This window comes from Vipera berus (genome assembly GCF_964194415.1).
Source record: "Vipera berus genome assembly, chromosome: 2".
NCBI classification, from domain to species: Eukaryota; Metazoa; Chordata; class Lepidosauria; order Squamata; family Viperidae; genus Vipera; species Vipera berus.
In genome coordinates this window covers 164,698,843-164,843,021 of record NC_138203.1, presented here as the reverse complement: position 1 = coordinate 164,843,021, position 144,179 = coordinate 164,698,843, and the positions used below count along the sequence as shown (strand labels likewise).

General features: G+C 41.4%; 2 protein-coding genes across 8 annotated transcripts; both read right to left on the bottom strand.

Moving 5' to 3' along the window:
- Positions 1-43,800: 43,800 nt before the first annotated feature.
- Positions 43,801-111,159, bottom strand: CYTH1 (cytohesin 1). Of its 2 annotated transcripts, none has more exons than XM_081319706.1 (13): positions 110,782-111,159; positions 67,284-67,366; positions 65,926-65,990; positions 65,009-65,075; positions 64,256-64,374; positions 63,442-63,522; positions 62,339-62,451; positions 60,528-60,676; positions 60,110-60,221; positions 51,229-51,305; positions 48,431-48,502; positions 46,482-46,636; positions 43,801-45,478 (listed from the first exon to the last, which is right to left on the bottom strand). In XM_081319706.1, exons 1-13 carry the CDS (start codon positions 110,810-110,812, stop codon positions 45,400-45,402), a joined length of 1,203 nt encoding a protein of 400 aa, XP_081175832.1. In that variant the 5' UTR covers positions 110,813-111,159; the 3' UTR covers positions 43,801-45,399. The 2 variants fall into 2 exon arrangements, with proteins under 2 accessions (XP_081175832.1, XP_081175833.1); XM_081319707.1 differs by lacking the exon at positions 110,782-111,159 and adding an exon at positions 83,538-83,689 and having other exon boundaries at positions 51,229-51,307; positions 60,109-60,221.
- A 6,337-nt stretch (positions 111,160-117,496) lies between these two features.
- On the bottom strand, positions 117,497-141,730 carry USP36 (ubiquitin specific peptidase 36). 6 transcript variants are annotated; one of them, XR_014024887.1, is made up of 21 exons: positions 141,576-141,729; positions 138,888-139,196; positions 138,587-138,802; positions 136,207-136,317; positions 135,380-135,482; positions 134,473-134,540; positions 134,027-134,097; positions 133,353-133,435; positions 131,993-132,104; positions 131,637-131,777; positions 130,991-131,091; positions 129,730-129,868; positions 127,603-128,271; positions 126,492-126,607; positions 124,619-125,158; positions 124,077-124,282; positions 122,093-122,245; positions 120,916-121,031; positions 119,964-120,098; positions 118,892-119,081; positions 117,497-118,501 (listed from the first exon to the last, which is right to left on the bottom strand). XR_014024887.1 is itself a non-coding variant. In XM_081315832.1 (20 exons), the coding sequence occupies exons 2-19, from the start codon at positions 139,138-139,140 to the stop codon at positions 119,967-119,969; spliced, it is 3,330 nt and encodes a 1,109-aa protein (XP_081171958.1). In that variant the 5' UTR covers positions 139,141-139,196; positions 141,576-141,729; the 3' UTR covers positions 117,497-119,081; positions 119,964-119,966. The 6 variants fall into 6 exon arrangements, 4 of the variants coding, with proteins under 4 accessions (XP_081171958.1, XP_081171960.1, XP_081171959.1 ...); XM_081315832.1 differs by having other exon boundaries at positions 117,497-119,081; XM_081315834.1 differs by having other exon boundaries at positions 117,497-119,081; positions 127,603-128,272; positions 129,740-129,868.
- Between the last annotated feature and the right edge of the window lie 2,449 nt (positions 141,731-144,179).

Genomic DNA, 144,179 nt, shown 5'->3' with positions numbered 1-144,179 from the left:
GACTAGAATGCAGTATTGCAGGCTCTTTCTGCTGACTGCTGATTGCCAGCAGTTTGGCAGTTCGAATCTCACCGGCTCAAGGTTGACTCAACCTTCCATCCTTCCGAGGCCGATAAAATGAGGACTCAGATTGTTGGGGGCAATAGGCTGACTCTGTAAACTGCTTAGAGAGGGCTGTAAAGTGCTGTGAAGCAGTATATAAGTCTAAGTGTAATATTGCTATAGATATTTTAGTTACTGAAACAGAAAATGCTCATGTTATTATTTAAAATGCTTGCTTAAAATAAACACTATTTTGTCATAGGGCAGACATGTCAAACACAAGGCCCGGGGGCCGGATCCGGCCCGCGAAGTGGTTTCATGTGGCCCACAAAGCCATCCTGGAAACAGTGAGGGAACGGCCCCCACTGCCTTGGCCCTGGCCCAGAGACCCTCCTTCTGCCAGAGACCCTCAGATCTGTCCCACTCCTGCCCAGCCCCCCATAGGCACCCTCGATGTGAACGATGTAGAGCTGGCCACGCCCACCCAGCAGGCCACATGCACTCTAGCCACGCCCACCCAGTAGGCCACACCCACCCAGTAGGCCACGTCCACCTGGCCCCTTGAGGGCAACCGCAATGCTGATGCGGCCCTCAATGAAATTGAGTTTGACACCCCTGTCATAGGGGCTGAAGCTCTTTCATATGGGGCTAAGAATCTGCTGGCTCCATCTTGGCTGCGATAACTGAGTGGGAGTACCTTTTGTGACCAGATGCCAATGAGGGATGCTTGACATAGTGTGTGTGTAACACCCATGCAATGCTATTAGCTATTTGATTCATTCTTATTCCTGTAACCAGACATTTTCATTGATCATTATTACCATAATATCTGTATTCATCAACTACACATATTACTTCCCGCACAATTGTATTTAAGTTCTTTAAAGAATGAATAGAGCGAAAGATCATTGGAAAAGTGGCTGTGAGCTGCCAAGGCAATCAAAATAGGCATGCTAAGCTCCCCGAGGAGATGAGCTGTAAACCATTGCACAGAGATCTGTTTTCCGTCTGTGAATTTGTTGAAAGTTCCCAAAATCTAATGGTATATACCACAGCTAGAAAAGCCCCTAGGAAAGCTAAACTGATTGATACTAAAAGAAAATTTGAGTTTAAAATGTTCCACCAGAGCTTTGATCTCTGAAAAAATATTTGGCATACTTCAAGTAAACACCCTCTCTGTTGCATGTGATTGTGAGGTTTTCTGTGTATCCTTTTGGGGTTTCAAAATTCATTGCACTTTTTGTTGTGTTGTTGCTGCTGTTATTTATAAAAGGACACAAGTGGCTGCCTACTACAGAATTTTAGGGTCCTGTAGGTTGCAGAACCCAGGACCCATGCTTAATGGTGATGTCACCTTAGTTGGCACCATTGATGTAATCAACTTTGCAAATCTACACATGCAGCTTAGCTGCTTCCCACTGCTTGCATGACTTCCTAATTGTGGTAAGAAAGTGCTTTGTTAACTCTATTAGGAAGACTTGAAAGGGTGATTCAGGAAGGAAGGAAGGAGGGAGGGAGAAAGAGGGAGGAAGGAAGAGGGGGGAAGAAATGAGGAAAGAGGGAACATCTTTAAAATGCATCAATGCATTAAAAGGCAATATATTGCTTCTTTAATACAACAGGAAGAACGTTCTTATCTTCTTTTATTTCATAGTTATAGTGTAGTGGGTCCGACGCAAGGAAGAGACGCCAGCCGGTGTGTGAGTTCAGCTCTTTATTGGAAGGGGGGTAGTGAACTGGGGAATGAGGGTTACCTGGCCTCCTTAAATACCCGGCCAGGTAAGCGGACAGCCAATGGGGTTGGCCCTAGGTTTCCCGCCGAAACTGGGTTCCCGCCGAAAACCATTCAGGCCAACGCCCCCTGGTGGCTGTTGCTATGCAGGTGCCTGCTTACATAACAATAATAGCTCTCATTTCAACACAGCACCTTTAAAATTAACTTCTGAGCTTCCATAATAGAAAAGAAAGTGGTTTAAGTGCTTTTCAAATGTATTTAAAGGAATTGTCTCGTTGTCTTTATCTGCTAAATGTATAAATATTTCATGGATTTATTTTTCTTAACCCAGCCCCCCATGTTGTTTTGCTCCTATCTTGCCATTCTTTTTAATATAACTGAATAGTCACTAGAGAGTGGCTCAGTGGGATAGGACGCTGAGCCTGTCGATCAGAAGGTCGGCGGTTTGGCAGGTCAAATCCCGAGTGCCGCATAACAGAGTGAGCGCCTGTTACTCGTCCCAGCTTCTGCCAACCTAGCAGTTCGAAAGCATGTAAAAATGCAAGTAGAAAAATAGGGACCACTACGGTGGGAAGGTAACAGCGTTCCGTGCGCCTTTGGCGTCCAGTCATGCCAGCCACATGACCACGGAGACGTCCTCAGACAAGCGCTGGCTCTTCGGCTTTGAAACGGAGATGAGTACCCGCCCCTAGAGTCGGAAACGACTAGCACGCATGTGCGGGAGAACCTTTACCTTTATCTTTACTGAAATTTTTGGAGTTTTTTTTCTCTTACAAAGTACAATGCATGGTTCGGTTATCAACCAAATACATAAATATTGTGGTACTAGATGAACTCTTACTGCTTAATAGCTCATTTAACTATTTTTATCAGTGTAAAAACAGAGAAGTATTTCCATTGTTTTTACCTTCTGCAGAGTCAATGAACTCTTATCTTTTCTTGAACTAGAGCAAAATGTTTCCTGGAGTTAGGCCACCAATAAAGTGGCTGATGGTTCTATATATATTTTGGGCAGAGACTAGACATAATATAAAGAACATAAAAGCAGTTTTCCTCACCCATTGCGCAAGTCCTCCCTTCTTCCATTTTTAAAAATAAATATAATTTTGTTTGCACTAAACCAGCTCAAATAATACATTTGTTCTATTACAATTCATTATTTTCATTGGTCTTTATTTTTGCTTAATTGGCTGTATCTTTCCTAGTTCCTTTACCTACTCAGAAGATTTCATAATTAACAAATGAGGCGTTTTAAAGTAAGTCTTAATGTGGATCAGCAGTCATTTACAGAAGTAGCCTTTTAAGGAATCATTTCTGGGCAAGAAAGCAACTTTAAGGCTAAACTCAGTGACAATGCTTCAAGATTAAGCCTAACATTTCAGACTTTTGAGTGTATCATACTTGTAATGTATCGGGATTTTACTTGAACTGTGTTCACGTGTCTTTTGAATGCTGCTTAAGGTTACTCAATTGAGGTGTAACCAGAAGGACCGCCAATCAGACGTTCCGATCAGGAGAGGTACCGGAGCCCCAGGGCAGCATAGTGTAGGGTTTTGCTCCAGCCGTCAGAGTGTTTGCTGCACAGGACCTTGCCAGCCCCTTAAGCCCAAACTTTGGCTTCAAGTCGAGCTGTAAGGCATTCCTTGCAGGATGGAACTGGACATGGGTTCAGAGGTGTCCATCATTTCCCTGGAGACTTTCCGGTTCATCTGTAACCATAGCAAGAGGTGGGCCAAGCTTAGGCCATCCAACATCATTCTGACTGACTTCCAAAACTCCCGAGTTGCTGTCAAAGGCGAGGCCACCTTGGCTGTCAAGTTCAAGGGGTTTTCGGGACCCCTGGATGTGATTGTGGTGGAGGGCCAGAGAATGAGCTTAATAGGGCTTGATTGGTTTGATGCCCTGGGCATCCAAGTCACTGGAATCCACCGGACACAAGCGGCGAACTTGGCATCAGTATGTGAGGAATTCGCAGATGTTTTTGAAACAAGCCTGGGACAGTACAAGGGCCCTCCGATAGCCTTTAAACTTGATCCTGCCATAATGCCTGTTAGGATCAAACCCTGTAGAGTGCCATTTGCACCTAAACATAAAATTGATGCAGAGCTGGACAAGTTAGTCAGCCAGGGGGTACTACAGCCCGTAGATGGGGGTGAATGGGAAACCCCAATTTTTCACCACTTAAGGCCAATGGGGAGGTCAGAATTTGTGCTGATTACAAGTGCACCATAAATAGAGCACTTAAGCAGCATGCGTACCCAATGCCAGTTGTCAGCCACATCTTGGCATCGCTGCAAGGGGGCACTGTGTTTGCTAAATTAGATTTGGCATAGGCCTATCAGCAGTTACCTGTGGACAAGGCCACAGAAGCTGCACAAACTATTGTAACACACAATAGGCATTCCTGGGTCTCCTTAATTTTTACCATTCGTTCCTTGCTTACAAGGCCGCAGTGGCAGAGCCGTTACATTGGCTCTTAGACAAAAACACCCCATGGAAGTGGACCAAGGTTCACAAAAACAGCTTTAAGACTGTAAAATCACTGCTGTCTTCCAATTCAGCGCTTATGCATTTTAAAGAATCATTGCCTGTATGCATTGAATGTGATGCATCCCCTTATGGGGTGGGGGCTGTTTTTAAGCCATTTGGCAAATGATGGGATTCAAGTCCCAAATGCATATTATTCAAGGACCTCGTCCTCAGCTGAGTGCAATTACGCTCAAATTGACAAAGAGGCCTTGGCCATTGTGGCCGGGGTGAAGAAATTCCATGATTACTTGTATAGCAGGGAATTCACGGTCTACACTGACCATAAGCCACTGTTGGGGTTATTTACTACAAATAGTCAGATGCCTCAAATACTGTCCCTTAGGATGTTAATATGGTCCATCTTTATGTCCACCTACAGCTACAAGCTGATTCACAAACCTGGCAAAGACATGGGCCACGCAGACGGCCTCAGCAGGTTGCCATTGCCACAGGTACAGCCAGATCCAGAGCCAGCAGCTTGCATTTTGTCAATTCAGGATTTGCCTGAATTTCCCCTCCATGCTGGGGATGTGGCTGCAGAAACTGCTGCAGACAAGGTTTTAAGCAGAATCTTGTCATGGATTCACACAGGGTGGCTGGAAAACAGCCCTGGACCAGAGTTCCAGAGTTACTTCACACGTAGACACGAGCTTTCAGCTAACAAGGGTTGCATCTTATGGGGGAGCAGGGTTATTGTCCCCAATTCATTAAGGAATTGTGTACTTCAGTCTCTGCATGAGGGACATCCGGGCATAGTCTGGATAAAGGCATTGGCTCGAAGCTACCTATGGTGGCCAGGGTTAGATAAGGCTATCGAGGCCCAAGTACACGGGTGTTACACGTGTCAACAGTCCAGACCAGAAATGCTACATGCTCCTGTCCACAGATGGGAGGAAACTCATACACCGTGGTCAAGAATTCACATTGACTTCGCTGGGCCCTCCTACTGCTAGGACCATCCAGGTGCTTAGAAAGCTTTTTGCCACACACGGGCAACGGGGCCCAGTTCACAGCGACAGAGTTTCAAGCCTTCTTGAGGACTAACCTCATAAGGCATGCAACATCGGCTCCCTTTCACCCCTCGACTAATGGGCAGGCCGAATGAATAGTGCGCACAACAAAGGAGTCACTCAAGTGCATAGTGACCGGAGATTGGCACCATAGGCTGGTTGATTTCTTGCTTTGCCAGCACACTACGCCTTGTACAGCAACAGGCAAGAGCCCAGCAGAGCTTTGCTGGGGAAGAAGGCTCATCACAAAACTGGACAGGTTGCATCCTGACTGGCTGGCAGCAGACACCTCTCGCCCAAAGAGCCAAGGGGGTTGCAAGTGGGTGATAGGGTGTGGGCCCGAAACTATGGGCATGGGAACTTGTGGGTGGCGGGTAAAATTGTCAAAATTTCAGGACCTCTTTCTTACAAGGTGGCTCTGGATGGGGGGGGCGAGTCATTTGCCGCCATATTGATCAGCTGCAGAAGCGTTTTGCAGAACAGCCATTAAGCGAGGGCCTCATGGCAGGTCTGCAAATAGAGCCAGAAACCAGCAGCCAAGCATGGCAGTTCACATGCTCTGAGGACTCAACCAGTCAGTACAATGGGGAGGTGGTCATAGATGGGCAAAGCCCGGGAGTGCAACATGAGTCCCCTAATGGGGAAAGTCAACCCGAACAAGACAGCCGCTGTGCTAACTCTGCTTCTTCCTTGGACTTTGGTCTGGGCCGACCTGGAATGGCCAGCCAAAGGGACTCGAGTCAATCTGACTCTCGTGAACTCATGAGTCCTGGTCTACCCAGCCCGGCAGGGAAGCTGGTGGACCGGGAGTTGCCTGGATCCCCCAGGCAGTCTGCAAGTTCGTGCAGACCACCACCATATTTGCAAGACTTTATTCTCAAATAATATGAAGAATGTGTGTACATTCTAGGGGGGAGGGGTGTAATGTATTGGGATTTTACTTGAACTTTATTCATGTGTCTTTTATTTATTTTAATTCCATTTATATCCCGCCCTTCTCCGAAGACTCAGGGTGGCTTACAAGCTTAGCAGTAGCCTTCATTCTATGTATATGCCTGCTTATTAGGGCTTTCACACACACACACCCCAAGCGGCATTATTACAAAGTCAGCTTAGTTGCTCAATTGAGGTGTCTGTGTAACGGTCACTGACTAGCCTCCAAAGAACTCACTACAGAACAATACTAATTCCTAGAAGTAGTTTATTTATATTCCTAATCCCCACTGTAGGAAGTCAGCACCTCTCCCTAGAGGAGGGGTCTTCAAACTTGGCCCTTTTATGACTTGTGGACTTCAACTCCCAGAATTCCTCAGCCAGCGTGCTTGGCTGAGGAATTCTGGCAGTTGAAGTCCACAAGTCATAAAAGCGCCAGGTTTGAAGAGCCCTGCCCTAGAGAATGAAATATTTTGAAGAATATTAAAAAAGGCAGGATAAATTATTTCCCCTGAAGGAGAAATGGAGAAAAACAATCTTAACAAAGGCAAAAACAGCCCCAATCTCTCTGCCTCAAGCAAAAACCTGAAGAGGCCAATCTTTAGAAATGGAGATTTTGTAATTCATTCAGAAAGACTGGGCGACACAATTCATAAGCAAAATGCCTTCAGCCATAGCTCCCATAGAAGGCTACATTCTACATTCCCCACCTAGCTCTAAGGACAGGATATGACCTCCAAGACACAATGGGAGTCAGGCAACAATTATTAGAATACCAAAAGGGCACACTCAAGCACAGGTCCAGGTATATTACACAACAGACATCTCAGACACAAAGCCCCAAAGAATGTATAAAACCCCACCTACTCTCAACTCCATTTTGTCAGCTGTCCCATAACTGTATGCTGTTGCTGGTTCTGCTAACCAATAAACAGAAACCTTCCTTCCTAAGCAGTCAGCCTCCATTTTATTTACAGCATCCTTCTGGCTTGGAACAGGACCAGATTTTTCTTCCAGCACCACTCTTTCATCTACAGTTCCATATCTGGGAGATCTTTAGATAGACAAGTTATTATATTAAAAACTTGAACAAAGGGTATAAGGAAGGATTTTTTTTCTCCCAACCCAGACTTTCCCCCAACTTTTTAAAATTATATTTTTCTTCCCACTTATGTTAATGAAAGAAAACTGAGCATATCAGAAATAGGAGTTATATCTCTTTGTTATTTGCTGGAGGGTATATCTGAGGACTTGAAAACTGTGAATTCCAATGGTCTACAGTTTCTGATCTGCCTTCTTCCTTCTTTTCCAACATCAGAGTTCTAGTGTTGGAGAATACAGTATTCAGATGATTTGAGGCATCTGGGAAGAAGCTTCTAAGCTCAAGTTTTCTCTACCCTGTATTATGCAGTTAATGAAAGATTGGTTTTAAGGGTTGCCATCTGCTCCTTTGGATCAATGATCTTCTTGAGAAGATAACATTTTTAAAGAGGTTTCTCTTTATTCGTTATTCTGTTTTAACTGAGCAAAAGGAACCAATTTTTCACAACACTGAATGTCCTCCCAGTGACCACAAAACAAACTGCTTTTTAAAAAGAAATGAAAATTTGCTATTTACTAACTTTCATGCTAAAATTAATCCAGACATCAGTTACTGAAACATGGAGTGTTTTACAGCTATTGTTGAAACTAGCAACAAGAATTTGGGAGTAGAATTCTATATCATCCAACTAAAATCCCTATTTTATTGATAAATCATAAAAGTCAAGGTTGGTGATACATCAATAGCCCACTGAAATGATTTTCTTTTCTGCAAGAGTTTGAAGAAAAGAAAGAAATGGAGAAGTTGTGATCACAGAACTTTTGCATAATTTCATCATGTGCTAAACAGAAGAATGTTAGTAAGGAATATGAAGAAAGCTTGCATTGTCCACATTTTAAAAAGGCTTTGATCGAAAAAGTAAGGGAAGAATAATAGCTACAACTGGTCCACATTTTTTATAAATCTTGGGCCTCCTATAAAGTAATTGTTCGTTGTCTTGGTAAAATTTTGCATTTTGAATCAGTTTTATGAGATTTTGAATGATGCAAATCCAATGGATTCCAATCCATCTAAATGTAATTTATCTCCTCACGTTGGATTTAGTTTCAATTAATTGCCGATTTCTGTTACATAGTTATTCATTGCCCTGCAAAAAGAGAGTTTGGAAAATTACTATGGATAATTTTCAGTTTAGTTTGTACCTAGCACACTATCAGTCAATCCCTACATTCAGATCAAAGAAAGTACCAGGCCGCTCACTTCAGCTAATGTAAATAAAGCTTGATGCTCATTTAATGAACATCAGCAAACATCATAATATTAACTGGCAACAATGGGACAAAAGGAAGATAGACATTATCCAATAGGCAAAAAATACTCATTATTTATCTCTCAAAAGGGAGTTACCAGAGCCACTGAAACTATAAATAATTAACATGGAGAGTCCACAAAAGAGTGGCCACTCCTCTGGGTGCTTCACGTCAAATTCTCGAAGTCTCCCGATCTTCGGCATTCTGTCTTTGCTGGTTCCTGCGTTTCTTCTGAATCCTGCTTCCCAGGCTCAGGGAATGAGTCCACTGAGCACAAGGTCGCTAGCGTAGCTTGCTAGCCGACCTTGAGAGGGGGGGGGGCGGGAAATACCTTTTCCCTCCGGTGTGCGCTGACTTTCCCTTGTATACTTCAGCTCTTTTTAGGGAAGGAGGATCCCACGCTCGTCGCCAGTGTTGTGTAGCAGGTTCTTTGGCGCAGGAATGAAGATGAAACAACTGAGTACAGGAAAACTCATGGTTTATTTCATGCAGAGTCAGAACTGGGGAAATGGCTGCAACTAGCCGCAATATATAGTCTAGCCCCTAGGCGGCAGCCAATAGGTTTGAAGCAACCATTGCCACCTAGGGATAGCCAATAGCAGCACTGGAGACTTGTAGTCTGGGTATTACTAATGAAACCAGTACATAACAGTTTGATAATATCAAATAATAATCCCACCGGTCCTTTCGCCGCGACCTCAAAACTTTTTTCTTCCATCAGGCTGACCTGGATTGATGATGGGTTTTTAAATACCGTATGTTTTAATTTTTAACTGTGTAGCTAATTTATTTTGGGGCTGTTATTTAATTCTTTTTTAATTTTTGTATTGTTTTTTTTAATTGTTGTTAGCCGCCCTGAGTCCTTCGGGAGATAGGGCGGCATATAAGTCCCAAAAATAAATAAATAAATAAATAAATATGATTGGCTCTAAAAAGTAGGATTCTCTTGCCCAAAGAATAGTTTTTCAGTGTTCCTTCCCCCCCACCACTCTTTTTGAGTGAGACATCAGGCTGTTAGAGGAAGTGATATATTCAGTTTTGGACTGTGATATCTGTGTGGTGAATGCTCAGTGTTTGGTGATTAAAGGACATATCCATATAGGATTTTTTGTTTTTGGCAACAGACAAAAGTTATTTGCTGGTCTTCTTTTGGTTGTTTGATTGCTTTTGTCTTCCCAGGCACCCCACAACAGTGAAATTCCCTTTGGGTCTTCTGTCCAAGAGCCAGCCAGACTTCATAATGCTGAGCTTCTAAGCCTAGATGAGGACAGACCTATACTGCCACCTGCTGAGAATTCACATGAAAAGGAGCAAGAGAAAGAAAGAATAAACATTGCAAAGAACGGGGAAAAAAGAGAAAGTTAAAAAGAAAAGATATATTTAAAGAAGTGACTTCTGTTCTTCATTACAAGTATAAACAAACTTATAAGTCTTCAACTGCCCCCCCAACCCCCACCCCACCCAATGGGTTGGGGGTGAAATATCTCTTTCCCCCCCAACCATATGCAAATCCATAAATCATCAAGTTTTCAGGCCTGTTGTCAGCATGAAGTCCATAAGTACCAGAGCTTTATAGAAACATGTCTGACTTTAACCTTTAAGCAAACTATCATTTTTGGAATATTCATCATTCTTTTTGACAGGCAAAAGATTGAGCAGCCTCAAGGCACTTGTTTTGGCCTTTGAAGTCTCCACATCTGCTGCATTCACAGAAAGTCCATAATATGGTAATCCTGGATTTCATTAGTTTAGCAATAAAGGGCCCTGAGACCTTGAGAGGTTGGAAAAAGTGAGTATAGCATCTGGCCACAGGCAGACTACTATCTTCTGGTTTATGACTTAGAATAATGTATGGATCCAGCCAATTGTGACTTATTGAACCAAAAACCTATAATGAGTCGTTCAAAGTAGCATTTGAGCCCAGTCAGAATATTAAATACAGTTCATGCATGAAGGTGGTGACAATATTTCTTAAGTAGCAATGAGTGGAAAAGGACTTGAGCTGGCTCACCAGATGAATCCCATAAGCTTTTTTATCCTTTTCTCCCTCCAGTACAAGAAATTACTTTTCTTCTCTTTCATTCTTTGCCTGCTTTATCATTCTTCTCTCATTTCTTTTGGTGTTGTTTTGAACACACTGTACTCTTGCAACGTAGTAAAGGCTGCTATTGTTGTAAAAACATCACTCAACTGACTTCCCAGCTGAACAGATTCAGAGAAGTGCCCCAGGTTTAAGAGTGAAGAAAGGTAAGACCAGGGTGCCTGAAATAGGATGTATACGCAGAGATCATGCAGTCAGGTTGGGTGTAGTGCTGATAAAGCCAGGTAGACTTACAGTATCCTCAGTGGATGTATGCAATGAAGATTCTCAATCATCCAGGTAGAATTATCTGGAAGTTGGCTCAAGTTCCAGGATCCTCAGTGGAGTTTTTTTTTCTTTTATTCCATTTACCAATCAGATTCCTTTTCACTAGAATGGTGTACAGTAATCAGTAGTTATTTTTACTTTGAGAATGCTCAGGACATTTTTTTATTTGGCAATTAAAAATAATTTGATCTAAAATTATGTTTGTAAATTTCATTAAAAGACTTGGTTCTCCCACTGATCAGAAACCTGTCTGTCTTCTACGCCTTTTAGGCAAGATAAGTAATAAATACTGTCCCCAATCAAAGCAATGTTTCCATGTTGTTCTGTACTTTGACTTCAAAAATACTGAACAGAACGTATTGTCTAATGATGCAAAGAACATAATATTAGCATTTTAGGTTATTCTCTCCGCCTAAAAAAAAGGTAAAGGTTCCCCCGCACATGCGTGCTAGTCGTTTCCAACTCTAGGGGCCGGTGCTCATCTCCGTTTCAAAGCCGAAGAGCCAGCGCTTGTCCGAGGACGTCTCCGTGGTCATGTGGCCGGCATGACTAGATGCCAAAGGCGCACGGAACACTGTTACCTTCCCACCGGAGTGGTCCCTATTTTTCTACTTGCATTTTTACGTGCATATTGCAAACCATAACATCAATCTTTCAAAAGTCTCAGCCCTTCAAGATATCAGGACAAGAGGCATTATGCCATAAGTGCCAAGATTACCCTTATTGTAAAGTTACAGTAACAGCACCTTACAAGTCTAAAAGCACTTTTCTTCTCCTTCATTTTTATTTCCAGAAAACTAGGGAAGATTCCTTTTGAGACATTTCCCATGCTCATTTTCCTTCTGTTGGCTGAGTTATCTTTGGCATGATGGCTGCCTACTAGCTCTTCCTCCTGTTTCAAGGTCATCTTCACATATTATCACAAAAAGGATCCTTATGGCCAGGAGTGCCTCTGATTTCCAAATGGGTCCACATAAGCTTTCTTAGAAAGTGAACATGAACAGCTTCAGCCAGTGCTTTGGAAGTATGCTCAGTCAGCCCAGAAATGGACCAAAGAAAACATGGATTAAGGGGAGTCTTCTGTCAGAAAGAAGGGCTTCGGCAGTAGCATTCTAATAAGTACCGGTAGTTCCTTTCTTTCTCGAATGTCCCTCATGACAAAGAATCTGTGAATGAGCATGTCCCTTCTCAGCTATTTTTTTTCCAGCATGATCCCAACATATTCTCAAAATTCCATATATGCCTACTGGTCCCCAAACATTCAGGACCTAGGGCATAGACATATAAAAATGGACAGGATTATTTTTTTCTTCTTGCACCTAGAGAGATTTAAACCCTATGGATATCTACATGTTTTTCTGCCGTTTTTTTTAAACTCTCCATTTTGAGCCTTCTTTTCATTAATTCCACAATTTGTACCACATTCCAGACTGTGCATTAAATATTTATTTTAGGTCTGTCTTCACAGCTTTGAGAATAATATTCTTTGCTGCCTTTTTACAGCTGGCTGAATATCAGGAAAAGAGTTGTCATATATATATTTGTAACTTTTCTCTAAATGTTGGTCCTGTTTCTTACTCTCCAACAAGAGAAGGAAAGCGCCTAATTATGCTTGTAACGAGGCTTGTCCTTCAGGACGTTGGGTTCTCTTGTATAACATCCCTCAGGTTCAGCCCTCTGGAGTTGAACATTTAAGCAGATGTGGAATATTTGGTCTCACACTCCTTTTGAAAATTACTCCATGATAGTTTGGAGGCGAGGTATAAGGCAAGTAGATCTCTCCTGCCTATTTGCCTGAAAAGGAAATCCTGGATCCTTCTAAGAAAGGAGGAGGAGGAACCTCACACAGCTCCAACTGTCTACTGAGGCATGAACCTTCTCTTCCTCCTCTTCTTTTTCATCCATGTGGCCTCCATTTACCCAATGGATCAGAAAGCTTTGGAGGATTATGTCAACCTTCCTGACCTTCATTATAGCTATACCCTTGTGTCTAAAGAGGAGCATCGTGACTCCACTGTCTATACCATTAATATGACCTCAGTGAAGTGGTTGGATGGTAAGTAGCCCTCTGGAAGTGGTGAGTTGGGACTTATTTGGTTGTTGCTCTTGGTGAAGAGGAAACGTAACCCTTCTCTGGGAAGAGAAGAATTAAAAAGGCAGGAGATGTTTTCTGACAAGATAGTAAAAATGTCCTTCTTCATAAAACATGATGGGAAATAGTTGCCTCCCAAATCCTGTTTTCTATTATAGTCCACCTGTAGTTTGAATATAGATTTTTGCTTTACTTACCTAAATCTGTCTAGAAGTGAAAGACAGAATAGCCATGCATACTATTGTCATTGGAAGCCTCAGGAGACATTCAGCTGGAACCACCCACCCGCTTTCCAAAAGTTATAGTAACTTGATGCTCCTGTGCTAAGCATCAAAAGACTTGTATTCCTTTGATTTGTTTCCAGTTATTGGAACAAAGCATAACTGAGTTATAGCACTTTCTGAAGAAATGTGGTGAACTTTATTTATAGACTAGTCTCCAACCAGTCATCCCATATCTTGGGGAAGTGTTGTGTTAATGCAAACGAAATACTTCAACTCAAAAGAAACACTTCAAGCCTTTCTAGCAGAAGTGGGTTTTAGGGGCCATTTTGCTCCTGCCCCCTATTCAATAAGTCAAAAAGTCCTATTTTTAACCTTTTATTTCACTACTCAGGTGACGTATAACTGTACAAATTTACAACCAGATTTACATAACTATAAGGATAATTTAGGGACGCGGTGGCTCAGTGGGTTAGGACGCTGATCTTGTTGATCAGAAGGTCGGCAGTTTGGCGGGTCGAATCCCGAGTGCCGCGTAACAGAGTGAGCGCCTGTTACTCGTCCCAGCTTCTGCTAACCTAGCAGTTTGAAAGCACGTAAAAATGCAAGTAGAAAAATAGGGACCACTACGGTGGGAAAGTAACAGCGTTCCGTGCGCCTTTGGCATCTAGTCATGCCGGCCACATGACCACGGAGACGTCCTCGGACAAGCACTGGCTCTTCAGCTTTGAAACGGAGATGAGCACCGGCCCCTAGAGTCGGAAACGACTAGCACGCATGTGCGGGGGAACCTTTACCTTTAAGGATAATTTGTATGCAACTGTAACTATAGAACTCCATGAATCTTCTTATCTGGCATTTGCTCAGTGTCTCTCTCTCACCCATGCCAATGCTTCCTCAAAGGACAATGAATTTTCAGACAGAAAATATGTGTTCTTTCAAGCACTTCCAGCCTTTCCCTTAGTAAGGTTGTTCAGCCACAGCGGCTTTGCAAATCGGTCTCATTTCTGATGGCTTGTGCTTTCTTGAATCAGCTAGAATCATTGCTGATCCAAATGCAGGTTGGGCTGTTCATAGACTCTGCCAGTCTTGATTGTCTCCACCAGCCATCACAAACTGGACACCTCTCACTCTTCTGGCTCCAGTCCTCTTCCCACCAGACACATGGGATGCCTCTCTTCATAGGTAGGGCTGATCCACCTTTCTGAACTTAGCTGCGAGCAGGCATATCATCTGGGCACATGGCAGGGTGGAGAGAAAAACCTGGCATGTTCTATTACTTTTTTCCTCACAAGTAATCTTTTGGTTAGTTGCTCCCATAAATGGGACAATTTGTTCCTTATTTCCCTCTTATCTTCTTAAGCTGACTCACAAGTAACCATTCTCTCCCTTTAAATTTTTTACTCTTTCCTCTCTTTTTCTTGAGTAAACTTTCTCCCTTATTGTAAATCTGTGTTTTCTTTTGTATCTCCTTTGATTACCTAAGTCATCCAGTTACTTATCTTTTTCCTGGCCATTTCTTGCAGGCTTAGTCCCTTTGAATAAAGCCTGCTACTATTGAGTCCCCCACAATCTGACACTTATATTTTGTATAAATTCTCAGTTTCTTCCATTCATTACCTTATCCTGATTACCTTTCAGGCTTCCATTGGTTTTCCTAGAAGCCACCTATCTCACTCTGTGATCTAATTACCTTATCTATTCCTCTTTAGGTCCTGTTTCCTACATCCTGCAAATTTTGAGCCCTTGTCACCCAGTATCTTTACCCTCGGATTATTCTCTTCCTTCTTATAGCAGACCTCTGTCATATGGTTGAGTACAGGCAGTCCTTGATTTATGACCACAATTGAGCCCAAAATTTCCATTGCTAAGCAAGACAGTTGTTGAGTTTTGCCCCATTTTACGATCATTCTTGCCACTGTTGTTAAGAGAATCACAGCAACTGTTAAGTTAGTAATATGATTGTTAAATGAATCTGGCTCCCCCATTGACTTTACTTGTCAGAAGGTCGCAGAAGATGATCACATGAATCCGGGACACTGCAACTGTCATAAATATGAACCAGTTGCCAACCATGCAAATTTTGATCATATGACCTTGGCGATGCTGCAATGGTCGCAACTGTGAAAAATGGTCATAAACCACTTCTTTCAGTGCTGTTGTAACTTTGAGCAGTCACTAGCACCAGGGGCAGGGAATCTTAGCACTCTCATGACTTGTGGACTTCAATACCCAGAATTCCTGAACCAGCCATGCTGACTCAGGAATTCTGGGAGTTGAAGTCCACAACTCATAAAAGAGCCCAGGTTTCCTACCCCTGCACTAGACAAATGTTTGTAAATTGAGGACTACCTGTAACTGGCAGGGGCATGGGATAATGCCATGGGGCATATCTTTCTGCCTATCCAAGCATGGGAGGGATGTATATTAGTGTAGTTGTCTGGTGGAATCCTGAAAGAAGGATCTGGAGTAGCTCTTTCTTCACTTAGATTTATTTGCCTTCATTTCTAAAAAATCACTCTATAGCTTATGGGTTTCAGGGGGATAATCAACTAAAATAAATGAAATCCATATACAAATGCGATGTGATAGCATAAATAGTAAAATGAAACAACAATGGAGAGCAGCAGAAATAGTTCCTGGATTCAGTAGGCCCAATCTATTGCTAAGCACATTGATTGTGCTTAGATTGTAAGCTGCCCTGAGTCTTCGGAGAAGGGCGGGATATAAATGGGATTAAAAAAAAATCTACATATTTGCCTTATGTGGGAGCGCACAAGAATGTTGTAGGCCATTGTACACTCTGGGCACTGTACAAAATTATAAAAACAGATAAAGTATGAAACCACAGAGCTTGAACTAAAATAATCTTAAAAGAAACACAAATCAAAGAAAACAGCCCCCCTCCACCCATACAATAATACATTAACTCCAGGCCTGAGACCAAAGCAGGTGTCACTTCTGACATTTCATCTCCTGGAGCTCTTTGGAAATCCAAGGAGCATTCTGGGATTGGCACACAGAGGCCACATAAGTAGCAATCTGGTCCAAGGCCTTAGTCACATGTCTATTAGAGGCTGTAGCCAATGACTCAACCAAACTGCCTGATAGGTCTTGTGCCACACTGTCTCTGGAATTCAGCAAGATCCATCTGTTGCCTGGAGCAGACCAATTAACAGGCCCTTTCACCCCACAGAGGTGGATGATCCCAGCGAGTACTTTATGATGTGATAATGCAGGGGTCCCCAACCCCCGGTCCATGGACTGGTACCGGGCCATGGCATGCTAGTAGCTGGTTTGCACAAACAAGCTGTTGAAGGAAAAGTCTTCTTCAGGGTTCAGTCCAAGCCGGGAATAAACAACATGGAGACTGCTTAGGAAGAAGGTTGTAGTTTATTGAAGAGGAGAGCCAGACAGAAAGATGGCTCTGGAAGAAGAAAGACCACATGTAGGGAGTGGGTTTTATACCCTCTTGGGCTTTTGTTTGGAGTTGTTTCCTGTTCCTGTTTGAGGCTTTGTATTTCCTATGTCATGTACTTTGACCTGAGTCTGAGTGTGCCCCTTTGGCATCTGTGGGTTAATCCTATTACGTCCTGCCTAGAGTTTGGGTGGGGTATGTAGATTTTAGGTGTCTTTGTCTTCCTAAGCTTCTAGCTGGAGGGCTACAACCTCCCTGAATGGATTATTAATCTGCATTTCTACAGAGCTGGCTTCTGCTTGGGGAAGGGAAACTTGGGACTATTAAAAACTGGGCATGCTTTTCTGCCTCTTTAAGATCCTTTGAGGAATTATAATTTTCTGCCCTTTTAATATTTCCTTCTCAGTGGGGCTGACTTCCCACAAAGCAAAGCCCCATCCATGGGATGCAGGCAGCACACAAAACCACACACTCTTGGGTCCTTGGAAAAAACCTTTCTCCATGGAACAGGTCCCTGGTGCCCAAAAGGTTGGGGACCTCTGTGATAATGTATAGTTGTTGGACTTTGTGTCTAGTTGCATTGGTGTGGGGCTTGGGAGTCTTATCTTTACTACAGTATATTTGTCTTTTCATCCCCAGATTCTGAAGTGGATAAAACAATCTGGTGGCATATGGTCACCATTGCTGTGCCCAAAGTATATAAGAATGCACAGATGAAGAAGTCATGTTTCCTTTTGCTTGCTGGTGGAAGAAATGACAATTCAGAAGAACCTGCTGAATACTCTGCTGATCAGACTAGAACTCTAGCAGTCACAACTGGATCGTATGTAAACTTTTCCTTAAGGAGTGGTAATGACAGAAGTTCAACAACTTCTTAGGGAAAGTTCTCAATGGCTTCCATAGGTACCAGGAGCCATGGTGGCACAGTGGTTAGAATGCTGTATTGTAGGCTAATTTTGCCGACTGCCAGCAGTTCAATCCTGACCAGCTCAAGGTTGACTCAGACTTTCACCCTTCTGAGGTCGGTAAAATGAGGACCCAGACTGTTGGGGGAAATAGGCAGACTCTGTAAAGCACTTAGAGAGGGCTATAAAGCACTGTGAAGCAGTATATAAGTCTAAGTGCTATTGCTATCACCAATGCTGCAGAAATTAGGAACCTGAAGACAGGAAGATGTGTTGTAGAAAGCAAAAACTGAATGTGTATCAACTGTACATCTACTGTATCTCTAGTTATTTATACATTTTCTTTACCTCATATAAGATTAGGATTTAAAACCTAATAAACAATAGAGGGAGGAAAGTGGAATAGAAGTAGGATTAAACAGGGATGTACCTCTATCTTCCTAGATTAAGAATTACTATTGTTATTGGTACTTACTTGGACTTCTTTAATACACTCTTTCAAAAGTTTTGATCACAGCATTTTCTCCAAGACCCTATTCCTTTATTTCATCTGACCAACCTATTGGTCCATCATACGTCTTTTTCTTGATTCTCCTGCGACTCTCCAAAAGACCATATTATAAAGGAATTAAGATAGATGGCTCAGCACAAAGGCTCCAGAAGGTAGTTTGAGATATTAAGGGCAGCAAAGGAGAAAGACCATTAATCTTCTGAGGGAGGAAAAGGTCTTTGGAAAGCTGGTAGAGGTAGAAGTGGAACAGCAATAACTGCAAACTTTATCAGAACAATAAGCAAAGCAATTAGAGGGAGGAAGACTGAATGAGGATTTCAGCTATTTGCATAATCATGATTTATAGTACCATTATGTATTGCTCTGAAAATATAAAACATCTCTTCATTGCTCTTATATCAGTGTATGAAGATGCTATAAATCACTACAATGGAAATAATTTGGGGAGTGGGAAGCCAGGAAAAGAGAACAGAGTAGGTACCCCAAAGTGTCCACCGAAAGACTTATCCTATGTTACCCTTGTAACTATTCTGTGAGGCAAATTGGCTAGTGACCTTCATAACTGAGTTAGATTTGAACTTTGACATCTCAAGTCATTATTTAATTTCACATCACATGGACTCACAATGTCACAGAAGACACTTTCTCACTAGTTGCATTAAACCAAATGTCTTGTTGTTCCTTGGGGAGCCAGGTTGTGTTTGTGTGTGTGTGTGTGTGTCTCAATCTGTGTGGCTTAGTGTCTTGGTAATCTAGCAAATGGTAGAATTATTCAATAAATTATGGTGTAGGCTAAAGTGTGAAAGAACTCTCTCTCATGCCCACATCAAGATTCATGTCATTTGGGAAAAAGTACTGCTCTATAAAAGACGTTCTTCCTCATGCTAACTTTTGTACAATGCCATCTGTAAATGTAATTTGAGAACTAAACATAAACTGACAAGTATACTTTATATATTTCGCCAGGACTTGAAAACTTGGCTCTTTGAGCTGTTTGGCCCAGACTGAGGGGTTTTAATTTAATTTAATTTAATTTAATTGGGTTTTAGTTTTAATTTCAGGGACTGGAATTTAATTAATAGTTTTAACTGATTTTAATTTTTGTATGCTATGTTTTTTAATTTTCCCTGTAAACCGCCCTGAGTCCTACGGGAATAGGGTGGTATATAAATTTAAATAATTAAATAAATAAATAATATATCGTGATGCTGCAGCCACATTCAGCCACTTATTGAATCTATTGTGTACACACATATACACATAGATACACTTTTTTATTTTAACTTTTAAACAAGAAGATAAAAGCTAACACAAACTAAAAGAAAGTAAGGAAGGCAAAAAAGGAAAGAATTCAAACAAAAAGCAATACATGTAAGAAAAGAAAAGTATTAAAGAATATGTATATGTATATGTTTATAGAATAGAATAGAGCTGGAAGGGACCTTGGAGGTCTTCTAGTCCAGCCCCCTGCTCAAGCAGGAGAACCTATGCCATCTCAGACAAGGGACTGTCTAGCCTCTTTTTAAAAATCTCCAGTGATGGAGCGCCCACGATTTCTGGAGGGAAGCTGTTCCACTGGTTAATTGTCCTCACTGTCAGGAAGTTTCTCCTTAATTCCAGGTCTCTTTGATCAAGTTTCCAGCCATTGTTCCTTGTCCTGCCCCCTGATGCTTTGGAGGATAATTTGACCCCCTCTTTTTTGTGGCAGCCCCTCAGATACTGGAATACTGCTATCATGTCTCCCCTATTTCTTCTTTTCTTTAGACTAGCCAAATCCAAGTCCTGCAGCCGTTCTTCGTATGTTTTGATCATCTTAGCTTCTCTTCTCTGAATTTTTCCCAAACTCTCAACATTTTTTGTGTGATATGGTGACCAAAATTGGCTGCAGTATTCCAGGTGTGGTCTTACTAGGGTTTTATAAAGCGGTACTAATACTTCGCGTGATCTTGATTCTATGCCTCTGTTTATACAACCCAGGATTGTATTAGCTTTTTTGGCAGCTGCTGCACACTGCTGGTTCATGGTTAAGTGATCGTCCACTAGGACTCCAAGGTCCCTTTACCAGTTACTGTTTTTGAGCCAGGTCTTGCCCAATCTGTACTTGTACCTTTGATTTTTCCTGCCTAAATGTAAAACTTGGCTTTAGTCCACAATGAAACTCATGCTGGATAGGGCCCATTGTTCAAGTTTGTCAAGATCTTTTTGGATCCTGAGCATGTCTTCTGGGGTGCTGGCTACTCCTGCCAGTTGGATGTCATCTGCAAATTTGATGAGTTCCCCTTCAATTCCCTCAGCAAAGTCATTGATGAATATATTGAAGAGTACTGGGTCTAAGATGGAACCTTGCAGTGTCCCACTGCTTACTTCTATCCATGTGGATGTAGCGCCGTTGAGGACTACTCGTTGAGTATGGTTTGCCAGCCAGCTGCAGATCCATCTGGTGGTGATATTGTCTATTCCACCTTTTTCTAGCTTACCAAGGAATAGGTTGTGGTCTACTTTATCAAATGCCTTACTGAAGTCTAAGTCCACAGTATTTCACTGGTCTATTAGTTTAGTCACTTTGTCGAAGAATGAAATAATATTGGTTTGGCATGATCTGTTTTTTAACAAACCCGTGCTGGCTACTAGTTATAACTTGGTTTGCTTTTAGTTGTTCTCAGATCTGTTTTTTGATGTTAAACTGATTGGTCTGTAGTTTCCTGGGTCTGTTTTTCCCCCTTTCTTGAAGATGGGGACCACATCAACCCTTTCCCAATCTTCAGGTACTTCCCCAGTGCTCCAGGATTTTGGAAAGATATGGTGCAATGGTTCTGAGATAACATCTGCCAGCTCCTTCTGAACTCTGGGATGTAATCTGTCAAACCCGGTGATTTATATTCATCAAGGTCGGATAGGTGTTCTCTTACCATTTTCTTGCTTATTTTAATTTTTGTTTCTAATTTGTCTTTTTCAGTGGGTTGTTGTTTTTTTTGTTGGTATGTTGGGCTATAGTTTCTTTTTGTGTGAAGACTGGTGCAAAGTATGAATTAAGCAGTTCTGCTTTCTCCCTGTTGCCTGTTGTTTCCTTGCTGTCTTCTCTCTTTAGTGGACCTACAGTTTCCTTGACTTTTTCCTTGTTAATATGTATGTGTATGTGTAAATGCATATATAAATAAGATATAGAGAATATGAGAAACTGGAAAAGTACCAGGGCCTGAAGGAGGAACTGGGGACGATGTGGAATGTAAAAGCCAAAGTTATCCCTGTGATCATAGGACCACTTGGGGCTGTGATTCCTAAGCTGGGCGAGTAGCTCCAACAGATCCCATCAGAGCTCCCTATCGAGAAGAGTGCAGTGCAAGGAACAGCGGAGATACTGTACAGAATCTTCAGACTCTCAGGCCGCCCTAGAGGACTCGAAATTTAGGAAGACATAGACCACGCCTAAGCATGACAAGGGAATTTTTATATACAGAGAAAATACAGTACTGTACATACATACATACCTTTCTCTTTCTCTCAGGTTACATCATATTGCTCTTCTTTCTATAATCTATCCTGTCTAATCATGAAAACCATAAATTGCAACTTCATTCTTTTCATTTTTCTACAAAAAAATTAAAAAGACGCTTCCAGTCACAATTCCAGTCTTTTCTCTTATTAAACAAGTTATATTTAATCCTAATATTTTTCTCTTGCCATATAAATTCAGATATATATTGTTGCCATTGTTTAAATGGTATATCTGATGTCAAAACATGTACATTGCCTGAAACAAAAATATCACTTTGGGCAAAAAAAATATACATCATTTTATTACACAAATTCTCCCCAACAGTGACATTTTTAATTTCTCCAATCTTAATATGTCATTCTTAATTTCTGTCCTTGTCTTAACATTATTATTTTGAAATAGCATAAAATTCATATTTGTCACAGTAATACTCAGATATTTTAGTTTTTTTTCACTCTTAAGTCACATTTTCTCCATCAGTTCTAATTAATCTTATGGTTTCACGTCTTTGTTAATATTTTTGTCTTCTCTTTATTAATCTTAAATCTGCTAATATATGAAATTCCTTTGATTTTCTCTTTACTGCTTCTACTCCCTCTAGTGGATCTTCTAAAATTAACATCAGGACACCCACAAATGACCTTAATTTATAAGTTTAAATCTATATTAATATTCTTAGATGCAGAGAAAACCCTTTGATGATTTGGATTTTTGTTGTTGTTTAAATTTCAGAAACATATGAACTTTATTAAATAGGTAAAGTTGATTGATACTTCTCAGAAAGCACAAATAAGTAACAAAACCTTGTTAGGGGTCAAGACAAGACAAGATATTCACTATCTCCAATTTTGTTTATTTTGGTTCTTGAAGTATTGAATACAGGTAGTCCTCGATTTATGATCACAACTGAGCCCAAAATTTCTGTTGCTAAGCAAGATAATAGTTAAGTGAGTTTGCCGTATTTTACAACCTTTGCCAAAGTTGTTAAGTGAATCACTGCAATTGTTAAGTTAGTAACATGGTTGTAAAATGATTCTGGCTTCCCCATTGACTTTGCTTGTAAGAAGGTCACAACAATTGATCACATGGTCCCAGGAAACTGCAACCGTCATAAATATGAACCAGTTGCCAAACATCCAAATTTTGATCACACGACTATGGAGCTGCTGCAATGGTCATAAGTGTGAAAAACAGTCATACATCACTTTTTTCAGTGCCGCTGTAACTTCGGTCACTAAACAAATGATTGTAAGTTGAGGACTACCTGTATAAGACAGGGTCAGAAAATTATGGGGGTTGTGATTAAAAAAGAAACCTATGAGTGTATTTGCTAAAAATAGTTTAATAATTATTTGAATATCCTCTCCAAGGCTGCACTTATGTGTCATTAAGATTTTTTAAATGGGGACTGTTTTTTAACTCCAGCAAAATTCAAATCCACACTAATCCATTATTTTTTTTATATTGCAATACTATATTAGAGTTGGATCTCATGGAATAAGCCTAATGTTAATCATCTGAAAAGCAGAATTACTGTATTCTCAATCTCACATGGCCGAACATGGCCCTAGAGTACATGAGCAAGGGCCATGAATTTTAGAGCAAGCTGATTGCATTACAGGACACTTAACTACTAAACAGCAAACATACCCATCATTCTCTGCTTTTCAGCCACATCTAAAAAATCAGAGTTTTGCTACAGTTGATAAATATAAATCAGCTACTAAATGAGTTGCTCATTCAATGCAACATAATCAATTCCTATTTGTTACAATTGCAGGTCAGATCTTTGCCTGACATATATGGATTTGGGGGGCGGTGAGGGTGGAGAGACAAAAGTGGTGGCAAAATGCACCCACAATGGCAGAGCTCAGATTTATTGTTTTTCTGATGAGTGGGTGGGATGATGAATGGATGTTTATGTTCCTGTGGTTTGTTTTTCATTTTGCTGAAATGAAAAGCTTGGGCTCATTCAATTGTTACTTTCTCTTTAGAATGGTGGAATAGTCTTGACATAACAACTACCCATGGATAGTATTTATTATTATTATTATTATTATTATTATTATTATTATTATTATTATTATTATTATTATTATTATTATTATTATTATTATTATTATTATTATTATTCATCCCTGTGACAGCTGGGGGATTCATGGGGTCATAAAAAGAGGTTGAAAGCTGGGTCCAGCCCACAGGCTGACTAACTTTAAAACGGCATCTACCTGATGCTGTTGGTGTCAAACTATTTTGTTTGAGTTTGCCTATGACAGAGCAGGTTCTGCCAAAATGGGGCGATGTTTTTGTTCTTCAGAACAGATTTGGACTGACTGGTTTGTCTTGGCAGGGTTGCAGTTCTTCTGATGCAAATCCCCTTCCAGCCTCTCACTTTCTACGTAAGTACTTGTGGGTTTTGCCTGCTTCGAAGTTCCCTTCTGGTTTTCAAAGGAGAGATAGTGATGATGCAGGACAATAATTTTGGACCCCAAAGAAGCTCCTGATGGAAACTTTCTGTGCCATTGCAATAGACTTTATGGCCTGCAGCACTGCAGGGGAGTGCAGGTAGTGACATTCAAACCGAACCAGAAAATAGAATCAACAGCCAGTATTTCAAGAGGCATGAACTGAGTAGATTTAAAAGAAAATACAGTATAGCCCCTTAGAGGGTTTTTTTTTTTAACAAAATGAAATCGCTCATTTGTATATCATGTACCTGTACTCAAATACTTAATCGATGTAAATTTGGAAATAATGTGTATTACACACACACACACACACACACACACACACACACACAAACCCAATGGAAACTTAGATGGATAAACATATACATGCACATATGGCTCTTGAGTAAATGCTATATATTGGTCTGCAATTTTGGAGCCCTACCGATTTTCTTGTGCTACTTTATTGTATATGGACTAAGCAGCCTTTCAAAACTTGAAAATAATAGTTCTATCATATTCCTCATCTTACATGGAGTTTCCAGAGCAGCAGGAACAGATCCAGAAAAAGTTCTTGAAATTTTGATCCTGGCAGTGTCTTGGTGGTGACATGCTTGACATTTGAGTGCTTTGCAACTGATGGGCATTTACAATAATTGCAACATCCCGTAGATACATAATCACTATTTGTACATTTCACAACCAGCTTCCAATAAACAAAATCAATGGAAAAGCTGTAAAGCTGTAAAACTGCAAGTTGTAATGGTGTGAAGGCTTGCTGAATGGAAAATCCATTGCAGTCATGCAGTGTAATCATGTTGCTTAGCAATGGAGATGTCAGTCCCAATTGCAGTTGCTAAGTGAGAACTACTTGTACTTACATAACGTTTACAAGAACAATACACTGCAGTTACAAACATGAAATCATACATGTTTTCTAGACTGCAGTTGAAGAGAAAAATAAAAGTATGACTGTAAATTATTGGCTAAAAGTCTCTTGATAAGCAAAGAGGTTAGGCTGAGTGCTGAGCAATTTGCAACAGATGCTGGGCAGTGGACAAAATGCATTCTTCCTTAGAGCAAGTAGTATATCTGCCATTATTTTGTAAAACAAGAAATGACTATTTTTCTTATTATTTCTAGAAACATCCTTTGGGGATGAAGAATATAACAGAAAATAGTTTGTTTGCATATGTTTTGTGGAGATTTATTAATGATCCAACCAGTTCACTGGAATGGGTCATCCAATTCCCAATGGTCAAGGTAATCCTGAAATTCACATTCTTTACTATACGGTTGTAGAGCTCGGGATCCTGCAGAGATTTTTGGGCTCGAATCCCCATCAACCCCAACCTGCATGAACAGAAATGTCAGACTGGTAATCCATAACATATAGAGCAGGAATCCCCAACCTCCAGGCCGTGGACCAGTACTGCTTTGTGCCCTGTTAGGAACCCAGCCACGCAAGTGAGCGAAGCTTCATCTGCACATGTGGGGGCTTTGGGAAGTGCACGAAACCATCCCACCCACCTATCTGGTCCGTGGAAAAATTGTTTTCCACGAAAACTGTCTCTGATTTCAAAAAGGGTTGGGACTGCTGATATAGAGGGCTGGAGATTTCCCATATTTACTATACAGTGTGGCTGCTGAACCCAGTGGAAACTTTCTAGAGGACTGATGACTTGTGTAGCTATACGCCCTTCTAATGTCTGTGTCTGTAGACCAGAGTCCCTGATGCCCGGTCCACAACCCACTACCGGGCCACGGCCAATTAGGAACCAGGCCACCACGATGTAAAAAAAGATGTTGAGACTCTAGAAACAGGTGATGCGATGGCTAACTTTTCAAGTTAAGGGAAATGAATAAAACTTACAATAATTGTTCTGCTGTCTCACATGTTGAGCACTGCTTGTTCTGTTTCCCCCCCTTTCAGCAGAGAGATATTGGTTTTTCACAGGAGCTTATTAAACATATGTTTAAACTGTAATTTTGTTGATGCTTTGAATGTACCATGTCAAATCTGCATTGAAGTCTGTCTCTTTGCAGAAGCTATAACCCTGCTCTCTTCCTATGCAGGCCACTGTGCGAGCCATGGACACAGTTGCAGATTTCTTGCGGAAACAGACTTGTAAAGATGTACACATCACCAAATTTATGCTACTAGGCTCATCCAAGGTATCTGAGAGGGCCAAGGCCTAAGTAAGATGGCTGAACAGTTAGAATTTTTGTTTTAAAAAAAGTATTATTATTTTAAAAATTCCATTTCTACATTGATTTTTTTAAAGGTGTACTCTCCATTCACCCTCTGGTGGACCCCTCCCTTTTATTCCCCCACCCCCTTTGTCTTCTCTGCTTTTATTTTCTCCTTGGTAGAGCTAATATACCGGTAACTTGGCTACAAAAATTCTGATGAGCTCCAAATGGCAACAGGGTTTTCTATACCTGCTAGTTACATCTAGTGGTTGCCTGGACTTTTGCAGCCCACGTGTGATAATCCATGCAAATTTGTCTGGCATCCAAGAGTCTACACATAGTGCTGAGCCCTAGTGGCACAGTGGTTACAATGCAGCATTGCAAGCTGACTCTGCCCACAGCCTGGTGTTCGATCCTGATGGGCTCAATAGCAATAGCAATAACATTTAGACTTATATACCACTTCACAGTGCTTTACAGCCCTGTCTAAGCAGTTCACAGAGACAGCATATTGTCCCCAACAATCTGGGTCCATATTTTACCGACCTTGGAAGGTTGAGACAACCTTGAGCTGGTAAGATTCGAACTCCTGGAGCAGTGGTGGGATTCAGCCAGGTCACACCACTTCAGCAGAACCGGTAGCTAATTTTTTGTTGCCCAGGCCCAGAATGGACTTCCGGAAGCGGCATCCACACAGAGAACTGGTTGTTCACATATTTGAATCCCACCACTGCCCTGGAGTGAGCAGTGAGTTACCCTGCGATACTGCATTCTAACCACTGCACTGCTACAGCTCTCAAAGTTGACTCAGCCTTCCATCCTTCCAAGGTCAATAAAATGAGGAGCCAGATTGTTGGGGGTAATAGGCTGACATTTGTAAACCACCTAGAGAGTGCTGTATATAGCAGTATATAAATCTATAAGCTATTATGGGACAATATATAAATCTGTAAGCTATTGCTATTGCTATTGCTTGAAGATGGGGAAAAAGCAAAGGAGACACAACTGAGTCCTGAGTTAAGTCTTTCTTCATTCTCTGGTGGCTGCCAGCACAAATTTTTAAAGTTACTACCAAGACAGTCGTATAATAGTATAAAAGCAAAAAAAAACCAAACCCCAAAAACCTCTGCAAGTATGTTATGAGAGAAATGTGTAGAGATCGACAGTTAATCTTTAATGTGATAGAGTGGTGGTGTGGTTTGTTGTAGGTCAACAACAAAAAAGTACTCCTCATCACTGTCTTTCTTCATTAAAGCGTTTAAAAGGCTACCCATCTCAGAAAAATTCCTGAGTTTATTTCCAGCAGCTTTTCTCCATCTTTCTATCTTCCCCCTCTTAGCGTGGATGGATTGCTTGGCTGACTGCAGCCATTGACAAGCGTGTGGTGTCATTTGTCTCAGTCGTTATGGATGTCCTGAATTTTGTTGAGGTGAGAGTTTTCAGATGCAGTACCTATACACCTGTACTTTGTGTATACTGGATTGTCATGTGACAGAAGAAATCTCCTGCTTCTCCAGATTTTTCTAAAGGAGCTTCTTATCTTTTTGAAGGAGTTCCATAATTATAAAGTTAAACATCTTAGAATACGTAATCAAAGCCTGATGGTCTCAGACATTAATTGGGTGACTTCAGCTAATGGAAATGAAAATTGGGTCACGGTGGAAGAAGGGTGAGCAGCCTGTTTTAGATTTTCTGGACTTGACCTCACAATGATCCTCACCAGCACAGCAAGTGGGAAAGCACTGGAAAAGTTGTAGTCCAAAATAATGGATGCACCAAGGTGCCATTGCTGGCTCTCACTGTAATGGGAAAAAAATGTTCTGTCCTGTCAAACTACTCTCAGTTAAATACCAGCAGTTTCCTATTTGCATGTCACTTCTCCACTCAGTTCAGACTGAGTTGAGATATGAATGTAAACTTCTGCACTTGAACACGCAGGCTTACAAATTATTGCATAAACTGGAAGGGGTATTAAGGTTTGAGATGATTAAATACAAGTACACAAAGTTCTCAGGGGGGTCTTCCCCAAAAGAAGGCTACTTTACAGAATTTGACAATAGTTTCTGTGGTAACCACCACCAGCCTCCTCCCAACATCTTAGTGTAATGGTAAGGTGAAGGACTTATAGAAAATACAAAATGACCGCCAGAAAGAAAACAAAAACTTAAAGTTTTCCATTTGGATTTTTTTTTTAAAAGGAGGAGTACAGTTAGACTGTCCTAAAAATAATTGGAAATATCTCCTTTGTCCCTAGAAAAGTTCAATGAAATTTTCATCTTTGTTACTTCACTCAGAACAAAAAAAAATTGAAAATAGGCATTTGCTCCAAAGCAGACATGTTATGTGATGTGTCACAAAAAAATAGATGCAGTAGTACAAAAAGTACTAACTAAAATGTCCCTCAAAGAAGCTATCTCTTTCTAGGGCTCTATATTACAAGACCTCCTTTTGTGTATCCCATCTGGTTCATAGCAAATCCCCCGTCCCCTGAGAATTTCAGAGAGTTGAAGTTCTCAGAAATGGAGGGCACAAGGTTGGGAAAAGCTGACATTTATGCTTTGAACCCAGGATTACTGACAGGACCTTAGGAGCCAAACAATGTTCAGTACTTGCAGAATTGGTCTGCCCATGTGACTGGGGAGTCAGTTACTTAACAATCTAATGCCAACAATTTAGCTTCTTGTCAAGCTTCCCTTCATTGCATCAAAAGGTCACAGCTATAACCTTCTGCAGAATTTACACCACCACTACAGATCATATTGTGGCTGGAGTTTTGCACTGGCACCTTTCTACTCCATCAATATTACTCAACAGATCGATCATCCCCGTTTTGAACTTATTGCTTCAAATATCGACCCTTTGAGTAAGTAAGTACCACTGAAGGTGAAACGAATGGGTTGAATTAATGAAGGACTAGATTATAGGACTGTGATGTTTAGCAGGAGATAAATGGATTTAGGGAGATGCAGAGTATGTGAAAGAAACTGAGACATACAATGATGGGCTGTGAGAATAACCTTGAGGAACAGGTGGAAGAGCTATAGCCAATGGAGTGGTCAGATAAGAGAAATCTCAGCCCAAAGGAGAGACAGTTTGAAAAAATGTCTGGACCAGACCCTCCCTAATTCTCTTCAGGATAAAGGCAGGGAGGGGAAGATGCAATCAGAGTTTCAAGATTCTGTTACTTTGGTGTCCAAGTCTCCCTTGAATGGCTGACATATAGTTAAGGTGTGGGTGAGGGGACAAATTAAATATCAAAAGCAGTTCTATTCTCTTTCCTCCAAACAATTACCCCTATCCTATTTTGCTCTCTGCTCAACTTGAGGCAAGGTTGAGACCCACAACTTCCTTTTTTTTCTGTTCCCAGAATATAATGAGCATTATGTCAACAAAGCAAAGTACCTAATTGTGGCATCAGGAGATGAAATGGGCCAGCCTGACAATTCTTATTATTATTTTAATCAGCTAACAGGAAAGAAATATCTCTGGTGAGTTTATTTATTTATTTATTTTATTACATTTATATACCGCCCTTTCCCGAAGGACTCAGGGCGGTTTACAGGGTGATTAAAAACAAAAATACAAAAGTTAAAAACAAATTAAAAAAAAATTATATCTTTCCCTGAATAAATAAAACCCCAGTAAAATTAAATTAAAATTAAAATTCTCAGCCTGGGCCAGAGAGCTCGAAGAGCCAGGTCTTCAGGTCCCGGTGGAATGAACGGAGGTCGGGGGCAGTCCTAAGCTCCACTGGCAGCTGGTTCCAAAGGGCAGGCACACCCACTGAGAAGTCCCTATCCCTGGGTGTCGTCTGCCGGCAATCTCTTACTGGTGGCACCCTGAGAAGACCCTCCCTGTGGGAGCTCACTGGACGAAGGGAGCTTGATGCCGGCAGCAGGTGTTCCCTCAGATATCCCGGACCCAAGCCATTTAGGGCTTTATAGGTCATCACCAGCACCTTGAATCTCAGCCGGAGGGCAACCGGGAGCCAATGCAGCTCGCGGAGTAGAGGTGTTACATGGGAGTATCGGGAGACCCCCATCACAACTCGCGCGGCCGCATTCTGCACCAGCTGAAGCCTCCGAGTGGTCCTCAAGGGCAGCCCCATGTAGAGAGCGTTGCAGTAGTCTAAACAGGAGGTCACGAGTGCATGAGAGACTGTGCATAGGGCATCTCGGTCCAGATAGGGTCGCAACTGGCGCACCAGGCGAACCTGGGCAAAAGCCCCCCTGGTCACGGCTCCTATATGGTCTTCAAAATTGAGTCGTGAATCCAGGAGGATGCCCAAGTTGCGAGCCCTATCTCTTTCTCTTTCTCTATTCTGGATCCAAGCCATTGTACTTTAATTAATCTCTTGATAAGACTTCTATGGTCTATATAAGCAGATATCATTAACATTAATAGCTCTCTCCAGATAGTTGAACTCGTGGAAAACACCTTTTATCATATAGAAATACCTTTATTGCATGTAGAGTCGAATACAGTAGGTGGGGTGCGTTAAGATGATGTTTGTACAGCATTTCCAAGATATTTACAAGGTCAGAAAATGGTAATACTCCCAGCGTTTGCACATGTCTGCTGTTGTCACATGTTAGCTGGTTAAAGGAGAATGGAAATCTCCCGGGACAAAGGAGGAGGAAGTCCATCCCAGAAAGGGGAGGGAAGAGGAAATACATCATAGGGTAGGAGGGTCTGACTGCCCACATTGTAATTTCTCCTAAACAGCCACGTGGTGGCAGCACACTCCGTCTGGTATTACATAATACCACCATATAAAAACGTATAACGGTAGTTATACAAATGCAAATATATATATATGGTCACTTTCTATTTAAAATGGAAAAAAAATGTGCTGGGCAAAGTCCAATCTCAATGGATGAGTTTAATTAGTTAATCTAGAGCTTAATGAGATGCAGTGGAGGAGAAGAATCAGACTTACTGTTCCTAAATGCCTTGTTATAATGACAAGCTTGCCTTATTTGGAAATTGCCTCAGATTATATCTTGAATTCCAATTCTCTGATACAGTTTGTGGATTTATTGGACTTTGCCGATACATGAGTAGAATCAATCCTATATAATATCGAAGGATCGCTAAATAGCCTCCTTGGTCAGGGTAAAGGAGAAATGGCATTTTGTTTGGGCAGAAAAATAACCCAGTGCTGCAGCTTATTTTAACACCAGAGCAGACTTAAGGATTTGTTTACTTTGTGTGCCAAAGCAAAATTAAATAGGCAACTGTGCAAAGTTGTTTCAAAGCGAACTCTTACTATTCAAGCAATGCATACATTTCACACTGTTCTCACCCTGATCATTTATAGGATCATCCCAAATATGAACCATGCCTTAGCTTTCCATGGACACAGTATTGGAATTCCAGTTGCCACTTTTTACCTTATCACCATGCAGAATCTACAGCATCCCCAGGTCCATTGGAACAGGACTGTGGTGAGAAACATATTATTCACAACAGTCAAAAATAGTTGCTCTGCTATGCTAAAATAAGAGTTTAGCTTCCCACAAAAAGGCGTTTTCAACAATCAATTTAGAACACTCCTTATTACCTTAGTAGTATATCCAATATTATGGCCAATGAGAGCACCAGCCTGGAACCGTCCAGATGGAGTGGTTCGGAATTCTAAGGTTTTCAGTCATAATACGTCTGGTGGAAAACCTTTGTTACGTTACTCATTATTTTTAAGTGTTTAAATTAGCTATTTCTTTATTTTGAGCAAATGTTAGCCACCCCATATAGACCCTACTCCAGGGGTAGGCAACCTAGGCTCTTTTATGACTCCCAGAATTCCTGAGTCAGCTATGCTACCCCTGCTCTACTCCCTATCCAATTCTTAGTGGAAAAATGTACTTTCCATTCTTTGAGAACTGGGGTGATGAGGGTGGGTGGGAGAACTGGGGTTGGTGGGAGAAGGAGAGCTGGAGCAGGAGGATTGCAGCCCTGAGGACCACATGCAATACCAATTGTTGGGGTAAGGAATAAGGTCCATACATTCACTCGCAGTCCTGTCCACCCAGATACCAGTTTACCAATAATCTCACTGCAGCTGAGATAGCTAAGGCAAAAAGGATTCACTTGCCTGTCTCTTTCCTGGCGCCGCAGTGTTGCTTCCACTGCTGATTTTGCACAGAGCTCTCTGTGGTCCAGTAACCATAAGATTCTCTCAGAACAGAAGGCATCAGATGAATAGGAATGTAAACCTTAAACAGACATAACAGAAAGACCCCATCCTTTAAAAAGAAGAATCACAGACCCACTCATGTGCTGATGTGCCTGTCTCTTAGTGCATGTTTTGCAGCCATCATTCTTACCCTTTCCAAATATCAAATCCAGCTTCAAGTTACCAAAGTTTGCTTGTTCCATAGATCAGGTGTATAGAAAGCAATTTAACTGATGGTCCATCATATCTTGACTTTATTGGGTCATAATAGAGGGTGATGAGGGTTGACTTCCAATACATCAGAACAGCAGCAAATTGGAGAAGGCAACATTAATGACATGGTCATCCAAGATTTGATTTACATACCAACAGTGTTTTTTGTTTCCATTTACGGAAAAGGAAAACAACACTCAGAAGAACACTTGCCTTCATTTCTTTCTCACTAATCCTTCCTCTTTTTCTAGAAAAATACTGGAGGAGCTATTTACTTTTTCACAGACCAGGAGCCTTCATTGATCTATGCTTACTATGCTAACACTAACGATGAAACAAGGTATTGTTTTCATTTTCTGTCTGTTTTTGAGAGTTAATTTTGCAAAACCAAATGACATATTTTTTAAAAAAAATGATATAAACCAAAAGAAGATATAGAATTAAAATGAGAAATAAACCAATTTCAAAAAAGGAAGAAAAAATACTGGAGTGTACAATTTTCTCCTCTACTTTTAGGAGAGATTTCCGGATGCACATGTTATCTGGACAAGAAGTTAAAAGGAATCCTATTAAATGGAATCGTGTAAAGGTGAAAAAAGTGGTGAGTAGATATTCATTCATTCATTCATTCATTCATTCATTCATTCATTCATTCAGCTTTGGTGAAGAAAAATAAAGCCATCCAATTAATAGCAGGCACCCCTAGCTATATAAGCCATTGATGGGAAACTTATGGATGTTTAAATATTGCTGTTACACTATAGTTCCCAACATATCTCATCATAGAGTGTCTACCTGAGCAGTTCCTTCATCTGTCATCTCTGAAGAAGCTTTAGCATATTGTAACTCATCAGATAGAGTGGCTATCCTGATCTCACCTTGGGCCAGCTCCTTGATTATCCTTTCTGGCCATTTTCAATGCAGCAAAAAAAATGTTTTTATCTGCTTTGCCTTCCTTTCTCAATATACGGTTCAGCTCCCCAGACTGCACATTCAGACTCAGTCTGGCCAAAACTAGCAAAAACTCAAAAAAGCCATTATCGGTCTTTGTAAATAATACTTATTCAGATACATCAGTGGTTTGATATCTTATTTCCTCATGGATGATTTCAGCTTTCTAAACAGTTAATCAGCTTTTTCTCGCCTTTTTCATTCTTGGAAAGAGCACAAGTGTTTATAAGAAAGAAATGAAAAACCCAGACAAAGGATGGACAGGATTCTTCATTGAGGTAAATACTGAGTTTTGTAGATAATCTTTTCATGGAGGGGGCAGGCAGCCAAAGTTGAAGACTGGGCTTCCTCCACTTCTGGATATTCAAGACCTCTTACCTGAATAGTCAGCATTTATAAAGCTGGGCTTGGGAGGGGGGACCAAAAGAGTGTAGGGGGGACCAAAGGTTTTTAAAATAGGCCACATCCCTACCCCTGAATGCAAGAATTGTTTGCAATTTTTGCCATTGATGTAATCCAGGATGTTTCAGTGATAGTGTGGTTGATGACAGGGTCAGGTACTGGAACCTATTTAGGTCCTATTGGTTCTTTCAAACTGGCCCCTCTTCAAAGATCATCCTGTTGCAGATGTTGCAGTGCTGTGATGCAGTAAGGCAGAGATGCACAGTGAAGCTAGAGAGAAAGAGAAACAGTAGTTTTCATCTCTTCTGTTTGAACGTGCAGTCCCCCTCCATGTTTGTCAGCCATTTTACTACAAATACAAACCTGCTGGGTCATCATTTCAGAGATATGTCCTTACCAGATTCCTTTATGAATGCCTTCAACAATGGCAGGGATTCTTAAAAATTCAGAGAACTATTCAGAAATGTATCTACCTTGAAAGTAGCCCATGTTGAACTGTATGGCACAATGAAACATCAGCAGTTGACTACGGGAAATATTTTACGGCATGTTGTGTTATGTCATAAAATGCCTTATGATGATAAAATGTTTCATAAAAAATTGCCAAATTTCAGTTCCATGGGATTCGTGGGTCCCAGTTTTTTGAACACATTCTGAAAGTTAGCCCATTTGAAGTATCTTGGTAAAGTGTTAACCTACAATGCACCATTTCATCCAGTTAAAGCTTACAGATATGACAGTTTTAGAAGCATATAGATTATTATGTACTTGCCAGAGAAAGATTGCTCATTAGTTGCCAGGTCTGATCATGTTTTGGAAATCTGGCTGGAAAGATTCCTCCTCTTTTTGCTACTTCTGAGATTAGAGTCTTCATTGGTAACGAGCTGCCTGTCTTGAATCACCAGTATTTGTCAATCAGCTCTGCCAAATTCCCATTTAACCAAGCAATCCCCCTATTCTTAAAGTTACTGCTTGGGCTACCTCAGGCTCTTTCAGAAAAGTGTGAAAACCTGTGTTTAAAAATAAGTTGAAATACAGATGACAGGCAGAGGGCTGGGGGCGAGGATGGACAGTGGTTGGGAGTGGGAGCACCCAGACCTGCAGTCAGCTGTTTATTGGGCTCCTTTAATATTTATATTTATTTTATTTAGTTGCATTTGTATACCGCCCTTTCCCTGAGGACTCAGGGCGGTTTACAGGGAATTAAAAATCAAAACATACAAAAGTTAAACCAGTTAAAAAGCATTAAATTCACCCTGTACACTAAAAACCCCAGTTAAAATTTTCTCCTCAGCCTGGGCCCGAGAGCTCAAAGAGCCAGGTCTTCAGGCCCCGGCGGAATGATCGGATATGGGACATGGTGGCTCAGTGGGTTAGGACGCTGAGCTTGTCGATCAGAAGGTCGGCAGTTTGGCGGGTCGAATCCCGAGTGCCGCGTAGCAGAGTGAGCACCTATTACTCGTCCCAGCTTCTGCCAACCTAGCAGTTCGAAAGCACGCAAAAATGCAAGTAGAAAAATAGGGACCACTACGGTTGGAAGGTAACAGCGTTCCGTGCGCCTTTGGCGTCTAGTCATGCCGGCCACATGACCACAGAGACGTCCTCGGACAAGCGCTGGCTCTTCGGCTCTGAAACGGAGATGAGCACCGGCCCCTAGAGTCGGAAACGACTAGCATGCATGTGCGGGGGAACCTTTACCTTTACTTTACCTAATATTTATATATATATTTATGTGTAAGGAGGGTGTAGGTATATACATATGTATGTATATACTGGTAGCATGTGTATATGTGTGTTATGTATATGTACACTTTTGAGAGCAAGCAACAGAATTTCTTTTTTAATGTGTGCCAGTATGCCCACAGTAAGAAATGACAATAAATCCCTCTTCTGAAAGGATGCTAAATCCATATTCAGAAGCAACCAGAATATGGGTTTAGTGCTTGTTTAGAAGAATACCAAACTTTCATTTAACAGTAGACAGAAATACAGCTTACAGGCATTAGAAACTTGTCTCCTCCTGCCACACCTTGTAACTTGACTGCTAGGGCTGGAAAATGGCAGGAGAATCTGAGTGTCTTTACTTCCCTTTACTTCCCAGGTGCTTGACCTGTGGCTGATCTATGGAATCAGGAGAAATTTCTCCTGTCTTGCCGGGTGATCCCTGCTGAGTTCATACTTCAGCATCCTCAATACCAGAATATAGATCTATCAAAAATAACTTCCTGTCCTAGAGGCAACCCACCTTAGAGTGAGGAATTATACTAATAATTCTTTAGAATTAGTAATTCTTAGAGTCACACTAAAATGAGAGAGCCAGTTTAGTCTAGTGGTTAGGACACCAGGCTAGAAAGCAGGAGACTGTGAGTTCTAGTCCCACCTTGGCCATGAAAGACAACTGGGTGACTTTGCGCCCTTCACTCACTCTCAGTCCAACCCATCTCACAGAGTTGCTGTTGTGGGGTAAATAGGAGGAGGAGGGTGTGTTGGATATGTTCACCGCCTTGAGTTATTTGGATTATTATTTATAAATAAATAAAATTACCTGGAAGTTAATACTCAGTGGAAAAAATAATTTAATTTATGCTGTGTTAAATCTATAAGGGCAGTACTACTTGCCAACCAGAAGAGCATACAGTATTATATTGCAGTATCCTTCTCTACTAGCTCAAAAATGGACAGACTGCATGTTAATATAGCTGTCCAGCTATGCCCTTTAATGCATCCCCACCATCTTCATGAGCAATGTAAATTGAGGAATAAGGAACTGTTTGGCACAGCATTCTTTTGGACCCCGTTCTGAAGCAGGGCTTTCAAGAGTATGATTCCATTACAGGCTACATATACCGGCTTTGGGGATTCAAGTGAAAAAATAATAATAACATCCGAGGTTCACATAATCCCAGAAACCTTTCCATGTGAGGACTGTGTTGGAGAAGGGTGCTATAACAAACTGGTTTGAGAACATTCAACTAAAATGGAAGATGCCTTTGGATGATCAATAAGATGATGCATAAAATCAGTGGCCATCCAACTGCTGGAATAACATAGAAGAATGGGCAGTGTGTCCTTTCAGATACTGCTGGGTCTACTGGAAACTGTAGTTCAGCAATCTCTACAACATGGCTTCCCCATCTTTAGTATGTAGGTAGTCTGACTCACATTTTGTGATAAATAAAGCAAGCTATTTTCAAGGAATCATCTGTGAATCATAGTGGTAACAAACACTAATGACTAGTATAGTTGCCTTCCAATGATTTTTTTTGTTATGGCTTCTCCACAATTTTCCATTCTTTTACTTAATAAAATCTTACTCTGCATCACATCTGGCTAATTGGAATTAATGTATGTTTAATATATGTTTGGGATTACAAAGGGACTGAGGTTCAATACAATGTTTGGCAATCTGGAAGAAAAAAGGTTGCGCTGATCTCTATCTCTGTGTGAAGAATATTTGAGGACAGGGCAGAATTGAGACACTTGTTACCTTTGTTATATATTACAGAGAAACTGTGATAAACATATCACACTTTATATACAGAGGGAATGTGTAGCATTAATTCTTAAATCACATCTAAGTGCAGTTGGAGAAAAAACAGACTTAGGAATATTCCCAACCATCTTCAGAACGCATTTGCATTTATCAACAGCTTCTCCTAAAACTGTGGCCCAATATGTTGGGACTACTAGTTAGGAAATGCCATCCATTTAGTAGTTAGTAGTGGCACCAACATATTGCACTTGTGAACAATTAAAGGAGGTAACAGATGTTTCTAGACCCTAGATGACAGAAATCTATCATCACTTTTACTGTTCTCTGTAGACTCCTTAGAGGAAAGCTGGCAGATGCAAGAATCTCAAATAATATAAAAGTGAGTTATAGCACTTTTATCTTTACAAGGAGCTATAGTATATCCCCAAACTTCTTGGGGGAGGAGAGAAGGAAGATAGCCTGAACACTTTACAGAGACATAATAGCGTGAAGTCTCAGAAGTTTCCTGGACACCATCCCAATTTTAATTCTTCCCTTGCAAGTTATTTATAATAAGCTGTCAGGTTCTCCTTTGCTCCCTCTGGAGTTTCCATTGGGCCAGTTGATAAGAAGCGTTGCAGCTGCAGTCATACATTCACAATCTGCTCAGTGTTGAGTTATTTAGAAGTTTATTATTGCAGATTAAACTTCAGCTCTGGATCTGTCACAAGGGAGCCCCCTTGTGGTCTAACATAGTCATCAGTGAAGGACTTGCCCTTGTGAATGAATCCATCTGAGTTTTGGTGAGGGGCGAAAAATCACTTCTGAAACCACACCATTATTTTTATTTTTATTTTTTGCTTTGGTGGGTAATCTGTGGGTAATCATTCAAAGATTTAATAAAATCAAAATCAAATCAAATCAAATCAAAGGGATTCACATCCTCTCTTCTCACTTCCTGTGTTTCCAGTAGGTTAGGCTATTAAATAAACAAAACTGCTGTCGGGCCAGCATTAAGAGTTTGGAAGGCAGTGGATGCTTGCCACCATAATGAGCACAGATATAGAGAGCAAGTTATTAACTTTTTATGGTGATGAGGAAGGATATGCTTTCCAGTTCATGGAGAATGGATAAGACTGGTTGGCATAGATACCTCACTTTCTATGCTCAGCTAATTGGCCATTAGGCTTATTTTGCTGGCAGTTTTCTTGAGCTTCTGTAAATGTGCTCGTCCTTAGAACACCCTGTTGCCAAAATAGAGCTGAAGTGGTACGGGCAGCCAAAATTAATGTCGGGCAAGCTTTAAAAGAAATTCAGAAGGGTTGGAAAACCAAAATTCTTGTCATCTAAAGATAGCCATGGAGAATCAAAGTGCATAGATCTGCTCCTTGACTCTGTTTTAACTAGGGAGTTTTCAATGGAAGATTACTTTGGGAAATGGAGCCATGCAAATTTCATGTACAAGCATCATCTGTCTATGGATACCCACCATTCTCCCCATAATTGTTCAGGAAGCACTCTAAACTTTACTTTTTAAAAAACATTACCAATTTAAAATTAAGTTTTGACTGGGAAATACTAGTCCCAACACATGTTGAAGGAATCAAACAGGTGAAAAACCAACGCAAGCTATTATTCTTCCCCTGTCTACCCTAGATCTCTCTTCATGCGATTGTCCTAAACAGCATCCAAGTGAAGCTCTTAAAAGAAACGCTGGATTATTTGGAACATTATTAATGGAATTGTACATGAGATGTATAGATATAGCCCTCCTGGTTTTCTCCACTGCACCTTCCGTCATTCTCTCCTAGCTCACATATTTCAATTAAGGAGAAAAAAGCATATTAATTACACATCTTTGGATTGGAAGTGCTAGATGTACCTTTAAGTCCCTGCATAATTTTTGGTACAGTTCAGTATGATTGATAAACAATCAAACACATAGCGCTGATTCATATGATGAACAATTACGGGAACCAGTATCCCTAGGTACAGGTGAAACTCGAAAAATTAGAATATCGTGCAAAAGTTCATTTATTTCAGTAATGCAACTTAAAAGGGGAAACTAATATATGAGATAGACTCATTACATGCAAAGCAAGATAGTTCAAGCCGTGATTTGTTATAATTGTGATGATTATGGCGTACAGCTAATGAAAACCTCAAATCCTCAATCTCAGAAAATTAGAATATTACATGCAATCAATAAAACAAGGAGTGTACATAGAACAATATCGGACCTCTGAAAAGTATAAGCATGCATATGTACTCAGTACTTGGTTTGGGCCCCTTTTGCAGCAATTACTGCCTCAATGCAGTGTGGCATGGAAGCTATCAGCCTGTGGCACTGCTGAGGTGTTATGGAAGACCAGCATGCTTCAATAGCGGCCTTCAGCCCTACTGCATTGTTCGGTCTCATGTCTCTCATCTTTCTCTTGGCAATGCCCCATAGATTCTCTATGGGGTTCAGGTCAGGTGAGTTTGCTGGCCAATCAAGCACAGTAATCCCACGGTCATTGAACCAGGTTTTGGTGCTTTTGGCAGTGTGGGCAGGTGCCAAGTCCTGTTGGAAAATGAAGTCAGCATCCCCATAAAGCTCGTCTGTGGAAGGAAGCATGAAGTGCTCCAAAATCTCCTGGTAGATGGCTGCGTTGACCCTGGACTTAATGAAGCACAGTGGACCAACACCAGCAGATGACATGGCTCCCCAAATCAACACAGACTGTGGAAACTTCTCACTGGACTTCAAGCATCTTGCAGTGTGTGCCTCTCCATTCTTCCTCCAGACTCTGGGTCCTTGGTTTTCAAATGAGATGCAAAAGTTGCTCTCATCAGAAAAGAGGACTTTGGACCACTGAGCAACAGACCAGGTCTGTTTTTCTTTAGCCCAGGTAAGACGCTTCTGACGTTGTTTGTTGTTCAGGAGCGGCTTGACAAGAGGAATACAACATTTGAAGCCCATGTCCAGGATCCGTCTGTGTGTGGTGGCCCTTGATGCACTGACTCCAGCCTCAGGCCACTCCTTATGAGTCCCCAACACTTTTGAATGGCCTTTTCCTGACAATCCTTTCCAGGCTGCGGTCATCCCTGCTGCTTGTGCATCTTTTTCTTCCACACTTTTCCCTTCCACATAACTTTCTATTAATGTGCTTTGATACAGCACTTTGGGAACATCCAACTTCTTTTGCAATTACCTTTTGAGGCTTTCCCTTCTTATGGAGGGTGTTAATGATGGTTTTCTGCACAACTGTCAGGTCAGCAGTCTTCCCCATGATTGTGATTCCTACTGAACCAGACTGAGAGACCATTTAAAGGCTCAGGAACCCTTTGCAGGTGTTATGGCTTAATTAGCTGATTAGAGTGGGACACTTTGAGCCTAGAATATTGCACCTTTTCACAATATTCTAATTTTCTGAGATTGTGGATTTGGGGTTTTCATTAGCTGTACGCCATAATCATCACAATTATGACAAATCACGGCTTGAACTATCTTGCTTTGCATGTAATGAGTCTATCTCATATATTAGTTTCCCCTTTTAAGTTGCATTACTGAAATAAATGAACTTTTGCACGATATTCTAATTTTTTGAGTTTCACCTGTATGTCTCTAGCCTAGGATTAGGGCAACATGTCTTCCAGTATTTGAGGGATAGTCACAGAGATGAAAGGGTAGACTTATTCTGCATAGCATCTAAGAGCAGGACAAGAAGCAGTAGGTGGAAGTTCATTAAAGAGAGATCAAACCTGGGACTAAGGAGAAATTTCCTTACAGTGGGAACAATTAATCAGTGGAATAGCTTGCCTCCTGGAGCTGAAGGTGCTCCATCGCTGCAGGTTTTCAAGAAAAGATTGGGCATCCATTTGTATTGGATGGTATAAAAATTCCTATCTTGGGCAGGGGGTTGGACCTGGTAGACCTTCCAGCCCTGATTCTATGATCTGAAGGAAACAGTGTTTTTCATATACAGAAACAGCTTTGCATGTAGGTATCGAGTGAGGTACTGTACAGTAGGAATCAACACAACACTCCCCCTGTCCCAATTGTCAACTTACACTTTCTAGGCATGATTTCTTTGTGAATACTAAAGGCCATTTCACAAAAATATTGAATTCCAGGTGGGCGATTCTGAATTGTACAGTTCTCATTCTAAACAGGATCTGGAATAGAACTGACAATTCAAAAATCACACTTTGCTGCCATCTTCAGGTAATGAACCAGGCACGAGCTTCAAAAAGTACATTTGAGGAAACACACATAATACACACAGGCACTCATTTCCTGAGTGTCTTTAATAAACAAAAGTCCATAAATTGAAACAGGTTCAAGTTCTGACTGGTAGTGACAGTAAAAGGAAGCTAATCACCATCAGGCATCAAGCATTTCTTTTCCATTTTGCCAATGGAAATAATAAAGTGAATTGTAATTTACCTGCGTGCTTGCAAGTGAAATGAGAAATAATGCTGTAGTGATATATACACTCTTGTATGCATAGGCAATGAATCAGAGGATTGGGTTTTGGTAAAAAAAAAAAAGAAAAATCACTTCCAAAACCATACAATATATTTGTTTTGGTGGGTCTGCTTAGCGATACTAAACACAGTGAGTGTCTGAGATTTCATTCCTGGCCAACTCCTGCACTGAAACCATGGACAGTGGCTGCCAGAACATGTTGAGTTTTGGACAAGGTAGACTAATAATACATCTTTCTTTCTTTCTTTTCTTCCTTTCTTTCTTTCTCTCTCCCCTTTTCCTTTCTCAAACATTTCTTTACCTATTGTATTTCTTCCTTCCTTTCCTTTCTTTCTCTCTCTTTCTCCCCTTTACCTTTCCTTTCTCAAACTTTTCTTTACATATTGTAAGCAAACTAGGAAACAAAGTTAGTTCATTACCACCACCACCTTTAAAATGATCTGGGAAACTGGAGGGGATGGAGGATGTAGCTCTAACTCTGAAGAGTCACCCCTCAACACCCCTCCTCCCTGAAAGTAAATTAATATTTGTATTTAACTTGGTATGCCAAGTGATATGGCATTGGCTACTCAACTCTCTAGGTAGTTTACAACACTGCAATGCTTCACAATTTATTCTTTAGAACCCAACCATGTGTTCACTAGATGTGCTGGACTACAACACCCAGCATTCCGAGACAGCATTGCTGCCTGGTTCCTTACAGAACTTCAGCTGCTTTAAATGGTCATCTCATTTCAGCATCTATTTTGAAAGGCATCCAGGGTGGGCTAAATTTAAGATTATGTCATGTCTGCATGCAAAAGCATAATCAACAGGCACTCAATTGCAATGTTCTGGAAGGCAAATCTTCCCTTCGGGCAGCCTGCTCTCCCTGGCGCCCCAGCTGAGAGTCCATGTCTTCTGCCTCGGGCTGGTGAAATCTGCTTTTTTCATCTCCACCACCCCAAGAGGTCAGCAAGTAAAATTTTGAATGTGGAAATAGGATGTGCCAATTCAAAGATTTTCTATACAAACATCCATTCCCAACTACCTTTCCCCTCATCCCCACTTTCTTAATTTCAGCATCTTAATTTAGTGGGCTGTTGTGAGATGCTTGGGAGTCAGAAACTCTTGCTGATTTATTTCCAATTACCCAAAGATGGTCTAGCATATTAGTTTCCTGTTGCCTGCTCCAAGGATAAGCACTGCTCGTCAGCTCTAAAGGAACCTGGTTATTTTCTTTTCTTGGCTGAGTGGGAAACTTCCTGCCTCCATCTTGCAACTCTGCATTTTATTTAAATTACACACAGTAGCACTGAAATGTTGTAAGACTTCAACAATTGTCTTAGTTCTTATATGCAAGATGGCAAGTAATATATAAATCCCATCAGCAGACAAGTCTGCACATGCTGAAAAGCTCATCATTTCTGTATCAGTGGATATACCATATTTTTAATCTCACATAATTATTTAAATAGACATCCCTCGGTATAAGGTGCAAATCAGGAAGACTTATATCCAACAATGGACTCCAAATCATCCTGCCAACATCCTCCAAAGCCATTAAGATTTGCTTAGACCCACCTCAATGTACTATTTCTTTTCCCCAACAGCAGGCAACCCTAGGATTAGCTGGCAATAACCTCATGCAAAAACATCATTGCTGGGATCCCAAATTAATTCAATCTCATTATCCCGGTTTACCCAGCTACAAGAAGACCTTCTCCGTCATGTTACTTCATACAATTTTGATTTTGCAAATTCAAAGAGGCTGCCCACATTATCTGGCCCCTAATCAGGAAGATTAGGTGCAAAACAATCCTCAGAACGCAAAATTTGCTTAATTGTCGGCAGAAGAACACAAGCAGAAAAAGATAAGTGTAAGCCAGATGTGAGTTCAATGTTTATTTGCTGCAGGTGCTCTGTGCTAAATCACAAAGTTGTGGGAAATAAAAGTTCCAGACCAGCCCTGAAAAACAGACTCAAAACAAAATTGTAACCCAACTGTTTGGCCTATAATATCTTTCACTCTCCCCATTTTCCCCTTGTGCTACAGCAATATGCAGGAATCCTGTCGTGTTTCATAAAAACAATCTTTAAAACAAATACAAAATAATCTTAAGGGGTAAGAAATCTGTACAGAGAGTATCTACATCTCAGATAAATAGACTGATAGAGAGATGGGTTTGGAAGCTTGGAGAACTGGGTGAGGAATCAAGAGTTCCCCAAAACTTTGCAAGGGAAAGCAGCCTTCTTTGTGGCTCTCCTCCCCCCTCCCCCCACAAACCTAGTTGCAAACATTAGCCAGCAAACCCAGCCCCGCCAAATCCCTAATCTCTTACTTGTGCTTCACTCAGTCAAGGACTACTAATTCCACTGGTCCAAGGCAACCTCAGCTGAACTAATCCGGCCTCATCCCTGCCAAAAACAAACTGCAACAGGACTGATCAGCAAGACACCCACCAGGATGTGTGCTTTACCCTTCCTTATTACTGGAAGTTTTTTTTTCTTCTCCTTCCTTAAACTCTGCTAGTCTGGGCCACTATTCCAATGCTAAATAAAAAAAGAGGGTGGAGATTTCACAGCCAGCAGTTGAGTGGGGCAGTCCCCACATGTTGTTGGCAAAATCTTCCTGCAAAGCATCAATACTAAATCACACAATCGGCTTGCCCATTTCTGCAAGCTTGTGAACTGGCTTTCAGCAATAACAAGAACAACCTAACGCAGGTGCCCTCTAGAACGAGGACAGTGGAAATCCTGGAGATGGCAGCCTTGCACGAGGCCACTAATCCAGGCGTTGGAGCAGTCATCTCGATTGCTCAATACTCCTAATGGTTAATTATAAAAAAAGTGAAAGAGGGTCCCAGCTAATCATGCCTAACAGACCACACTGGCTGAATCGCTTTGGGAACAGAAGCCATCAATCTTGCTTGACTAACAAATAAAAAATAAAGGCAATATGGAGTGTCTCTGGAATCTCTAGGCTTCAAAGCTAGCATGTCTGCTCTATAGATCAATGTACAGCTTTAAAGGTCCATGGTCCACTCCTGGTGCTTGGGCTTTAGAGAGTAGCAACGGCAACTTAAAATAGAGTTACATCCCCCTTAGGGGTGTATACTGCATGATGCGCTCTGCCTCTCCATTAGCTCACACAATGAACAAATCAACTATGATAGCCCAAAAGACTCTCGCCACTTTCTCTTCGGGTCACATGCACTGCAGAAGATGCAGTGGGGTTCAGGTTGCCAAGATGAGAAGCTGGCATTCTTCCTAAGAAAGAAGTTAGTGAACTGGTGGCTGCCATCGGCCTAGCGCCCCCTTCCCTTCTTCCTGCTCCCAAACAGGAAAAGAATAGCAAAAGCTGAAGCTGGTCTCCTGAGGGTAGCGACAGAGAGCAGACGATCTAGTGCAGCCTCTCGTCCCCCACCCTCAGGAGACGGAGAGGTATCCCCTGCCAAGTTCACCACAGAGTTAGGCAAGGTGACTAATGTCGCTTGGTGGAGGAAACCTTCTTCTTGCGTGCAGCAAGCATCTCGTAGAAAGGGTCCCGGCTGATTGCAGCTCTGAAGAGAGAAAAATGGGGCAGGGGGAAAAAGAGAGAATTAAACTCTTCAAAGGCTTCCCAGCAAGACTTAAAACAGCCAAGGCTCAGCGTGGCTTCAACTTCTTTCCTAACTCTTTAAGGAAAGTCTTTCTTCACCGGGCATTCTCCCACCTAACAAGATCACCGGATCACTTTTTTAGGTTACAAGAAAGGTAAACGTTTTATTGTGATCTCATTAAGGATTGTCCTACCTTGTTTTCTCTTAATCAGAGCATCACAGGTAGTCCTTGACTTACAACTACAATTGGGACTTGAATTTCCATCATAAGTCGTTGCACTTGTAAATTCTTGCATGGCAGGTTCAGATTTTGCACCCATCTTTAATGCAATAGTAAGTCGAGTAAGTGTGAATCCTGCTTAAAATTGCAAATCATAATCAAGAGACTGGAGGATACCAATAAAGAAGAAAATGTGAAGCCCAGGGTTGAAATGAGGGATCCTTCGCGCTCTCTGAACTTGGTTGTTTTCTTGCAGATGTTTCATTATCCAAACTAGTAACATCAACTGTTGACGTTACTTATTTTGGGTAATGAAGCATCTCAAGAAAATGAGCAAGCTCAGAAAGAACCAAGGACCCCTGGCTGCAGGATGCTGCAACCAGTCATAGATGTGAGCCAGTCGCCCAAATTGAGATCATGTGACCGCAGGGGTGGGATAATGGTCATAAGTTTAAATTTAGGCCATAACCAATTTTTTTTTTTTGGGGGGGGGGGCTGTCATTAATTCAAAATGTCATTAAGCAAATAGTTGTAAGTCAAGGACTACCTCTATCCCTACAAGCCTATTGACAAATATTGGCAAAAATCTAATGCTGCTCCCCTCTCCCCAATTTCAGGTTCTTCTTTGGCAAGAGATTTATACTTCCTCTTACTGCTTCCCTATCAAAAATCTGAATTATGCATGAAGTTCTAGTAAATTCCCATATTGCTTCAAATACTGGCCATTCCCTTCTTCCATCTCACTTGATGCATTTGATCCACTCTTCCTTCTCTTCTGTAGTGGGTGCTGAGATGCGATACACAGTGTGGTTTCCTTCTACCACACGTCCGTCTGCCTCAGTCTTACATGCTTTGATGACCTGGTCCTTGTTGTCAGGAATATACAGTTCAAAGCAGTTCTGCAAGAAGGACATGTCAAAACTTATTCATTAAAAATGAAGTCAGAAGTGTTAACACAGAGAATTCAGTTGACATAAAAGTCACAAGTTTTCTGCAGCACATATCAGTTCCATAAACCACTTCTGTTAAATGAAGTAGGAAGATACCAATTCAACATAGTTTCCTATATAATCCAAAATGATAAATTATGATTCCCAATTAAACCGTCAATATTAATCTTGAATCAATCACTGTGGCTTATTCCAAACCTGATTGTATTAATTTCCAAATTCAGTTGAAACAGGCAACTATAGTTAAAAGGCTTTCCAATTTGATTGCTCCTCCATTTGAGGCGTGAACAAAAGAAAACCTGTTAAGTGTTGTCAAGAAGTGTCTTCATCTCTTCTTTTATTAAGCCAAAATCAGATTATAGCAATTTATAGAAATGCTAATGTGGCATCTACATAGTAGCTCAGATGCTACAAAGTTCATCTTCACTGGGCAACCATTTCAGAACAGGGCATATCAGAGTTGTCCATACTTCAGGAATCATTTGGAATGCTTGGGAACATGAGCAGATCACCTCTTCCTTAAGGTAACTAAATCTTTTTTCAGGCTACAGTGTAAGATACAGCTACTGTACATTAAAGAAGTGCTGCTCCCTTTGTTTATTTATTCAATTTTTGAACCGCTCATCTCAGAGAGAGAGAGAGAGAGAGAGAGGGAGGGAGGGAGGGAGGGAGAGGGAGAGAGAGAGAGAGAGAGGGAGAGAGAGAGAGAGAGAGAGAGAGGGAGGGAGGGAGGGAGGGAGGGAGGGGGAGAGAGAGAGAGAGAGAGGGAGAGAGGGAGAGAGGGAGAGAGGGAGGGAGAGGGAGAGAGGGAGAGAGGGAGAGAGAGAGAGAGAGAGAGAGAGAGAGAGAGAGAGAGAGAGAGAGAGAGAGAGAGAGAACAGTTAGAAAAGCTATTAAAATTGTTTTTACCTGCTGGGTCGAAGGAAGAAATTACTTCTTTTTTTTTCTTTTCCTTTCCCTTTTTTTCCCACACACCCCATTTTTCTTTTCTTTGTAATTTTTGTAATTTGCATTGATGTTTATCTTTTATATGTAGAATTCTTAATGTTATTTGTATTAAAAAAAAGTAAATGCTCTCTTGTATTAAAGAAGTACTGTTCCCTCGAGATCTAGAACATCTCTTCCAAATCACTTCTGAAGTATGGACAGCCTTAGTAAATGTTTTGTGCACTAAAATAAAATATTCTAAAAACAAAACAAAACCCCACAACCCACCACCTTAAGAATCATCTGATCAAGATTTATTGGAAGATAGATCAAAGGCAGCAAAGGCAGGGCTTGAAAATGTTGTGGGTAAGACGGCCAATTCTCAGAAGTCTACCTTCTTCCTCTGTAGGATTTCCCTGAGCTCAGTGCTGTGGGGGTGTCATGCATAATTTTCCTTCTCTCGTTGAGTAAACAGAAATAGAACCAGTTCTAACAATGTACTGTAGGCAAGCCTGCTTAATAACTCATATTTCAGGGTTTCTCCCACTTTTCTTGAATTCTCTCTCATTTTCTTTTAAAGCACGCAGAACAGCAACAGCGAGGGCTTGGGAGAGTTCTCTGGGAGATTCATTTTGGTTTTGAATAACAATTTCCTACCTTTGTGCATATACTAGAATTTTCATTTGCTTCCAACAAGAAACCATGCTTTCAACTTTGAGTAACCATAGTAAAACAAAAAACAAAAAAGGAACGAAAGGTTGCAAAAAGGTGACCTCACCCCATTTCACAACAGTCTCCAGACTTAGTATTACTCACCGGCTTCTTAGAATCTTCCACCTCACGGATGCTTAGATTCTCCAATGGAATAATGCCTCTTGGTTCCTTGTCCTACAAGATGGTCAGATTTGAATCCATAAGTTATCTTCTCAGTTGTAACACATGCTACAAATGTTCATTCATCACAAAGCGAAGTGGGAAAACCCTCCTCTCTCAGACAAATATATCCAGACAAATGCTTTAAAGACAAAACTTTCAGTGAGGAAGCCAAAGGCATATATCATAATAAAGTAAGGAGAAAATGGCGTGAAAAAGGCCAACAAATATATTGGGAAACAATCTTTTCTGGTTTTCATTGTAGTATTTGGGCTTTCTCCCATTCCAATAGGTTTTAGCACAACAGTTTATGCTAAATAAACTGTTAAAATAAGACTTCACACTGAGGCTCACCATTTAGAGTAGCACCAGAGCAAGACTTCCAGTTTTGAAACGTAGCAACACGGCTGAGGGATTGAAGGGCTCCACACCCAATGGCTGAATTCATTCTGCCAGGGGACCCTAAATGGGTCTAAAGTCGCCCTGGAGAGGCGACAGTGGGGCTCCGTGTTGATCACAGAAAGATGGTTGATCTGGGGGAAGCCCTCCAAACCGACAGAAGAAAGGCTAGCTGCACCTTGGTGACTAGCCCAAGCTACCGGCAGCCAAAGTCCAAAAGCACCAATTAGAATAGACTGTGAACGGCATGTTGGAAATTGGGTGAGAATATCAATCTTTTCTATCTTGCAACTTTCCTAGAAAAGTTCCCTAAGAAGCAAAAACCCTCTGAAAGTGAGAAGGAGGGGAAATGCCCCACCCTTCCATAGACGGAAGTGGCTCTAATTTTTTGATGAACAGAAACATATTGAAATGGAATTTAATATAAAGCTATAGTCTGGATAAACCTGAAAATTGTGGAAATTATTAAGATCTTCCCTTTGAAAGAGTATTGATGAAATTACAAGAAAATAATTTTTTGTCTTAAAAGTTGGAAAATGAATAGCTACTGACATCTAGTGGTGGATTACAGTATAAAATTATAGCTGTTTCGGCTCAGAAACTGGCAAGACACCCAGAAACAGATAACAACCTGTCCCTTTGATCCTCAGTGATTCTCAGCTAAACAGAGAACAGCTGGGAACAGCGGAGAGAAAATACAGTGGGCTATCTACTACAGACTGAGAACTATAAAAATTGCTGACCTTCCTGGATTATAAACAATTACTGAGCTGTGATCTTTAGGCTCAAGAATTGTTTGCAGAGAAAGAAAAACCTTGAATTTTGGCTACCTTTCTAGGGGCGAAGCTCCTGAACTGCTCTTAGGTAGTTGAACATTTTGGACTGCAAATGTTGGCTGGTTGATAATTGTAGGATGCCTGAGCAGAAGAACCATTATAAAATATTGCTTTTAGTGGTGGATTGATAATTGGAAAAGTATTGGACTATAAAGGCTATACATAAAGATAAGAATTATACAAGACTTTGTTGTTTGGATCTTAAGTTTGGTTGGTTGGTTAAGACTAATATATGGGATTATGGTACCTGTGAAAGATTATTTGGAGGGGGGAGATAAAATGGATGTTGTATACCTAACTAAAAGTGGTAGGAAACCACACCCAAGATTCTTTTTTGAAACTCCCAGCCTGGAACATCAGAGATCTGCAGGAGTAATACTTCAAGACAAGGCAAATATCTTCCAGGAGGAAATGCATGCTATGTTGCAACTAATTCAAAGGACAATTGTTTCAAATTATGATGAGATTAAAAATAATTTAGATGATATAAATGAGCACATCTTTAACCTAAACTTACAACTAAAAAACTCTCAGAAAATGATGATTTAAGAATGAACAAATAAATGAGACAATAGAACACAAATCAAAGGAAAATGACCCAAAGATGGAGGCTACAAATGAAAGGAATTACAGCTTAACACAGCCAAAGAAAAATCTGCAAGATTCTGTTATAATATTGGAAAAGAAAAAAGCATCTTATTTTTCAGGACTTCAAAATAAACAGAGGACAAGAAAGAAGATCCGATAAAATGGATTATAGAGATGCCAGCAGAACCACTAGAGTTTGGAAGACAAAAAATGAAAAGAGAAACTGAGGGAGAAGTAAAGTGGAAGCTCTTTAACAAATATAAATGGCTGAAACTCCCCCTCAAAGGTACTCCACCTAATCTGTGATTTATAAGTAGCACAGCATTTTTTTTCTTTTATGAGTTAATATAAAAATACTGGGATGGTTTATGTGAATGAAATGTCTGGACATTTAAATGTAATTAATTTTGAGAAAATTATGATTGACAAGAATGTTTTGAATACTGAGGGGAAATTAAGCTTAAATAAGAACTTCAAAAATAGGACATAGCGATTTAATAAAATAACTCTTCACAAATACAATTGAAACATAAGCTGACTAGAAAAGATGTTATACACTGATATTGATGTTATTTGTATAAACACTAGGAAAAAATTTTCATTTAACTTTGTATGTATCAAAAATACTAAGAATTGTACTTACTCAATGTTGGCAAAAGGAAAATATTATTGGAAGAACAGAAAATCAAGGAAATGTATCACTAGCTAGTATGTTGATTATGGAATCATAGAAATTAAAAATTATTGATTGTTGTTAAATATACAAACCCAGACAACAGTTGTTTACAAAGCACTAAAGATTGTTATTGTAAAAAATTAATAAAATATATTTTAAAAAAACAAACAAAGTAGCACCAGAGCCACCCTAGGTTGTACTTGGGTGCACCTGCACAAATGGTACTAGTCTGAAACACTCACCGTGGTGTACTCAAAGTAGTAAAGGCAGTTGTCTGTCAAGATGAACCAGCGTCGCTTCCACGTCTTCACTCGGCCACCTGCACAAGGGAGAAGCAAGCTTGACAATGCTTGCCCAGGCCAAAAAACTGGCTCTGGACACAAGAGCAGCTAAGGCAAAGGCAGAGCTACAGCCTACGGGCACAACAGACAGTAGCCGAGCACATAGTTGTCAAGAGCGCAAGCAGAGCCAGGCCCACACCAGAACAGCAGGTGGCTTTCAGCTGAGCATGACAGCTTGGGGAAGTGGAAAAGGTTGCATTGGTCAACCCTAATATATGCTACCGAACAAACCTGCATCTGCTCTGCACAAGGATGGAGAAGAGGCAACAGATTTCCACTAGGATATAGGCTTAGACTTACTATGAGTAAAGTTTACATTTTAGCCAGATCCTCAGATGAAGATGCTCTCTAGGATTCCACCTGACTCTAGAAAGCCCAACCTACACCACCCCTTCACCTCTTACTTCATAAACAACCCTTTTATTATAATTTAGGTGAAAGAAGAGGGAATTATTTACACCCTATGATAATTTGGCAGCCAGGAAATAACCTTTTTGATCTTGATGCTTTCAGCCCTACCTGACCATGACGTAATATTTTATTTTAAGATTCAATAAGCTAGGATAAGAAAATGTCCTTGATCAAAAAGGGTGACAGGAATAGCTATCCCCACCCCATGTGCCTTCAAGATGTAATGAGGCTTCTGGATTTGTGAAACATTACTTGTAACCCATGCAAGAAAAAGGAAGCAACTAAAGGGTGTGATATTGGAATTTGGTCTTAGCTTCTTTCAACTCCATGCCTTCTAGATTTCTTATATTACTATCTCAGGCCTATGATTCCCATTTTCCCAGCCTAAGACAGCAGTCCAAATCACCCAAAGGGTACCAGATGGACAAACGTTATCTCAGGTAAACAGGTTATTTTCAAATGAGATTTCCCCAAATAGATGGGAGATATGTCTACAAGGGAGTAATTAACCCCTATTAGGGATAGGTATATAGAGATCTCCTTTCTTTTTCCTAATACTAAGTTCCTCACAGGTAAAACAATCTGGCTTCACCAGTTGCTAAATAACCTGTTTACTCCCAGTGCGTTTCAGACATTTATCCTTTACCAAGGAACACTCCAAAACAGAAGCTCAGTGGAAAAGACATAAATCCTGTCAGCTTATTTCATAGCAACACTGGTTCTTTCTGGGGGTTTTTTTTCTCCCCTTTTCCCCAACTAAACTGTGCCCACAATTAGCCAATAGCTTTATCCTGAAAATCAAATCAATGTCAATAGGAAGATTCAGATTCAGGGAAGGACATTACTTTTGGCAAACTGTGGGAAAATATTTAAAAAACTGACCTCAGGTTTTGTCAAGAGATTTAGAAACGTTGAAGGAATCGGTAGAAATAGATACTATTCTGAACACTTATTTCCCAGAGAGACCACCAAGGTTACTTCCATCCACAACTGCCTGCCTTCACTCATTAAAGGACAAAAGTTTGCACAGCTCCCTTGGGCTGGTCTAGCCAGCTTATGCAAGGGGGGGGGGGTGTCCTGTGGTTCCAAGAGGCAGAGCAAAGTTGAGAAGAGAAGAGGCAAAATTAGCTCAATCAGCAGTGGGTACTCTGCCAAACCCAGAATAACAGAGTTGAGCCAACCAGAGATTACCAGGCGCAAAAATATGAAGACCCACTCAGGGAGATCCTGACCGCCACATATAGGCACAGACAACAAGAAGACTTCATTCAAGCAACATAAAAACAAAAACAGAACAGGACAATGGTGGATGGAAGAAGCCAATTGCTCCAGATAATGTGTGCTACAGTCCCCAAGGAACCTAGAAACCTTCAAGTGTTGTGAGTCCCTTGTATCATGGAATGACCGACTTCATCGCAAGTCAATACATTAAATAAAGGCAAAGAAAACAAAGCCTCCTCAGGAGAGCCGGTTGGTAAGCTCAGAAATTCTCCAGCTGTATCCTCACAAGTATTTGGCAGTAGTGTTTTGCCCATCTCCTTTCACTGTAGACAAAACTCACCCAGGTGGACAAACAACCTGTGCCAGCAGAAGACAACTTCCAGAAGAACCCACCAAAAAAGAATGCAGTGAGATACGTAGCTTCTAAGGAACAATAGGCCAACCACCTTTAAACTGAGGATTTCATTAAACAGGAAGAGAAGTGAATTGTCCACAATGACATTGAAACAAGACCAACAATTGAGGATCAGGGCCTTGGATGAAGAAGATGGTGATTAAAGGTTTTTTTTATGTACGTGCCCCAAATTGAAAAGCAAAATGTGAAAAGATCTGCCATTTTACCTCCCCTCCTTTTTTTCTTAAGTTCTTAAACTGAAGCTCTTGTTTGGGGGATGATAGACTTACATTTCTCAATTTCAAAACACCCTTGAACTTGGGTGAATATGTAAATAAATTCTAGAGTTCCAGTGTGTAATTAGAGGGACAGAAACCGCCAGCAGATTTTAGCCATCTTTTTCTAAATGTTATCTTTTGAGCAATTGAGCAACTGTAAGTATTTCTTGAATCCCAATTCAAGAAATTGAATCCCAATTCAAGAAATACCCTCGCTCCAGAGAATTCCAATTTGCTACCATATTTACAGCAGAGAAATGCTGAGAGGACAGTATTATATCTGAATGTTACAAGCCAAGAACACTTATGGATAATAATTGAGAGTTAAAAAAAAATCCCAAATAGTTCCTTGCTGTCAACTATTGTTCATCTTTAATTTCAGTTCAGACATGGCAATTCTAATATTTGGGGTATATTTTTAATGACCTAGGGAGACTCCTACAGTAAAAGATATACCTACATTTCTTTTTAGTTACATACTATTTTAACCCTTCAGGATATACTGTAAACCACTCAATACAGTTATAGTTAATGCTAATATGATTAACAAATTTTGGGACTCCATCCTTTTGGATACAAATTCATTGTTTGGCATTAATGAAACCTTTGCCTTCATCAGCCAGGCATCTCCAGGGATGCTGATACTCTAATAACCATGCAGGCTGAAAATTACAGGAGTTAGTCTTAACTCATTGGGCAGTCTCCTGGTTGGGGAAGGTCCTGATCCTGTTATTATTCTATGTCCATAGAATAAAAAGGATAACTAACCTATTTTACAGGTTTATTGTAAAAATAAAAAAAGATTGTAAAACAGTTACATCCATAAATTGATCAATAAGTTAACCAATTGAAAAGAACAGCTTAATTATGCATGGTGGATTCTAATCAGTTGGAGTGACACTGAACCAACCTGATAAGAGATAGGATCATGGTCTTCTCTCCTCTGATCCAGTTGGACATTTTGATTCTGTCCCATCCCAACTGGAAACTACCTCATATATAATTAAGGGAAGGGTCTTCTCTGTTCCAAACAGGACCAGAGTATGGCTAACTCATTGCTACAATCAATTAAACAACTCATATTTTATTATTCCTTTTCACACTGGCACCATTTTTGTTTTGCTTATTGCCCTTGGATGAAAATTACATATTACTAATAGGGATTCTGCATTTAAACTTGCTCTTGATTGTTTCCATTCTTTGCTGCTTCTTTTTTAACGAAAAGCAGGAAATATGTATGGGCTCCTCTTAAAAGTACTCTCTTAGTGATACTTTTCCTGTCTGAATGTAAGGGGAGTCAATTGAAGATATTTTAGATTTTAAAAAACATGGACTATGCTAGGGGCTTGGGGGACAGGTGGAGAACACAACTCCTGAAAAACATATACAAGGAAATAGTTAGAGCATTGTGTAATAAATGGGGAAGAGATTCGTAATTCATCTTACAATGATTTAGGTTCATCAGCTGCATGATGCAGTGATGATGAACAGCTGTTGACTCTCAACACAAACAGGCAAGGTCATCTTCTAGAACAGGGGTGTCAAAACTGCCGGCCCATGGGCCAGATGCGTCATGGTGAAACCGCGCCCACCCCATTGCCGGCAATGGGGGGAAAAAAGTTGCGATACATTGCGACACATCACATGACGTTGCGAGTTTGACACCACTATTCTAGAAGATTTAGGATGGCACTGCAATCATCAAGACTGAGCTCTAGCATTCTGTAAAAAGTCCTTTGAAGCAATTACTTTGCTGTGAACTGCCCATTACCTAAGACTGGAGTGGTAAAACAATTGTGTGAAATACACAATTTATTATTTAATCTGATTATTTAATCTGATTAATTTATTAATCTGTGTTAAGCTACAACTCCCAGCATCTTTCAAACTTAATGAGAAATGGGTTTTTTTTCCTGTAATATCTATCCCAGACCAGGTCATGCAACATTTTTGGGTTGGAAGTCATACTTTATTTTTAATTATTAATTTTTTTAACCTGTGAGCACCATACGGAAAAGTTTCAGTAATACTAAGGGCGAGGTGGGGAAAAACAGAGAACCTGACAATTCTGAACTCTCCCCATTTTTATTTTTATTTTGGAATGGGGTTAAACTTGCTCCAATTGATTGTTTCAATTCTTTGCTTCTTTTTTTAAGTATTACTTAAAACTTACTTGGTAACTGAAAAATTTTCCTATGTGCTCACAGATTGAAAAAAAATAAAAATTAAAAATAACGTATGAGTCCCAACCCAAAAATGTTGTGTGACTTGTTTTGGAATAGATATTACAGGAAAAAAAATTCTCATTAAGTTTGAAGGATGCTGGGAATTGTAGTTCAGCTAACAGCTTACCATACACAATGTGTCCAAGTTGCACTGAGCTCTACAAGACTTAATTTACTGATCTAAGAATCTCTTTTTGGGCAAAGCAAAGCAGAAAATGACTGTACTCTGTCAAAACTCATCATGTTTTGAGGTATAGTCTACAGTCCCTGTTTTAGAGCATCAAAGTATGCTTAACTTTGTACCTTGGTACTCAACTGCTTTGAAACTCATCAAATTTGTTACTGAACACATTTTCACATGAAAATTTTGTCCCGATACTCATCATTTGTTTGGTACTCAACCCACAACCTGTTGGTGTTGGCTGTCTTGTGACTCACTACATTATTCCTTATGGGAAAATCTGTTTGGTACTCATCATCTTTGGCACTCATTGCGTCTCCTGGAACCAATTAACGATGAGTACCAAGATACCACTGTATTTCTTGATCATATCTAAAAAACCTCTTCATATGCACATTATGCATACGTCTATATTATCTATCATCCAAGAATACTTCCAAGGGGAGGTGAGCTTCCTCAAGCAAGGATATCCTGCTTGCAAGCTGCCACAGGAGGAATAGTTTCCCCCCCCCCACTTCTATCATGTCCTTCCTAGCTCCTGCCCCTATGGAAGCCCAGGCCTAGTTCTGACAACAGGAAGTACTTCAGGACTTTAGAACTTGCCATACTCACACAAAAGATATCCAGCAAAGTCAATGTGAATTTTAGAAAAGCAGGATGTAGAGGCTAGCTACTGGATTCATGGTTTAGGAAAGTCACTGCTCTCTCTTCTCTCTCCTTTTGGTGCCTAGCAAAGCACAAGCCTCTTTCTCTTTTCACCTCTGCCTCCCACCGTCCCACGTCTTCCCTTCCCCCCCCCACCCCTGAGTTCCCCAGGGACTGTGCAGCTAATTAGCAATGGTGGCAACAATAGCAATACAAGTAACACTAGCAGAAAGTAAAAATAAAAGAGAACAGAAAAACAAGCAAGCACTGCAGCACGGCCTCAGCCCCAGCAAAGCTAGCAAGGAGATATGGGGGTACGTACCTCCTGATGTTTGGGGGCAGGGAAAGGCAGAGCCAAAATCATGGAAACATACAAATGAGGGAAAAAGAAAATTAAAAAACAAAGGACTAAAATTTGCCCTTCGTGCACAATTTAATTGCAGTCAGCAGTGGGCATTGCCCAAGCTAAACATTTTTGAGCAAAAGGGAAAAGGAGGGAGGAAGAGCTCTCCTTAAAGGGAGCCAACATATCTCCTATCTTGATACAAATACAAAAAAAGAGCTGATAAATTTCTGGGGTTACCAGCATGCCAAGGCCATGAATGCAGCAGCCGCTGGGACACTTGATAGACAGGTTCACCTCTCCTGATTAATTCTTGCCATTGGCCATATCACGAATGTGTTTGCCACACAGTTGACTGAGGAGTTAGTGATTTTAGTACCAAGGCAATGGTGAGTGTTAAAATGGCCTGGGGCCAGGAGACCTCTATGGGTGGATGGGAAGGACAGCATGCATCATCAAGGGCCAAAGGGTTCAGCCAAAGAACAGCCATATGTGGAGAAAACCAGGTTTATGTCCCACACATTCAAGGCCAGTGGTCCTACCTGCTCCACCTTTGTTCTCCTGTTACCACCACCTCCTTCAACCCTCCCCTCTGGAACGTAGCAAAGAGGCCTTGTTTCTCACTCGGAGTGAATGATGGAAACCTCCTCCCACTTCTCTGTCTCTGCAGGGTCAGCCTCCGTTTCCCTGTCTTTGCTGTGCTCTTAGCCACATTTTCCTGAATTGCACAACGCTGAAGTTCTCCTTTTTTAAAAAAATAATGTCACTGAATAGACATCATCATGACAATTCTAAAAAGATTTGGCTTATGATGACGGGGATCATCCCCGCTGTGGTCGTCTCTTGGGACCTTGTTATTTGGACAAGTCTTCAGGCTATGTTCACTCCACTCAGAGAAAAATTCATAAATCAGGAGTATCTGTTCCACTCTCTTTTGTTGCCCCTGAGAAAAGTTAACAGAGGAAATGTCCAAACCAGGACGCACTGCAGAACTGGGTTTCAAGTGCAATGTTGGGGCTCATGGTATTAGTACCATCACAATCTGAGCCATATTTTTAAAATAGTTGCCACAGAAGTTGAAATACAAACAACAAAGCATTCTCTTTGGAACTGAAGTAAATTTGGAAATTGTTTCCTGAAATGGAATATTAAATGTTGGAATTTGCATTTCACTTCTCAATCCTTATTTCTTTTGTTTCAATCAACCTCTCTTGCTAGATAGCAAGAGTCTACCCTAAACCATGGTCATTTCTATATCTAAGGGATGGCCAACGAGCAACAACAGTAATAAAAGACATTGTCTTATTCTGATAATCAATTTGGCTATAATTTTACTGATTCATCAAATTTACATAGCCACCCAACTCACACTAAGTGACAAAATTGTGCTGTCTGTCAGTTACCTCTACCTGCTTAATCTCTTCAATGTGAAGAATCTCTTCAGAACTGGGTCCAGCAGGTAGGCCAACCAAGCAGCCTTCAATTTTTACCCTGAGCCATAACAAGGACAGCTTAATAATTCTGCCCAAATACTACAGCTATTTTTTAATTTGCCAAGCGAGCTAAATATGTTTGCTCAGAAGGCACTTAAATTCCTTTTGTGCAGTTACTCAAGGTCCGTGAAATGTTTTTCAATAAATTTTTAGGAATTGTAAAACTGAAAATGGAAGGGATTTCAATTTTCTGGTGTTTGCTGTGTAATTGAAATCAGCCATCAGATTTTCAACTATGTAATTATTTAAATGGAATGCCTTTCTATTACCCATTGAGCAGACATGATACAGATAGACTACAGCTCCATCATCCCATGGCTATCGAGGCTAGTTAGGGAGAAAGAAATTTTGAATCTAACTCCTAAAGCACCGTAGTTTTCCTATTCCCATCACAGAGAATGGAAAGTCTGGACAGTTTGTTACTGAGCTAAGAGAAACCTTGCTACAGTGAACTGTAATCACAATGTGTATTAATCTTATAATATATAGGATTATTATATAGGAAAATGTGGTTCTTATATGCACTTGCAGTAATACACAATTGTATTACTATTGTACAACTATATACTTACTGACACACTTATCAGTCTACTCTCAAGTCTATGTGAGGACAACAGGAGATACAGGTTCCATAATAGCATTAGTAAATCTACATTAGTTCTGTCATAAAACAAGATAGAGTGATCCTTGGTCGTTTTTTGCATGCCTTGATTTAAAGAAACAGAAGAGGAGGGATAGAAAAAGTGGGGACTTAGACTTGAATCTTATTTTGGACATCAGAGCTAGATGAGTGTATGTCTTCTCTCTGGCTCAAAGCAAAGTATGAAAAGTTATGTATGTAGAATAATTTCATTAATTTAATTTAGTTAAGTTTCAGCAATTATCAATTTGACTATTTAGGAGAGTTCCATTTTCAGATTTGATTTTCAGATTCCAGGTGATTTAATATTCCTACAAGAGAAAAAGAAAAAACTAGACAACCACCTGTTCCTCAAACAAGCCAGGAAGACTTTTTGAGCCAAATTCTGGCAATTGAAAAAACAGCTTTGAGTGAACACGAAGAGGGAGCCAAGAGCTGCACAAGGAGAGCTGGTGAATGCATCCTAGTTGATCTGTTAACACTGTCAGTGTGCGCAGAGCTGCTATGCGTGAAGTGATGCCAGAGACTAGTCTGAAAAATGAAAGTGAGAAGCAAGGGACCATAGATAAGTCTTTAGCTTCTCTGTAGGCAGCTGTAGGTGTGCATTTTGGAACTAGATTCACCTGCCATTCCCAAGTAACCTGTCCTTTCTCCCTAAGTACATTCCTTTGCCCAATTTTGGTAAGAATTGGCTGGCCAAGCCCAGCTTAAGAGGGCCATAGGAAGTTACTGAGCACTGCAACCAAGACCCTCCTCGCTGGATATGCTGTTTAAGAAAAGATAATGAGAAGCTTTCAGGTTGTATAGCTGGTCCATTGAGCTGGACTGTGGCCACCGAGCCCCATGCAAAGAGACTCCTGCTGAGCTCCATGCTCCCTGCAGCCCATGCCACAGCATCAGCAGCCCAGTTCCTTGTTGGTCAGGCCTTGCCTCGTGCAGACACACACTCACCAAGCTTCAGAAGCCAGCCTTCACGGTCCGGATTAAAGAAGGTATGCGTCAAGTCATTGCCATCATCCTCAGGTATTTTGAAGGGCTCATTTTTTATGCTCTCATAGAGATTCTGGTGTGAGGGAGGAGAAACATGTGGTGGATCACTTCCACGGAAACGCTCTGTGCCACCTTTTCAATATGTACTAGTGCAGTTTCTAACTTCCCAAGAACCGTGACTGAGTTTGGGAGCTCAGTATTTGAGCAGGAGATATTGGGAAGACCAAGGTAGGTTCAACCCTGACCTGTTCCTGGGTGAGCCTGCCAGGCAGATAGACAGACAGTAGGCCCTCTGTTCCGGTGACTCACCACACCCACCGGGTTCTCCATTATGGCCTAGCCACAGATTTCCAGTCTGTTCTCTTCCCACAAAACTCACCCTGAGTAATTCCTCAGGCAGGTCTCCGCCATCATTGATGCCACGGTTCATAGCGATGAAGCGCTCCACAGTGGGCTTGTCCTTCACGTTGGGATTATGCAAACTGGTATTCAGCATGATAATGGCAAAGGAAAGTACATAACAGGTATCTGGGACAGAAAGAAAAGGAAACGGGAGATTCAAGCCAATTTGGGAATATAGTTTGGATTATACAATAAAGAAGCATAAGATCACATCCAAATTAGCGCCTACAGGTAGTCCTCGACGTATGATCAAAATTGGGACTAGAATTTCCCTTACTAAGCAAGTCAGTTGTTAAGTGAGTCACACCCAATTCTGTAAACCTTTCTTGCCATGGTTAAGTGAATCACTGCATTACATGATCGTTAAGCAAATCTGATTTCCCCCATTGATTTTGCTTGTCAGAAACCAGCCGGGAAGATTGCAACTGACAATCACATGGTTCCAGGATACTGCAGCCATTGTAAATTCACGCCAGTTGCCAAGCACCTGTGTTTTGATCATGTGACCAGGGGGATGCTGAAATGGTTCTAAAATTGTGACTGCTTGTAACTCACTTTTTTCAGTGCAGTTGTAACTTCAAATGGACATTAAAGGAAAGGTTGTAAGTTGAGGACTACCTGTGGAACCCAGCTTGACCTTTAAAGTCTTTTGAAACTCTAAGCCAATCGGGGTCACTTTACCTGAAATACTGCCTTCTACCATTTATTTATTTATTTCCTGCAATTAATATTTTTACGTTCACTCAGGGTGGTGAACATATATAACATACCTATCATCCTATTTTCTCCACAACAACAATCCCGTGAGATGGATTGGGCTGAGAGAGAATGACTGGCCCCAACACCTGTCTGGCTTTCACACCTAAGGTGGGGCTAAAAAAGTGTCCTGGGTTCTAGCCTGATGCCTTAACCATTAGACCAAGTTGGCTCTCACATAAGACTTACTCATTTCTTCCAAGGCTGTGTGTGCCTACAGAATAAATAAGTAGCTAGTAAGGGAGAGGGCTGTTGAGTAATAGCATGCTTAAGAAATAGCTTTTCCAGAAATATGCCTTCTAGGGGCAATGAAGACTGGGGTGGTGGTGATGGTGCCCACCACCTTTTAAATAACTCAGCTAAGATCTGTTTTTATTTGACACGAAAGGTTTTTTTTTTCCATTTTCTCTACACTGTTGTTTTTGAATATGATTTCATGCTTAATTTTTGTATTTATTTATTAAATTTGCTGTCCATATGATCACAAGGTAACTCAGTTGCTAAGTTAATTGTTATAAATTTCTCTGAGATCCTTTGTTATACGATAGCATGCAAACAAAAATATCAACAGCAAATTAAGAAGCATAACTGAGCCCTATGTTTCAAATTCTGGAATCCCTGGATCATTCACAAGTATTACCACCACCTTTTTTTAAAAGGGGGCATTATTACCCCGTTTCAGTTAGAACAGAAGCAAAGAATGAGGATGTTTTTAGTTCTTTGGTTCCATCTTCATTCATTTCAGTGTTAAGCCTTCTCTACTTTCATCAATGAAGTTGAAGGTTCAGCACTGTAAACTAGAAGGCAGTTTTTTCCTAAAAATCTTAGTGATTAATTTCACTTTGCACATACTGCACAACTTAAAGTGACAATTAACAGAATAGCAGAGTTAGAAGGGCCCTTGGAGGTCTTCTAGTCCAACCTCCTGCTTAGGCAGGAAAGCCTACATCATTTCAGACAAATGTCCAATTTCATCTTAAAAACCTCCGATGTTGGAGCACCCACAACTTCTGGAGGTAGTTGTTCACTTACCTGTTGATTGAAACACACCAGGGTTGCATTGACAGTACCGTTGTGCAAATGCTTCCATCATCCGGTCAATTTTCTGCGCTTCACCTGGCAACCGAAAGCTCCAAAGGAATTGCCTGTGAGGGCAATGAAAATTTAGCCTATATGTTCATTTGTGTGCTGTACAGTTGTGAGGAAAGCTATAGCACAAATAATATTCCATTTATCTTTCCCCTGGCAAAGTGTTGGAAATACAACTCTCGGAATTTCTTGCCTACATAAGCAACCAGCTGGGAATTCTGACAAGTTACAAACCAAGCATATCTGATTGATGCTAGCTTGACAAACTAAGTGTTGGTGAAAATAAGGCTGATTCAAGGCAGGAATGTTGCAGAATTGTCAACAAAGCATTGGCATACTTCTGGTATGATCAGAAAAACCTGTTTTGAGGCTGAAATAGAATTCAAAACCTTCCCCACACCTCTACCCACAGGTTACATCAGAACAGAGCAGATCTGGACTTTCAAGTGCTACCAGACCCCCAGTAACTCCCATAGCCCCAGCCAACATGCTGTATAATCATGGATTGTGATTTGTGTGTGGGTGTGCCTTTGAGTCAGTTTTTCAGTCATTGTGATGTGGTTTGCCATTCCCTCAGTTTTAGGATTAGGAGTGTCAGCAACAGATCCATTAGTGAAGGGTCCAAGTCAGCAACTTCATTGTGTTCTACCTATAGTACAAGAATCTTTCCAGACTACTTGCCTTCTCTTGGGAACAACCAGATATAAGGTTCCATGAAACCTAGGGTGAGTCAGGCTTATGCCTTTTGTGACTATGCAAGGACTCAAGGCTAGTTCCTCATCTGACCCCTCCTTCCTGCCTGGCTGGGAGTTTCATAACACTGAGAGGTTGACAGGCTCCAAATCACATAGCTAGCTTTGTGCCTAACTCATGGTCTCCCAGTCTCTAGCCTAGTACCTTTAACCATTACACCAAACTGGATCTCCAGTCATGAAAGATGCTAGTTAATCCAAAACCATGGGAAGCAAAACACAATCTACAGCTACACTTACAGACACATAGACTTGCATCTGTCTAATATTATAATCTCTTCCTCTGTCACTCACCGCAGTGCCTGTACAAGGTTGAGATCTGTAAACTCGTGCAGCTCCACAAAAGAATGTAATACTTGGATATTAAATTCATCTCTGAGGGAAGGAAACAGAATACATTGAAATTCTGGACTGAGCAATTTATTAGTTGTTATAGATTACATCATATACAGGTGACAGAGCTTGATTATAGTTAAGGTCTGTGTTTGTTCCTCCTGCCTAATAATTATATGCTGAATTCATGTAACTTAGAGTTGCTACTCTGATGGTCCCTAAATCATAAGGATCTTCCTATTTCCTCCTTTCTGAGTACAGACTACACTCAGATAGTCCTCAACTTACAACTACAACTGAGCCCAAAATTTCTGTTGCTGAGGAAGTTGTTAAATGAGTTTTGCCCAATTTTATGATCTTTGCCAAGTGAATCATTTCAGCTGTTAAGTTAGTAACATGGTTGTAAAGTGAATCCTTCCCATTGACTTTGCTTGTCAGAAGGTTGAAAAAGGTGAACTCATTGCCCTGGGATCCTGCAACTGCATAATTTTGAACCAGTTGCCAGGCATCTGAATTTTGATCACAAGACCATGGAGATGCAGCAATGGTTGTAAGTGTGAAAAACACTCATAAGTCACTTTTTCAGTGCTGTTGTAACTTCAAACGGTCACTAAACAAATGATTGTAAGTCAAGGACTACCTGTACTCTTCTGCTGAGTTTGGCTCATTCTCTAAACATTAACAAAGAAGAACAATGTTACACATTAACAACCTACATTAACAACCTACATTCCAACTTTACTATTATGATTAATCATATGGCCTGGTTAATTACCTTTCACCCAGGTAGTCACCAATGGCAGTCTTGTTGAGTCCTTCCCCCTTGTAGAGGAACTGGGCAATGTCTTCACAGGTATTCTTCAAAAGGTCATTCTCTATGAGGAACTGGATTCCCTGCAAACCCGGGGGGGGGGGGAAAGGAAGCTCTTCAAACATTTGCTATGTGAGAGCCTAGAAATAAGAACCTGTAACATCTGCCATTCAATTTCAAATTATCCTAACTGATATCTATTTCAAGCACAAGGGACTGCAGGGACTTGGAGGAGTCTGCAATCAATGTATAACAATAATTTCCTTAAACTCACTTAATGAATTCTGCAGCTGAAGTTGGTCTGAAATGATTTCTTGACTCACTACACATGATTTATCCCAAATGTCACACTTTTTCCATGATAATGATAAGCTATCAGAAGACCTAACAAACTGAAATCCCAGCTGTGTTAGGGTTCTGTTAAAATGAGTTCTGCTTTTAAGAAACAGCCTCACCCTTAAATTCTCCTGGATGGAGAAGGGAAATTACAGACCTTATTGCTTATTTCCAAAGAATCCTTGGGGGAGGAATTGTTCCAAGAGACTTAGCAGATAATTTGGGGGAAGAAGGGAAAATAGAGATAAATACAAATATAAGTAAGGCCCAAATTGATATAGCCAATTTGGGATCACATCCTTTAATCCTGTTGGTAAATACAGGATTTTGCCTGGTGTATAGTTGCTATTAATGCAACACCAAGGAAGCAGTATCATTTACCTTCTTAGGATCCATGTTGAATTTCTTCCTGCCCATTGCCACTTGCTTGTTTCTCTGCATGTTTTTCCTAGGTAACACAAAAATGTTGCTCAGTCTCCTTTACTACAAACCAACATGTGGACACTACTTCTGATACAATCTCTGCTTGCAATACCTTTTTTTCCATCTTGTGTTCTAACTGCAAGCTTAACAAACACATTCTCATCCCATGCTGTTCAATAGTTGATACTGTGATTCTAATGCCCCTGAAAGGCTTTAAGGCCCAACCTAAAGTCTCCAGCTGGCTCAGGAATTCTGGGAGTTGAAGTCCATGAGTCATAAAAGAGCCGAGGTTGCCTATCCCTGTTCTACACAAAAGCAAACTCCTAATTTCTATAACAAGATGAACATTCACTCTCAAACCTATCAGGGAATTAGGTAACAAGTTCTTATGTAAGATAGAGCATCCATTTAAATTTTCTAAATCAATCAATCAATCAATGGTCCACAATAGCCACTAACAACAGGATTTATTTTCAACAGTTTAGGGATTTTGCTGGAGTGATCACTTCTTTCTTTCCAATATTCATTCCAAAAATAGTGAAATGCCAGCAAATTCCATCTTCCCACTTCTCCATCAGCGCAATGTGATTGCGGGGCTCCCCGACAGACTATCCAACATATAGTGAGGGAATGCACTAATAGAAAATACCCAGGAGATTTTAAGGACTTCCTCTGCATAACAACGGTAGCTACTGACTGGATTTCCAAACTCGACATTAAACTCTGAAATGTTATTTCTGTTTTCCTCTTAGGTTTTATTACTGCTTCTTTAATTGTTTTAACTGTTTTAACTGTTTTAACTTGTAAATATGAAGTGCTTTTAATATTGTGTGTGACCAGCCATACGCTAAATAAATAAATCCATCAGGACTCACCTCTCTTCTGTGGAGCCCAGATTCTCAATTTCATTAGTGACTTCTGCTATCTCATCTTTCAGACGCTGTATAGAAGAACAAGGGGGGAAAATCATGGAATAAGTAATGAAGTGACGCTTTTGATCAACCTGAGGCAGGGAGGAAGTTATATTTGTTTTTAACCTCAGAATGGAGACCAAGTTTTATTATATCAGCCTTGCCTGAACTCTATTTTATACCAGCTTCACCTTTTTCAAATTTCTAATTCAGACCTGAGAATGTTCAGTGGAGGGGCAAGAGAAGAGAAGGCACACTTACAGAACATAGAAAAGAACAACCAAATTCATGCTGCCACTAAAAGTCAAGAGTATAGTAAGCTGAGATTTAGAAGCATCCAATATCCCAATTGCAGCTACAGAACTAACAATCTGACCCCTGTGGCTCCTTTAAAGCCAAGAGACGTTGTTCCTTCACTGCCCATCTTCTGCAGCCCAAAGTTTAGGCTAGGGTGGCCAAAATGAAGCAAGTCTCTCTGTCTTGGCACTGAGCCACCAGCAGGCCAACCTTCTCTCAGCGGAAGGAAGAAGATAAACCCCTGGGGCTAACACAGTTACTGAGCTAATCCCATTAGCAAGCGTCCAGCACATGTCAGTGATTAGCCCCTGCTGCTGTTTTATTTATTGCTGATGGGCTTGAAGAGCATCGGTGCCAAAGCAAAGCTCCAAGGAGCAAGTTGCTACAGGGAACAGACGGCTCCTGCCAGAGCCAAAAGCAGATCTATCTGGCTAGTAGATAATGCAGTGAGTGGAACAGGATGCAATAAAGCCACCTTTCAAAATGTACAATTTCTTGAGGGAAAATGCAAATAAAAAAATGGCTCTATCTTGTCTGATAGGGAAAGAAGACAGAGCTGAAAGACGGGGACAGGAGAGAAGGGAGATAAAACATCTCCTCACTTCTTTGACAGATCTCACAGGCCAGAATAGAGATTGAAGTTGGAGGGGTGGAAGGAATAACTTGGGAGCTAGACTGTGCAATTGGATCTCCTTGCCATTTTGCACCTCCCTCTCATTAGTGTTCAGAGTCATGGCTGCCCACTCATCTGCAATATTACAGCTCAATACTCATCTTAGAAGAAGAATGCAAACATGTAAAAAAAGTGTTACCTTGTCAGAAATGCGGCACACCACCTATTAATTTGACAACTGCTTCATCTCTTCTGCAGAAAGCTATTTATGTGGAGCCAAACCATTCCCACCCTCCATATTATTTTAACTGTCAGCAACTCATTTCAGGCAGGTGCTCCCGAGACATGACCTTTAACCTGAGTTATGGCTTGCTGAATTGCACTTCTATTCCCCTGTCCTTTCTTCACACACCCGTATGTCTGCCAGCAGCTCCTGTTTCCGCCGACGGATGTTCTCCAATTCTTGACACTCTTCAGGAGTCAGGTCGGCTGGTACTGCAAGAAAAAACAAAGAGTTATGCTTTAGGTTTGGGGTTGGTCTGGATAGTCTTATAGGTTCCCTTAGAACTGTAAAACTTGAGGGGAGACTTCTATGAATTCAGTGGTTGCTTGCGTATCAAAGAGGTATAGAAAAGAAAGGATTGAAAAGAACAAAGACTATCAAGAATGCCTAAGCAAAGGGTGGAGATTGCTCAATATTCTTCTCTTACTAGACCAAGGGCAGGGGTGTTATATGTGTGTTGTGTATACATGATCATAGAAATGTTCTTCCACGGCCAAGGATACTACATTCTGGATTAAACCCTGGCACCCCCAAAACTTCTCATTTGAAAGCATATCCTTAACATTCACTCAGGTTCAGTGAGAGAGCAAAAATATTACAGTTTTTTAAAAATCTATATTAGACAAGAACAAACTAACATCACAGGATGGTTGACAGACTCCCAAAGCCGTGGATCCCAGAGAGGCCATCCAAAGAAAAAAGATTCCTAAATACCGTGCGTGTAGTTTCCTTACATCAATATTTAATTAATGTAATTTAAAGTAAGAATGTACATTCAATTTTTATTCTGGCCCATTCCTTTGTTGAGTGGGACCCTCTGAATGCCCTTGAAAGCCTAAGGTAGATAGACATAAAGGCTGTCAATTCTTGATCAATGTAATAACCCAATTTGTTCTTTAAGAAATGACAAGTCCCTGCCATTATAGGTGCACAGCTTTCTATCACCAGATCATGCTATAAAATTTTGGGGTACATAGCATATGCCCTCTTGCACACATTCTAGTCATTTTACTTATCTTTCAGCCTTGAATTTACAAGTTTTCCAGACACATCTGGTTGGCCCCACTAAGTGCAAAAATGCTGGACGAGATTCTTTAATCTGATCAAAAATAATACTTTCAAAAAATGAGAAGTGGATCCTGCCAAAAAGATGTATTGTAAATCTGATTTCTTTCTGCTCAATATGCTTCCTTACTGTATTACCTTCTGGGCATAACAATAAAATAAAGATTCTTAAAACTTACCGTTACAGCGTATATTTGCACTGTATTAGATCACAAATTCTAAGTTCATACCTTGAATACAGCACAAATGCCACAAATCTGGGATTTGAAATATGTGGGACAAGAATTAGAAGGCATTACTGTATTTTTTAAGAAGGGGGGGGAAACCACATAAAACCATGTGACAATCACTGAAACTGTGAAAGTCTCAAGATACATTCAACACTCTTAGGAGAATGGCCTGCTCAAGCTTCCAAATGAGAATGCATTTTTTTCTATAATGTTGTGCAGAATGGATAATATCACCATTTCACAAAGCAGAGAATTTCACTGCATATGTAATTTGTTGCCTTTAAGATAAAGCAGTGGCAGAAGAGCTGCCGCTCCCTGAGACATATAATATTCTTTTTTTATAAACTGCATGATCCTTTCTCAGCTCTAACTTTTACAAAGCATGTCAGTCTAACATTAGCTTCTGCATCAATCTCTCCTTTCACAAATCTAGATTTACACCAGCAGGTTTAGAACGTTAATCCCAGGAAGGATGGCTGATGTATTTGTTTAATAAAAGTCGGGTTGTTGGCAATGGGTTGGTATTGCAAATGACCCAAGTCTGCTCCAGATACAAATCATAGATCACATACAGTCCTATTCTTCAGAAGACTCCTAGAACAGCTTCAACTTTTCAGAGTGAATTAGGATGCACAGATCTGCATCAGGTGGTGGTGAACTGCAATCATATGCACACAGCTGTGTTCTATCTTCAGAAGTAGCTTGATGAATCCCACTGCAATCTTTAGACAGTTAATCTGGTTGACCCTAGAAGCAGTACTAGAGTTATGCACAATGGCTCTGTGTAGAAATGCTTTGCATCTACTGGCTTTGTGCCTACTGCAAGGACATGTAAAAGGGATAATTTATCTTTCTTATATTCATGAGTCAAGCAAAATGGAAGAGGCATGGTGCCCCAGGATTCCTAGCAAAAATCAGAACTTGAGCATCCTGTCTATCAAAGATACCCCATGGAAGAGGCAGCACGTGGTAGCTGAAAGAGCCAGTTCATTCCAGAACTGTGACCTACATCTGCACAGTGGCATACACAGACTTTCACATATGCAGCCAGCATCATAAGACAGCCTGCAAATGTCACTAGAGGAGTTCAAGCACATTCTCATCATTACAGATGCAAGATGCCTTGACTTGACTCAGGATTTTTGCTGATTAAATTGGTTTGAAGTAAGAGTCAAAATGGAACTCCTAGATTAATATTAGGATATTAGATGGGGAAGACCAACAGTGGGTGTAGCCAATCAAAAAAAAATATTATCACTCTACCTGGCAAAATCCTCGTAGTATTGCAGGGGGGGTGGAGTACAGAGAGCAATGGGGAGTGTGTCCTAATGGGAATACAGATTTCCAATTAGGAGTGGGAAGTCAAATCTCTCTAGTCAAAGCCAATTCAGAGAGCAGAGTTCCTGACACAACAAGGCTTCATTGTGTGACTGCTGGAACAGAGAAGCCAAACAAGGAAAGCGCCTCTTCTTTGCTTTGTAGTTGGACACGAGGACAGCAGCCTAAAGCCAAGCTTCCTGCAGCCACAGAATACAAAGGAGGATGGTCTTAAAGAGGCAGCATCTTCTCTTTCCATCATAAGGGTTAGAGGTATAGAGACTTGGTGTTTAGCTTAAATAATTCATGTAGTTTAGATACTATTATAAGACTGACAACATTCATTTTCAAAATTGACTGAGAGCTTTATAAAATTAAATGAGAAATTAGGTGAAGTCCCCTCTTCCCTATAACTTTGATCTCATTCCTAGGCATTACATCAATCTTTTTACAATAAAGTTTCTCAACTTGTTTGCAAACCCTCAGAAGAAAGGCAAAGTGTCCCCAAGAATGTGTGGAGGGAAAAATTGTAAAAAAAAAAAGGGTGAAAACAGATTCTACACCTTGCTTCATCTTGTCCTTCTAGGATATCAATGTTTTCCACTGCCAAGCTGTGCTGCTAAAGTGAGGTGATCATCAAGTCAACAGGGAAAAGTTCAGGGTCTGCTCTGAACTTAATAACTGGTTTGCATCACATATAGACGAAAACACACAAACGTGATGAATGTGCCCTATAAAACTAAAGCCAGATGTTTCCATGGTCCTTATTAAAGAGCACAACAGTATAGTAAAGGATAATTGTGCACACATTTGGTTTTAAGTATTATAAATGCAGCCGTCTCCTCCCAGTCAAATAGGCAATCCTAGGCCAAAAACCTTACAGCCCTAATGTCTCAAAACAGGTTCCTTAAAAAGTAGAACTTTAAGGAGATGCTATAATCTTGGGGGAGACCTTAGAATTTATCTTGTCCAGTCTACTACCCAATGCAACAATCGTCTACTAGATGATTCATGAGAGATCACCATCTAGCCTACGATTAATCACCGCCAGCAAACAGGGGATCCACTGTGTCAGGTGGCAGTCAATACAGCACCATTGTTTGACAGTTCTTAATTTTTCTTGATTCTAATATGCATGCATCTCTACTAGTCTAGAAACAGCAAATAAAACAAATTCCGTATAGATCAGCAATGTATATGCATAAACTTTCCAATCAGTTGAAGTTCAGTGAGTGGATTATAGTATTTCTCAAGAAGTAATATTGGTTTTTCTAAAATTCTTCAGCAGCACAAACTCCCATAATCTCATTTTCTCTTTTCTGCTGCTAATAAATTCATGCATTTCTAAAAGTATCCATTCTTTTCCTTTGAAACAAGTTGCTTATGTGAGGGTTAGCCTTATCACCCAATATTGCCTTGGACTGTAATAAAGCCATCTTTCTACAGATTAAATGCATCTGTGCCTAGTTTAAATGAAAGCATCCTATGGGTATCTCCTGCTTTACTTCGTGCCAATATTAAACCAATAATTTTTATAGAAGTGCAGTCTGGGTCTGCAAGAATGGAGCAATCAAGTTCCCATAGATGACAGCAGCTATATTGAGTGTCCAATCTCAATGTTTGTCCTCTACTCTAAGTCACATGGATGGTTGTGTGAAACACTGCATTTTACATTTGAAACAGTTCCAATACAATCTAGAAAGTCGGGGGGGAGGGGGCAGAATGTTACCATTTCGGACTTACGGTAGCAACACTGTGCTCAAAACAGAGGGGATAAATTCAAAATGGTCTAAATTTCCAATGTCTTGCCTACCTTTAGTTGGTTCCAACCTTTGATGCAAAAAAAGAATTTCTTTTGCTCTTGGTGATATGATGTCCCTCACCACAGAAGTTTAAACTCTTGGCAAGCAGCAAGTAACACTGCCATAAACTATTAACTGTTGCTTCTTTAGAAAACCTTACCCAACTTTCTAGCTGGTTCTCTGATAAGACTAGCAGTCACAGCTCTTAACTCAGCTATCTACCCCTGTAATTCCAAACCAGTACAATTTATCCAGAGCACATCCTAGACACAAACTATCATTTTTCATTCAGGAATATTATTAACGGTCTAAGGTTTATCTAAGTATGAACACTCTACTTGCATCAGGAAAAACCCAGTTCCTGAATGCACATTTGACAGAATGATGAACTTCTGAGATCAGAAGACAAGAGAGACCCCCGTAAATAAGCCTGCAAAATCCTAGAACTATAGGCACCCTTACCCTGCTGGCCTCTACGCTAAGTCCTTCAAAGGAGCCATTTCTTCCATCCCAACACTAAGGAAAACAATGTTAGCATAATATCCTCTATGCCAAAAAATAAGCTATTGGGAAACTACAGTTACAGACAGTAGGTGGATGTGGAAAGCAAAGCTCACCGATGGCAGGACAGAAAGAGATGTCACACCAAGCATGCCTATGATAGAAAGGACATGGGACTCCCATTAATAAGACCCAGACCCAGCATGATAAATGCAGTTGTGACAGATGGACCAGCACACAGAAAGGGTGCCAAGCAATATCAGCTTTTCCTAAAGCAGAGACAATTTCCCATTTACACACCCATGCACACGCTTACCCCAAATCAGCTGCCTTGCTTCCTCTGCCTGCTATGGATGCAAGCCCTGTGACACAGCACCAGTGCACTGGTGGTTCATGTGCTGGGGAGCCCAGCCTTGTCAAGGCAAAGGGGCTGTGCCTCACTGGGCCCTCATTCTACTCCACTGTGCTTCCTGGTCGGCCTTCCAGAGAGTCTTCCAGTGAGACTGATGGATTTGGGACCACCCACCTGCCGCTGCACAGAGCCCAGGCATTAACTCCTGCCTGCCTGAACCACAGCTAGGACTGTACAAAATGTAGTGGAGCTCTTGGTAAGACAACCTGGCTCTTTCAGAAGCAGCCCCAGCCCTATCTCAGTCTTAAAACAGGAACACAAGCCACTTCTACCAAAACGGCTTCTCTTCTCTGCAGCTTGCTAGTTCAATACCAGTAAAATCTTTCCAGAATGCTGAGAAAGCTGTAATACCTTATTTAGTTTAATGGTACCCTATTCAGTAAACACAACAGCATCTTGTTAAATCTGTTTAAGGCACCACAGAATTCTGTTTTTACCCAAATGGATTGGCAATATTTCCACACTGCTGTAAACCACACATGAATTTCTGTTCTTGTTAAGCAAACCCACAGTTGTGACTGTTGTTCTTTTTATTCAAAACTCACATCAGTTTGGCAAATGTTGATTTCCCCTCTATTTTCTGAATGCCCAGGAGATGCCCGAGCTAACTGAACTACCCTTTCCCCACTTTATTTTTGACTTCAGGCTGTATGCCCTCATCCAACATACAGATTTTCTTCCTCTGTATGCTGTCTCTTCTGCAACAGACTTTTAAAAAGGTTTTGGAAAGCTTCCTCTTTTCCTTTCTTGGCTTTTAATTGGCTTAAAAGGAGTAACACTGAAGTGATCACATTTTGTTATTGGTATTTGCTATATATGCTGGTTGTTAAAAAGAGATGTATTTGTGTGCCATCGTCCCTTGCAGCAAAGAAAGGCATTCGTCCACAATAGGATTGTCTTGATTAAGTCCTACACGCTCAATGATTGTTCCATGAATCAATTTACTTCTTAGGAAAACTTCATGGACAAGAGCCAAAAGGAATATTTGTGGCTGGGGGACAAATTGGACTGGGGACAAATATAAGCAATAAAAGGGAAGATCCTTATCTTTGGTAAATGTAGGATAAAACAAAGCAGCACTCCAGTTTAATAGTTTCTAAATGGTTTTGGAATAGCACATTTTTAATTTTATTAAATTTATTAAATTAGATTTCATTTGATTTTAATTTATCTTTACATTTAAGTCCTATGTGTTTATACCATTGTTGTTAATGAGCTATTAAAATGCAATATGCATAACTCTTCTGTGACTAGCTGTTCTAGTCCTTCTGTCAATATACTTATTGACTCCTTTACATAAAGTAAAAGTCTGAAATCCTGTTTAGTGCGGAAAAAGATGTTATGAAATTGCTTTGTTAGGAAGTAGATTCCAGTAGAGATGAATTTTTGTACTCATTCAGAAAACAGTTTAGACCTCATCAAAATTAGTTTAAAAACAGGGACTTGATAATGTAATGTCGATAAATCAGGCATAAAGAACTTCACTCCAAAAAGATTCTTATTCTAGGCTGGAATTTTTTTATGTGATTATTTGTTCATGTTTTGAGCTTCAATATTCTTAAGTTTTATGAATTAAAAATCCTAGAGAAACTTGTATCTTCCTCACGTTATTTTTATTATGGGAAAATTTCATTGGAAATAAGTACGGTATCCAAGTCATATTTTTATTTTGGTTTCTATTTCCTTAACAATTTTGAGATATACTCTACATCAACCTCTCTAAATAAGCTTTGTAATTTACATCTGAGTTTTATATATCTTATTCTTTGGCCTCATTTGATACCCAGAACTAAAGGTCCATAATATTCAAATTCACTGTAAAAGAACAAACCTATATATGATTATAGGTTGAAACTTCCTGACAGAAACTTCCTGACAGTTAGGACAATCAACCAATGGAACAGCTTGCCTCCAGAAAATGTGGGTACTCCATCACTGGAGATTTTTAAGAACAGACTAGACAATCACCTGTCTGAGATGGTATAGGTCAGACATGTCAAACACAAGGCCCGGGGGCCGGATCCGGCCCACGAAGTGGTTTTATGCGGCCCGCGAAGCCATCCTGGAAACAGTGAGGGAACGGCCCCCACTGCCTTGGCCCTGGCCCAGAGACCCTCCTTCCTCCAGAGACCCCCAGATCTGTCCCACTCCTGCCCAGGCCCCCATAGGCACCCTTGATGCCAACAATGTAGAGCTGGCCATGCCCATCCAGTAGGCCATACGCACTCTAGCCACACCAACCCAGTAGGCCACGCCCACCCCGGCCACACCCACCCGGCCCCCTAAGGGCAACCGCAATGCTGATGCGGCCCTCAATGAAATTGAGTTTGACACCCCTGGTATAGGTTCTCCTGCTTGAGCAGGGAGCTGGACTAGAAGACCTCCAAGGTCCCTTCCAGCTCTATTCTATTCTGGATTATGCAAAGTAACATCCATTGATTTTATAGAGGGTTACTGTCAGATACAGAGGATGGAAACCTAAAAACATTTCAGTAAAGTTGTTAAAAATTATCTCTCCTCCTATGTGCCTTATGCAATCTTCACATGCTGGACATTCAGGAACTGCTGTCTTCCATCTTGTATGTCATCAGATATGTTTACATACAGATGGCCTGTTCCTGCTTTAGATCTCACTGGTTTTTTTCTAGACCTCATTGCAAACTCAGGTTCAATACTTTCATACATTTTTAGTCTTTTACTTTTACTCATTCCACACAGCAAATACAGCTTAATCTGGGGTTTTAAAATAATTTAATTTAATTTAATTTAATTTATTAATATTTCTATACCGCCCTTCTCCCGGAGGACTCAGGGCGGTGTACAGGGCAAGAATAAAACACAGAAATTTACAAAAACTAAAAGATAATTAAATGCATGCCCGATTAAAATACAATTGATACATAGTAAAAACCCCAATAAAAATGATAAAAAACCCCACCAATCCCCCCTCAGGCCAGGCCGGCTTGCTCGAACAAGTATGTTTTCAGATCGCGGCGAAAGGAGCGCAGATCGGGCGCCGTCCGGAGCTAAAAGACCTACTACCATCATCTCTTCATAATTTATGTTTTACAGTATGTCTAATAAATCAGGAAACCCCTTGCTTCATTTGCTCACAGTGAAAGATGACAACAAATGCTTAGATGGCATTCACTCCTAAAATCAATGCTTCCTTAATACATCTTGGCTAATACATCCCAGCTGCATCTTCAAAAACCAGATTCCTTGTCAGGATTAATTTTGTCATGGTAGCTACCCACAAGGCAGAAGACAGCCGTAGTTACTGCAAGCCAACAACAGGAACCATCTATCAATTTGAATGATCAGTGAACTTGGGGACATCCGGCATTTCGGCTGCCAGACAGAGCCCCCTATGACATGATAAATCTGCTGAAAAACAATTCCTCAGAAGAGCTCCAATGTGGAGAAGCTGATTTAAACACACTCCATGATGATGACCTTCTACTGAAACACACCTGTTCCTGCCTGCAAGTTGTAAGGCTCAAGATTCATCTGTGTCCACCTCCTGAACTGAAATAATTCAGTAGAAGGAGCAGCCATCACAGCAAACCTAGACAGGGCATCCTTAAGCAAAGCATTTCTTGCAGCCTTCAAAGATCATCTGGAATCTCTTCCTATTTGCCAAGAGTTTCCTATAGCAGTTAATGTCTAAGATTGGACTCATCTCAGATTCATTTCTGATTTGTTACTTGCCCATCAGGTGGCAGCTATCATTTCTTCCTGGCATGTATTGCTCCTTTGTGAATCCTTATATGATTCACCAGGGGTACCATAATTCTGCATTGTACTGCTTTTCAGGATATGAACAATTTTAGACATTGCCATATAGGGAAGCACTTAGGAAAAACGTTCACCCTGTGCTGATAAAGTGCCACATGGGGAAGGTAAGAGAACAAAAATATGAAGAAGGAAAACTGCCTTTAGTATATATATTAACAGGTTGGAAAGAAAAGATTACTCGGAAGACTTGTTGAAGATTTTGCTACTGCCAGCATATCTAATGGGTCTTAAATGATTAGAGCTAAGGAGGAGAATTGCACAAGGCAAAGGCAAAGGCAAAATAAGAGAAGTGTACACCTACAATCAAGGCTGCTTAGCTATTATGTTCAGATAGTGGCCTATGAGATGCAGCTATTACTTTCCTTCAAAATATTTCCTCTACCTGAGACTCTGAGAGGCAGTTTGGTTAGTAGTTAAAGCACCAAGCTAGAAATTGGGAGTCTGAGTTCTAGTCTTGCCTTAAGCACAAAGCCAAGTGGGTGACCTTGAGCCAATCACTCTGTTCAGCCCTAGGAAGGAGGCCATGGCAAATCATTCCTGAAAAACCTTGCCAAGGAAACTGCAGGGACTTGTCCAGGCAGTCACCAGGAGACAACACTGACAAAGGCATAAATGAATAAAATAAAATACATTTTTAAAGTTTAGATTCAAGCAAGTTGATTCGCATGCTTGACCACTCACAAAAATATAACCAAATCTTAACCATAATTAACTGTTCCCTATTTATATCTGCCTCCCTTTCCACTGTTTTCTCTAAATCAAATTATAGATTGTGCATTTCACCCAGATTCTTTTCTTGTATTCTGTAAAGCAGCATGCATGTTCATAGCATTCTTACCAATAGATAGTAATATACTGTGTATATGCACTATCCACTCTCCTGACCAACATACTTAGGCATAAACAAGATGAGAGGAGGTGTTACCACGCAGATGAGAGGGAAGAACAGTTCTACAAGACATATTAAGTTTTAAAAACCCAGGCAGTAGCAGTGATTGAAGTTTAGAAAGCAATGGGGAAGATAAATTCCAGATTTACTCAGCTTCCTGTGTACGTGCATGAGGCATATAAGCGCAGTAGGCAACCTAATTATAAAATCATTTGGTGCTTGAAGAAGCAGCAGGGCTTTTGACCACATTTTTTCTCTCTCCTTCTCTTTACCTGGGTTCCCTCAAAAAAATGAACTGCTTTTTGACAGGATTTCACAATATTTACGGTAAATATTCTCATCTCACAACTGCAGATAAAGGCAGTGTGACAGGACAAAAAAAAAACATTTTTGTATATTACATCACCTATACCTGTATCCACTGCAAGAACCAAAGCTTGTAACTTCCTTAAATCTGAGTTATCTTCTTTGCAAAAATCTGAGAAGATGTAAAAACTGCAGGCCACAAGCCGACACACTTGCTTTGTCAATGGTTTGACTTCAAAACACACCCTAGGTGGAGGTTCTACATCCAGATATTATCTTATCAAACTGATTAATTACAGTGGGATTCACAAATTTACAATGTTTGAGGAGCAGAGCACATAACACAATGTCTTTCTAGAAGAGAGCGGGACAATCTTTAGCTTCTGCCAGTACATTTGTTCGCAAGCCAATTATTTATTCATTAACAATTCTCACACAATTGTCCCTGATGCAACTGGCATCAGAAAGAGGAAAGAGGAGGAAGGATAATTTATTAGAGAGTGGAGGAGGGTGTTATGTACACTAAACACTATGATACATATCAAAATCTAGCACATCATAAGAAAACATTTTCCTCTTGGCTTTCAGTGTTGATAAATGGCTGACAGATTCCATCCAAAGAAACCCCATCACTGGAAAGGGAAATTTAGGTTCCTCTCCCTGTTGTTTCAGTTGTCATTCAACTCCCAGACCAGGGGTCAGCAACCTGAAACAGTGAAAGAGCCACTCAGAACCGGTTCCCTCACAAAAGGAAAAACTGGGAGCCGCAAAAAATGTGTGTGCATGCGCGTACATCCGCGCATGAGCAGAACCGGGTTTGACTGAAGAGTGGAGCCAAGGCGAGATATGCACCTACCCTGCATATTTGAATTGATTGGTTGAACTTTTTTAGTCCCACTTTTTTTTTGGACTGCACATGGCAGAGGACTGGGAGCCGCGGGAAACGGCTGAAAGAGCCACATGCGGCTCTGGAGCCGCAGGTTGCAGACCTCTGTCCCAGACCATCACAAGACCTCAGCTATTCATTTATCTGTTACTGACAGAGATTAGATGAGAGCGTTGAAGAGAGAGAAAGAGGAGCAGGTCCTGCAACAGAATATTCCAGCCACTGAGAAGTTAACGCTGCACTTGGAGGCAAGAACACTGTCCTCTATGTTATATGGGGTGCTCAGATGGATTCATTGCAATGCATGTAGGCATCCCGCCCCAAATTCTCCCCAAAATCACATTGCCACAAGCCTATGGCACATTTGCCTGGTGGGCCAGGGAAAATACGGATTTGTAGAAGCAACTATTCTTGGGAGCGGAAGTGGGGCAGGGATGGAACTACAGGAAGTCCTCAACTTATGGCTACAATTGGGACTCAAATTTCAGCTATAAATCTGTGTGGTCATAAGTCAAATCACTACATGACCAGACCTGATTTTACAACCATTTTTTCTCATAGTCGTTAAGCAAATCCAGCTTTCCCATTGGACACTTTTTGCCCTTTTTTTTACAGGAAGCCGGCAAAACAGGTTGCAAATCATAAACTACAGGATGTTGCAACCTGTCATAAATCTGAGCCAGCTGTCAAGCACCTGAATTGTGATCACCTGACTACAAGCGTGGTGGATAGTTGTAAGTGCAAGCACAGATCATAAAGCCCTTTTTTCAATGAATGGTCATACGTTGAGGACTATCTGTATTAAAGTACAAGGGAAACATCTTTCCTTTTATGAGTGTTTGCCCCCAGCACCTATAACACTCAGAGGAGCTGTGAGGAGTAAAAAGTTTTCTGTACAGGTAATCCTCGATTTATGAACACAAATTGAGCCTAAAATTGCTAAGCAAGACTGTTATTAAGCAAATTTAGCCCCATTTTATGACCTTGCTTGCCACGGTTGTTAAGAGAATCACTGCACTTCTTAAGTTAGTGACACAGTTGTTAAGTGAATCTGGCTTCCCCATTGACTTTGCTTGTCAGAAGGCCGCAAAAGGTGATCACATGATCCTGGGGACACTGCGACTGTCATAAATATGAATCTGTTGCCAAGCGTCTGAATTTTGATCATATGACTATGGGAATGCGGTAATGGTCATAAGAGTGAAAAATGGTCATAACTCTTTTTAATGCTGTAATTTTGAATGGTCACTAAACCAACTGTTGTAAGTTGAAGAGTACCTGTACTCCACTCCTTGTGACTAAGAGTTGGCAAAATCAGATATGTCTACTATGAAATGATTCATAGTATTGTCAATGATCACTGCAAGTAAGCGGGTGGTTTTGGTGGGGTTTTTTTTTGCACAGCTGTGGATCCCTATTGGCAAGTGAGTCCACTCAGCCAAGGAGAGGTGATTCCCAAGATACAGATGTCAGAGTGAGTGCTAATTAGAAATCCCTTTGTCTCTACCTTGCATTAGAATCTTTCGTAATATTGTTACCTGCCTATATTTGCATAATAAAGTAAGAAGAAACAAAATTAATGCTAATGGCAACTCAAGACTAGCAGCCTGTACAATCTTAGACCACACTTTGATTCTAATTATGTCGAGTTCTAGAGTGTTTGGGCAGAGCACATGCATGGTAGAATATAAATTCAAAGAGAAATAGCAATCAAGATGTGCCATGCTGGGTGAACACAAGCAGTAAAGAGAGAATCTAAGCTTTGGTGAGAAAAACCCAGCACTGTGCATACAGGCAGGAAAAACCCTTCTGCATTGCTAACAGATAGCAAGGTGAAAAATATATGTGGCTACTGAGAAATGACTTGGTACAATAAGTCAATGTCCTGGTCATTTCACCTGCAAGCTTAGGCTTGCTATAGCTGGCACAATGCAGTGGAGAAGAAGCTCTTTATTTAGACCAAGAAACTCCTCTGCCAATTTAACATTTCAATTTATGGCAAAGCAATTTTTGTATATATAAATAAAAAAAAGTTTCACTGTTTAAAACTACACAATTTTCCAAAAAAGCCTGGTTGCTTATTTATCTATAGACTGAATTCTGCGATTCACAATAGTTCACAAAAGATAAATGCTTTTAAAAGCACAATTGTGTTAAAAATCAGATAATCAAGCCAATTAATTAATTTTAAAAAAACAGAAAATACCGTATAATAACCACAGGCCCCCATCATATTAAAATTCACAAAGAGCTGCAGAAAAGCTGTTTTAATAGCTTTGCAAAAGGATGCAGAGGTCAGTGCTAATGGGTGTAGGGGGATGTGAGCTGTTCAGAGTGAATTGCTCAGAAGCCACGTTCAGGATGGGAAGGAAACCACAAAGTCAAGGCTGTAGAATACTGATAGCTTTGCAGTAAGAGCAAAGGGGTTAGCCCATGGCTACAAAGCAGTGGCTTCTTTGAGGTTGCCTTGTGTCAGAACTCACCATTATGTAGGGCTCCAAACTGGGAAGGCACCTCTTTCCAGGTTCACTCTCTTAAGTTGAGCATACTACGCCAGGGGTGTCAAACTCAATTTCATTGAGGGCCACATCAGCATTGTGGTTGCCCTCGGGGGGCCGGGTGGGTATGGCCAGGGTGGGCGTGGCCTACTGGGTGGGCGCATCTGGAGTGTGTATGGCCTACTGGGTGGGCATGGCCAGCTCTACATCATTGGCATCAAGGGTGCCTATGGGGGCCTGGGCAGGAGTGGGACAGATCTGGGAGTCTCTGGCAGAAGGAGGGTCTCTGGACCAGGGCCAAGGCAGTGGGGACAGTTCCCTCACTGTTTCCAGGATGGCTTCGAGGGCCACATGAAACCACTTCGCGGGCCGGATCTGGCCCCCGGGCCTTGTGTTTGACATGTCTGTACTACGCAATTCCTCGGACAGAATCAGTGATGACCTCGCTGACAGTCCATTAAAGCTAGACACAACAGAACAGTAAACCAAGGCATTGTTCCATCCATCCATCCATCTCAATAATGTTTACACGGAGAGAAAACAAAAGAGAAATTGGCATAAAGTGCTAGACTTAAGGAGAGTTGTAATGGGTCTCAGAGAGTTTCTAACTCCACACAACAGAAAAATATTAAAACCCTTTTTTCTGTACCTTCCTGAAAAATTTAAAGAATCCAACAATAACTCACGTGCACAAAGAAAGAAAAATGGAAAATGTTGGGGAATGTCAAACGGCAATCTTATGGGTTTCTTTTGGAATGAGGAAATGCTTTTAAGACAAGGTTTACATTCTCAAAATTAGTGGATAATTTTCTAATCACTTGAGCAGAGCTTCTGCCCTAAAACATAGCCTAGGAATAAATTACAGGGTTCATGTGCATTTTCACTGTTACATACAATGTAATGTTAGAACTTGTCTTTAACATTACAATTACATAGTTTTCCTTAAATACCTGCATTAGACTGTTCCAATAAAGATTGGGGAAAAAGCAAGAGTCAATTGTTATAAATGAACTAAAGCTGTGATCTTAATTCAGCTATTGAAAACACATTTATAGGCTCAGCTTGTGCAGTAAAACACCTTGCTTCTTAATTTTACAATGCACACAACCTCATCAAGTCACCATTTTGAGGCCCTTGAAAAAAAGAGATCCATCAAACCTAAAATCAGCCCATTCTCAATTATAAGAACCAGCAGCATCTTTTCTCCCAGCCTTATGGGGATTTTCCTCAGACCTTGCTAGAACTGAGCTTCTACAGGTCAAAGAAAGTCTTCTGCTAAGTCCCAGCTCACTCCAATGAACATGAATAGTCAGGTGCTGCAGAAAAAAATCATGCTATTCAACAAATGGTCTGCTAATAACTTGATCAGCATCTTTTTAATTCACTGAAAACTAAGTTTTTCCCCAATCTGAATCATTAGATACATCTGTTCTTCTAAACTGCTGGCATATATGTGCAGTAGTGTTGGTTGCAAAGGACTAATTTAACTAACCCTCAGGAAATTGCTTAGTAACTTACAAGTTAGCCAATAAATTAGATGAGCTACACATTTAAAAGGCTGCATTGATAAACAGCCATTATGTTCAAAGGAGCACAATAAGTGAAGGCTTTTTTTTCCTATCGTGAACATATAATCATATTTACAGCAGACCAGGGAGTACGAGACATTTACTAGGTGAAGTGTGCAGGAAAGAAAATTTAAAAAGCAACAATCCATTGATTGATACATTGATTGTGATAGCTTTGGGATTGCTGTTTAACACATATACACAAATCCAGAAATGTTTGACCTTTGTAAGTTGCTAGAATTTTAAAATACCTAATTTTCATACTTGAGTTGCACTCAGAATTAGCCTTTTTACAGCCCTTCGAGCACAGTGACAATATCTTAAATGATCGACTGAAAATGTATTTGTTGACAAATCAAGTGTCTTCCCATGTTTTCCCTCTGTGCCAACAAAACAATGACTATTGCACTTGCTCATTTACAACGTGTCCCTCAACTACCAGTTCATCTGGATGCATTGTGTGCTTAGTGAAAATTACATCACTCAATGTGCATCTAAAGAGAAACCTGCCCCAAATTTGGTTTCACCAAATCCACATGCTCTCCCTCCCACAACCTCCTTAGTGCCCAAAGGCCAAGGTGGAACAGGCAGGAGAGCTGTTGTATCCAAGACATGCTGTGGCATGCAACTCTACAGCTGCCAACTGAAAGTCTCCTTTTTGAAGTATAGAAACTCCTAGTTCCTCCTACAGAAAAAGAAGAAATGAGGTGCTTTCATTCTCACAAGAGCCCCTCAAATCTTTAAAGCCCAGCAATGTTCACAAGAACAAGGGTATGCTACTACTATTTTTTTATATAGACCTCCCACCCAATGCTGCCCTATATACCTTTGTAGAACTGCCAGTGCTACCTCCAACTTCAGACATCTAACTCATGAGCAGGAACCCATGGTGTATTTCTATTCTACTGGAGCTAAGAATTGGCAGAAGTCTTGACCACAGAAACGTACCAGGTCACTTTGGGGGGAAAAAAAGATCCCTTAGCCTCCTAAATTGAACAGATAGACCAAGTTTCCATATTATATTCAGTCAAACTGACACTAGGACAAGGTCCCTCAATGATTTGGCTCAGCCACCCAAATGAGCTGGGAACACCCCACCATATATGCTCACCACTCTCCATCCTGAGAACCATACTGCCAGCAGCAGAGACAGTCTATAGAACACGACTGGTGTTCAATCCAAGGAGGGTCAGCCCGGCAACTCGACTGGGTTGATACCTGCAACTGACTAGCTGCCTGTCTTTTGCTTCCTGGAATGAGTCAAATCTTGTTCTAGCTAGTGGGTGGCTCTTGCTTAGGACGGAATAGCGTCATTGCCTTTCTGCCTGCAACGGAGATAACCAGTAACGCCCTGTTCCTGTGCTGATCCCTCAAGCTTCAGAGAACCATTAACCCCTCATGCTCTGGCGGTCAGACAGAAACTTTAGCCTGCTAGATGGAAGTGTAAAAGATCGCACTAAAGGAGGTTCTCAGGAGCATATACATCCTATATGCAAACAAATCTGGTTGCAAAAGTCTGAGGTCTCTCAGGTTCAATTTTTATGCGTGTAAACAATAAACTAAGAGCCAATGGTGTATAGGGGTTGGAGTGTTGGAATTAGGAATGAAAGAAGCCAGGTTCAAACTATGGTCAACTTTGAAGCTCAGTGAGTGACTCTGGAACAATCAGTATGTCTGAAGGTTATTTTCAAAACAACCCTGTGAAATTATTAAAATGGTCTACCTTCCCTTAAGGAGAGAGAGAAAGGGAGGGAGGGAAGGAGGAAGAGAGATGTTACATCATTCCACTGTGCATGAGGAATTACATGACTTTTACCATCTTAAAGCAGTTGCTTAGTCAGCTATAGAATGGTGTATTTTTCAAAAATGAGTTCATGCCTACCATAGAACATTTGCTAAAACAAATGCAGCTGGATGTTCTAAAGGAATTATTGAATTGCTGGGAGTAATTGGCTAAAAATATCAAATCTGAGATGCAAAAGTGTGGATAGCCACTAGAGGGCAGCAGCAGAGAGAGTCATCTGCATCTGTATACTTAATATCTTTCTGGCTATCTAGATTTCTGCAATCCAGATCTGGCAACCTTAAGTCTACCTTTCTGCTTTAATGAAGCAATGAAGCAATGGTTTCTCATTACTGAAGACCTTTGCAAACACATCACTTTGGAAAACAAGAAACAGTTAATCCCATGTTTCACTTTATTTTTCTCTGCCTAGTATTTCCATGAACTGAGAAAGAGCAAGACGGACAATGGTAAAGAAAGACTGCTCTCTAATGTGAGAAGTAGAAAAAAGCACCTCAGTCATCCATTCTAATGGACTGAGGGTTTTGGGTTAAGGTTTTAATTTTTAATTATTTTGGGTCTATTTAATTTTATTTTAACCTGTATATATTTTACTGTTTTAATTTGCCCTGTAAACCGCCCTGAGTCCCTCGGGAAAAGGCGGTATATAAATCGAAATAAATAAATAAATAAATAAATAAATAAATAAATAAATAAATAAATAAATAAATAAATAAACAAACAAATAAATAAATAAATAATTCAATATTCTTTTTTTTCCCTCTTTACGTCTTTCAACTTCATGCCTTTAGGTATTTGTTTCATCTCAAAATGGAAGGATGGGACTTCTGCAGGATCAAGAAGTCAAGAGGACTCAGCTTACTAGGAAGAAGCTCCTGAAATGACCAAAACCAAAATAATTGGTTTCCTATAACTTTAAAACCTCTGTAGAAAAAGAATACCAACAAGTGCACTTTTTCTTATCATGAGCTGGCACAAAGTGCAGCTAAGGGATGGCCATTTTGTTTTATTAGTAGCCATACATAGCAGATTTATAACATCTTAGGGTTTGGTTTGGTTTTTAAGGAGGACAATCCCGGCTTACATCATTCAAGGCTGAGCCAAAAGTTGAAAAGTTGGGTCTGTACTGCCCTCTTCTGATTGGAGAAAGATATTGGCTTTAACACAGAAAACCAGGGGAGGAGGCCACAGGGGGGAAAAATCACTTTTTGAACAGACTTTTACACTGGTACAATTCATCTTCCTGTCATCACTCCTATCTCAGCTTATTATATGCAGACCATAAAAGGAACCACACACATTGATGTGTCTGTAACTATTTGTACAAGGCAGTCACTCTTTCTTCCTGCCCCCAACAACAGGACTTCTAGGAAGAGATGCTCAATCTATAATTGCTCCACAACTCTTGCTAATCTAACACTTAATTTTTCTGTATGCATTGCAGCCTAGTAGCTGCATGACAAAAAATGTCCTTAAACAGGAAAATGTGTGCGTTTCAATGCTGTTCCACACCTTCCTCATATATGCATGAATTGGTTCTGTTAAACTTATCTCTTTTTTCTCTTCTTTGAATGCATTCAAGCCCTTATTAGCTGAGGCTGTAGGAAATCCACCTCTCAAAACTATGCAGCAATTTTACCACTGATCAAATTGTGTTAAGAAAATAATTGGCTGATCTTCAGCTATTCAAGTGCTGCTCCTAAGAAGAACAAGAAATGCAACAGAAGTTAATAAATAAGCTTTTAATGCAGCCAAGCGTTAAGGACATAACACAAATTTGCCTCTGGTCTTACCATTTCTGAAGCTAAGCTGATGTCTGGGGTAGATAGACGGAAAATACCCCAAATCAGTGTTATCTAAAATGCCCTTAAGCAGGAAATCCATTTGGATAATAAGTCAACTTTGAAAAATGGGGCAATCTGTTTTAATTTAACAAAGACTCCCTTCTGGTTTAAATAATGCCAAACATATGCTAGGGATCCTACTTGCAGATTTTGCCAGGCAATGCAGAACTTCCTGCCCTCGGCTGCTGATGCCACCACATCCTGTTTTCCTGATGGCAAATACCTATTGCTTTAGCATCAGAGTAAGAAACACTAACAGTGACAGAGAAAGGTCCCAACTTCAAGCCTGCAAGTCTTGCTTCTCAATCTTGAAGCTAAAATGAAGCCTACATTATAAATTCACTCTGTTCATTCATACCTGAAATGGAACCCCAGCCACGCACTGTTTGGGATTTATTTGGAGTGGAGGCCAGGTTTCCATGGACACCTCCTGGCTCCCATTCACCCCCCTTTTTTCCCCCAAAGCAGATCCTCTTCTGCTGACTTTTACAGTTGGATCTAACAGCCACCTGGAAAACAGCTGTCCCTAGCATCTGTGAGAGCAGAAAGAATCACACAGTCTGCCTCTCTTCTCTGAGAAGCGCAGGTTTTTGTTCAAGCCACTGGGTTTCATAGGATATCATCATCTCCCAATTTGACACAATACTGCATGCAGACCTACAAATTTTCACTGTGTTACTACTAGGCTGTATTGGAGATAGATATAAGACAGACAGACATTCAGAAACAGTTTGAAGATACTTGGGGTTCACAGAATATTTTTGAAGGAGACAAACTAGGTGCCTTCTGGGTAGTTTAAACTATAACTGACATTATAATTTATCTTTCATTATTATAATGAGATTCAGGGGAATTGTAGTCCCAAGCATCAGAAAAGCACCAGGTTAATTCCAGGGGAAAATTATGTGAAGAGGAAACAGCTAGGCCTCAGATTCTGTGGGTTTTGCTTCACTTGCAGATAACTTGCAGATAACCAATTTCTCTGCCAGCTAGGATGTGCATTTAACTTGGCTGCCTCTCTAAATGACTTTCTAAACAATCAAGTGTTAATTTTAGTAAAATAAAGAAAGAGTCAATCAGGTCTGAAACTTGCTGCACTAATTAAAAAAACAAATTAGTTTACTAGTAGAATAAAACAATATAATTAACTTTTAAGAATAATAATGAGGTAGTCATGGTAGAAAAGTTTTTATAAACACTTTACTCCACACTTATTCTGTCTTTCCCCCCCCTAAAATATTGATCATTCTATATTAGATGGAAATTAAAATAATGATCTTTACATTTTTGATGGCTGTTCTTCTTCATGTTTGGAGATGCTGTCAACAGCAACAGGCATGAATTTTTTGAAAATAATTTTCACTGATCAAATAATAGCCATCTACTATGTTATCCCTCTGTAAAACTGAATAAATACTGGTAGTTCTTAACAACCACCATTCAGCCCAAAATTTCAGTTGGTAAGCAAGACAGTTGTTAGGTGAGTTTTGCCCCATTTTATGACATTTCTTGCCAGTTGTTAAGTGAATCACTGCAGTTCTTAATAACATGGTTGTTAAGTGAATCCGACTTCCTGATTGACTTTGCTTATTAGAAGATTGCAAAAGGTGATCACATGACCCTGGAACACTGCAACCATCATAAATACGCGCCAGCTCCCAAGTGGACGAATTTTGATCACGTGACCATGGGGATGCTGCAACAGTTGTAACTGTGAAAAACTCTTATAAGTCATTTTTTTCACTGCTGTTGTAACTCTGAGTGGTCACTAAAAGAATAGTTGTAAGTCAAAGTGTACCTATATCATCCCTAGTGATAGTGGGGTTCTTTTTTAAAACTACTTTCTTGTTGTGTAAGAAAGTAGTTTGTGATTTTGGGGATGGCTGTGGATGAGGTAGACTGATCTACTGTTCATCTGAAAGTGAGAAGCGTTTCAGGCACAGAGAAAGATTTTCTACTATTGGAGTGTCAAGCTATCTGGTTTTCTCACAAAATCCCTAGCGCTGTTACTGTGTTCCCTGCCTTCTAATATAAAATGTTATGAGGCAGGGGTGGTGCAAACCTGAATGAAAATGTTGCATATTGGTGGAGCAGTGGGCTAATGCCTCCTTAAGTAACACCAGCTGCCTGCAATTAGTGCAGGTTCGCATCCCACCAGGCTCAAGGTTGACTCAGCCTTCCATCCTTCCGAGGTAGGTAAAATGAGGACCCAGATTGTTGGGGGCAATTAAGCTGACTTTGTAATAATGCCGCTGGGGGGGGGCGTGAAAGCCCTAATAAGCAGGCATATACATAGAATGAAGGCTACTGCTAAGCTTGTAAGCCGCCCTGAGTCTTCGGAGAAGGGCGGGATATAAATGGAATTAAAATAAAATAAAATAAATATTCGTATTTCTTGAATAATGTCATGGTCAAGGAATTAAGGAGTCCACAAAGCAGACAGCTAGATACTTTTGTATTGCAATGATTCTAGAAAACAACATCAGTAAGTGAAGATCTGTCCAATGGCAATTCTCCATGGTGGGACAAGACACATTATAGATCAGGGTCCCCAACCCCCAGTCTGCGGACCAGTAGTAGTCCATGGCCTGTTGGGAATTGGTCTGTGCAAGTGGCAGGCAAACAAGCAAAGCTTCATCTGCTCATGTGCGGGATCTAGGTTGCACGCGCGAAGCCATCTCCTCTATCTCCCTGTGGAAGACAATTTTTCTACCAAAGCCAGTCCCTGGACCCCAGGAAGCTTGGGGACCACTGTTATAGATGATGTCATAATCCAAAAGAAAATGTGAAAACATCCCCCGACCCCACCCCATACTTGTAATCTAGGCAAGGTCACCAGACGTTGACATCAGTTGATTCATTTGCTGTTTTAAATATATATTTTTATTTTATTTCAAACTGTCTGCCCCAGACTTCATTAGTGAGGATCCAAATTGCCCTAAAAAAGGGCAATATTTAAATATAATTATTTTCACACTTTATACCCCTCCATTCCAAATTGGTTGATAAAACCTGTGATTACTCAGTTGTACATCTTCTTGTTCAGGAAGGTCAAGCAAAATATCCTAGCCACAAACTTCCACTAATAACCATCCTGCTCAGCACCAAGATGATCCATTATTGGGGAAGATATAGTTAGTAATCAAACCTACTATTAGATTTAATAAACTTAATTATTTCCAAAGTTACTTGGTTTCTGTCTCCTTGCACAAAGATTCTTTTATGATCGAAAGCACAAATTATTTCTATCCCACTGTAATCGAACCCGAAGTCAGCTTTCCTTCCACCTAATCACTGAAAGTTAGACTGGTTTCTGAACCAAGAAATCAATGAAACAGTTCAGCAGGCAACTGAATTAACTTTGAGTGCCCAAGCTCCAAGCAAAAAGGTTACCTTTAAAACGAACATCATTACATGAACATTAGCGCAATGATTCTTGTAAAAGAAAAGCTACAATAAACAAACCGAAGCTAAAACAGAGCGTTCAGACTTGATGGTAAACAGAGGGATCCCAACGAACAACTCTATCTGTGACAGAGGAGTGGTCTCTGCATCCACCCTTTCTTCTGCTTCCCTCTTATCATAAATGTCCGCAAAATATTCTACAGCAGAAAAAGTTAAAAACACCTACCTGACTTGGCGGCCACCAAGATGGAAGGGCAGAGGAAGGCTTGGAAACTGGAAGTACAGAGCTCGCTGACTGTGCCCATAGTGGCAGCATAAGATTATCTCCCCCACCACCACCACCCGCCACCAAGATTGGGTGGGAAAAGCTGCCCTTGGACGGCCAGCAACAACCTAGCAAGTCAGAGTTAGCAAAAAAACCGAAGTAGAGAGCACAGGTTAGAACTTAGGGAAGTCCAGCTTCATAGCATCAAACGTTCAGCTGCACCTGCCACACCAACAGGGCCCAGGAAGAGAGAGAAACACAGAGCAAGGAATCCCCAGTCTGGCTGGAGAAGAAGGAACAGCAGAGGCTCCCACGCACTGAGCCTAGCCAATCCCATCTCCCTGTCAGAAAACTATTCCCCGTACTGCAGTGTGCAACTGACAACACACACAAAACCACTTGGAGGGCAGTTCAGTTTTGGATTTTATTTATTTTTTCCAGATGCCCCTTCTGCTGGCTCCACCTCAGCCACTCCCTCGAACTGGTCTGGGGAGGTTTGGGCAAAGAGTATTTTTAGGTTGGTTTTATCCAGCTTCATCATTTGAGTTTTAAGCATCTAGCAAGCTGAGCTGTTGCATAGCAACTGTCACTGCGTAAAGAAAAGGTGAATGAAAATATAGTGTACATGGACACCAAAGATTGGCAAATACATATGTGTAGGTGTAAAGTGCAACATAGCAACTGGGTAGGAGTTGTAAAGCAAGGAAACCGGCAGAATTTTTGCCTCTATCCCTGCAATACTATAAAGAAAAGACTCAGGAATAATTCCGTGCGGTTATTTCTGATAGTTCAAATCTTTGTCAGGAAGCAAAATCCTTTTCCAAACAAGTTGGCTAAATATTATTCTAATTGTACAAGTTTCAGAATATATAAACTGCAGTTACATACTATACTGAAGACCAAACAACTATGGATGTTTTTTCACTTCTTTTCTGAAAAGATCATTAATCTTCATGAAGAGAGCAATGCCAGCTAAGAAACTGGACAAACTGGCTAGTACTTCCTTTGACACAGCTTTTATTTGGCTGAGAAGCATAGCAGGCCTGATGGTTACATTTGTCCCTAGCTTCAGCTTCTTCTATATGCCAATGACTGCTCTTAAAAAGATAGGTTCCTATAAACAAGAAACCAACTTCTGGCAAAATGAGTCATGCAAAATATGTAAAATAGACATAAACCCATGTACTGAGCATCAGCAGGAGAATGATTGAGGTCCTGTACAGAACCAACCTACATCCTATAGATGCTGTGGGTTTGGCCATATGGGATGGTGGTCATTTTAGCCATCATCTTCACTATACAACATGACTCGGGTCTGCCTGAAAATATAGGGCAGTCTTGCTTTTCTTCCATAATTTTATCTCTGAAAGACTAAGTGGTGAATGGGACTGGACTGGAAGTGTTGGGGAAAAGGCCTGGAGTGAGCTAGAGCTACTTACTCCTTTTCAGGTGAGAAATGGAGAGGTGTTTTGCTGACGTTAAGGCTGGCATAGGTGGCAGTCAGGTCAGCGGACTAGGGTTCGAATGGTGAATGCTCGCAGAAATGCACTGGAACCAACTGGCAATTTTGCTGGTGTGATTATTTGATACCTGAATCAAATAATCACTATTATTATCTGAGGTATGACGAAGCCTTTTGATGTATTGGAATTGGGAAGAGGCCAGGTAATGATAAACAGGAAGCAAGAGACAGAGGGTAGGTCAATCTTGGGGAAGGCAGTCTGAATATTTGGTTCCAATGCCTGCCTTCCACCACCTATGTTTGGTCCTGAAATCTGCTCACTGGAGTGTTGGTGGCCCCAGTCTCCATTTGCTGATACTTAATGTAATGTTGGGCTATAATAAAGCTTATCTCATCTGTGATCTAAGCATAAATGAGAGCTGACCTGATAAGCATTACTGAAACTTAGTTGGGCATGAGGTTGGGGGGGTCCTCTCTCTGAAATATGCCCTCAGGTTTTGGATGTGGCACTAGTTGTGACTCGAGACAAGGTGGGTGTGTGGCTATTGTCATCCAAGAAATTCTGCTGGCTGCTGTTCAACAGATAGCTAATATAAAACCTTATTTGTGATATTGGGTCTTAAGGATGAGCTGGAGTTGATGGCAGCAAACCAGTCTTCCTGATGCACAGCTGCTTCCATCCTAAGCTGCTGAACTCTAAGGGTAAGTTGGCAATTGAGTTTCCCAGACTTATATATGGTTTTGAGGATTTCAATCTGTTTTCTCTAGACCAGAGGATGGCTTAGGAGTTCATGGCTGCTATAGTAATCATGGCCCTGATTCAGGTTATCAAAGGGCGTTATATATTAGATCTGTTTTTTGTCTTGGGGCAGTGGCGACATGATCCGAACTTGGGAGATATTTATCCCTCATATATGAATCACTCCTGAATAGTTTCAGAGTACTCCCAATTACTTACACATACACATACACACAAAACCTAGTTGCAAAGAGGTAGGACATATTTGATTGGTCTGCCCCAAGTCACAGATTGAACAGTTGGGATTCCAAAGAACTTGAAATAGTCCTTGAAGCTCAATTGCATGGGACAAGTAAAACCTTAGTCACTGCTTGCAATGAATGGGTGACAGTTGCCTAGGACTGAATCACACCTGTGCAGATTTTTTTGTACACCTCTCAGATAAACCCCTGGTTTTCAAAGGAGCTCCAGAAGATGAAATGACACAAAGATGCCTAGAGCTTTGCTGGAGGATGGCAAAGAGCAAATCTGACCAAACACCAGGTAAGAGCCTTTATTAAGAATTACCTTGTGGTGTTAAGAATGGCAAAACACTCATGTATCTCCTCCACCATTGTGTCCACAAATAGACAATCACCGTATTTTGGATGACTTGGTCCCTACTGCACAAGGAGAAGCTGGGAACCACTGCAAAGTCATTATGAGGACTATTCTAGGCATTTGTTAGATTAAGTCATTTGGATTTGCTTGTAACTGGATACTGTCTGTACAAGCAAAATGGAAATGTCAAAGACAAGGTCTTGTTTGGTTATGTGGAGAGACTTTGAATGCGTCAGTCCAGAGGCAATCCACAATCCTTGGGGCTCTGAATTCCATCACCTTTGTTTCTGAACCATATTCTTTCTGGCTGGTCAAGGCCTCACAGATGATAAAGTAGTTTTAGATCATGATGCAGCAAATGCTTTTTTACAGGAAGGACCATTCTGCCTGCTTTAAAGGAGATGGTGGTTCATCTTTTCCTTAAAAAGCCACACTGAATTCAACAGTACTGGACAATTATTATTCAGGACTCAGCTTTATGGAATCCTTGGTGCTTTCTGACCTTGGTTATTTTTTGTAGACATTTCATTACCAAATTAAGTAACATCATCAGTGCTAGAAGGGACTTGACTTTGTTCTGAGCAAATGTTGAGTAATGAAATGTCTGCAAGAAAGTAATCAAGCTCAGAGAGCACCAAGAACCCCACTGTTCAACCCTGAGCTACAAATATTCTCGTCTATCAGTAGTTTCCGCTTGCAGTTTGAAAGAGCCATTGGAGGAAATAATTATTTAGAACCTTTTCAGTCAAATTTCAGGCCAGGGTTATTTCTCTGTTTTGTTCTGTTTTGAGGCTAGGTTAGACTCAGACAGGGGTGGTTTATTTGTCTTGGTCTCTTGAACTTTTGGTGATCTTCCATACCACCAATCATAGTATTCTTCTGGATAAGCTCAGGGAATTGGGATGGAGGGTATTGTTTTACAATGGTTTTCTTCTTTGGGACGCGGTGGCTCAGTGGGTTAGGACACTGAGCTTGTCGATCTGAAGGTCGGCAGTTTGGTGGGTCGAATCCCGAGTGCCGTGTAACAGAGTGAGCGCCTGTTACTCGTCCCAGCTTCTGCCAACCTAGCAGTTCAAAAGCATGTAAAAATGCAAGTAGAAAAATAGGGACCACTACGGTGGGAAGGTAACAGCGTTCCATGCGCCTTTGGCGTCTAGTCATGCCAGCCACATGACCACGGAGATGGCCTCGGATAAGCGCTGGCTCTTCGGCTTTGAAACGGAGATGAGCACCAGCCCCTAGAATTGGAAACGACTAGCACGCATGTGCGGGGGAACCTTTACCTTTACCTTTAGCTGGTCAGGGATGGAGTAATCTAGCTGGAAGCCTTTCTTTTGCAGGATGCTCAATTCACTCCTCCTTTCTATTTAACATCCACATAATGCTACTGGGTTAGGTCATTTATTAGCATGAGATTAACTACTGTATCATTAGTATGGTGATGATATTCAGCTATACATATCAGCCTGAAGTTGTCCAAGTGATTTCACTGAAGTACTTTCCCAATGCCTGGAGGCTATGAGGGTCTGGATATAGAAGAACAGGCTTTTATTCAACCCTAATAAAACTGCATGAGTGAGGGCTATGTGGAGACTTTGCATTGATAACTCTGGAGAAAGCAGCACTCCAGAGTTGGTTCACAATTTTGAGGTTTTTTGTTTTTTTTTAATCCCATTTATATCCCGCCCTTCTCCGAAGACTCAGGGCGGCTTACAATCTAAGCATAATCAATGTGCTTTTCCTGGACTTATATTTTTTGCTCCAGTGATTTCTGCCTATCTCACCAGATTCAATACTGCTGACATATTTTGGGTCCTTTTTGTGAAAAAGTGCAATCTAACAGGACCTAGGAGGTGTGCTTTCTATGTTATGGCACTTGCCCTATGGAACAGGTCTCCATTGATTTTTACCTTCACAAAAACCTTATGAGGTAAGTGACTAGCCCAAAGTCTCATAGAGAATTTCATGTTTAAGCAGGAATTTCAACCTGGGGTTTTCTGGTTCCAGCTTAGCAGCTTAACAACAATAAAAAAATAGGAATGTAACAGATACTCCTGTAACATGCAAACTAGACTAGCCCTACCCTCAGAAGGTAGAGAAGGAATGCTTTCCAAGTTTGAATCTTCCAGATATGGTTATACAGTATGACTTCCATGATTCCTACACAACATATATGTATAGAGAACCAAGACAGAGACATATATTAAGGAAATAATTATGGGACATATGCCTGCTGGATATGCATAATGACCAATTGGACAAATCATAGACTGCATCTACATGGAGGAAAAGTGTGTAGTGGGGTGCCCTAGGACTCTGTTCTGGGCCCAGTGCTCTTCAACATCTTCATCAGCAATTTGGATCAGGGGCTAGATGGGGAACTCATCAAATTTGCAGATGACACCAAGCTGGCAGGAATAGCCAACACTCCAGAAGATAGGTTTAAGATACAGAAGGATCTTGACAGACTTGAACATTGGGTGCTATCTAACAAAATGAAATTCAGTGGTGAAAAAAGTAAGGTTCTACATTTAGGCAAGAAAAACCAAATGCACAGGTATAGTATAGGTGATACCTTGCTCAATAGTAGCAACTATGAGAGGGATCTCGGAGTCCTAGTGGACAATCACTTAAATATGAGCCAGCAGTGTGCTACAGCTGCCAAAAAAGCCAACACAGTGCTAGGCTGCATTAACAGAGGGATAGAATCAAGATCATGTGAAGTGTTAATACCACTTTACAATGCCTTGGTAAGGCCACGCTTGGAATACTACATCCAGTTTTGGTCACTTCGATGTAAAAAAGATGTTGAGACTCAAGAAAGAGTACAGAGAAGAGCAACAAAAATGATTAGACGACTGGAGGCTAAAACATACAAGGAACGATTGCTGGAATTGGGTATGTCTAGTTTAAGGAAGAGAAGGGCGAGGGGTGACATGATAGCATTGTTCCAATATCTGAGGAGCTGCCACAAAGAAGAGGGAGTCAAGTTATTTTCCAAAACACCTGAAGGCAAGACAAGAAGCAATGGATGGAAACTGACCAAAGAGAGAAGCAACCTAGAACTAAGGAGAAATTTTCTGACAATTAGAACAATCAGTGGAACAACCTGCCTCCAGAAGCTGTGAATGCTCCAACACTGGAAGTTTTTAAGAAGAGACTGGACAGCCATTTCAACTCCCAGAATTCCTAAGTCAGCCATGCTGACTGAGGAATTCTGGGAGTTGAAGTCCATGCGTCATAAAAGAGCCGAGGTTGCCTACCCCTGGTATAGGGTTTCCTGCCTGAGCAGGAGGTTGGACTAGATGACCTCCAAGGTACTTCCAACTTTATCATTATTATTAGTATTGTTTATCAATCTGAACTGTGCAGAATAATTTCCTTGCAAGATAGCTCAACAAAAAGAATTCATTACAATATTTCCAAGTCTCCAATCCACCTGGGTCTTCCTAAAAGTTTGTTAAAGAGGTTTAGAGGAAAAGGGTGGCAAATTACAGGTCCTAACATAGGTGTTTTCCACATATGGCATGACTTTACTATTCTGTGCCAGTTCTTCCTGCTTGCGACTGGAAGTAACATCTAGCTATTATACTACAGTTTCTTTACATCTGTAGAATATTTACTGTAATATTCCTACAAGCAGTTAAAAGCTAAAATGTTGTAAAAAGGAAGTCTGAGGAAATCCTTTCAGTTTTGTAATTTGATAACTATAGGATAGCTTGGGCAAGAGAGAAAGGGAGCTCACTAAAAAAAATTAAGCAAAAGACTAAGCCAAGACAGTTTTTATTTGACTGTAATCTCGTTGCTTCTCAATTTTAAAAAAAATGAAGAAAGTTGATAGTCCACACATTAATTTGGTTCAGTACACAAACCATAAGCACAGTTTAAAAAAACACAAGTGGTCTCTTTTTTTTCTTCCTGTTTGATAATCCTCAAGCAACAGTTTGTGCAATTTTTCATATTTATAACATAATCTATAGACTACTGAATAGAAATAAAATAAGTTTCGGAAGCTGGCAGAAAACCACACCACTCAATTCAATAGTAAATATATAAAATAATTTACCAGAATTTTTTTTGCTGTAGGAGGGAGATCAGGAGTAACAGAAAAGAGGAGGGAGATGAATACACAGGCAATATAAAGAATGAAAAAGTCCAGAGGGAGGTTGTGAAAGAAATGGGAGCACTCTTTCTTACACATGCACACACACATACATATAGAGCAGACATGTCAAACACAAGGCCCGGGGGCCAGATCCGGCCCGCGAAGTGGTTTCATGCGGCCCGTGAAGCCATCCTGGAAACAGTGAGGGAACGGCCCCCACTGCCTTGGCCCTGGCCCAGAGACCCTCCTTCTGCCAGAGACCCTCAGATCTGTCCCACTCCTGCCCAGGCCCCCATAGGCACCCTTGATGCGAACGATGTAGAGCTGGCCACGCCCACCCAGTAGGCCATACGCACTTTAGCCACGCCCACCCAGTAGGCCACGCCCACCCAGGCCATACCCACCCGGCCCCCTGAGGGCAACCGCAATGCTGATGGGGCCCTCAATGAAATTGAGTTTGACACCCCTGATATAGAGCCTGGCACATCATCAAACACTTCACAGAAGCTCATTGTAGAGGTTCAAATTCTCTTGAGCATTAAGTCTTTATGATACAAGCCCATCAATTGTCTTGGATCTACAGGGATTAAATACATTTTCTTAGGGATGCCCATAGATTTATTTCTAACCACTTTCCCAGCAGCTGAAATTTTCTAGCAATCTCAAGTATAGATTCAATTCCTCTTTTGAGAATGGAGTTGCAACAGCCCTGAAAAACTTTTTTTTATTACTATCACAAGATGTTTTTTTTCTTGCATCAGATCTCATGACTATAGTGGTAGAATCGCATCAGAAGCTTTATGGCAGAAGCAGCTAAGTGTTTACAATCTTCATTGTAAGTAACAATCTTCATTGTTATTTCATACAGGATGGATCTAAGTGCCCAATGGATCTTACGTTTTCTGCATGTGTACCCCCAAATCCGTTCTTAAATGCTTTTTGTAGCTGTTTTCTGATACTTTGAGATCTGGGGTGTGTGGCACATAAAAAAGGGAGTATTTGCAGTATTAGCTATTGTGGGAAGGGTTAAACTTTCTTCTTTCCACTGCCTATTCTGTTTTTGCAAATTGGTTCCGGTTTCTCTTCCTGAGTTCATGTTATCTCACCATGCTCTTGTTTGTTTATGGCTCTCATAACTCTTCCAGTCACCCTTTACAACTTCCAGTCATGTTAGAGATATCTAATATCCAGTTCAACCAGTTTGCACCAGTTCAGCAGAACCAGTAGATAATTTTTTGTTGCCCAGACCCAGAATGGACTTCCAGAAATGGCATCCACACACAGAACCTGTTGTTCATATATTTGAATCCCACCACTGCTAACATCACTTCACTGAATGCCCATTCTCAATGCTCCTTAGGCAATAAGGACTCTTTTTAAGTAGGTATGGGACCGGTTTTCATGTCCAGGACAGACATACTCCTATAAATGTTAGCATAAGGCTCCTAGGACTAGTGATTGTGTAGTTTGGTTCAGCTTTGCTATTTGTAAAATATTGTGTGACTTTAATAAATTATATAACTTGCAGGGTTATTGTGAGATACTACTGTTGCAGGATTCGATTCCCATGGTTATATGATCAAAATTCAGACACTTGGCAACTGACTGATATTTATGACAGTTGCAATGTCCCAGGTTCATGTGATCACCTTTTGCGACCTTCTTACAAGCAAGGTCAATGAGGAAGCCAGATTCACTTAATAACTGTGTTACTAACTTAACTGCAGTGATTCACTTAACTCTGGCAAGAAAGGTCGTAAAATGGAGCAACATTCACTTAACAAATGTTTCACTTAACAACAGAAATTTGGGCTCAATTGTGGTCATGTCAAGAACTACCTGGGAAGGAGGGAAGGAAGGAAGGAAGGATTTCCATGAGAACGAAGTCTTATTTTATTGGACAGTTTGTTTCCAGGTGTTTCTGCATTGCCTTCCTCAGCATTTCAAATAAACTGTGAGGAATTGAGTTTTGGCTCCAGTTTACTCTTTGTTGAACTCAGCATCTCTGTTTCCAGGTGCACAGACTCTTATCAGTCAAAAAACACAGGAATCGACCTTCTCCTTCAGCACAGGGAACTTCAAAGTTCTGTGCACCGGCCCTGGGAGAATTCTGTCCTGCTCTGCTTAGTAAAGCTGGCAGTAGAATTGAGTCCTGGAAGGAAAGTGCCTCAAGGGGGCAAAGGGTGGGATAAGTTCCATTCAGTGCTAAGCTGATAAGGAAATACTCACTACTGTAAAAGAGAAGCCCATTCGTTTTATTATCCACATGGGTCAAACAAATTCATGTATCTTTCTTTTTCAGGAGACACAGCACCACAGCCTTGAAGACCTACAGCATAGCTAGTGCTAGAACCTTCTTTATGCAGACAGGCAAAACTCAAGCATGCAATCCTATGAACTTAGGAAAACACATAGCAAACAGATATAAATGCTCCAGGAAGCTAGAAGGTGACAGCAGGAAAGTAGAAAGCAGAAATACAGGACTTTTTCCCCAGGTCAATTAAAGCAGCAGCTTGAACCAGAGTATATAGGTACAATGCAGGGAAGGAGAAGGGAGTAGAAAACTTGCCCCAAGGATAAGCCCAAACCAGAAGAAGCCTTCAATTGTCTTTAGTTTTATTAGCTTTGCAGTAGTGTTTTCCACCTTATTCCAATAAAATGTTTGCTGTGAATACAATCCGGCACTCTTAACTGACTATTCTGTTGCTCATGTGGTCAAGTGACTTCCATGGGTTGGGATCAATCCAATTTCATTGGCCACAATATACAATGTAGGCATGCCACCTCCCTGTCCTGGATCCTGTCCTTTGGGACCACAGAAAAAAAGAAAATCATGACACTTCTCCTACTTTAGGATACACCCCACCTTATTTATCTGGTTCTGAACAGGTTTAATATATATGAATAAGTTTAATATTCTTTCAACATAGGGATACAGATACTACTAGAAATATAGTGGATTGCAGGTTATGGTTGTGAGGATTAGCTGCTAAACTTAGGAACTATCTTCCCAGATATTGGAAGATGAATTTGACAGAAAAGCCATGTGTTTAATTAGCAGCATTGATTTGTGAAGGAACCTATGCTCAACAAGTGTTCAAATATTGTATCAGCTCCCTGTGAAAGTATCTAAACAAAACACTTGTACAAATCCAAAGAGAATACTGATCTAGGCTCTTGACATAACTCACCTCTTTCCTAGTACCATCCTACATCAAGAAGAAAGGGTGGTCGATATTTTCCTGCTGGCTGATGACATTTTTGAAGTGGGGTGGAGATAGGAAACAAAGTCAGGGGAATCCACCATTTCTGGTCTTTAAGGGACCTGCACATCCTGCACAACATCAGTACTACTTGCCAGCATTGTGCCAGCTGCAGAGCTGCCAATGTTATGCTGTCTCAAATAGAGTTTTCTGCAGTCTCAAATACAGTTAGAAAGCACATTAAGTCGGCTATGAAGAAGAGCCCTGTGTGAGGGAAGCCAAGATAAACAAAACCGTATTTGAAATACCAATGTGTTTTACATACATACGATTGTGCAGTTCTTTGGATTGGTTCTACTGAAAAGGCACATTGAAGTGCAAAGGTGGCACACACCTGCCCGATCTTAAAGAAGCTAAATAGAGTGGATTGGATGCAGAATGGGACAACTTGCCTCAGCCAAAGCACTGCGGCCAACTCACCATGGCCAACTTGCTGTGGGACAACTTACCACTGTCAACTCATTTTTTTATTGAAAAGTTTTACAGTACATTTTTAAATACAAAACCCCTCCCCTCTCCCCAAACCTCCCCAACTCTCCCCTCCCCTCCCCCCCCTCCCCGACTTCCCAGAGCTAAATACAGGGTATAAAAATACAAACAAACATAATCTAAAATATGCAAACAACAATAAAATATTAAATTCTATCGCACTTTAACTCTTAATAAAATAACTACAAGCTAATTATACATGATATAAATCCGCTACTTATTCAAATGCTAAATGAAACTTTTTAGTCCCATATTTATTCTGAATATAATCTATCCATCTCTTCCACTCCACAGTATATCTCTGTTGCGATTGATCTTTCAAATACGCTGAAATCTTTGCCATCTCCGCCAAGTTAGAAACTTTTAAAGTCCATTCTTCTATAGTCGGCAGTTCTTCCTTCTTCCAATATTGCGCTACTAAAAGTCTCGCTGCTGTAATTAAATTCAACATCAGCTTAGTGTCCACAACAGTAATATCTGTAATAATGCCCAGTTACCACTGTCAACTCATGACGGGACAACTCAGCAGGGGACAATTTAACAATTCAGTTTAATAATTTAACATAAATAAAAAAATATTTTAATGTTTGTCATTCACATTTCATTCAGTCTCTCCTTTGCATCCTTTCTTTAATAATTCTATTCCACCATTTCTTTTATACTAGTGTAACTCTTGTCCTGCAGCAAATTGTCCTGCAGGGAGTTGGCTGTGGTGACTTGTCCCGCAGCGAGTTGACTATGGTGAGTTGGCTGCAGTTGGTTACGGCGAATTGGTTGTGGTGAATTGGACACAGCAAGTTGGCCATGGCAAATTATCATAGACCCCCTCCCACCAGGATGCATAGCAGCGCAGCCAGCAGCTTGAGCCCAGAAAAAAGCACAGCTGTTTTGAAGTGCTGCAAATAGGGCCTACATTCACACTCCTATGTAGCCAAAAATACTTTTTGGAGACAGAATCTAAAGAACTGCACAGCCCTACATCACAGTCCCTTTGACCTTGTTTCATACATAGGATTCCTGGGTAAAAACTACTGCCCACAGGATGGTTTGGGACAGTGAGGAAAAATAAATGGCTTTGGAATACACTATGAATGAACCCACACGGAAAGAAATGGTAGAATTTTTTAATAAAATCCTCTCAGTCTCTCATAAACCAAATGAAGTTTGGGCTTTTAACAAACCCGTTTTTTCCAGTATAAAAATAATGCTTCATTAAAGCGTATATTTTAGTAATGTTCTAGTATGTTTTGTGAAGAGCTGATTGATTGCACATATATTTGACCTTGAGGCACGTTTTAATATTCTTGGACATCCATATTCTTTTGAACTACAGATAGTCCTCGAGGTATGACCGGTCATTTAATAGCCAAAGTTATGACAGACCCACCCACCCTAAAAAAAAGCTACATATGGTCTTTTTTTCAAAGTTACAACAGCTGCAGTGCCTCTACAATCATCATTCGCCCTTACAATCAACCACAGGGACACTGCAGCACTTGGACCTGCTCTTCACAAGCCCATTACCCATCGTATTTATCTCCAGACCTCATATTGGGAAAAGAGGGCAGGCCATGTGTTCTTGGGCAATGTGGCAGCGACCCAGGAGCTACTGCCATTTTGTCCCTGCCCATTTGTGAGCAGGGACAAAATGGTGGCTGCAAGATAAAATGCTCAGTTTTGCTGCCTTAACAAAGTCTGCACAGCACTGCAGAAGCTTTCTGCAGCATTCAGAAGCTTCCTCAGGGCTGTGCAGACCTTGTTAAGGCAGCAAAATGGAGAGGGTTTTTTGCTACACAGCAGTGACCTGAATGTGACCACCATTATGTGCATAGGACAAAATGGCATCTGCTTCCGGAATACTGTCATTAGCCAAACAAAGAAGCAATCCATTCCAATGCTTTGGAAGTCCTGGGAGTTCTTCAAATAGTGAGGATAAGGCCTGGTGGGGTAGGAATCAGGCCTAAGGCCTAGGGGAGACCTGAGGGAGTGGAAAAAGGCCCGTGGGGATCCAATGGGTAGGAAGCAGAAGACAGGCATCTCAAGAGATGGGAGAGGCCTTGGACAGGGCAGGTGGTCCTGAGCCTGTGCTAGGCCACCAAAGACCTTCTCAACCTGAATGACCCTGTGCTCCACTTAACAACCAGCACATTCATTTAATGATTCACTGAGGAGAACAGGGATGGGGTCATTAGGTGAGACACTTAACAATTATTGCGACATGCAACTGTAATGGGCAGGCTCCATTACAATTGTATCTCAAGGAATACCTGTATATCCCTATTGCCTGAAAATTGATGACTGGAATGATTCTCTGTTTTTAGTGCTAAAAAGCCAGACCTTCATCATTAGAAATCTATAGATTTATGACTGCATTTACTCAAAGATGGAAGACCCACTTTTTAATTATTTATCTATATTTGTTATAGCCACCTAACTCTAGGCAGCATACAAAACCAAAAAAAATCCATAAAACAAATAAAACATAAACCACACCAAGAGTTTGGACTAAAACAATCATAAAAGCAAAACAAATCAAACAAAAGAGGGGTCCCCAAATACAAAACATCAACCCCAGACCTGGGACCAAAGCCAGGTTTTCAGAGCTTTCCAGAATCCCAGGAGAGAGGGCACCATTTTTATCTCTGGGGAGATGCTGTGATAGTTCCACAATGTTTAATAGACAGGATCTGGAGTGCACCCACTCTCCCAGAACACACTGGCATGGGCAGAAATGATTGGAGATCAGCAGTCCCTCAGATATTCAGAACCTATGTCATATAGTTCTTTATTAGAGTATATTTATTTTATTACCAGCATCTAGACTTGCACTTGGAAGCTGACTGGTAATCAGTGCAGCTCATCTAGTTGCAATGACACATGGGCATGCCAAAAGCACCCATTATTGCTCACACTGCTGCATTCTGTACCAGCTGTAGCTATCAGGTGCTCTTCAAAGAGAGAGCACATTGCAATAATTCAGTTATGAGATGACCAGGGCATGAGTGACTGTCTGAAAGATTTCCCAACTGAGGGAAAGGTGAGGGTGGTGGCACAAGATGAACTTATGCAAAGGCCCTCCTGGCCACAGCTGACAACTGCTCTTCGAGCAATAGGTGTGAATCCAGAGGGACCCCAAACTGAACACTAGTCATAAAATGAGGTAGTGCAGTCCCATCCAAGATAAAAAATGGTAATATCCCTAATGCCAGTGGATAAACACACACAACCAGGATTGCATTCTGCCCCATCCACACCTGCCCCATCCGATGTATTGACCAGATGCTAGGTCAATACATCGACATAAAAATCAAACAGTCCAACCTAGCCTCAGATTCCATGTAAATTGGAATTTGTACATGCAACGTACAAACGTACAAACAACATGCTTTCAAATGTACAGTACATACAGTATTTGTAATGAAATCTGGCCATCTTTATGGAAACTTATGAAAAACACAATATGTATATAATCTGTATGAGAGATGAATGTTTGTATTCACTCTTTTTTTCTTTCTCTTGTTTTTCCCCTTTGTTTTGTTTAATTAAAGCCTTTCCCCATATTAAAAACAAAATCAATACTGCTCTTCCAAATCATTTGTCTTTTTCACTGTCAGGTAAGGATTAGAAAGCAAACAATTTTGCTATTAGCAAGATAAAGCTATTTATGGCTAGGCAACACTTTTAGATTTACTACCCCATTTACATTTAGGTGTATTTCCCAATACCTTAGCAATGGCTAGTAAGAAGAAACTGAATTTCTTCACCTTCCTCTAAAATGAGGCATAAGCAACACTCTACTGGAATTGCAATCATCAACCAAATGTGAATATAAATGAACTACGTCTAAAGTATTGTTTTTCAAAGCAATTGAAGAGACATACTGGTATTTAATCCCCAGCAAACCTGCATTTTTCTTATTAATCTCTGACAAAGCAGAAAACTCAGCACAAAGTCAAATCAGTTACCCTATTCCTTTTTCTTCCAACTGCAGCCAGGAGATGTATAGTAAGATAGAATTTGTCAGCAACATTCCTACACGTGAAAACAGATCAAAGCTTATGCACATTTACAGCAAGGCTGTCTGGAACAGTGCTGACTAAACAGACTGTCATGCTTCTGAAATGACTTCTTACCACAAAACCACTGCTTCATTGCAAGCCACCCTTTTACCAGATGCCCAGGATTGTCTAAGAGTGCAAGATTATTGTTCCACTGCAGTTTTTTTGCAGAAATGGATGAAACCAAGACCAGGAATACCACACTGTGTGCCTGAAATAAGGGACTGGATTTTGTAAAAAAAAATCCACTTCCTAACTTATTATATTTGTGGCCTATAAAATAAAGGATTCAGAATCAGAAATTCTGCAATCTAACACAAAATATAGTTCTTTGTTTTTACCTGCACACAGCATGTAACATTAAAATGGTGTTATATCTTATCTAGCAGTGAGCTATCAATCCCTCCTGTACTATCTCTGTTTTGATCAAAGAAAAATCAAGGCCCATCAATACCAGAAATGCTTCTCATCCCCACCCTTCAAAATGCCAGGAGAGAGAGAGAGAGAGAGAGAGAGAGAGAGAGAGAGAGAGAGAGAGAGAGAGAGAGAGATCTGCTTATGCTCTAAATCATAATGCTCTATGGGACAAAGCCTAAGGTTGGTATTCCCTAGAATTGGGATTCAGTGAGGCACAAATGCTAACGTAATAGTAGGAGATTTCTGGAGGACTTTACTTCTGGCAACAAAGATTAATTTCATAATTGTTTGGACATTCATTAAAGTGAGCGAGGCCTTTTTTATATATTTTATTAATTTTCTAGTTTTACAGTCAAATACTTAATAGACAACGTGTTGTCTGGGTCCATTAGTAATTCAGTGGTATACTGTATATTAACTTCTTTGGTCTCTAGATCCAATATTACACCATTAGCTGTTTCCTCTCTTCTTCCGGTAGTACCTGTTTTCCCATACTAGGCAAATACAATTCTTATTGTTATTAATAAATATACAATTGAATATCAACATCTTTGTTACGTTTTTCTTATATCAATAATGTCATTTTAGATAACTTTTCTAACCAAAACATATCTTAATTGCATTTACACTTAATATCCATACGTTCAATCAGTATCCTGTTTTCACTTTTTTAAAAAATTTTAATTTCCCACCAGTGTTCAAAATGTCTCTATTGTTTATAATTTCAAAGTAAGTTATATTTGGGTAACCAAAAGCTTCCCTTATTCAAACTTCTTAGCATTTTCCTATTTCTCTTCTCATACCAAAATCTAATATTCTAATTACAGATCTTATCTTTCTAGTTATCATAATACTTCTATCCAGTGCTTTTTTTGTAAAAGAAAAAGGTGCCGGAACTCGCACATGTCATACAACCCGCTTTGCCTACCCTACAAGGTTCCATCCAAAAAAGGTGCCGGAACTCTGTTCTGAGCGTTCTATGAGAAAAAAAGCCCTGCTTCTATCTCTAGCAATTATCTTATTCTCCACCATATTCAAACATCTAGTTAATAATATAATATCCCATCTAATGGATCAAGACCTCTATTTTCTTCTGTCTTACTCTAGCTTTCTTCCTTTGCCAATAACTTTCCAAGTCAATGCATTTGAATCATCAAGTAATTTTTCCTCTGTTTTTTTAAAGGGGGGGTGTCAATTATTAAACAAGTCTTCTCCAACTTGATGCCATCCAAATGGAGTATACTTTATATTCCATAATCCGTCACTTAATAACATAGTAAGTCAGTAAACTAGAAAACAGTCCCTGATGCAACCCAAAGGCATTCAGGGTATCAGCAAATAAAATCTCCTAAATTTCTATAGCAGCCATGGAACTATACTTTAACTACCCTCCTATTTAAGAGACATTTCAAGTCCAGAACAGAAGCTGCTCTGTCTCTTGTTGCAGGCAGCTGTCAGTTGTTCCCTGACCCAGAGCAGCTGCCAGTGAATATATGCACAATTCTATAGCAATTTAATGTAACATGAGACCATCTTTTATTGTTTGTATCCAGGGTCTACAGGTTTTATTAGCTAGCCATTAGAACAGACATGGAAAATGCTATTAAATATAATCCGCAAAATGTTATGGCTATATTCTAACGAAACAGACAGCCAGGACACGACTGCATTGTTACAGCAAATAACCAAATCCAGAAAAATGCAATAAAAATGAAAGAACATGTAAAGAGATACAGTGAATAAAACCAATGAATAAAACCTGCAGTTGCCTAGCCCTATCCAACCACACACACAAAGAATAGGATATACAATGAAGATAACAAAGGGCCCTCTGAATTGATGACAAGTCACATTCAGGAGAGAACAGAATCAGAAAGAGAGAGGGATCACATCTGCATGACACTCAAGAAGCGGAACTGAGATGTGGGGCAAGCACTCAGGAGGAACAATATGCTACAGAGGATGTACCGTAACATTCATTTCATGATTGCACACAAAGCAATTTTTCTCCCTATTCTCAAACTTAAATAAGAAAAACTTATGGTCATGTGATCATAATTCAGGCACATGGCAGAGGTCACGTGATCACCATTTGCAACCTTCCCAGCCAGCCTCTGACAAGCAAAGTCAACAGGGAAAACTGGATTCACTTAACAACTATCTAATTCACTTAACTACAGTGATTCGCTTAACAATCATGGGCAAAAAAAATTGTAAAATTCGACAAGACTAACTTAATAAATCACTTTGCTTAGCAATGGAAATTTTGGTCCCAATTGTGCTTGTAAATCAAGGGCTGCCTATTTTTCTGGAGATTCTTACTAGCATAATTACAACTTAATTGCATTCCTTTGAAGAGTGCCCCCACTTCCTCTTTGGTTGAAACAAGAACCTGACAACTCCTGTGCAAATTTGGTTAAATTTAGCTTCCCCATAAACAAAATAGGCCAGTAGAGCTGAACCAATGACAGATTTCAGAAAAGACAGTGACCCACAATATACCATAAGTACTCTGAGATACAGTCAAGCCTGTTCTGAATTCCTCCCCCCAAGATAATATTCACAGTAGATTTCCCTGGAAACACACACTAATCCATGCACTCAGATTAAAAGTGATGCCCAGATGGCAAGCAGGGACAGAAACTCATTTTTTCCCCTCTGCAGTTTAATCCTAGACGAGCAACAAGACTCCTTTCTTCATCTCACCTAATCTCTTTAGGTCAGTGTTCCTCAACCTCAGCAACTCTTAAGATATGTGAACTTCGGTTCTCACAATCCTCTAAGAAACACTGCTCTAGGGTGAACAATGCAAATTGTAAACCTTGTCCAGTCCATTAAGCAGGAAATTTCTGAGCTGCATCATTTCAACTTCTCCCTCTTTCCCAGCCCCATTTGCTGCCCTATTTTGCATTTAAAGGGAAAATAAGTTAAATAAAATCATACCCAAGCTGGGAAAACCCCTACTCTTTGATGTAACTGAAATACTTTAAAAATAATACTGGCACTCTAGAATGGAATATTGCTGTTCTTGTATGTTTGATTTTCAGAAAAAAATCTATCACAAGTAATTTCACAAAACTTTTATTAAAGAGAAAATAATCTAAATATGACCAACTGCAGTAGCAATGAAACCTCAGCTCATATTGAGCCCCACTTGGCAGAGCCTTGTTAGGCTAAGTCAAAAGGCTATTGATCATCTACCCCTGGATCTGCCATTGCCCCTAAGTTACCTCTGTTGAGGAACATACAGGATCCCCCCATGTGACTGGGCAGCACATCCAGATTGAAAATATAGCAGGTTGGGTGATATATGAGCAGAACTGGGCAGCCTGCCATTTGCCCAAATTGGAGGTTATCTATTGCTGAACATCTTAATCCAGCACTTGCAATGAATGCTAGGTGAGAAAACAGTTGCATAGGTTGTTTTACCATTACAGTACTTCTCTCTTCCCAGACAAGTTCCCTAGGATAACAGCACGATGTCTGCAACTCAGCTGGAATGTTCATGTACAGATCAATCAAGAACAAGTGTGCGGATGGCAGGGGCATATGTACACACAGCTTGCCTCTCTAGTAGTACTAAGCTGCAGCTCCCATGTCTTTCATCTCCAGTCCAGATCTCTGGAATTAAATGATGTATCCAAGCTGTTCTAATCAAAGCCATTCAAAATTCAAAGCTGATTTCTGATGAAACCACAAATTCAACTCATCCACTTTAAAAAGAATTCTGGTATGAGCACCCACAATATTGACTGAAAGGTAAAAAAAAAATTCCAGGTGTTGTTTCTGTGACAAGATATGCCAAATAAATGGAGCAGGCCTCTATCACTTCAGCAGTGCAGAGATCTGATGCCCAACTCCACTGGGGAAAACTGTAAGTCAGCTACTCACCCATAACTGGGTCATACACACTGATTGGTGCAACAACACTGCAGAGATGCTCTCAACATTCAGAATGTCAGTGAATTTAGAGTCAACATGAATGAAATTAATTATAAAGACAGCACTGAGGCAGTCCCTCCATTGAGCTGTCACACACACCAGGTTGAGTAAGCAAAGGATCACAGACTCTTTGAAGTGAACTGTACAACACTGGGCTCATGCTTCACTGCAAGATCTAAACCTGTTATTTCTCTTATGTGGTCTGCCTATTCCAGTCTAAAGCTCTCTGGATGAACTTCTATCTTCCTAGCCTACATAAGATGCTGGAAATTTTAGAACAATACATCTGGACACCACCAAAATTAGAAAGGCAAATAAAAGAGATAAATTACAGTTATTCCCATTATCTTTACAATATATATTCTGGATCACTGTGTGAACTGCCATCTCTTTCCTAAGTCTATGCACACTTGTTATGAAAGAGAAAGACTAACTTGGATGTCCATTGTTGGACAGTGACAAAAGTTAAGCTATAAATACAGAAGACTGAAGGCTTGTTTCTCAAAATAAGACAGCTTTGCAGAAAACACATATTTTAGCAAAATTTACACGTTTATCACAGCATTTCTGAATTGATTCCAGTTCCTTATTTATTATGACAGCACAATCAGGAAATGATCTATCCATCTCTTTCGTATGTAAAACATGCCAGACTTTTCCCTTGACAAAAGCTTCAGAGACCCTTCAGGCGTGGATGTGTTTGTTGCTCCTTTGCCAAGATGAAGCCAGGGAAGCAGACTAGGGAGAAAAAGTACCATGCTGCACAGTTTCCGAGCATCACCAAGCTGTGAGCTGCACACTCTTTCCACTGCTGTTTCAGAGAACCTATACATACCGAAAGCTTTGAGTTTGTTAAGAAAAGGGCTTGGCTAAAGTCCAGGGCCTCCCAGACATCACACAATAGGCTGAACAGCCAGAACTTAAACACGAAGCTCACATCACCTCCATTCAGTGCTCAGTCCACTGAGAACCCAGAAGAGTGCCATGAGAGCAGAGACTGGCAGCCGGGCACACCAGTCAAGCGGCATTACCAAGGCCCAAAGGCGAGAGCACGTTTCCTCTCCCGCAGTCCGAAGTCTGGTTGGCATAAGAGAGCAAGACCGGCAGCAAAGGCAAGCAGCTGCCATCCACTGCAGCTGTTCCCCTGCTGTCAATCCCAAGGCCCCCTTTCGCGATCCGGGTAACGCTTCTCCGCTGGCCTCCTGTCCTCGCAAACAGCCCCGTGGGTAAACGCCCGTTCAGACAGCGGCTTTGGGTCAGTTGCCCCCATCCCCAATTTGCCGCACTTTCCAAAGGAGTCCTTGCCCAAGCCCACAATCCCATCGCTGCCAGCAACTCCACGCCGAACTTCTCAACCCCGAGAAAGAACAGCTGTCTTTGCCCGGAACCAGAGGGTGCAACAGCTGCCAGTCGCGGTCGGAAAGCCGCCCAGCCCAAGGCAGCTTGCCCCGGACTGTTCACCACCATCTTCTAAGCAATTCAGGTACCTGGCGCGACGGCCCCAACAACCGAACAGACTCGAGGCCCCCACCTCGTCCCCGGTCACTCGCTCAGCACGTTCCCGACGCCCGAGATGGCGGGGCTGATCTTGTCCCCGAACCCCACCTCCTTCCTGCCAATTCCTTCGCCCTTTGAGCAATCACTCCCATGGCTCTCGGCTCTTCTCTGCCCAAAGGCTTCGCCTCCTTGCTAAACACGGAAGGCAAGGCGCGATCCCTCAAGCCTCCGCAAGCCAGGGGAAGCAGGGCCACGCGCGGGGAGAAGGAAGGGCGGCGTGGAGGGTGGGGAAGAGGAAAGAGATCACTGGATCGCAGCGCGGCGGATCCCAAGGACAGTTAGCTGCGCGTAGGAGGGCCACTCCCCCTTACTGCCAACCGGAGATAAATGTTTCGTTTTCCCCGCCGCGATGCAGGCACGGCGAGAAGCGTCTCTCGCCCTCCCGCAATTCATTCACTTGCTCACCAAAACCAGCGGTCTCGTCTTCTTCCTCCATGTTACCAAGCAGAGTAGAACAGCTGCCGAGGAGGCAGTACGAAGCAGCCGCCGCCGCCGCCGCCGCCGCCGATCCTCTGCAAGTTCCTTCTCAACCTCCCGAAAAGAGGCGCGGCTTTTTTGTGCCACGTGATAGAGGACGCGCTTCGGGGCTCGTAATGCCACCAAGCCCCACCCAAGTGGGGTTGGCGGCTTGTGCTGGGTCGGAGGTGCGCCTGCTAGAAGAAGAGAAGCTGCCGCATCTCGGCAAGTCGTTCAGACCACGAGGGGACGGGGAGCTCAGGGTTACACGCGTTGCCTGCAGGAGGGCCGAGTAGACCGCGGGGCTGGTATCCCGAGGCGACCAGAGATAGGCGGAGCTATTTTTTTTTAAATCCCATTTATATCCCGCCCTTCTCCGAAGACTCAGGGCGGCTTACAATCTAAGCGCAAATCAACGTGCTTAGCAATAAGCTTTCATTCTATGTATATGCCTGCTTTCAGCCCCCCCCCAAGCGGCATTATTACAAAGTCAGCTTAATTGCCCCCAACAATCTGGGTCCTCATTTTACCTACCTCGGAAGGATGGAAGGCTGAGTCAACCTTGAGCCTGGTGGGACTCGAACCTGCACTGATTGCAGGCAGCTGGTGTTACTTAAGGAGGCATTAGCCCACAGCTCCACCAAGGCTCTTTACGTCCACGTTATTCGCTTTGAGAATTAATTGGAATTAATTGGAATGTAACTGTGATTACTAATTCGTCTGGGTCGTAGCATCTTACTAACAGTGATTCAGAGAGTTGGGGGCTAGCAAAACTTGCTTCTGCTTGGGAGCGGGGAGCGTGGCCGACTTTGCCGCCCTTCTGGCTCGCCGTATCTTTCTTCGATGAAAGCCTCGAATCCAGAATTTTCCTCAGAATAGCTTTAGATGTCCCATTGTCATTAAAAAAAAAATGAAAGGTTGCTCGCTTCCTATTTTCGTGCGGCGGGTAATTTTAGCGTGTAAACGGGAATGCAGAAACGGATCTCGTAAATTGTTTAGGGAAGCTGTTTTTCTAGCTGAGTGGTTTTTAAAAAAAAAACACTGCGTCAAGTAAAAGTGCCCCAGAAGAAAGTGCATGAGGGGGAAACCTAAGGATTTAGTAGAGGAAAGAAGAAAATTGCCTGTAATATGAAGTAGAATGTTGAATGCTTGGGAAATCACCCATTGCACAGAAGGTGCTGGTTTGGGGAAATTACTTTTCATGCAACGATACCGTGTCCTTTTAAAAAAAAAATCTAGCAGTTCAACATAAACCCTGTTGTGTTGGAAAATCAAGAAAAAAGTGGAAAGGAATAACAATGATCCTGCTTCTATTTTTCTGCAAAACCTTTCCAAGAAATGCTAGTTCAGTTTTTTACATCTTCAAAATTTAAAAAAAAAAACCACTGTGGCATAATTGTATAAGCTCAGTCATTATCAGTGTGCAAATGTAGCCTATATCCCCAGCCAGTATTTGAGCTCTATACTCAAAGCTGATGCACTCAAACTAATGATGGAGAGAAAGGTGGGCTCATCAGAGAGTCAGCTACATCAGACTTACAGCTGAGGCAAAGCAGGTTGAGCTCTGCTGAGAGAATAATTAACTCCTTCCAAGAATGAAAAGACTGGTTGGCACTGCTCTCCTTAGAAACCACCCTTTGCTAAGCACCTCTCTGAACCCAGCAAAACCATGCCACATTTTCGGAAAGCTCTCCCAAGCTGTGGCTTTTCTCATGTGCAGAAATTCTGCAGTTTCCCACATTGGGCCTCTATGCAGAGCCTCCTCTTTTCCCTCTCCGCTGCTGTGTAGGGTTTTGTTTGGGGTTTTTTTGTGTTTTGGAATAGTCTGCAGGTGTGTGAGACTACAGAAACCTCTAATAGTAATGAAAATGCAACCCTGCTCATTCATGACATATAAAAGCTGTTGATCCAGAACGCTAGAGCTGGTTGTTCACTGATCTATTTCAAAAGCCATTCTTCACCACTGAAAAAGGTGCGTCACAGGTGTGAGCCTCATAGATGGCTCATGGGAATTCAGATAGCAGAGAAGTTGCTGGGTAAATAATATGGTATGTCATTCTTATTGCTATATTAGAATGGAAAAGAAAATTTAAACAGCTGCTGTGGAGTTTGGAAGATGAAATGAGAGACTGGTAGGTCTCCCACTTCACTTCCTCATTCCTACCTAAAGCTACCACCTTCCAATTATGTTGTTTTACAGTTAAAAGACGATGTCAGTGTCAGGAACTATCCAATCGTATTCAGGTTTCTACATGCACTCTAGGGCAGATGTCTCCAACCTTTTGGGCCAGGGACCGGTTCTGTGGAGAAACGTTCTTCCATGGACCAGAGTACATGGTTTTGTGTGCTACCTGCATCCCATGGATGGGGCTTTGCTTGTTTGTGAAGTCAAGTTGCTGCATGCTGCGGCCCGGTACCAGTCCATGGACCAGGGGTTGGAGGCCCCTGCTCTAGGGACAGACTGGGGGTCCTGCTGATGTACTGTCTACCAAACGGACCAAAAACCTCTTGACCTGACCTCCAAGGCTGGTGATTGAATTCCCCATGTTCTGGAGGTCATATTAGGAACTTTTGTCCTGCATAACAGCCATAAATTTGTCTTAAGTCATTATCAACTCATATAGCTAGCCACATATTAGATCTTTCTTAAAAACCTCAGAACTGTTAATTTATGATTGGGAAATGGTGTGCGTGTGTGTGTTTCTGTTAATATTTTATCATACCAGGTCACTTTCACTCGTGCTATTGATTTCTTTAAGTGTGGGGAACCAATTAAAATATCCACCCCAGGTGCCAAATCCCCAAGTCATGCCTGTTTGATTGGAGCATTATATAACCTTATGAAATTAAAAAAATACTTTGACATTCATTTGAGTGGCCCTTTAAATCTTATAAGCAGCATGGAGATTGTAATGGAGAAAATCTACATGGTCACCATATGTTGACACCAATTTGATGGTACATACTTCTGAATCAAGGAGGGGTCTCATATAAACATAAAGAATACATCCACGTTTCTCCTGGCCAACCTCTTCCCTATTCAGTAAATCACATATGCCCATTATGTTATATCTGGCCTACTAGGTAGACCAGAGTAGGAAGGCTAAAAGTACTTTTATTGGGATAGACTGTAATATTAGAATCTTTAAAGTCTGACTATGCTGTATCTCCTTGTGACAAGGCTTTTGTACTGATGTATAAATTACTGCCAAACGAAATATTCTCAGCATTTCTTGTCCAACATCAGCAGGCAAAATGCCAACTTGTAATGTGTACAGTGTGAGAAACTGTAAGGCATCCTTTTATAATGATGAACCATTAAGGCAAACCTCTACTGGATTGTTATAAATCTTCTAACGGCTCTTCTTAAGCCATATTTGCTTTTTCTTTGAGAGCCTTTGGTTCTGCACAGTATTTTAGTTTTTGACGTAGCATACTCTCCATTCCTAACTGGAATTGTAGTTCCTATCAGAATACAGTATAAGTACCTCTATTATTGAGGAATAGGTTAATAAGAAATAATAGTAGTTCAACCAGATATTGCCATTAGATATCCTTAGCAAACTGTGGCAAGTCCTTAAAGAGATGGGCATACCAGACCATCTTATTTGTCTCTTGAGAAACTTATATGCGGGCCAAGAAGCAACAGTGAGAACTGGACACGGAACCACTGATTGGTTCAAAATTGGGAAAGGAGTCCGGCAAGGCTGTATACTGTCGCCTTGCCTATTTAACTTATATGCAGAGCACATCATGAGAAAGGCAGGGCTAGATGAATCAAAAGTTGGAATTAAGATTGCTGGAAGAAACATCAACAACCTAAGATATGCAGATGATACCACTCTAATGGCAGAAAGTGAAGAAGAACTAAAGAGCGTCTTGTTGCAGGTGAAGAAGGAGAGTGCAAAACTTGGGTTGAAACTAAATATTAAGAAAACCAAGATCATGGCATCCGGCCCTCTCAATTCCTGGCAAATAGATGGGGAAGAAATGGAGGTAGTGACAGATTTTATTTTCCTGGGCTCCAAGATCACTGCAGATGGGGACTGTAGCCAAGAAATTAAAAGACGCTTGCTCCTGGGGAGGAAAGCCATGGCAAATCTAGACAGCACACTAAAAAGAAGAGACATCACCCTGTCAACAAAAGTGCGTATAGTCAAGGCGATGGTATTCCCAGTTGCAATGTATGGCAGTGAAAGCTGGACCATAAGAAAGGCTGAGCGCCAAAGAATTGAAGCCTTTGAACTATGGTGCTAGAGAAGACTCCTGTGAGTCCCTTGGACTGCAAGGCGATCAAACCGGTCAGTCCTAGAGGAGATCAACCCTGACTGCTCTTTAGAAGGCCAGATCCTGAAGCTAAAACTCAAATACTTTGGCTACCTAATGAGAAGGAAGGACTCACTGGAGAAGAGCCTAATGCTGGGAAAGATTGAGGGCAAGAGAAGGGGACGACAGAGAATGAGGTGGCTGGATGGAGTCACTGAAGCAGTAGGTGTGAGCTTCAATGGACTCCAGAAGATGGTAGAGGACAGGAAGGCCTGGAGGAACATTGTCCATAGGGTCGCGATGGGTCGGACACGACTTCGCAACTAACAACAAAATCCTTAGCTAAATTTTAATGTGTGAAATCCTTGGTGCTCTCTGAGCATGTTTGCTTGCAGACATTTCATTATCCAACTGGGTAACATCAGTACTAACTAGCGTGGGGTTTGCCCTATTTTATATACAGTAGCTTGTCCTGCCAGTGTTGGTGAGGGTATAGTTATCTCCTTGGTAGTTCCTTGATTAGGGCATTGTTTTCTGCTGGCTTGTCTGATGTTAAACCCTGTTTATCTGAACGTTGGCTGCTGGAGAGGACATGAGGGGGTTTTTTGTTTCCTTCTTAAGCTTTTTTTTCTTTTGAATGGTATGCAAATGTGGTTTCTGTCTGTTTTTGATTCTGATCTCCTTAAGGTCCATTACTTACTACTAACTACCATTACTAGTTCAATACCAGGTAGCTAGAGGACATGCCCACAAGTTTGTATTTTCTTAGAAAACAAACACATTTGTTATCCCTATTTAACTTCAAACGAAGGGCGTTTTTTTAAATGAAAAACATGTTTTAAGGCAGTGTAACAATTGCATGCCTAAGACCAGATTAAAAATATTTGAGTAACCATAGTTATGAATAGGGTCTAGATACCGCATACTTACGTTAATTACTAAAATTCATAAGGAAGAGAAGGCTTGGAGTAACAGCCATGTTCCAATACTACCTGTAGAAGGGCTGTCACAGGGAAGGGGGGTTGATTTATTCTCTAAAGCAGGGGTCCCCAGCCCCAGGTCCATGGACCAGTACCAGGCCACGGCATGCCAGCAACCAGTCCGCACAACAAGCAAACCACAAAACCACGTACCCTCCAGTCTGCGGAAAAACCTCTCCCCACGAAACTGGTTCCTGGTGCCCAAAAGGTTGGGCACCTCTGTTCTATAGCTCCTGCGGGCAGGACAAGAAGTAATGGGTGGAAGCTTGTCAGAGGGAGATTCAACCTGGAAATAGAAGGAATTTCCTGATAGCGAGAACAATTAATCAATGGAACAGCTTGCCCTGAGAAGTTGTGGGTGTTTGAACGCTGGAGGTTTTCAACAAAGACTGGAAAACCATTTGTCTGGGATAGTATAGGGATTCCTGCCTTGGACAGGTTAGACTAGACGACCTCCAAGGTCCCTTCCAGCCCTCAGCAGTTGAAGGGACAATCAAAACATTCCTCTTTTCAATGGTAGCCTATTCTGAGAAAAGGTTACTGGGATGAAATCATTCAATGGGCTTCCATGGCTGGGGTTGAATTTGAACATACGTTTACTAGCTCTAGTCCAGCTTCTGAACTTGTGTGTGACACTGACAAAAACATGGTTTATTAAATACATGTGACACCGGGCACTGGTTCTCTAGCGTTTACATTGGACGTTTTTTTCCATACATAACAAAATATCGGGGCCAACTTGCTATTGCTAAGCACATTGGTTTGTGCTTAAATTGTAAGCTGCCCTGAGTCTTCGGAGAAGGGCGGGATATAAATGGGATTAAAATAAAAATAAATAAAATAAATAAGTGTTCTGCTCATGAGCTAGTCTTTTCATTGAAGCAGCCTGAACTGATCAAATCTCTCCTAAACTGTATCAGTTCTGCTGAACCCAATTTAAAAGCTGCTTCTAAACCTTCATTTTCTTCCATGTCTATCGTAATTTATTTTACAAAAAAATCCCCTTCCATATATAATTTATCCATTGTTTCTATCACAATCAGCAAGTAGGAGGAGGATTTAATATTCACATAATGGTAGCAAAGCATTACATAAATTGTATTAAGCAGAATAAGAGTAACTCTCAGCTACTACTTCTTGGTAATGACCCTCTGGAAGGGTATGTGTTTGTGGGGCACTGTGGAATTTCAGCACAATAAATACTCCAATATACATATAATACTTAAATTGGATATACTGTAGCTACACCCAGCTAAACTCTTCCCACTCCAAAAAAGTTTTTTTCAATATAACAATGGTTGTGTTTTATCTCTTTGGTACTACTAGTTATCTCTGAAAACTAGATGTCTAAGATCATTTCTTTCGACCTTCTTAATCTTTCATTCACCAAACAAGAGATTGACCGACAGACTTGAATAAACAGGACACATACACAAAACATTCCTTTATTGCACCATGAACCGTTGCTACAATGAGGGCTATTACATTAAACCCCAGTATGAGGTGCAAAGTGTGCCCATGTTCAGGGTATCTACATATTGGCAGAAGACTGTAAAACAGAAGACCCTGTTCCTCTCAGAGAAATAAGAGGATCAGAGTCCTCTTCATCAGAGAACAGTCTTAATTGTGAGCCCAAAATAAATACAAGGGCCAAATTGGTAACAGTTTTTGTGTGTTATGCAGTGGAAAGAATTAGGTTTTCAAGCTTCACACCCCATCTGTGAATAGAGAAAACAGATACCAATGCTAAAAAGGCCAATGGATGGACAACAGAGAAATGCAAAATGGATGGAGTGCACATGGACTGCCCCTCAGAAGTGACTGTGCAGTATTGGTATATGACAGATGAAATATGTCAGCCTTAGAGAGAGCAGCAATTGTATTGGTAGACAACAACAGGCACAAAGGAATCCTTTTTCCTATTAGTGAAGCATCCCACTTAAAAAAAAATCTTGCAGGCAACCAGTGTTCCTTTTCAATTGGGCAAGAAACAGATTCTGCCTTAAAGCAGCAATGATTCAGTCAGCCTCTTTCTAACACTAAATCTGTTGCGTGAATAAAATCTAGCCCTCAGCTTCTGCCTATCAAATTGTGCAACAATGCCCACCAGAAATTAGTTTGCACAAGAGCAAAGATAGACATGTACTTGAACAATCAGATGCCCTACTTCAAGAGTTCCCAGTTTAGGATATGCAATGGGTTTTTTTTTAACGTGAAAGGACCTTCAAATGTTCAGTTTTCAGTTTATACATTCAAAATCGCAAAAATCCATCAATAAATAAATTGCTTCCAAGCTCCTTGAGAATGTAAATTACTTGAAATCATGTTTAATAAAGGCAGGCCAATCAGACCACCAGCTTTTCTTGCGGAACAGAACTCGGTTCCAAGGATCCTCTGCAGCAAGAATAGGTGGTGGAGAATTCCTGAGGGAAAAAATGTTCGTTGTGGTGAGAATTTATGCTCATCTGAAAGGCTGAAACAAGGCATGGGTCACGCACAAGTAAAGAAAAGTCATACAAATTACACTCATAATGACACAGCTGGTAAGTGGGGCAAGGCTGCGTGCCATTTCAGGCAATAATCTTAGAAACCAGGCAGAGTTCTCTGCTTGCTTCAAGTTCACTTGGCAGGAAAGGTTGCTGAGGGCATCACAGCTCACCAAGCCTAGATTTCTGGGTGTGGAGCAGCAGCAGGTTTCATTTCCAAGGGCTGATTGCCCTGCCCCCCTCTCAATCCACATCAAGTTACCCTGGGACAGTGCTTTTTACAGGCACGGCGTCTTGCAGCACCCCTGATATAGTAAGGTCAAGAACCTGCTTTCTCCAGAGGCTGTAGAGGAGCGATGTGACATCCTAACACTCTAAATAGCAGCACTCTACTCGAGGGACAAAGAGGCCCTTCTCCCCAGAAGTGGCAACTGGTGACTGCTAACAACATGATTCTGGTCACTTGAAGCTCCACGGTGTAGAAGTTGACCAAAGCAATTCTTCAGCCAAGACTTATCTGTTAGGTGGAAATGGAAATGAAATTAATGACACAGAAAAGTCCTCATTCTTGTGGAATCAGAATGACATGACCACAGCTTCAAACCCAGAAGGGGAAAGAATGGTAGAATCAGTATGAAGTGACTTCACCATTTGCATCCCTTAACTTCAGAGCCAAAATGCATCTTCTACATCCAGGATAATGCAAAAAAAAATAAAAATGTTGCATTTGAGAACTGCAGTTTAGCTATATCCAATCACATACGTGTAAAAGCCAAGGAAAAAACCGGGAACAAGAGTTACACTGTATAAGATGTTTCAGCTTGACTTATTTATCAATGCTGTGCAGAGACCTCCACCTGAAGTGGACATGGGTGTGCAAGTAACATCTGTCAGGAAAGCGTTAAACTAAATGCTTATTTTCTCAGAAATCATTTGTCAACTGTGAAGCATAGCTAAATAGGCTTGTGCATTCCTGCATGCTCCAAGCCATATTTTGCCAACTGAATACAAATTTCCATATAAGCCCACAATGTAAATATTGTTTTGAAGAATACATAGCATTTTTACCCATCTTGGATGCTAGCTACCTTTCATTCCCTAATAACTGGCCATTTCCTACTCCATCTTAGCAATTCTATATACAATAATTATCAGTGGTTCTCAACCTTTTCTTCACCACGGACCCCCTTTAAATATCTTCTGTGGCACAGACCATGGCCAGGGACCCCCAAGACTTAACTCAAGATTTAAATCATAACACTTCTTCAAGACTTTGCAGACACCCTGTGATGACATCACAGGCCCCCAGGGGTTTGCAGACCACAGGTTGAGAACCACTGCCATCATCACCACTGCTGCCCCATCTTTCTGCTGCCAATAGGGTGCTCAATTTATTTACCTTTCAAAGTCGATAGCTCAGGCTAGCTACTTTGGCTGGATGTGTCACAGCCCAGAAGTTGCGCCTGCTTTGCAATTTTTGGAAGACATTGTAGTTTCTCCTCCGTTCACGCTTGAACTTCTTACTTTTTTTCACCTATGAATAAGAAGAATATGTTTTATTGTCTAATTCCTGATACTGAAACTGTGACATGGGAATTATCCTACAGAAATACAAAACAGAGTAGAGTGGACAATGGGTTTCCATAAAAGCTTAGCTTTTAAAGCAAGTATTTTCAAGCCTTCACTTCTTCCTAAAGCCAAAGTGTTCTAGACCATCTATCAAGCATTCCAAGTTTTTCCAAGACGGCTTTACTATATTTATATTAATATTTACTATATTAAAGAACAATGGGAAAAAGTGTCTGAGAAGCTGAAGCATCAGAATTTACTATGGGCTTCTGACTGAATCCAAGATCTAGCATATCTACAGGCTATTACTTTAATCTTCCACTCTTACCGTGCATTCACAACTATCTCAACTCTGTAGTATGCTCAGTGAAAATTATGCTTATTTTTCCACTGGATAGAGAAATGCTTATTTATAGACTTAACAACTTCTGCTATGGAAATGTAGGTCTGACCTTCCCACCACTCACATTAAACTCTGTTCAGTGCAACCTATTCCTGAACAAATGCCGACAGGATGGAAATAATCAAATAAATGACATGGGCAGAGGCAGAGAAAAATAAATGGTCTCCCATATTAAAGCAGAATGTAACTTTGTATACACAAGGGCTACATGATCAAAAGTTTGGGTTATGTTCTTGGACTTACACTGTTGCTTTTTTTCCTGACCAAAATATATTGCAATAGCAATTCTCCACCTGCATGCATTACCCAAAGTATGAATTCCAAAACAGAAAATGGTAGAGTTGGGGCACTGTTAGGCTCACATGAAATTGCTCCGTACCTTTCCACCATCAAATTCTTCATCCCAATCATCAAGGATGGACTGCTTCTGGGACCATATAGAATCATGTATGGCATCCTGGCGGACAGCAGATGCTTCACCATCCCATGTTAAAACTGTGGATTAAACAGTAGAGCTGAAAGTGGCAGCATCCAACCTCTTTATTTCAGCTTACAATGGATTCCTTATTTCTGCCCTGAAGAATCAAGCAAGCATCTATTTTCAGAAGTACAGGCAAGGAAATAGGAACACCTTACATTCACGTCGCCATCATAAACCTCAGGAGGCCATCACAAAAAAACAGATCTCTTTTTGCCTCCTTTTATTACATGCAATATGAGTCCTTGATGATTTAGGATGGCAAGAACCATTCCAAACTTGGCACGTTCCAGCAGTTGAAGAATTAGAAACCAAATAGAAATGTTGCATAAATCATTCTCATGCACACTAAATCCTATTCCAAGGCCTTTTCTTAGCTCCCAAAGTATTTACAAATCAATTCTCATGGAAGAAGCTAGAAAGATGTTAGGTAATAATTTTTCAGAGATTATAATTTACTGCTAGATATCAAATTTGGTTAGAAAATTCAGAGCCTGCTAGGCCAACAGCTAGGTTGATCATATTTCATTACATTTTCCAAACTGTAACTTATTTATATAATGATCCTCATTCAACAACCAGCTCATCAACAACTGTTCAAGCCTATGACAGTACTGAAAGAGTACTAGTAATGATCAGCCTTCATGCTCGCGATAATCACAGCGTCCCCAGTCCCAGGGCCATTATTGGTGACCTTTTTTGCCAGCTTCCTACAAGCAAAATCAATGGGGAAGCCATCAGGAGGTCGCTAATGGCAGCCAGGTGATGGTGGCAACTGGAAGTGCAGGGATTTCTGCCCCTAATTGGCATTGTCACATGACCATGTTGCTTACTAACAAAAATCCAATGGCCATGATTAACTAGCTGTGAGTGTGTTGCCCCCTTTTTTCCTTTATCTTACAGTAGTTAGAAAGTGAAGTACAAGACATGCAATAAAAATGGTATAGTAACGAGCATGCAGCAGTGTGACTCGATAACAACTTGGAACAACATGCACGTTCCCGGTGAAAAAGGTTTCCAAAGTCCTGGTGAAAGCTGTAACTGGAAAAGGAGGGAGTTCCAAAAGTACTGAGCATACCTTGCTTTCCATAAGCTTTATCCAAAGAATCCTTCAGTAGCTCCTGAACTACATCAACTGGTCCACATTCATGCTGCATTATTTCCTTCTTTGGGCTCAGGACATTGAGGGAGAACTTGTCCCTATGTCTGAACTGGTTGCCCCAAGCCAATGCTGTGGTGAGAAGAAAAAGGTGAACAGCATATTAATGTAAGAGATGTACGTGCAAAACTCATCTTTCCCACAGGATGAGCAAATCAAGTAGGACATCCATAAATGTTCCTTTGGGGCAGTGCATTTGTAATGCAGTGGAATGAGAGTCAAATTTCTCACTTTCAAGGTGAACACGTGCAAGTTATTAGCAGATACTGAGGTATTTTAGTTCTGCCAATTATTCTTCACTGCACTAAATATCTCGTGGAATAGTATGTTGTAATTCAAGCATTTATTCTCCAAATCCTTTCTTTTTAAAAATATCTATGCGTGTCTGTGTGCATGGGAGAGAGGGGTTGTTTGCTTCTTTCAATCAAGGAAGCTGAAAAACTTGCAATGTGGCTTATCCAGGAACAGATGCCTAATCTGTGAAATCCCCAAATGTGGTTTGGATATAAACACTAGGGACACAAAAAGAACTTGGCGAAAATATCTTGGAATTAATACAATGCACTGGTGCTAATACATGCTTCTATTTTAATTTGGAAATACCGACATCAGCTCTTATTTCTGGAATTCACAGATGGCGTAATAGATTATTATATAAAATTCAGCTTTTAGGATATGGCAATATTCAAGTTCCACCAGTCGCCTAGCAAGGTGTCAAAAACTTGAAGACAACCCCCCCCTGCCCAAAAAAGGAAAAAAGTGATAAAGCACAGGTAGTCCTCAACTTACAACAGTTCACTTAGTGACTGTTCGAAGTTACAATGGCACTTAAAAAGTGACTTGTGACCATTATTCACTTATGACACTTGCAGCATTCCCCAGGGTCATGTGATTTACATCTGTATGCTTAGCAACTGATTCATATTTATGACAGTTGCAGTGTCCCAGGGTCACGTGATCCCCTTTTACAACCTTTTGACAAGCAAAGTCAAAAGGGAAACCAGATTCACTTAACAACCGTGATACTAATTTAACTGCAGTGATTCCCTTAACAAATGTGGCAAGAAAAGTCATAAAGTGGAGCAAATCACATTTAACAAATTTCTCCCCCCTTCTCCTTTTATATCCTCTCCTCTCTCCCCCCTCCTTTTATAATTTATATCCTCTCCTCTCGCCCCCCCCTTGTCTTTTTATATCAGGGGTGTCGAACTTGATTTCATACTGTGGGGAGGGGGAGGGGTGCTGTGTGGCCAGCTCTATGTCACTCAGGTCTGGGGGCACCTGTGGCGGGGATCTGGGGGTCTCCAGTGGAGGGGGTTAGGGTTAGGCTCTGTCCCTCCCTCTTTCTCATTCGTATCTCCTTCCTTCTCTTCTCCCTTCTCCTCAGGGCTTGTCTCACAAAGTCCTCTAAAATCCTCCCCATTCTCACACCTCTCCAAAAACCTTTCCTCTCTCCCTCCCCCCTTCTGACAAAAGCCTTCTCTTCTGCCTCTTTCTCCAGCATCTTTTTTTCTCTCCCTCTCCTGCCAAAACTCCCTCCTTTTATGTCCCTTCCTGTCTCCCTGCCCCCCCCCACTCCCCCCACCCCGCTCCTCCTCTTTCTGGTGAGCCAAAGGGCAGATCCTGGGGCCTTTGTCTCACCTCAGCAGCCCTGCAGTTTCTGAGGACTCTCTCACAGCAAGTCTTGCGCTGCTGCAGCTGCTTTGGCTGGTTCCCTCCCCTGCTACACTTGGCTAGGCTGGGCAGGGCCGCATACCAGTTGAAACGCCCTGATCTATACTACATCAAGGAAGCAAAAAGGCTACTTCAGGTGGAGATGCGAGATGGATACCTTCAGTATCCAGATTTTGACCTCCCTTGCTTTCCCCTACCCAATTAACTTTAATGCAGATGTATTACCAACCTGGGAGGCTGTCTCTATCTATAGAAAGTCCATTCCCGTTTAGTTCTTCTTGGGGGCTACAGACCTCAGCCCCAGGACAATGCAGTATCTTTCTCTGTTTCTCTTTGTGGTGCTCACTCTCTCCAGAAGAAGCGCTCTTGTCTGAATTGGGTGAAGGCAACTGCTTCTTCTTCTTCCTCTTCTTTACTTCAGGCGGAGGAGAGCAACTGTACATAACAAATAAAAGTGATTTTATGGGGTCAGCCTTACCAGTAGACCAGACAAGAAACCTGACCAGAGATGGTCATTCTTCTTCACTGTAACAAAATCTGACAAGTCTGAAAGTACAATCTTCGTGTTGTCTCCTTTAGAGCCTGAGAACCTAGGCAGGGTTCCTTCTGAGCCTCTTTTGCCTAGCCCACTATCCAGCTGTGGGCTATTCTCTCTTTTATCATTCTCTAGCCAGAATCTCTCTGCTGTGTCTTCCGAGGTCTTTCCCACATGCCATTACAACTGATCAAGTAAAACCTTGGCTTGAGACAACCAGCCAAGCAAACACTTACCTGTTCACAGGGGACAACAAAGAGGAGCAGTCTTCCTCCCTCTGCTGCAGCCTTTTCTTCTTCTTCCTCTTCTTCTTCTTCTTCTTCTTCTTCTGGATGGAATTACTTTGACTAGTAGCTATTGCCCTGTCGTCTCCAGCCCTTTTCTCTTCCTCTGCCTTCCTAGTCATCACCAAGTTGGCTTCCCGTGCAGGGGAGATCATAATGCTGCCATCTTCCTCAAATTGCCTCCTCTTGCTGGGAGGACTGGAGAGCCAAGTCCTCTCACCGTTGAAGTCTTTCATGTTTTGGCTACCGTGGTCACCCTGCTCTTCCACTGGGGAGCTATGCTTCCTTTTCTTCTTCTTACTGCTGATTACTAAAGGCTCTTTGCTGTTGCCTGGATAAGAGAGGTGCGGTGCCAATGTGGGTACAACAGGTGATGGAAGAGGGGTGGCAGCAGAGAGGCAAGATTTGAAGCTGGATGAGGGCACGAAGTCGGCAAAGGGACTGTCAGCTGTTTGTGGTGGTGCTGAAGATTTGGAAGCAGGTGAGAACACCCTAGAGAACCACATAAAGGTAAAGTTAAGAAGACCCAGCAGATCCGGAAACTTTGAAAATCTTTGGAAAATATCATTGCTGTCTCAGTTCTCTAAAGGTCAGGGCCAACCATCTCACTAATTGAGTGTACAAATAGAAAGGCATTAACACATTATCTGGTTGCTTCCAGGTGAAGATTAGAATTACATGTTACCCTTTTTCAAAAGATACAAGTACCAACTTGGATCACAATTATTCCAATTCCAGAACTGGGTGTTATCGAAGATTTCACACCACTTTAGTTCCCCTCCAAAGAGAATCATATAGCTAGCTGGGCACGAATGGAGGATTGTCAACTAACATACTTCTAAGCATAGAGATTTTCCTATTATAGAATATCTGTTAACTTATTTCACTGCCAAATCTGGAGCCACAATGTTATGTAACAATGGCTGGGCCATATATTATGCTGGATCTTAAAAGGGGCTTGCATAGTTGCGACTTATATATTATGTGTGAACTAGGTAACTGGCTTATTTTCCAAATTATTATAAGATTTATGATAACACTAATTTATTTTTCTCTTTGAAGATACGGTTGAGGGTATAGTCCCCAAGAATAGTGATGTTCCGAGGTAGGAATGAAATGTTGCTGTCCCATATTACTTCTTGTTTATGTCTAAATGATTGGGAGGCATTTCTCTACAATATTTCTATCATTCTGTTATCTAGTTGTCCTACAACTTTCCTTTTTTTGTGGCAGACATCTAATCTACACAAGTTCTCAAGTTAAAAAAATGCACACCCTGTGACCACTAGCTAAATAACTGACCTACACCATTTGCTCAATTTACTTGAAAAAAAATAGAACGCAAAGCATTTACTATTGAGCAGAATGACTACATTTTGTTTCCAGAGGTTGAACTGTTACTACAAAAAGTGTATTTTTCTCTAGAAATTTTAGGTAAAGTGCTGATCGGTTCAAGGGTCAATTACTGGACCCTAATAAAAGCTTTCCAGGGGATGGAGGAAACAGAACTTACCAATATTAAGTTATGCAACTAGAAACCGTTCTCAGGCATCATCTCTAGCTGAGGAAATGACGCCTCACCTCCCTGGATGCAATTTTTGGTTCCAGAACATGGAGGAACAAAGCACCTGAACCAATCAGATTCCTCTAAGCTAGCAGGCTTTAACCCAGAAATCCTTAGGCAAAGCACTAGAGGGATTCCAACAAAGAAACTAAACTAAACCTTAACTAACAAAAGGCCTTATTGAGGAAAAGGATTAAACACCACTGGTATTTAATTTAAATACCACTGTCCTGCCCTGAAGCCCCACTGGCCAGAGCTTACCTGGGTTGGACGGGTGCAGCAGCACAGACGAATTGGGTGGTGTATGTGGCAGCTGGGGGGGAATGGGGCGGTGCCTGATGCTCATTGCCGCTCACTTTCCGCAGGGTGTTGCTGCCCTGTAGTTATCGACATAAATAAAAACTTGGTGGTCTAAAAGGTGGTTTCCATGACCCCAGGGACAGCGGGTGGCATAAGAAGAGAGGGGGGGGGGACAAAACAAAGAGAGGTAAGGGTGGAAGAGGGAGGGGAAGAAGAATCAGAAAAGTGTTTGTGGTTAGAAACAGAGGGAAAACAAGGAAGGACATGTCAAAAGACAGAAGACATGTTAGAATAAATAACAGGCCACTGACACCTTCCCATTTCCCAGGGCATGCTAGCTTTACTCCTAAAGGTTACACCCCTGCCAAGCTGCTCTGTTCTGGCCCAGTACAGCAAAAGAGTCGCTGTCTCTCCAAGCAGCCTCATTTACTTGCAGATGCAGCGGGATGGGTGGGGGTGGTCAGGCTGTGGATCAGGGCCACGGGCTGCTCACAAAGGCAAGAGGGCCTTCCTCAAAACTCCACCTCAAGAGTATTACCAATGCATGGCAATTCTCACCATGGCCAAAGGGGAAATCTGTTTCTTCTGTATTTCAGTCACTTAATATCATTTTAATTGTTCAATTAAATCCATTCTAGATTTTTTTTTGTCCTGGTCCTGTCCTCTTCTTGGAATGCAGCCCTCAGCATGCCATTCAAATGGTCTAGTATAGCTCTTGGTTCCCCCCCCCCCACACAAAAGGTTCTACATCTTAACTTTTCATAACTAGAAAGGGGGGGGAAAAGAAAATTCAACATGTTTCACCCCAAGGCCATGAGTCTTGCTACAGAGACTGCAAGTATAAAGCATAATTTACTTCCCGCAAATGCTGTATATTGTACTGAGGCATTGCAAGTCTGCTAAATGAGGTGTCATTTTGGCTACTGCTTGCAGATAGATGCTTCCTGAGCCTTTATTGAAGGAAAGGCCATCTGTTTTTTTTCATCAAACTTCTTTTTTCACCATCCACCCCCCCCCCACACACACACACCCTGGAGAACGGCAAGATCAATTCCTTCTCCCCCAAACGCACCTTCCTGGCAGAAAGTGCCAGTTTCTTTGCAGGTGGGGGCGACATGGTGTTTCCCAATTCCAGATGGGCCAAATTAGCCAACAGCGGTGATTTCAGCTTGGCAAACCTGGTGTCCTCAGAAACCTGTTTCCCAGAGCCAGAGTCGGATTCCTGAGAGGAGGAGCGGCCATCAGCTCCTACTGTGGCCTGAGAGAGTCCCTTAATTGGCCTATGAGCTGGACTGGAGGAGGAGGAGGAGGAGCTGCTAGAAGACGACGAAGATGTCAAGGATGAGTCCTTGCTTGGTAGCTCTGTACCTTCCTCCTGCACTTTGGCTTCATAGGTTCCTCCAGAGCTGCCGGACAGCTGCAAAGATGCCGCCAAGTTCTTGCCTCCCCAGGAGCTCTGTTTGGCCATTTCCAGTTTAGCATTGTCAGCCTGACCAAAGTCCTGAGACGTTCTGAGAGACAAGGGTGGCTGCTTCTTGGATCTCTTGCTTAAGTCATCCAAGAAAGCAGGCTTACTCGGGAGTTTCGGAGATGAGAATCCAACGGCAGGTATGAGCTTGGGAAGAGGAGGAGGAAGTATCCCATTGTGAGATTTATTGTTGGAAACAAAGATGTTGCGGGAAACAGGAACACCAGATTCCTCACTGTCTGAAGCCTTCTTAACCTGAGTTGCATCTTGTCTCTATGAAGAAGATAGATAGAAGTGCTGGATCAATAAAAGGATCCACTGTATCTGCACCACTATCTGCAGAATAGGCACATATACATACAAACTCCACAGAAGATGTTACCTATTCCACCTTTAACGATGGGGGGTGAGGTGTTACCCCCCGTTGATAGGGCTCGCAAATCCTCCTGGATTCACGGCTCAATTTTGAAGACCATATAGGAGCCGTGACCAGGGGGGCTTTTGCCCAGGTTCGCCTGGTTCGCCAGTTGCGACCCTACCTGGACCGAGATGCCCTACGCACAGTCACTCATGCACTTGTGACCTCCCGTTTAGACTACTGCAACGCTCTCTACATGGGGCTGCCCTTGAGGACCACTCGGAGGCTTCAACTGGTGCAGAATGCGGCCGCGCGAGTTGTGATGGGGGTTTCCCGATACTCCCATGTAACACCTCTACTCCGCGAGCTGCATTGGCTTCCGGTTGCCCTCCGGGTGAGATTCAAGGTGCTGGTGATGACCTATAAAGCCCTGAATGGCTTGGGTCCGGGTTATTTGAGGGAACACCTGCTGCCGGCATCAAGTTCCCTTCGTCCAGTGCGCTCACACAGGGAGGGTCTTCTCAGGGTGTCGCCAGTAAAAGATTGCCGGCGGATAACACCCAGGGAGAGGGCCTTCTCTGTGGGTGCGCCTGCTCTCTTGAACCAGCTGCCCGTGGAGCTTAGGACTGCCCCTGACCTTCGTTCATTCCGCCGGGACCTGAAGACTTGGCTCTTTGAGCTCTCTGGCCCAGGCTGAGAATTTTTAACTGGGGTTTTTATTTTTAGGGATAATTTAATCTTTTAAAATTGTTTTTTAACTTTTGTATTTTGTATTGGTTTGATTTTAAAATACCCTGTAAACCGCCCTGAGTCCTTCGGGAAAGGGCGGTATATAAATCTAATAAAATAAATAAATAAAATAATGAAACATTTGGAAACCAACCCACAAGCTCGGAGAACGAATCTTCACCCTCATCCTACACCTGAACTACAGATATCCACCACTATTGCAAACATACACATGTACCTGGAAGATGAAAAGCTGACTATAACTCTGGTGGTCTTGCCAAATGAAATAAGGTTGCTGTTATATACATTAATCTAACCATCTTAAGATTCAATCCCACATGATCTACTAAAATAAATTAAATGGAATCACTACAGATTACAGTGAAATTCTGCTGCCTCCGCACAAGTTCTCACAACAATGTATCTGTACAGCTACCACCCAGATCTGTGAAATTAAAAACAGAGCAAGATTTTTATTGTCTGGGGGCAGACAGCATTCTTACTTAATAGCTAAACTATGGATTCCTCTTCACGGGCCCAAAATTGACTACTTGGAGGCAATTTTTCCCACCCATTTTTCCCCTCTTAGGTTCACACAGGCACATTAGACCAATTTTGAAGTGTAGCTCTAGTGTGCCACTCACTTTGCTTATCAGTGGTGATGCAAGGGTACCATTAGTTGCACTTTTCTTAAAATGATCAGAGGCGATGTTTGTTCGGCTGGGCACTGAGCAATTGCTTTTGGAGACAAGTCCTTCAGGATTCTTCTTAGTGCTTGGGATCCTTAAAAATATATATATTACTTCATTAATTTTTTCATAAATTTGCCTGATCCCTTGTCTTTCTTTAAACATTTTTCTGAAGTACGTCTAGCAGCTAACTAGGAATAAGGATAACTATTTGAACACTGGAAAGTTGGGAGTCTCTGTCCCAAGGGAGCATTTAGTTGCTATGTAGTTTGTATACGTTACTCATGTAGTAGAATTCTGAAGACTATTAAACTCAAAAGGACCTGGGATTGAGGATGTCCATAAAAACATAGGAAGCTGTCTTACTCCATATCAACCCAGTGATGTACTCTCGCTCTGTATTGTCTACATCAGCTGGCAGCAAATCCGACATGGAATCTTTTCCATCTCTGCCTGAAGGTGCTGGGGACTTAACCCAGAACGTTTTTTTCATAGCAAGCATGTTGGCCCTTCTCTAACAGGAAGGATAGCTGGATGTCATGATACAGTGAAAGACGCGGTGGCTCAGTGGGTTAGGACGCTGAGCTTGTCGATCAGAAGGTCGGCAGTTTGGCGGGTCGAATCCCGAGTGCCGCGTAACAGAGTGAGCGCCTGTTACTCGTCCCAGCTTCTGCCAACCTAGCAGTTCGAAAGCACGTAAAAATGCAAGTACAAAAATAGGGACCACTACGGTGGGAAGGTAACAGCGTTCCGTGCACCTTTGGTGTCTAGTCATGCCGGCCACATGACGATGGAGACGTCCTCGGACAAGCACTGGCTCTTCGGCTTTGAAACGGAGATGAGCACCGGCCCCTAGAATCGGAAACGACTAGCACACATGTGCGGGGAACCTTTACTATGATATATTTATTTATTTATTTATTTATACAGTGAATTATTTCCCAGGCTATCTCTCAGCCATCCACTTGCAGTGGCATCAACTCGGTTATCCCTAGTATTGATGTTATTATATTTGTTATCTATTTTTGTTACATCATAGTCCTGAGGTAGGACACAATAAAATCCTACCAAATTTTGCCGGCTTTTAAAAGAGCATAAAACAAGAAAGCACAAAACAAGAATGGCCTAGAAGACACCAGTTCAGGTATCGGGGTGACAGCAACAACACCCAAAGGGAAAGCAGGAGAATCTAATAGGAACCGCAAGCATCTCTTACCTAAGATAGAAAAGTACATAGGCCTGTTGGTTGAGAACAACTTTGATGTTGCTTGAATGTACCAGAGAATCATTCATCTGGTACCACTGCCCATTACTAGCCTAGATATACAAAGAAAGAATAATTGATCACTATCCCCTAGAAATATCATCATTATCCTCAAAAGATGACTACATGCATACATTCATTTCATTCATCTATTAGTAGCAGCAAGCCAGGAAAATCAGCCCAAGTACAGCAGTCTCTAAAGGATAATACTGGAGATTATCTAAGTAGGTGGATAATGTCATACCCAATCCTAATATACTTTGCCTTTGGTATCTAGCTGATTAATGTTATTAGACTTAAGACATTAGGACAATCACTGTCTGGACTGAGCTCAACCATTCTTATGATGTCACATCACTTCCAGTAATCTGTAGCTTGGACATCTTAGAAAATCCCCAAATCACAGGTTGTTCAATAACTGAGGAAATTTGGAGATGGATCACAAGAGACAGAAACAGGGAAACAAAGTAAAACAGTTCTGGTGGTGCAAGGCAATTTTGTGCACTTCTCAAAAGGCACGGAAGTAAAACCTCTCCCCCAAGGCTAAAGCACACTGATCAATCATTACCCACAGCCTAGCATATCAACAAAGACCCACCTTGACATAGCAGTAGTAATGCCCTGCGTGGCAGCTGTATCCTGAATGCACAAGTACAGCATAGAGGCCATACTTGACAGGGTCACCACTGCTCTGCGACATGTAAGGACGAATATTCAGGAATTCAGGGTAACCCACGTCCTACATAAGAAAGAGAAACAGTTCGTAAGAATGTGTTCCACCTTCTATCCACCTGCATAAAGAGCGTCAGCCTTACCAGGCACAAGTCAGTCATCTATAGATTGAAGTGTCCAAAAGATTGACACCCATTCTTAAGAAAGTCCGAGGTACTGGCCGACTGGATTCACCCAAGCCCTCTTTCTAAGAAGGTACCACATTCCCCCTTTTCTGATCACCTTGGTAATCTTGCCTCCACTAAAGTTGGCGAAGCGCTTGAGTGAGATGGTAAGGACATTAGAGGCCCGGTGGATAGTAAAACGCTTGGTGGCTGGAACTTTCTTCTTGCACCTACACGGAAGAGAAATGAGTGAGTTCTATACCTGCTCAAAACACGAAGTACTTGAAACAGAGGCAGTCCCTAAACACCTATCCTCAATAGAGCTTATGGACTGCCACTAACAGAGGCAAGTCTTAAACATCTTAGGAAGGGCGGCTTCCTGTTTCTCAGTCTGCCATGTACGTTAAAGGAAGACAGCCCTGAATTTAAGGCCACCCCAAAGGAAGAGTGGTTTTAAAAACTCTGCTGTTTCCATTACTATACTTGCACCAAATTTAAAGAGATCCTCCCATTTTAAGGGCAAATTATTTGAGGAAAAAAAAGTCAACATCAACATTGGATAGTTTCTAAGTATTTTGGAAAATGATTGGTTTCAAGTAATAAGTGGCTAAGTTCACTTTTACTCAATTATTTCTCCATGACCCCATCTCTGCCAACTGATTAATTTATAAATGATTAGGTGACATGTCCTTGCTTTCCCATTTCTTTAGATCTCATCAGGAGTTGCAGAGAGGCCTTGTTTATCTTGTTAAAAATCTTTCCTTCACAAATGAAAGCAAATATACGTGTCCCAGGATAATGTTGCAGGATCCAATCTGGGTCGATCACCAGGACCACAGATTTTGTCTTCCGAGCTTTCGGACTTGTGCTGGAGCCCATCCTCAACTCTCTAAAGCTCGAAAGAAAAGAAAAAAAACCCTCTTGTCCTGGTGACTGACCCAGATTGGATCCTGCAGTCTTCTTTTCCTTTTCCTTTCCTTATGTATGCACAGGAAATCCTTGGTTAATGATCATTTGTTCAGCAACTATTCAAAGTTCCAATGGTGCTGAACAAGAAGACTTAAAGCCAGATCTCAAAGGGTCAGCATCCCCAGTCGGATGATCACAGTTCAGGTGTTTCCCAACCAGCTCACAATTATGTTAGAGCATCCCAGTCATGTCATTGCATTGGCAACCTTCACTGCCAGCTTCCAACAAGCAGTCAATGGGGAAGCCAGCAGGAGGTCAAATAGCGATCATACGACTGTGGGATGCTGTGACTGTGCAGGATTCACTTAACGATCGCAACTGGAACTGCCAGCCTAAGTCAGCATAGACACACGACACTATGCTTTATGATCGTGTCACTTAACCAGTTCCCAATAAACACTGTTAAATGGGAACTACCTATATGTGCAATTATGTAATTATGTGAGGGAAATGGTTTATACACATAGCAAAGAAATCAAGAGGGAAGCCAAGAAAAAAAAGTAACTCACTTGGCACACATGTAGGCATTCTCCCCACTCAAGACATCAGCTTTTACAAATAATTCTAATGCCCGTACAATGTTGGCTGCTTGCTGTAATAAAAAGAGAGAAGAGGGAAATTCAAAGAAGCTTCAGCTTGAACCTCATAGAAGTTAAGACTAGAGGGAAGATATAGCTATAATCATATGCATTCATATGCACAGACAAACATATGCACACCAGCAGGCACACAAACTTATTCCCCAGCAATATCTCTCTTTATTTGCCTGCCTCCTTTTGTTTATCAATATTGCAGCTACTATTGTATAATAACATAGTGCAGTATCCTTTTTTGGATATTCCAGATCTAAGTGAGGGGAATAAACCTGAAAAGCAGGCCAAGCAAAAGGATTAGAGTCTTTCAGAAGTGGCTGTGTCCTAGCTACTTCCTCCCCCTAGTATTTCAGTGGCTTTTACTCCTTTTTATACAGGACAGCTGCCCTTCATCTGCAAATACCATGAGCTTTAAGAAGTGGTATGCTTGGAACAACTTCCTATAACATATCTACCTTACAGTTTAAAACAATTCAGAAGGTGGCCTTCAATATTTCATTACTACCACAACTGACAACTAGGAGATACCATCCTTTGAGTTGGATTTTTTTTAAAAAAATAAACCAAGAGAAATAATAATGCTGGCATACCCTAATTTCCAAAGCCACATCCAGGTATGGGTCATAAGTGTCTGAAACACTCTTGCACACGGAGCACTTCACTGCAAAGAAAGCAGAACAGTTGCTTGCCTGTTCTTCATGGTCACCACTCCCTGCCAATGTCACGTTTTATACTGAGACAGACAAGGCATGAGGCTGCAGTCTCTCGGTCTAGCAAATCCAGCACTGAAATCAGCTAAGCAACCAGATGCTTAATATCCCCTTCGTAGCCTTGATAGAGGCCAAAAACTAGAAGGAAACATCTACAGTGTCTGGAGAGCAACTACAAATCAACTGAACCTATAGAGGTATAATTGGGCACTGAAGGGGAACTTTGGAGATGCCATAGTAGACTTAGCCAAAATTTAAAACTTCAGGAACATGGAAAGGAAACCTCCCAGCATTCCATCATCTGGGTCTCGCTAAGCTGCGCTCACCACGAGATCGGAGGTAGCCGCCAAAGATCTGGTGCACCAATGTGGTAGCCTGAGTCTGACGATCCAACCTGAAAAGACAAACAACAGATTGACTAGATTTCAGGGATGCTTTCATTTAAAACAGGGGTCCCCAAACTCTTCTGCTCACTGATCTCTTCGTGAGGTTTATTGACCCTCCCCCCAAACATTTATTGTGTGAAAATAATGTAATAAAATACAATTTCAATCAATAAACCACAAACAATAACAATAATAATCAGTAATCCCATCAATCGTGGGGTGTGTGTGTGTATGTCAACATTGATCGCTGGTGAATTCTGAATTAAATAGGATGGCCTAAACAAGGATAAGGAATGTTGCTACATTACATTCTCCAAGAATTCCAACTAGCATGGCCTATAATGAGGTATGGGGGGGGCATAGCTCAACAATATCTGATAAAATGCAGTTCTTCACTTATGAGTTAAGCACAAGCAATCAAAAGCACCAGGCATGAATTTCCTTCTCTCAAGAGCAAAGAATACCTGCCAGTCTGACTTAAAACTGATGGGTTTTTTTTTTGCTTTCTCTGAGCCTGCTCTCCTCAAATGTTTTTGTTACCAATACACTGATGATGTTACCTAGCTTGATCTTCAGGAAAACGACCAAACTCACAGAACACCAAGAACCCATCATTTCTTCCTTCGATAGGATTTTTTGCTATCTTTAAAGCTTTAATATTTACTTCCATAGTAAGGAAAGGTAGACCTAGTGACTGTTGCTCATGTAGTATGCATTTTCCCCCCCTTCCTGTATTTGGGAAAGCTAATGCTTCAGTAAGCAAATTTAACGAGAGGACACAATTACAAGATCAGTTCAACCTAGTGTTCTCTCCCAAGCACACAGCAAGTGAACTAGTTGTTCATACTTAGTATAACCGTTGAGGCAGGCCTTTTGCATGGCATCAATGGTGTAGCGCAAGAACTCGTGAGCATCCTCCTGACTACCAAAACGGAAGTGCCGGGCAATCTCTGCCAAAGGAGATTAAAAAAAGAACTTATTACAGACCATCTCAGAACAGTACCAGAAACAGATGTCATTACTGAACCCAGCATAGAAGCTCAGAAGTTGTTCCTCATAATTTGACCACCATCAAAACCAAACTCTCCACCTAGCATATCTAAGAAAAATGGTGATGAGTAAAACAAAAAATAAATTATAAATAAAAAATAAATGTTGATGAAAGAGCCAGCTTGGTCTAATGGTTAAGGCAATAGGCTAGAAAGTGGGAGACTGTGAGTTCTAGTCCAGCTTTGGCCATGAAAGTCAGCTGGGTGACCTTGAGCCACTCAGTCTCTCTCAGCCCATCCCACCTCACAGGGTTGTTGTTCTGGGAAAAATAAGAGGAGGAAGGTGTGTTGGATAAAGTTCGCTGCCTTGAGTCATTTGTAAAAATATAAATAAAATAAATAATAAAATAACATTTTTAAGTTTCACCCTTACAATCTGTACCTTAAAAAATCCTGAAAAAGAGCATCTTTGGACCACGACTTTTACACTAATGGATGCCATGTCTTAATGCTTTTATTTGTAACCATAAGATCTAGAAATCTTGCTTTTTAAAAAAAACAGCATTCACACATGCAAGTATTTTAAGTTATGGACATCATCTCAAAAGGATCATTGGTCTCTTGCCCTGTATGAACTGGATAGGTAGACTATTATTTTATGACGGTATTCCAACCCTTTGCTTACTTTTAAGATCTCTGATGAAGGACACAGGTTTGATGGCATTACCACTATTGGCAAAAGCCTGGATCATGTGATTCTGCATTATGCACATCATGCAGAAGCTTCCCTGGTGACCTGGAAGAGAAAAAAATCACAATTACCTATTTTTATCAATAGCTACATAATACATCTTCCAATGTATCACTTTTTCTGCTAGAAACAAAATATAAAACCTGCAGTTAAAACTCTCACTTTACTTGAAATAGCTTACCCACTGAGTTGTGATCAGACCTATATGGACCATCAATCAGTCTATCTGTCTGTACATACATACATACATACATACATACATACATTATTGTCTCTTTCTCCCCTTTTTCTCTTTTATCTGATGGCTAAAAGCCATAATAAATAATATAGATTGATCACATGGACATTTTAATAATTTCCCATCCTGACTCTAAGTTCCTCTGCCACATACCTATAAATCTCCTCAAGGCAATGCTACTTGTTAAGCAGCTCAGGCAAATGGGAACAATTTCTAAAGTCTGTGCATTAAACTGCTGGCACCTTGAGCGCAAAATGATCCTTGCTACTATTTAAATAGCTCCTTTGATTTTTAAAACTAAACCACCAAAGCTGCCATCTACCTAATCATAGATGTGCACTCTTTAACTAAGAGTCAGTACCGCTAGTAAGGATGGGACGGTATAGTGATGAAAGCAATTCTTATGTAACCCTACAGTTGGCTCAAGACCTTCACAGATGCTAGCACAGTCTGCCAGTCTCCCATCATAAGGATTTATGCAGTGAAAAGCAGTTGCTGGCTGGAACGTGATACAGCACCTCATGTGAGCTAACCCTGGATTACTCACCCTTCCCCCACCCCTAGAAACCAAGAAAAACCCACCCATTAAGTTCACACCACACTGCAATCCCATTAAAGGCAGTCCTTGACTTACAACAATTCATTTAGTGATCGTTCAAAGTTACAATGCCACTGAAAAAAGTGACTTATCACCATTTTTCACACTTATGATCATTGCAGCATCCCCACGGTCACATTTTACACTCAGGTTTCCACATAAAATAGGCAGAATTACAGTAGAATTTGAAAAATTCTAGCATATTTTAGAATAACATCATCACCATCACCATCTGATAACTGGTTCATATTTATGATGACAGCAGCATCCCAGGCTCATTTTGTGATATTTTAACGAGCAAAGTAACGGGGAAGCCAGATTCACTTAACAACCGGGTTACTAATTTAACAACTGCAGTGATTCACTTAACAAATATGGCAAGAAAAATCGCAAAATGGGGCAAAACTCACTGAACTAATTTCTCACTTAACAACATAAATTTGGGGCTCACTTGTGGTCATAAATCGAGGACTACCTGCATTATGATTGGGTTCAAAGTAACTGTTTGTCACAAGAAGCACTACTCCCAGATTTTAGTTACAGAAATCAAAACCCCCCAGTAATGGAACATATCCAAGTCCTAAACAAAAAAACCAAAATGCAGCAGAATCTAAAGTCATAGCCTAACTTTATTATATAACCTTTTCTTAAGAGAAAACTACTTAAGATACTTCCTAATGTCTTAAACACATTGAATTCTTCTCATGTGAGTCTGTTAAGCATAACCTCATATATACTGGAAAACTAATGTTTTCCACAAAACGCTATCAGAATATAGGAAGCAGAAATTTGTAATTGTAAATTGTAGAGTAATTCAAGAAGTAAACACTGATTGAGGGGGAAAAAGATTTCCACATAAAAAGGGGCAGAATTAAAGTAGAATCTGAAAAATTCTTATATATTTTGGAATAAATAACATCATTACCATCATCATCTGAACAACACTTCTGAATGGTCAAATATTTTTATCCGCCTGATCTTGCTCTGATCCTTACTACAATCCTGTAAGGTAAAATGGCATAACCTCCTCACACGATATATGGAAGATTAACTCCAATTGGGGATCCTATACCCATGGGATTGATGAGATCGTGACAGAAGCAAAACCAGACATCATTTCCTAATTTTGGGGACAATAACTCTGCTTGCATCGATGCTCTAAAAGTAATAATGGAGATGAGAAAGGAGTAGCTTCCCAGAAGCAGCTGTAAAGCTATCTGAACCCTTCTGATTTTCCCAATATTTATGCTAACAATGTTGTACACATTTATCATCTAAATGCCTCATTCACTGACCATTCACTTTCCTTGAGCTGCTCTGCCAGCCAAAATCTTATATTTTTAAGAACTCCATCCTTAATAGGCCTTGGAAAATGAAACAGGATGTTCCTATAGCCTTTGCTCTAAGGAGAAAAGAGATATGAACACGTGAACACATACAGCAGTGCAAAACACACACAAACTCAGCCACACACTTACAATTGCGGCTGTGCTCCTTGGAAAGCAGATAATTTGCTAGCGGTGGGGTGTAGGTTAGACACTGCAGAGTTGAGTTGAGGAAACAGGTGTTGCCCAGGTTGTGGAGACCAGCTCCAACACGGTACACCCGCTCCCATTTCAGGGAGAGTCGCTCCAGAGGGAAGAGGACCTTTTGGGGAGCTGGCACCCCATCACTTCCCGGCACATGCTCAATACCTGTTGGAAGAAAAAGGTGAAGTCAGCAAGTCAAAAAGAAAATAAGAACTCATTCTCCAAAAGACAAATACAACAAATGAGGCACCTTGTTTCCGTATGGGTCCCTCTTCAGAGCTCTTGTGCCGACTGCAGTTGTCTGTCCTTGGGTTCAACAAAACGTACTTGCTCTTGAGGCTCTCCAGCTGGTAGGAGAAGTTTTTGGAGGCTGGTTCAAACTCAATCTTTTGCAGTAAAACCTTCTTGGCAGAAGCTGCCAACAGTTTACCCAGTTCAACATCATCAGCAGAGTCTTTTCGCCCAGGCTTTAGGGCTTCTTTTAATTTGTCAACTATCGGCATGGTGCATCAATTGGTAGAGGCAAGAGCCACCATCCTCCTAGCAAGAGAACTTCACTCTGCAGAAAAAAGTTACTCGACCTCAAAATCAAACGCATCCAGCTCAGCCCTGTTTTCTCTATATTGTAGTAAAATCCACCCTCTAAATATGTTATTGCAACAATCAGATGGTCTTTCTTTTTGTACTTCTACCTCTATTTTGCTTCCCATATCTCTTATCTTCCTATGCTGAATGTGGATTATAAGGACTGGGGAGGTATCTTTTTAAATTGCCATGAACTTTGTGATGCTTTAGAAATCATGATCAATATGAATCTGGTTTCCACAACAAAGCTGCTGTTAAAGAATATAAAACTAATCTATCTTCAGATTTATTTTCTAATCTCGACAGTCGGGTAAATTCAAAGCACATGTACAAATTAAGATTTCTCATATTTCTGAAAAGCCTAAAATTTTACGTACATTGTTAAGCCTTTTAATGTATCCTTTAGCATCTCATAGCTCCTGGATCCAAAATTCTCTACTCCAAAAACCCAACAAAGGTTTTAAATTATATAATAGTTTTTGCTGCATATGAGGGCTCTAGATGTATTTCATGCTGCTTTGCAACTAACTGGAAATTAACTTCTAAATGATGCATTTCTGTTTTCTGAAATGACTGTGCTCTGGAACATGCAATTCACATTACAACCTTTAATGAGGTGTGAAATTTGCTTAGTCTTTAGACACACAAATTAACAGCTACAGCAAGGAATATAAATATCATAAATAAATAAAAAGGCTCACAATTATTATTATGACTACTTCCTGGATTGCCTTGAAGTTTGATTGGCAACAGTTTTACTTCCCATTAAGAAACCCCAAGGGGTCCCTACTAATAGAAGATTAAAACATTCTGCCAGGCTGAATAGATGAATCTTTCTTATAAATATAACCGGCCTTGCTGAGGGAAAAAGTCATGTAATACTGTTTTTGAAGCAAAGGGGGTTTGCATCATTTGTCTTTTTGGGAACCAGGTATTTTTCCAGGGGCTATATATTTATATATATAAATTTAGGTGGCTGTGTACATGGAATGCTATCACACGCACATTACAGCATACTATTATCTGAACGTGAGCACCTCCCTAAAATAAACAGTTTCAGAAAGTTTCCTCAGTCTATCTTGCTTCAAATTTGCCATTCTCTTTTTTTTTCTGTTCTCCCATTAGAACATAAGAGTGATCACACTTATCTAACAAAAAAATAGTCTCCCGCACCTGGGATTCTCTAGAAGTGCTGGATTACACCACATAAAACCCGGGCTAGGGGGCAATTAAGTACAGCATACCTGGAGGGCACCAGGTGTCATACGCAAAACAAATTTCACCCTTTGGCATCTAACTGGGCGGCCAAGGGCACACAAGGTATGGATGCTAAGGAAACGGCATGGGAAGCTGGGAAGTAGAGCGGCTGGCGCATTCTTGCCCCTGAGAGCATGTCAGCAGAACTGAATCATCAGGAGAAGAGAATGTCACTGGGTGCCTGGAAGCAAACTTCTCAAGCGCAGCCTCACAAAGCTATTCCAATCAGAGATGAGAGATGAAGGGAGGGAGGGTTTTCTGTAAGGTAACAGGCCAATAGGAGCCCAGCGTTTAGCAAAAGGCAGGTATTGCAAGGAGCAGCAGAAACACCACAGTTCTAAGGCGAAAATGCAGGGGTCTTCAAACTTGGCCCTTTGATGACTGGTGGACTTCAACTCCCAGAATTCCTCAGCCAGGCACGCCTGGCTGAGGAATTCTGGGAGTTGAAGTCCACCAGTCATCAAAGGGCCAAGTTTGAAGACCCCTGGTCTACCCCTTCCCATCTCTTCCTCAAGAGAAAACAAGACAGGGAACCCTTTCGTCCTCTCGCCCTTCCCCATCTCCCTCCGTTTGCAAAGAGCGCGCGCGCGCATTAGCCCCATCTGCTACAATTCGCGCCTGCAGTTTGGGGCAAGCACGCACAGACCCCCCCACCACCACCACCGTACACGCCGTTCTACCCCCGTCCAGAAATTCCAAAGCGCTCCAGAGCCTCCGGCGTTCGCGCAAGGGCACCTACATGCGTCGCCTTCCGGAGATGGTCCAAGAAGGGCCTGGGCTCACAACGGAGGCTCCTCCTCGGCACGGCCCCGATTCACCGGGGATCCGAGCAGAAGTCTCTCCTCGCCTTGGCGCCGGGCCATCAGTTCAAGCAGCCACGGCCCAGAGGAAGCCGAACGAGAGGGCTGCACAGGAAAGAGCCGCGGTGCCGAAAAGGAGAGGAGGGAAACGGGAGGGTGGAAGACGCCCCAGCGATCGCTCTCCGCAAGCAGCCAACACCCGGTGGCCCCAGCCGTCTCCGTTGCACCGCCAGCCGCCCGCCCCTCCTCGCTCGCCCCGCGTTCTTCCTCCGTTCTCATTCCGACCTTTCACTCACCATCCGGAGCGGTTCGCCAGGTCCCTACGCTCCTACAGCGTGCGCGCATTATACAACACGTGTCCAACGCGGCGCAAAGACAAGGCGAGAGCGCAGCTGCTAGGCCGCGAGGCCAGGCCCAATCCGCCTCCCTAACGGGGCGGGGAAACGAAAGCTAGTCCAGCCCGTCCTGCTCTGACGCAAGGCAGCGCATCTGCCCGTTCGCACGTTTCCGGAAGGCGGTGCCGCCCGGCTCCTTCGGCTTTGGCCCGAGGAAGCCGCGAAGTGCTGGCTTTCTTGGTAGGCAGCTGAGGCCGCCGTGTCCCTCTTCCCCTCGCTTTGCTACTCTTTCGACTAAAAGTGCTGACTGGCCGACTCTCTTGAGCGGGGCTAGGACAGGGGTAGGCAACCTCGGCTCTTTTATGACTCATGGACTTCAACTCCCAGAATTCCTGAGCCAGCCAAGCTGGCTCAGGAATTCTGGGAGTTGAAGTCCATGAGTCATAAAAGAGCCGAGGTTGCCTACCCCTGGGCTAGGACAACTCGCCACGGCCAACTCGCCGCAGGACAACTCGCCGTGGCCAACTTGCGGCGGAACAACTCGCCGTGCGACAAGAGTTACATTAATATCGAAGGAATAGGGCAACGGAATCATTAAAAAGGGGATGCCAAAGGAGGGATAAAATGAAATGCGAATGACGAACACTAAAATATTTTTTACAATTATTTTAAGTAAATTTAAGCGAATTGTTGCATTTTCCCGTGGCGAGTTGTCGCATTCAGTTCTTTTGAGAACCACTGAAAACGGAGGGAAGGGAAGGTGGGACACTCCCGAGGCAGCTTGGGGTCCAAAAGCCAGGGTACCGCAGAGAACCAATCGCTGTTCCTACCGACAGTCCTTAAGTGACTGCACGTAGCAGTGCTCGGAGGATCCGTCCTCAGGATTTTAGCCGACATGGCGGATGGTTGTCCTTAGAAGCCAAAGTTTATTCTTTGAGCTTTTAATCCCACGTACCTGAATCGGGAGGGCCGATGAGATGGGGGCGAGCTAAATCTGGTTCAAATATTTATGCCAGGGAGAAGAGTACTGGAGAAAGAAATTAGAGTTGTGAATAGAGGTAGTGAATTCTCAACAACTATCTAATGCAGAGGTTCCCAACCTATGGGACGCGGCTGCGAGGCCACGTGAATAGTTGGGTGGGGGGGTGTACGTGCACGTGCACTCATCCCCCCCTCATGCCACCGGTGCTGCAAGTGTGTGGGCAGCGGCAGCACCACTAGTATTGCGTGGATGGTGGCAGGTGGCCCGTGGCATAATCCTTGCGTGGGGTGGCAGCGGCACAATCCTCGTTCTGGGAGCGGCATCACTGTGGGCTGCGGCGTGATTCTTGTGCGGTGGCAGTGGCATGAGCCTTGCACCGGGGGCGGCATCGTTGTGGGCCACAGCACAAGCTTCGCACAGGTCACGCTGCAGGTCGTGGTGTGAGCCTCACATGGGGGCGGCAGTGCAAGCCTCGTGCTGGGAGTGGCATCACTGTGGCCCACATCATTATCCTCATGCTGGTGGTAGCATCGCCACAAGCCTGGAGGCAGCGGTGCCACAAGTCTCACAGGCACCGCCGTTGCCGAGAGCCTTGCATGCATGCTCGCAGCCCCATTTGCGTGGAGCGCATGCTTACAGCCTGTTTGTACGTGCACGCACACGTGGCCACATTCATGTTTGTGCATACACGTATAATGCGCCTGTACCTCCCTCTCCCACTGGGCCACCAAAAGAAAAATGTTGGAGACCCCCAATTTAATGGATTCTTCTGCCTAAGATGGGCCTATTACTCATGGTTTCCTAGTTTCTAACCTGGTGCTTTAACCACTACACCAAATTAGCTGTTTGGAAATAAGGCACTTTAAATTGTACTGATTTTAAATTGTTCCAGTAAGAATAAGCATAATTCCTGAGATCCCTTTTGTAATTTTGCAGTTGTGTTAAACTGAGGGAAGGCTGAGTGTTGTGCACAGTATGGAGCTCTGGGAAGCACACAAAAAACCAGAGAAGGAAATATTAAAAAGGCAGAATATTATATTTCCCCAAAGGAACTTAAAGGCAGAAAAACAGGCCCAGTTTTTCTTAATAGCCCCAAGCAGAAACTAAGCAGGTGAGCTCTGTAGAAATGCGGATTTGATCATCCTATTCAGAAAGACTGAGGCCCCATTCATGAGCAAATACTACCTGCAGAAACCCATTCAAGACAGGATCTTTCGAAATCCCTTGCAGCAAAATTGATAGCTAACAATAGCAGAGTGATAGAATTAGAACCAGCAACCCCTCACCCATCCAACCCAAGACACAACCATCAGCCACAGCCATAGGAAAGCAGAACATGACATTTAGGACATAATAGGATTAACCCACCACCATCAGAATGCAAAAAAAGCACACTCGGACTCAGGTCAAAGTACATGACACAGGAAATACAAAGCCACAGGAACAGGAACAACTCCAAACACAAAAGCCCAAGAAGATATAAAAACCCACTACTCCCAGCAGCATGTGGTCAGCTGCTCTAGAGCCATATGTCTTGTGGTTCTGTGTTTCAACAAACTACAACCTTCTTTCTAAAGCAGTCT

Excerpts from the sequence above, each read along its gene's own strand:
- CYTH1 (XM_081319706.1), bottom strand. The coding sequence starts at position 110,812 with ATGGAGGAAGAAGACGAGACCGCTGGTTTTG. Across the intron at positions 48,503-51,228 it reads ACTACTTTGAGTACACCACG|GACAAGGAACCAAGAGGCAT; the intron begins GTGAGTGTTTCA and ends ACCATCTTGTAG. Across the intron at positions 46,637-48,430 it reads TGGAAGATTCTAAGAAGCCG|AACTGCTTTGAACTGTATAT; the intron begins GTGAGTAATACT and ends TCCTTCTTGCAG.
- USP36 (XM_081315832.1), bottom strand. The coding sequence starts at position 139,140 with ATGCCGATAGTTGACAAATTAAAAGAAGCCCTAAAGCCTGGGCGAAAA. Across the intron at positions 136,318-138,586 it reads CAAGGAGCACAGCCGCAATT|GTCACCAGGGAAGCTTCTGC; the intron begins GTAAGTGTGTGG and ends TTTCTCTTCCAG. Across the intron at positions 131,778-131,992 it reads GTGGAGGCAAGATTACCAAG|GACGTGGGTTACCCTGAATT; the intron begins GTGATCAGAAAA and ends TTTCTTATGTAG.